At 26.7% G+C, this 137,129-nt stretch overlaps 5 protein-coding genes and 1 non-coding gene across 7 annotated transcripts; 4 read left to right on the top strand and 2 right to left on the bottom strand.

The window, feature by feature from the left end:
• Positions 1 to 5,118: 5,118 nt before the first annotated feature.
• Positions 5,119 to 27,177, top strand: LOC135930960 (DNA replication licensing factor mcm7-like). Its single transcript, XM_065467764.1, has 17 exons — positions 5,119 to 5,178; positions 5,222 to 5,298; positions 5,428 to 5,592; positions 5,636 to 5,775; positions 5,825 to 6,014; positions 6,152 to 6,289; positions 18,119 to 18,322; positions 19,291 to 19,388; positions 19,459 to 19,595; positions 19,850 to 19,933; positions 20,933 to 21,144; positions 23,437 to 23,504; positions 23,616 to 23,729; positions 23,886 to 23,969; positions 24,171 to 24,342; positions 24,802 to 24,908; positions 26,861 to 27,177. The coding sequence occupies exons 1-17, from the start codon at positions 5,148 to 5,150 to the stop codon at positions 27,099 to 27,101; spliced, it is 2,262 nt and encodes a 753-aa protein (XP_065323836.1). The 5' UTR covers positions 5,119 to 5,147; the 3' UTR covers positions 27,102 to 27,177.
• Positions 27,178 to 53,949: 26,772 nt separating this feature from the next.
• LOC135931130 (putative uncharacterized protein DDB_G0282133) lies at positions 53,950 to 60,388 on the top strand. Its single transcript, XM_065468020.1, has 8 exons — positions 53,950 to 54,011; positions 54,077 to 54,150; positions 54,195 to 54,257; positions 54,302 to 54,457; positions 54,500 to 54,586; positions 58,533 to 58,612; positions 58,837 to 58,948; positions 59,260 to 60,388. Exons 2-8 carry the CDS (start codon positions 54,091 to 54,093, stop codon positions 60,202 to 60,204), a joined length of 1,503 nt encoding a protein of 500 aa, XP_065324092.1. The 5' UTR covers positions 53,950 to 54,011; positions 54,077 to 54,090; the 3' UTR covers positions 60,205 to 60,388.
• Positions 60,389 to 66,121: 5,733 nt separating this feature from the next.
• On the top strand, positions 66,122 to 66,194 carry Trnak-uuu (transfer RNA lysine (anticodon UUU)). Its single transcript has one exon. It is a non-coding gene; the product is annotated as a tRNA-Lys (tRNA).
• Positions 66,195 to 79,895: 13,701 nt separating this feature from the next.
• On the top strand, positions 79,896 to 84,932 carry LOC135932090 (uncharacterized). Its single transcript, XM_065456418.1, has 6 exons — positions 79,896 to 80,023; positions 81,797 to 81,958; positions 82,018 to 82,244; positions 82,591 to 83,022; positions 83,320 to 83,433; positions 84,776 to 84,932. The coding sequence occupies exons 1-6, from the start codon at positions 79,896 to 79,898 to the stop codon at positions 84,916 to 84,918; spliced, it is 1,206 nt and encodes a 401-aa protein (XP_065312490.1). The 3' UTR covers positions 84,919 to 84,932.
• A 3,088-nt stretch (positions 84,933 to 88,020) lies between these two features.
• Positions 88,021 to 90,077, bottom strand: LOC135929885 (uncharacterized). The gene is made up of 3 exons (XM_065466622.1): positions 89,958 to 90,077; positions 89,541 to 89,903; positions 88,021 to 89,421 (listed from the first exon to the last, which is right to left on the bottom strand). The coding sequence occupies exons 1-3, from the start codon at positions 90,075 to 90,077 to the stop codon at positions 88,021 to 88,023; spliced, it is 1,884 nt and encodes a 627-aa protein (XP_065322694.1).
• Positions 90,078 to 92,723: 2,646 nt separating this feature from the next.
• Positions 92,724 to 134,776, bottom strand: LOC135930962 (G protein-coupled receptor kinase 1-like). 2 transcript variants are annotated; one of them, XM_065467767.1, is made up of 22 exons: positions 134,668 to 134,776; positions 134,275 to 134,391; positions 134,127 to 134,203; positions 116,031 to 116,104; positions 115,453 to 115,554; positions 114,607 to 114,681; positions 112,705 to 112,766; positions 112,393 to 112,444; positions 112,199 to 112,290; positions 111,633 to 111,732; positions 111,283 to 111,364; positions 109,618 to 109,748; positions 109,137 to 109,231; positions 108,526 to 108,633; positions 108,056 to 108,122; positions 105,459 to 105,559; positions 101,701 to 101,863; positions 101,065 to 101,140; positions 100,758 to 100,850; positions 94,962 to 95,095; positions 94,720 to 94,833; positions 92,724 to 94,573 (listed from the first exon to the last, which is right to left on the bottom strand). In XM_065467767.1, the coding sequence occupies exons 2-22, from the start codon at positions 134,385 to 134,387 to the stop codon at positions 94,268 to 94,270; spliced, it is 2,217 nt and encodes a 738-aa protein (XP_065323839.1). In that variant the 5' UTR covers positions 134,388 to 134,391; positions 134,668 to 134,776; the 3' UTR covers positions 92,724 to 94,267. The 2 variants fall into 2 exon arrangements, with proteins under 2 accessions (XP_065323839.1, XP_065323838.1); XM_065467766.1 differs by lacking the exon at positions 134,668 to 134,776 and having other exon boundaries at positions 134,275 to 134,557.
• Between the last annotated feature and the right edge of the window lie 2,353 nt (positions 134,777 to 137,129).

Below are 137,129 nucleotides of genomic sequence, written 5' to 3'. Positions count from 1 at the left end.
TTTTTTAAATAAAACCACATGCTTACTGTCTAAATTTTTTAATATTTTTTTTCCAAAATACGATGTGTAATAAGGGGTTTATTATTATACTAACATGAAAATTTTCATTGGCATCATAATCACACATCTGTGGAATATGTCAAATAAAACTGTGAATGATATCAATTCATAAAATTTATGTTTTACTTTTGTCGTAATATTATTTTAAAATATTGTAGCTAAGTGTCGCGATACTTCGCTAATTTGAATTTTATATAATAAATATTAGAGGTACCATTTGCTCGGCCCAGACCGGATATGTAAAAAAAAGCACGGCCAATAAAAAAAAATTTTGGCCCGGATTTACATAGATTTTTTGATAAAATTATTTTTAAATAATATAGGAAATCGGCTAATGATAATACACGTCAAGCGTATACTATTTTTATAATTTTTTCATAAAATATTTAAACACGTCATTTATTTTTTATTATATATAAAAAAACTGAAGTTTAAGAATATCGTCGTTGATCGCGAATCCGATAGACCTGGGCTCTAATCCTTCATTTTTTTTCCTGAAGCGAACCTGGTAGTTAGATCGGACTCATTCAAATATATGTTAATCGTTTTTAATATTTCCTTAAGGTAGAACTGAAGGTATCTTTTCCATGATGGGTTCAGAATAAATTCAAATGAGCAGGGCTCCTTTAGAAAACATATTCCTAATATAGAAACATAATTCTTAAATAAGTTAAGATGGAATGACTATCACTATCCAGAATATTATTCCAGAAAGAACCATATATATTTATGCTAAACTTTGGAAATGTATCATGGATATTTCTTAAATTATAAAAGAAATATGGGATTTCCGAAAATGGCGTTCATACACATTGGAGTAGAAAATATGATATAAGGAGGTATTAAAATTAATTGATAATCCATCGTCTTGTATTGGTAATTTCAGCTATTATTTTTGTTTCAGGTTTCTTCCTTCTATATACATATTATAATAGAAGTTAATTTTAACCTTGTCAATACTTTTCCATAACCATAACTTTTATTTGATCAGGCATGGGCTTATACCTAACATTTTTTTATTTTTCGTGAACGTTTATGTAATTATTTTTGCCTATTTCGCGCACAGGAAACTGCAGCCTACCTAAAAACTTCTGGATGGGCTTCTCACTCATTCTTAACCCTGGGTGAGAGAGTTCTAGCGTAGCTCTGCTGTTTCATAGCGAAAAGAGCGATAGCTTACTGTCAAGTAGATAAATGTCTTATTATATTTTGGCCGTCGTCGTTGTTTAGAAAATAGTTTGATATGCATTATCATTAGCCTAGGAAATCGGAGAAGTGAATGAATGCGATATATTAGTCAATTATACGACAATTTTTAAATTTATTATATCTTATCCATTTATTTTATATCCATAAGTATTTGAAATAAAATTTTTAGGACCCCACCCGGGCTAATTTTTATTTTTTTTAGTAGATTAAAATATAAAATACCGCCAATAGAGATAAACATGGAAGAGAATTTTAAAGAGTGTGATGAACACTTTTCACTTGAAAATTTCAAAATATTTTGAACAATAAAAAAATTGATATAGGATTTACTGCATAAAATATCGAAGAATAATATCGTGTAATACATCTAGCAGCTTCAGCCTAAGAAAACAACTAAAGATTTTATTCATAAACTTTAATAAAATATTATTTACTACTTTAAATTTAGAAGGTCCTAATCGTATAATTTCGAACACATTTTAGACCATAATATATTAAAATTATTATATATTTTGGCATTCCATTAGTACTTCTATCAATGAAAGAACATTTTTTTTAAAAAGAATAAAAACACTCAGAGAGATTTTTAAAAATCTTGCGTGTCCCGCCAGAAATTTTTAAAAAAGTAGGACACAGGGCGTACCCCTTCTAGGATTTTTTTTAAAAATGGTATAGCATATTATTAATATTTTATAAACAAATTGTTAATATTAATGTAATTATTTTTAATTCAAAAACGAACCCTTCCTTATTTTATTTGATTCTTAAAAAAGAATATCCAATATAAATAGGGAATATCATTGTATCAGTTTCTAAATCGAGTTCCAATCATGAACTCATATTATAAACTTGAGGACGAATAGTTCAATATTAACATCTATATAATTATCTTGTATTAATAAATGAAGATAAAATTACTTATTTTTACAAATTGTTCTCTTCTTATAATTTACAACTTGCTCTCAACATATTGCTAATATTGTATAATTTATATTTTACTCAACTCGAGTCTCAAAATCGAGTTGTGACTGATCACCTATTTTATAAACTTTCTTGTATTTAATAAATTAGATTAGAATACTTTTTTTATAAATTGACCTCTAGGACTAATAATTCATTATTAATTAACATCTAATTTGAATTAATTATCTTGTATTAATAAATTAGATTTAGAATATATTATATTATACTACCGGAAAAATAAAATAATAATCGGAATTTATATATTTAATGATTTTAATTTCATATATCATCAAAAAGGTGGGACAGACATTTTCTCGGACTTGTCCTTAATATTAAAATACTTTATTTAAATGAACTCGGTTTTCGGTAAATAATTATATTTTCGCTTATAATTAATAATATGTGATAAAATGTAAAAAATCATTAAAATTTCGTACCTTTTAACACTCCAAAGAATTTTTTGGATCGGATCCTTAAAATAAACTTCGCTGATTATTGAATAAAATGAAATAGAAATTTTTAAAATTATTTTATATGAAAACATTGATTTATTAGGGTTACATTAGGTAATTAAATAACAAATCAAAATAAATATTTTAACTTGATAAACCATGATTATATTTTTTAAAAAATATAAATATATATATAGATAATTAGAAATATTAGAATAATTGGGGAGACATTTGCAGAAAATAATAATTATTCCTTTGAAATTTAATTTAATTCTTATGAACTTATAATGACTTGTTTTGCGAAATTTTATTTTTCACTAGGACGAGTATATAGTAAAAAATAGATATCTTATGTGCCGTAACAGCATTTTTAGATCAATATACCGTATTTTAGGAGAGACTGGGGATAGTGTTAACCCTGGAAATGTATTACCCGAAAATATGCAATTTTTAAAAGGATTAGTCATATAAAAAATTATAATGTAATTATTTTATAGTGGTGTAGACCAATTCGGATCCATTTAAAAAAATATCTCGATCAAAATTATAACCAAAATAATATTATGAAAGCCTCGTTTGGCAAAATTTAAAATTTAAAGCAACATTATATTTTAGTAAGATGCTAAGAAGCGCTATAACACGTATAGCGAAGGGCATTCTTCATAATTTTTATTTTTAAAAGTTTATAATAAAAAAACTGACCTTTTCTTAAATTGTAAAGAGTATAACTACGGTTAAATATTTTGCAAAATTTGTTTATCTATTTTTTTCGCTCAACTTTTTATAGATAAATATAACCCGTCTTCTCATACTAGGTTTTTATATTGAGAAAATTTAAGGTTTATATTAATGGCTTCGTCCCTCCTGTCATTCTGCCCTATCCTACATATTTCCATAACCTTTTTGATTATATTTAAAATTAATTAAAAAACAAATCGCATTTACTACATCATAAAAACATTTATATTATTTATTAAATAAAACCACAATATTTTAATTACAAGTAGAAATAATTATTATCAAACCTGCTTATTACCCGACAAGCTTAAAATAATTGAAAGGCGCACTATGCTTATTTTTATTATTTTAAGTTAATTACCTATCAAAATGTAGCGTATTCATTTATATATTTTCCCTTATAACAATATTTGTAGTTTATTTTGGGGAATTTAATAATCCAATAAATCATCAATGGTTCAATATAAAAGTTCATATAAAATTTCATGAAATTAATAATTATGATCCAATTAAATTTTCTTTCGATAAATATAATCTTGGAACTAATACTAAAATTTTCAAAAGAAACGAAGAAAATATAAAACAAAAGAATTTTGAGTAATTCTCGAAAAATACCAATCAATATTTATTTTCATAAAAATATATCGGAAAATCCGAACGAGAACAAAAATTTTATTTCTTTTTAATATAAATTAGGCAAAATAAATAAAATATGACAACAAATGCCAGGTTCATTTTCTCTCCATTGCAAGAATTGTAAATAAAATATACATTATGTTTATTAAGCGTAAAATTTATTTATTTAATTAAGTAAAATATAATATTAAATACAAAGAAATACAAGTATAAAATCTCGTCATTCCAAGAATGAAGGAGAAATAAAGGAAAGAGCTATATTTGATTTCTTATTTTTATTGTAAATAAATTTGCAAAAAAAGTAAAATAAGGGTGAGGTGGGAGTATGAAGCTGGTCGGTGCAAGGGTCTATAGTAGAAACGGTCCGATTTGGGTCGATTTTTAAAAACGGCCTGATCAATATTTTAGACAAAATATATTATATAGGTCTCACCATTTGGCAAATAGAGGTCCACTTTCTGCCATCTATGATTAAAATTTCCAGGCTAACAATAGTATTTTGGCTAAGATGTTAATTGGGCCATTTTTAAAAAACCCAAATCGGGACAACATTAGTCTATAGATATGGTCGACTAGATCGACCCATTTGGATGAATTAGTCTGGCTAATTTTTATAAACAAAAAATCACACCAAAAATTATGGTTTGAATCAACCAAGCAATTTAACAACACTACAGAACATTTAGACCGATAGGTTCGATAGATGTTAAATGTAATTTACCCATTGTAGGCGTTGCCAGGGGAGATTGTAGTAGCGTTCCCCTAATTTGAAGGTGCTTGTAATTATCACTTATCACTTAATCTGATAAAAAATATTCCCCTCTACACCTCCTTTACCCTGGCCGATATAATTAATAATGTAGGAATAGCCACTAGGAGCTGTTTGATTTCACATAGGTAGACTACGCATCTTATATAAAAATATTTTAATTTTAAAAAAGGATGGCCTGATATGCCGATTACTAAAAATCGTGGAGATGGTTCAATAAAATTTAAGTGTTATTAGTAAATAAATAGCAATATGTTGTGCCAAATGTGATATTTCCCATTCATTCATTTAATATCCCACCTTTTTTCAATTTAGGAATCATGGTTTTAAATAATTATTTAGCCGAAAAAGGTCGCATAAAAATATTATTTTATTGTATAATTAAATATTCTAGACAAGATAAAGTCATTTTTGACTAATTTTTATATTGACCATGAAGAAATCAAACAATTCAAATATGCCACTCAATTAGTTTGTTCTTTTTAAAGATTTTCTTAAAAAAATAGACACAAATTATTATTCCTCTTAAAAAAATAGACACAAATTATTATTCTTCTTAAAAAAATAGACACAAATTATTATTGATTATATATTTAATAGACAAAAATTGCTCATAGAGAGCAGATTGCTGTAAAAGTTGACATTGAGGATGTTTTGAGCTATGATGAGGAGCTAAGTAGCAATATAATTAATAATGCCAAAAGATATGTAAACTTATTTGGAGAATCTATAGCCGAATTACTTCCTACTTACAAACTCTATGAAGTATTTATTTTTTAAAAAATATTGTGAACTTTAATGCTAATAGCCAGAAATCAAAGATACTCTTGATGTGTATATACATCACAGACTTTTATTGCAACAAAGACATCAGCTTGACAATGAAGGAAATGTTTTGTCAGAAGAAGATTTAAAAAAGAAATATCCACAAGAATTAATAAGAAGATTGTAATAATTATATAAAAATAATTTTTTTTTAATTAAAATTAATTTATAGTGAAGTTTATTTTGATCAATATGGTGGTTCAAACAAAGAAAACATTAAAGCATTGAGGGAAATTAAAGCAACTCAGATTGGTAAACTTATATCAGTTACTGGCATAGTTGTGAGAAGTACTGAAGTTAAACCTCTAATCCAAGTTGCAACACACACCTGTGATCTATGTGGGGCTGAGACTTATCAACCTGTACTTATATAAATAATTAAATTTATATAATTGATTTGTTTATTGAATTTGTATGTAATTCAAAAATCATCTAACTATCAATCTATTATAAAATTAGTTATTCATTAAATTAAATATATCATTTGTATTCATATAAGGTTGGTGCATCTCAATTTATTCCCTTGTTGATGTGCCCTAGTGAAATTTGCCAAACTAATAAATCTGGTGGTAGATTATCATTACAAACAAGGGGCAGTAAATTTGTAAAGTTTCAAGAGTTGAAGATACAAGAACATGTAAATTTTTTTTGTTTAATATCTGTTTTATGATAATGATATTATTCTTATACATTTGTAATATCCTTAAAATTAGATTTAATTTTGTGTTGTAATATTCAAATGAGTTGAATAAAAATGAATAAAAAAAAGATTTATTATTCAGATTAGATAAAGTTCAAGATTATTTAAGGGTCATTCCATGACAAATCAACCACAATTCGGCCAACCCCCTTCGAATTTTATAGAATTTGGTAAGCAAAGAAAGGTTAGTGTAGTTAAGAAATAGCCAAAATTTTACCCTCGTAATATTTATATTTTTGGAGATATTAGGGTTCAAAGTGACAAAATGAGGTATCTGCCTTCATTCAATTAAGCATTTCTTAAAAACAACATAATTTTAAATAACAAATTTAATATCAAAATTACGTACAAAGATTCTACTTTCAGATAAAAAAAATTTTAATTTTTTTCCAATTTCTGTTCATTTTATTCAATATGCAAGGACTAAAAACAATTTTTTGGAAATAATACGACCTTCAATTTTTAAAAAAAATTTAGTAGACATTAGTAAACTTTTCCTTTATATAAAAAATTGGTCTGAGATGTGGCCATCTTCATTCTCAAAATCGATAAAAATGTTTAGAAAAGTGTATAAATATTTTCCCGAAAGAAGGTGTCTTTGTATAATCAGTTTTTAATGGTTATTCTTGAACTATTTGATATAATTTAAAGGATTATTGATCTTGTAAGAAAATAACATTAAATGGGACTTTCATTCAATTATAGAAATTGTCAATCAATAAAAAAAATTTAAATTACTTTATTTATAATTTATTATAAAATATTTTGCCTATATAACATATATTTAATGAATATTAATAAAATATATTCAACGAAGTTTATAGTTCTTGAATATATGAATTAGAATCTTGTGCATTTCATATATGGTGCCCTAAATATTAAAAATAATTCATATAATATAAATTTAAAAATCTAATATATAACTCACTTTTAAAAGATTCTGATTATTCTGTAGCGAGTTTACTTTCTTGTGACGACAATGTTTAACTACTGCCTAGCAGTTAATGGTGAAACTAATGATAAGATATGACATTTTGGCAAGTAAAGAGTGTCATCTATACTTGGAAATGTAAAGGAATTAAAAGGTCCAGATGGGTGTAAAAACTTTATATATATTTCTTCCTGCTTTTGATTTTTCACCAAAACAAAGGCTAACCAATTAGAATCATAAACACATGTTATGTATCGTTATTTCTCCAAAAAATCATTATATGATAAATATTCTATAATGCTTTCTATTGAATTGGAAAACATTTTACTTTTAAATTGATGTAGACCTGTTGGAATCAAGGTGTGAATTTTCTGTGTTAAAGGTTTAAGTAGTGTTGTTAATTTGCTTGGTTGTAAAATTTACGAACCAATTTTGTGCTCAGGCCTGCTCGGAGCACAGACCCTTGGTTCAGATTCCAACCACAGGTCTGTGCTCGGAGTTCGTGCTCAGAGCTGGTTTAGTCGATTTTTAGACCAAAACCCCGGGTCTTGGTTTTATACAACCAACCAATTAACAACACTAGGTGTAAGTCTAGTTTTTGAAAATCTTTCCCTATAGTTCTTCGTAATCATAATTTTTTGGTCATATATTCAAAATATATGCCATTAATATTTTCTTTAGCGAACTCATACAATTCATATGATGTGGTTATTTGCTTTGAGTAAGGCCTTTGTAAACTAGTACTAGCGACTAATCTTTTAACAGTGCCACCAATCTCATCACATACACTTTTCCCATGTGCTGTAGCAGAAAAATGCCATTTCGCCTATTTCCCCAAAAATCCATCTCATGATGTCAAATATTAATAAAATTTTTACGATTTTTATACTGTGCAGCGGAGCCATCGGGAAAATAAAATATTTTACTTGGCATATAAATTTTATTAATTAAAAAATTTATCAATGTTTTTTGGAAATAATGTACTGCTATTGTATGGTGATGCAAAGATTCGTATATCATTACATATAAGCAACAAATATTGGCAAACTTTATAATATATAACAAATGGGTGAACAGTGGATTGAGCCCTTCCAATGATAACTTTGTACTTCATCCTGAAGTATAAAGCTATAGTTTTCTTAAAAATCACATAAAATAAATATTGGCCTTCGTCTAAGTTCAATTTTAGATTGTTTTAATACAACGATTGTTGCCTTGAAATAAAAGAATGGGGTAATAAAGATTCCATTTTATCAAAAAAGGCATTAATAATTTCATCTACTGGCTTAATTATTGTTTCAAGAGTGGTTCTATCTACGGATAGCCATTATTTGTATGTAGAGATGTAAAGTTACATATTTTCCCGGGAAATTTCCCGAATTTTCCCTTAATATAAATATATTATTTATTTGCAAAAATTATGATTTATATTTTATAAAATATAATATTTTATTTCAATAATTATGATTTATAATTTAATTTATAAATAATTTTTATTTTCCTCGTGAGTCTTTAAACTTATTTTTTTTATTTTTCAAATCTATAATTTTAATAAAATGTTTCACATTATATTCTCATACATAATATTAATGTGATATATTATAGAATTATTAATAATTAATGATATATTTAGATTTGATATATAATAGTGCACACAAATTGAGCGTTTGCAGTATGTTTGTTAATGTAACGCATCTTTGTTTAGATTGAAAGCATTATGTTTTTTATTAAAGTTTTTTTTATAATTTCTTAAACAAAAAGAGTTTATTTCTTACCTTAAGGTAAAATAAGGAAGTTTAATTATATTTGTTTATTTAGATTTCCTAAGAATTTATGATTCAATCAGGGTTTTCAAATTTTTTTGTGGCCTTGGATGCAAAACATATGTATATAAATGTTTCTTTGTTTATCCTACCTTAATTTATATATTTATAATAATCTATATATTTTAATAAAAATGTGAAATAAATTTTGAATAGTTTGCATATTTTATATTTTTTCAAGACACTAGATATAAAAATAAATAGATTTAGAAATATTGCTAATCAAATTTCAAATTTATGATATAATTTGATTAAATCTATCTAATAATTGCTAAATAAATTTTGAATAGTTGCTTATTTATATATATTTTACAAAATAATTTTAATTACATTTTTCAATCTTTAATTATGAAAATATACACCATAATAAGAGTATTAAATGTCTTATTTAATAAAATAATTTTAATTATATTTTTCAAAAGTGGACACTAGAATATGGAATAATATAACTTTATTATATATAAATAAATAGAATTATAAAAAAAGACAAATCAATTTTCATAGATATAATTTCATTAAATAATGAGGTTTGATTTGCAGGTATATCTGTTGAATTTGGAGGCCACAATTCAATTTTTCATTAAAGTATAATACAATGGAGATACTTCATTTTTGAAAAAATATTTGTTTGATTTATATTTTATAGAGAAACATTCTATAATAATGTTAAATTTATAGATAAATATATATTTTACTGGCTCTCAAGGCACCCTTTCCAAAAGAGTCAATATATCCAACAATGCTTTTAATTTTAACCCACTTGCCTTCCTTTGGTATAATTTCTTTAGGACTAAAACTATCCTCTATTGTTGGCTCCATGAGTTTAATGTAATCATACCATCTGTATGAGAGTTTAGAGCCAGAAGCTCCTGAAACCTTGCACAATTATCTTGGTCTTTAAAGTTTTGCAACTTCTTCTTTATGCATGCTACAGTTGTATCATGCAATGGAAATTCCATCCCCAAGCTATTAAAAATATAATTTATCATTATTTATATATATTTACCTTAAACTACTGGTTAATAAACCATCTAATACTAATATAGAATTCTTATGGTCTGGACGCTGCTGGCTCCAGACCATTTGTTGAGTTTCCAGTAAGGTACAAAATTTTTTAGTAACCTTATCATCCCTTCTAAAATTATAATATGTATCCTAAAATTATATAAATTCCAAAATTATATAAATAATCATTTCTAAAATTATATAAATATCAATTAATATATTCTAAATATAATATCAATTAATATATGAAATAAATTATACCTACAATTTGTATCCATTTTTAAATTTTAGCGCAAAATTAAAAAAGCATAGAAAAAATCTAACCAGTTTGCTTTTTTATTAATGTTTGCCGTAAAAAAATCCAAGCTGCACTCTACCATATTAGCTTTTATAACGGAGAGTTACAACGCTCAATTTGTGCGCACTATAAGTATCATTATATGTTAATCATACTATATAACTGATATAATGATTTATGATGTTTAATATATTTTAATCATACTATATAACTGGTATAATGATTTATTGATGTTTAATTTAAATTAATAGATTGCAATATTTTATAGATGCCTCGGAAATCTTCCAATATCTGGAAACATTTTATTAAAGATAGAGCTAATAACAAGAAAGGATATATATCAATATGCAAATATTGTCAATTAACATATAATTTCCCAAATTCAACAAAGATGTCTCAGCATATCAAAAAATGTCAAGGGTAAATTAACAGTTTACAATTTAATGAAGTTGATCGTGATAATAATAATTCTACTGAAGAGGATGTTGTAGTATGTTTACCAGATTCCAGTAATCCTAATAAAATTATATCCCAAAAAAACATAAATAAAACCATTCTAAATTTAAAGAAAATACCAATAATTTTAATAATGGCACATCTAAAATTAAAAATTTTTCGACACTATAATTGAACAAAATCAAACGCAACTTGACAGTGCTTTGGCATTGGCTATTTTTATGTCAAATTGCCCTTTTAATTTAGTTGAAAATAAATATTTCATCAATTTTTTAAAATTAATGCGTCCAGCCTATAAAATTCCTTCTAGACATGCAATTAGTAAAACATTACTAGATTTTGAATACATTAAAGTGAAAAATATTATTAACAATAAATTCAATAATTTAAAAGATTTTACTCTCATAAGCGATGGCTGGACAAATATTCACGGAGAGTCCATTATTAATTTTATAATAATGACTCCAGAACCAATTTTTTTTAAATCCATTGACACAGGTTCCAGTGCTCACACTGGTGAATATATCGTATCTGAGTTGATCAAGGTAATAGAAGAAATTGGTTGTCAAAAATTTATCTCACTAGTAACTGATAATGCAAAGAATATGAAAAAGGTCTGGAGTCTTGTTAAGGAAATATAATTATATTGAATGCTTTGGATGTGCCGCACATGGGTTGAATCTGCTTATTAAAGATTTATGCCAAATACCTTTTATTGAAAAGATCATCAAAAAAACCAAGCAAATAATTAAATATATAAAATTTCATGGTATTTTATTAGCAACTTTTAAAGAAAGGCAAATATTGAAAGGATATAAATCTTCCTTAAAAATTCCAAGTCCGACAAGATGGGGAGGTTTTGTTATAATGTTGCAAAGTGTTGTGAAAAATAAGGAAGTTTTGCAAGAAATTGCAATTTCTAGTTTATTTACAAACAAACAAAGAAGGCTTATTATATTATACAAAGAAGGATACTGGGATAAATTAGAGTCTGTACTGACCTTTTTGGAATTTAGTTATAAGAAAATTATATTTGTAGAATCGTATTCAGCGGTATTATCTGACGTTCCAGAAATATTTTGGGACATAAAAGATAAACTCATCAACTTTTATTTTTAATGAAAATGATTTGAAAAGTGTTAAGATGCATATTAAAAAACGAAAGAAATTTTGTTGCCGAGAATATCATTATGCAACAAATCTTCTGGATCCTCGATATTATGGTGTGAAATTAACAGACCGTGAATTAACAGCAGCTTTAAATATAATAAATATTATTTCAGGCCAAATTAATTGCGATATTGGAAAAATTATGGGTAATTTAGCAGAATATCGTTCAAAACAAGGTTTCTATAAAGGAGCAGGCATATGGGAGAGCTCAATCCATACCAAACCACTCATATGGTGGAAAGGGTTGTGTACAAATCAACCCCTTTGTCAAGTGGCAGTAAGATATCTTTCGATACCACCCTCAAGTGCCTCTTCAGAAAGAGTCTGGTCAGCATTTGGAAAAATTCATTCAAAAACGAGAAATAGAATAAAGAATGAAAGTCAAAAAATTAATATCAATAAGGCATAACATACATTTAAAGGATCATACAAATACATCAAGTTCGGGATATCATCAAAAGAGTTCAGATTCCGATTTATCAATATCAACTGATAATGATGATATTTCAATTTCATTAGCATCCCAAGAATTTTAAATGTAATTTCTGATACATGCTTTTTGTAATTAATAAAGTTATTCAAAAAATGATGTTTATAGTGTATTTATTTTTGTCTTTATTGTTTAATTATATTATTTTCCCTTAGTTCCCTAAATTTAATAAAGTTATTCCATAAAAAAAATTGAAAGGTTTAAAGTATATTTTGTGGTTATTTTTTAATTTCCCGTTTTTTCCCCCAATTTTCCCTTTTTTCCCCAATTTTCTCGGGGAAATTTCCCCTGAACCAATTTTCCCGGGAATTTTACATCTATATTTGTAATTTGATGTCCTTAGAACGAAATAATATTTCTATTTGATCGCGTAAATGTGTTGACCCTGGTCATTTATCACATTTGCCCATATAAATATATTTTATTGATTGAAACACTCATTTATTGTTATTCTTATTTACAAGTAAGGGTATGCCGATTTTAGAAAATCCGATCCGATATTTATATTGTTTTGGGTTATTTTATGATGATAATACTTTTATTTTGTATATAATAATTCCATATTTGTAATATTTTAAAAATATCAAATTATTTTAAAAAATTGAGTAGCGAAAATTTTGATATTATTTTGGCGTCATATATGAAATGCACAAGATTTCATATATTCAAGAACTTAAATATATGTTATATGCGCAAAAAATTTTATAATAAATTATAAATAAAGTAATAAATTGAATTTCTTTTATCGATAGACAATTTCTATAATTGAATGAAAGCCCCATTTATTGTTATTTTCACTTACAAGATGAATAATCCTTTAAATTATATCAAATAGTTCAAGAAAAACCATTAAAAACTGATTTATATATAATTTTATACAAATAGCCCCCTTTTGGGGAATTATTTATACACATTTCTAAACATTTTTATCGATTTTGAGAATGAATATGGCAGCGTCCCAGACCAATTTTTTTATATAAATATAAAGGAAGAGTTTAGTAATGTCTACTAAAAAAAATTTTAAAAATTGAAGGTCGTATTATTTCCAAAAAATTGTTTTTAGTCCTTGCATATTGAATTAAATACACGGAAATTTCGAAAAAATTTTTTTAATTTTTTATCTGAAAGTAGAATCTTTGTATTTAAATTTGTTAATTACAAATATGAATTTTTTAAGATATGCTTAATTGAATGAAGGCAGATAATGGTAAAAATACATAATTTTTGCCACTTTGAACCCTAATATCTTCAAAAATATGAATGCTACGAGGCTAAAATTTTGGTTACATGTCAATACCGCGAAAATTTTAGCGCGAAATATATTATCGCGAATGTCGATTACCGCGAAAAGATATTATAGCGAATGCATTACAGCGAATGCATTATCGCGAATATAATATAGCGAATGCATTATAGCGAATATAATACATCGAAAATATTATAGCGAATGTATTAGCGCGAAGGTAATACCGCAAAAATGTTATCGCGAATGTATTATAGCGAATACATTACAGCGAATGCATTATCGCGAATATATTACCGCGAATGCATTATAGCGAATGTATTATAGCGAATACATTATAGCGAATGCATTATAGCGAATGAATTATCGTGAATGCATTATAGCGAATGCATTATCATATCGCGAATGGAGTTTCATGAAAGTTACAATTTTATATTTATCGACTTTTCGACTGACTTAGTTGAGTCTGAAAATTAAGTTAAAATGGGGATTGGCTCTAAAAACATTTTTTTATTGAAATTAAGGCTAAGGCTTTTCTTTTTTTTGACTCAAAATATATAAAAAAGATTCTAAGTAATAAAATAGATTTCTCTTTTTCATCTAATCATTTTAAATATTAAACATCAAGTTTTTTCTTTTTAATTTATTGAAAACTTGTAGGAGAGAACGGGGTTATGGCGAACCCTAAAGGCAAACCTTAAGAAAATTATAAGTACTTTATCATTTTTAATAAAAAATATCTCATTTTGTTCAGCTCTATTAGTTATATGATATGTTTAAATTTCAAAAATACATCTCTAATAATTTTTTCAAAATATCATTTTTCCTGGAATTTTTTTTGGTAACCGAGTGAACCCTACCCGGGGACGAACAAGCCCTTGGTCGAGGCTATTATAAACTCTGCTTAATTTTCCATATATAAAAGTTATATATTTTTTTATTAGGATATATTTAATGATTTAAAACATAAAAGTATTATATAAAATCATTTAAAACATTCACAATCTTTGCATATAAAAAAACAATAAAATTGCAAAGCCATGTAACTAATAACTGACATTAAAAGCAGTCTTGATTGTTATGCTTGATATAATTTATTTGTATACCAAACAATTATTTATCATATAATAACATTTTTCGATTTTTTTTCTTTTAGTTGGTCTCTCCTTGGCTTTTTTTGCATGTCAAATTTTTAAAAAATAGCAAAAAAAAAGGTTCGACCTAACCCCATAAAAATAGCCCCAGTAGCACCACTTTGATTAAGATCATATTTTGAAGTATTTAAATTATCAATTTTGTTCGGGTAAATTGTTATTCTATAAAATAGGATTTTTTCTTTTATATAAGATGATTTTTGTGTGGTAAAATTGTATATTAATCTTTATTTTTGAAAAATAGTAAAAGTGTAAAAAGTTACTTTTGAAGGTACGAATGATATAAAGCATTATAAAAATTCTTCAAGCGGTTCGATAGAAATAAAAATTATAGCCGCATATTCAATATATAAGTATATAGTTTTGGTAAAAAATTATCTCTTAGAGTTTAATACTCTAGAAAATAAAGCCACTCTCACTATAACCCTGGGTTCATTATAACACCGGTCTCCCCTAATTATGGGCATCAGAAATTTTTTAGCTTTAGCTGATAACATAAAATAATATCACAAAGTTCTTTCCAAAAGTGTCTTACTTTGTGGAATAAACAAAAAATATCTACCAATATGGCAGGTAACATCAAGAAATTGGGTAGGTATCTGATAAATTCTAGTGGAATTCGTATTACGAATCTATGGTTTTGCTTGATAAAATCTTAGTTGAAAAACAAAAGGAGATTGATGAGTTATATGATAACCATGGGGTTAGCTTGGTGAACTGGATTAATATTCCACTTTCCTAGAGAATTCAGGAATTAAACTTGATTCCAATTTTTATTCTCATGTCAAAATTTTATCATTATCAGATCTTTGATAAAATACATAATTTAGAAAATTATCGTATGTTTATATTGTTAGTGGTATTTAATAATGAGATTTGTTTAATAATGCCAAAATATTTTATGTTATAGTTTATGAATTTGAAGAAATCTTTAAAAATATATATGTCCGACTACATTTTTTTATAATTTTCTAAAAGCCACTTTATAAAATTTAAAATATTTTGTTTTTATGTTATAGTTTATGAATTAAAGGAAATCTTTAAAAATATATATGTACGACTACATTTTTTTTATCTTAATTTTCTAAAAACCACTTTAAATTATATATTTTGAGAATATTAAGACAGGAGATTTCATAAAAAACGAATGACACGTTTCGGAGTTAATAAGATTTAAAACGCGACGTTTTTTAGCCGCCTTTGATCTCATTATCAACTTTCTTCCAATAGTAGGAATAGGGCTAGTAGTCGTTTTTGTCAATATCATCATAAGCTTGACAATTTATAATTGAATTTATTAAATACCATGAGATAGCCCAACAAACACTTAACTTAAGTTATACGTTAATAAATATTTTTAATATTTAATATTTTAAGATTGATTCTAGTAAAAGTTAATTTTTGCCCCAACAAGCCCCAAACCCCAGGCTTGTAGATTACATTGGTTTATTAAGTCTCCTATAGGATAATTGTTATTATCAAAATACACCATTATATAATTAAATATATTTTTTATCATTTTAAGATTTATATTTGAAACAGGAGTTGGCATTTATTATTTTTAAATTTAACAATGTTTAAATTTAAAAAAGATAATAAAATTAATAATTTTGACGATTACAAAAGATTTAATAAGATAGAGGTCTCAATCCAATGTTCCCCTTCATCTAATCTTATTTAAAAAATTTTAAAAATTATCAACATATTTTTTTAGCGCTGGAAAGGGTTAATCATATCAGTAACTAGGGGCTAGTAGAATTAGGTCGAATTAATTATATAATGCTTAAAAATATGATATAATAAGTATTCATTGGCTATTATAGCTTTAAATTCTATTTTTTTCCCTTTAACTTTCACCTTTTCTGGTGGTTGATAATCAAAAGAATTAGAAAAAAAATTAAAAAATTCATTAAAACTTTATCACATTTTGAAATTTTTTGTGAATTATTTATATACAAATGGTGTATTGATAATAACAATTATCCTATAGGAGACTTAATAAACTAATTATAATCTACAAGCCTGGGGTTTGGGGCTTGTTGGGGCAAAAATTAACTTTTACTAGAATCAATCTTAAAATATAAAATATTTTTTAATAGGGTCTTTTGTAAAAAACGACTTAATCAAATCGTTAAAAAAATTGAGTATACCAAATTCCACATATTTTTTAATAAAATACGAATTTCATAAATAACAAGTGACGTGTTTTAGAGGTAAATAATTTTAAAACGCTACTTTAAATCAATATAGACAATTAAGCTAGTTCTCTGGTTTTTTGGAACTTAATAAATGGGTTAAATATAATTTTGTCAAATATAAATCACTATTGCATTGTGATAATGTTAGTTGTAATGCATTCGCGATATTGCATTCGCGATAATGCATTCGCTGTAATGTATTCGCTCTAATACATTCGCTATGATACATTCGCGATAATACATTCGCTGTAATGTTTTCGCGGTAATGCATTCGCTATAATGCATTCGCGCTAATATATTCGCTATAATACATTCGCTATGATGCATTCGCGATAATACATTCGCTGTAATACATTCGCTATAATATTTTCGCGGTAATGCATTCGCTATAATGCATTCGCGCTAATATATTCGCTATAATATCTTTTCGCGGTAATCGACATTCGTGATAATACATTTCGCGGTAAAAGTTTAGCGGTATTGACGTGATACGTAAAATTTTGGCTATTTTTTAACTACAACCTTTCTTTGATTAACAAATTTTAAAAAAATCGAAGGGAGTAGGCCGAAAATCTCATTTTTTTGCTCATTTGACATGAAATGACCCTAAAGTTTGTTGTTTAAAAACTATGTAAATGAATAGTATAGAAAAGTATATGTAATCGGGAATATTTTATTGTAAAATAATTATTATTATGAATTTGCGAACATAATTTTTAATTTTTCTTATATTATTTTGTTTTTTTTAATTATGTTTTATTTTTAATTTATTTAATTACAATTTATATTAATTAATAAAGTATTAGTAGTTAATTTATTTATACTAATTATTTGTATTCTCTTTAATTTTCAACTACAACATTTGTTACCGAAACATTATGTTCTAAGGGCATATTCAGTATAATTAACTTTTCATTATTTGACATTTTGTTTAATAATAATATTATAATATAATTGTCTATATTTTTTCTATCTTAAAAAAACAATATAATATTAAGAGTGAACAAGTTCCTATTGGGAATATTCCCAGATGGATGTCTGTTTTAGTCAAGGGTGAGGTATGTAGGACAGCTCAGACAGGGGATCACATACATTTAACAGGGGTTTATTTACCTTCTGCCCTCTCCACTTCAGCAAATTATTTTGCAGCTCATAACAATAGAACATCTATCCTTTCGTCAGACACATATATTGAGGCTCATGTAAACATATAAAATATCAAATTTTATCCACTCTAATAACATGGTCACCATTATTACTAGAGATTAATGTATCTATATTTGTATTTGATTAATTTATCCAAAAAATAGAGATTTGATAAAATTTTGAGATTCTATTTTTATAAATATCTAAATCAATATAATGACCATACTTTTATTTTATAGTTTTATTAAATCAGAAATGGGTAATTCCATGACAAATCGACCAATGATTCACCCGACCATCACAAAAATGAATGAAACTTTGCATGTTAGTTATTTATGTTGTAAATGTTAAGAAAATCAAAATTTTAGAGTGCTAGCTCAACCAGATCCAAAGATATACGCCTTCAAAGTCGAAAATCGCGAAGTGCGTGATTTCTTTAAATCGTGTTTTTTAAAAAAATATATAAGATAGAGTTACAAATTATATATCATTTAAAAGCCCTTAAAATCTTACGTTGGAAAATATAAAAACAGTTAAAAAATTTCAAGTGTTTTCTTATTTCCGGTAAAAATAAAAAAATTAACATTGTTATGAAGGGATATTTTTGGGTGTTAATATTCACTAAAAATGTTTATTACCTTTATATTAAACGATTTAATAAAAAATCTCGATAGCCATTTTTGTTTTTTTAATTTTATTTAATTTTTTATTATTTTTATAAATAAAAATGCAATATAGATAGCGTTATATTAAAAAAAATTTATAATATAATTTTAAATAAAAATATGAATAGTATTGTGATTAAAATTAAAAAATCAATTGAGTATAACCAAGAATGATGTCTTGGGGCGATATGTAAGCAGGCAGCCCATACAGATATTATTTTATTGACGCTATATTCAGCCGAAAATCTCGTTTTTTTGGTCGATTTGACGTGGAATCACCCAAATATATTATGCAATATTACAAAAAAAATCTCTATTTAAAACAATATTTTAACATTTTAAAAAAAATTAAATCAAAGCATATAATTAAGATGAACAATAATTATTATTGTGAGGATGAAGATAACGAATCAAATCGGGAATCCTTTATGCAAGAGATAGAAATTATCAAAAATAAGTTAGTTTGATTAATTTTCATTTTTTCAATAAAAACCAATAATTTATATTCACTATTATTTTATTTTTAGATACGAATCTGATTTTTATGACAAATTGGCTCTCAGCATAGCTCCAGAGATATACGGGTTTTTGGACATCAAAAAGGCTCTCCTTTTACTTTTAGTAGGCGGCGTTGAAAAATTTACAGAGGGAATGAAAATTAGAGGTTTATAAATTATCATAAATATAAATTGAAATTCAAAAAAATAAGATAAATTAATGATTTGAGAAAATATATAAAAATAAAAATAATTATTTATAAAATTTTACTTCTACCTTGTGTTAAGTCAGGGTTTGAAAAATTCGGAAAATATTTATCAATGTATTAAACAATGTGCTTTTAAAGCTGGTGAGGGAAATAAACATATCCTTTATTTTATACAATCTTTTAACTTGAATTTATTTGAAAACCCTTTTTAGGATCTATCAACATTTGTTTAATGGGCGATCCAGGTGTAGCTAAAAGTCAATTGCTCTCTTATATAGATAGATTAGCACCTAGAAGTATTTATATATTTTTTTTGTTGATATTAAATTATACTTGTGTTCTGATCATTTTTGTATTGCTCAAATAAATGAGTTATTTATTTTTTACATTATTAAGATTAGTTAAATATTTGCAAAACTAACTATGTTTTGCGAATCAAGTAAAATGACTCGATTTGTTTAATCAAATTAATTATGTTAATTTATCAAAGAGATTATTATTTATATATGCCTATCAAAAAATTATTTGTTATTTCTATTCAATTTAAAATATATAAATAACAAAAAAAATTTTTTAATTTGAATACAAATAATATTTTTTTAAATCAATTATACATTACGATTATATTTTAACTATACTTAATAAAGCATAAAGTATAACCAAAAAATAAGGGTTTTTTAAACAAGCAAATTATTTGTTATTTTTCATAACATTTTTTATTGATAAATTTTATTTTATTCTCACATTTTTAATAAAAAACATTAAAATACTTTTCTTATAATTTTCATCATATTATTAAAACAAATCGAAAATAAAATAAATAAATAACGATTATAAATTAGTAGATAAGAACAAAAATAAATCGCCTATAAGCAAAAACTTTAAAATTATTACTGACAAATATGACAACAATGTAAATTGTATACACTCCAAATACCAAATCCATATTTAAATATAATGCAGTGACGCATTATTATTTCTGCTTCATATGCTTGCTTGCTAACCGTACATTCTTTCAACTCTGTAACCAACAGGAATGAGCCTATATAGATGATAGTGATCTCATCTATGGATAGCATGTGTTAACACATGCATAAATGCATTTACAGCAAAAAGACAATATCTTCATTTAAAACCGACACTAACAAAGCGTCAAAATGCTCTTTAATTTCAAACTATAATTAATACATTTAAAAAATTTTTAAATATTTCTAGTACTACTAACGAAATCTTATTTCTATATTTAATATCTATGTTTTTTTAAATATTCATTGAACTTTTTTCTATTTAAAAAGGTCAATATACCACCGGGAGAGGCTCTTCAGGAGTAGGCTTAACAGCAGCTATTCTTAAGGATCCTGTCACGGGCGAAATAACGTTGGAAGGTGGCTCTTTAGTTCTAGCAGATAGAGGGGTTTGTTGTATCGATGAATTTGATAAAATGGCTGAAACGGATAGGATAGCCATCCATGAGGTCATGGAGCAACAGACTATATCTATCGCTAAAGTTATTTGCAAATTCATATAGTTAATGAAAATGAATTAGCAAGGTATGGATGTAAGGAAATTTAAGAAACTAAATTGAAAACTAGAGCTTGGTTGTATTTTAACTAATGAAGGTCTAGCCCAGGTCTATTTTCAAAATCAGTTTTCATCTGGGACCTATCTAGTGTTGTTAAAAAGCCCGGGGTCGATTAAAATTTTAGTCAAATAATATTATGTAAAACTGGAGAGTTTGCTCCTAGATAACAGAAAGGTTTTAACCTCTATTTGCTAAATCTTGAGGTTTGCAATAGTATTTTGGCTAAAATGTTAATCGGGCCTTTTTTAAAAATAAAACTTTTTAACAACACTAGTCCCATCTTTGAATCTGTCTATATTTATTAAATATAAATGTTAAATATCTTGGAAAATATTATTTTTTGTCAAAATAAAATTAAAATGGCTAAAATATTTTCTAATAATCATAACCTCTTCTTAACTTTTTGATTCCTGATCCTTTACGGTCGTTTACTCTGCTATTTAATATACTTATTAACCAAAACATAACCTTTATAAATAGACCACATAGTGATGGTAAGGCCTGGGTACCAATACTATATTAAATAAAAAAAGTAATTGGGAACTTTTTTTAAAAACCAATTATAAAGTCAAGCAAAAAATAAAATACTAAATAATACGACCAATGTGAAAATTCATAAATTTCATTTTCCTATTTTTATTAAAATTGTAGTTAATTCTTTGATTTTTTAAAAATTAAATTCTTAAAATTTAGTAAAAACAAAAAAAATAAATTTAAGACAATACATTCAATAGTTCCCGATTTTTTGTGTCCAGCTATAAATGGAGATTTTGCAAGACCTAGTCTACCTGGATAATTTCAGTCCGATCCTTGACCTTCATTATTTTATCTTATCCTATATATATATTTTAGACAGTGCTGAATATATATCACATAAATATTCTTCTTAAAAAACATTTATGTTCAAGCACTTAATTATAATCAGGGTCGGACAAACTACTCTGGAAATATTCAATAACATAATACTTTTATAAAAAAATTTAAAATTGTTTACAAAATACAATGTGTTATAGCAGCTATATAAAATATATTTAGCTAAAAAAATTAAATGTTTAAAATATGATCTAGGTGTAATAGATTTTATTAGGATAATTTCTTTGGTTCAATATTATCATATAAAGAACCAAAAATTAAATATATTTACATTTAGATGGCCAATTATTCAAATATTTTTGTATGTAAACACTGGCCGTGAGTTGTATATACCAACCCCTCTAATGAAAATAATCTATGCTGTTATAGAATAAGATAATATTGTATTATATTTTAGAAATATTTACTTTATCGAATATATAAAGTATTTGAATTTCAAATGATGACTCGTAAATATTTAATTACTTGAAACTTAATATCATTTGTTTAGTGACATCATAATAAAAATAATTTAATTATTATATATTTTTACAACAAAATTGTTCATAAAATTTGATGTGGAACTAAAAGTTTCATTGATTATATTTTTAGGGGGTTGCATAAGATACATTCCACCTTAACTTTTGAGGCTTATGTCATATTTCCTTAAAAAATGTATATGTTAAATAAAATCTTATAAATTTATATTTTTTCCTTCTCATGATGATTTTCTCAAGGGTTATTTTTCCTCCAACCCTATATTTTCTAAAAAAAATTTAATCTCTATCCTAACCCAAAATTTTATTTATTTTCAGGCACAAACCCTTTGTCCTTATCACAGTTGTCATTTTATTTTGATAAAATAAAAGAACGCATTATTTTATATTTTTCAAGTGCTTGATTTTGGAATTTTTTTTAGGTCCATGCCCTGCCCAAAATGTTTTTAATTTTTAGGTCCAAGCATGGTCTGAGCCTGGATTTGGTCGATCTCTACTTCCTCCATTGTATATGTAATGTTATATTCTTCATTTTTATATAATTCTTCAAGATTATATATCTAACGTCCATGTTAATTTATAGAATAAAATAGGCCATTGAAAAAACATGAAGTTTTATAGAAAAAGGTATGAGTAAAATGTGTTTCGTTACTATAGCTCAAAGCTACATCTCACAATAGCTTAAGGCAGTAGTTTTTGCAAAATTCTACTCCCCAACACTCTTATCTTTTCGAAAAAACTATTTTCATCATTTGCTATTTGTGAATACACGAATAAAATTGTTGGTATTAATAATAATATAATATTTGTATTATCACTATTTCCTGTTTATGTACCCCATTTTAATCCTAACTCACTATTTTTTTAGGCTGGTATAATGACCACTCTGAATGCCAGAACATCTATTTTAGCAGCCGCTAATCCGATATATGGAAGGTTATATAATTTTGATTAGCAAATTATTTTTCAATTTCTAAAATGTCGGAAGAATTCTTAAAATCATGTTAATTTGTTTTTTTATTTTTTTCTTCGAAATTCTAATGAAAGGTATAATCCGCTCAAATCGATTCAGCACAACATCCAGTTACCAGCGGCTCTTTTGTCTCGTTTTGATATATTGTGGCTTATCAGAGATATGGCCGATAACGATAATGATTTAAAGTAACTGATAGAAATTAATAAATAGGAAAGGAAAAATGGTGGGGTTATCTGATTTAAAAAGGAAGAGGCAGTGTGAAGAAAATATATTTGCAGTGCATAATTTTAATTCTTATTCTTAGATGAAATAATAAATTTAAATATTTATAAATTATATAGACTAGCTCAACACATTACCCATGTGCACCGGTATGGTGCAGAGCCAGAGCTTGTGTTTAAGCCTTTGACTATGGATTTCATCAGGTTGTTAAAAATAACACTTTACATATAATTTTATACCTTTAAACAAAATGGGTTTGATATTATTAAGTGATAAGAAAAATGTTATTTTTATTTATTTTCATGATTTATTTTAAAAATTAATTATTCAATTGGGAAGCTATTGCAAAATGATAATATTAATTCATTAACTGTAACGATGCTGTTTAACTATTATATTTCCAGACGTTATATAATTCTATGTCAAACCAAAAACCCTACCATACCAGCTTCATTGTCAGAATTTATTACGGCAGCTTATGTGGATTTGAGAAGGCATGCTAGAAACAATAGTGATACGAGCACCTTCACATCTGCCAGAACACTTTTGGCTATACTTAGGATGGCCACAGCTCTGGTATTTAAAAAGAAGGGCCACATATAAAATAGAGAGAAAAAATATAAGATAAAACATATACATTTTATATAAAGAAAATATGGAGGGGGGGGCATTGTTATAAACAGGCTAGGAAGTCAAAAGAAAACATTAACAAGATTGAGGAAAAATTTAAAAAATAACAAGTAACATTTGGATTCATAGAATTGCTATATTATAATAAGGAAATTTAAAATAAACATAACAGAACGTTGGCTGGGAAAAAATTTGAATAAAATAAAAAATAATTATCAAACCTTGTTTCATTAGAAAACATTACATTTTTAGACGATTATTTTTTGGAAGGAATAATATAATTTATTTTTTTACATGAAATAAATTTATTTACACAAATTTAAACTATATATACGTTAGCTTTTCCTTTGATTGCTATTTATCATTTTACAAAATTTACAAACAAAAAAAATACCAATCATATAGGCAAGACTGAGGCTGGGTGATCAGGTTATGAAGGAAGATGTTATAGAAGCTTTACGGCTTATTGAAAAATCGAAAGCTTCCTTAAACACTAATCAGATACAAAGCAGGTACTTTAATTCACTTGAAAGATACAATATATTGAAAATTAAAATGCCGACAAAACTTGGCGGTTGGCGTAGGTTTTAAAAATCATTGGTGGCTAGTGACGTGTTTTAGCCACTGTCAATCTGCACACCAACATAAATTTTTTATAATATATATTTCTTAAAATTGTTAATCGAAAGAATATATTATGTTTAGTTTTAGACGAATAAATGAAAGGAAAATAGTAATTTAGAATTGTAAATGAATTATTTATTGGTCTATTCTTTAATGAGTGGTATACCAATTATTTATGATTTATTACTCTATTGTTTAAGTTTTTTAAGATAATGTTCTAGTTTCATTTTTTCAAGATATTTTTTATTAGAGTTGTAACCCTAAATTGTAAGTGATCGAATATTTGAGAGTAATTATTTTAGGTTTTATGTTTTGACATATTCCAATCTCGTAATATAGGAATGGTAAAATACAAGCAACAATTTTGACACAGAGGAAAAAGGATTATGGTAGTATTAAGGAACAATTAAATTTAGAGGATATCCACTTAAGACAACTAATATGGGAGGGGGGGGGGGGTCACATAAAGGAAACTTAATGTTAATAACAGGTGCCATCGAAGAACAATCAGGGGTAATCGGAAAAAGGCACACTTACTTAGAGGCCTGCGGGAGAATAAGAAGTATGATAGAAACGAGCCCATACCAAATTAGATAAAGTTTTGATTTATGAACAGATAAGTGGTTATTATTAATTTATATTAACTTATAATATCATGTATAGGAAGTATGAAGTAAATAAAGTATATATCTTGTATAAGGAATAAAAAGAAGCCTTAGGGGTGATTGGAAAGGTTTTATTGATTTATATACCTATGTTTTCATTTTAGTAGTTTTTTCATGGAATATTTGTTATTGCTCAACATTATGAACTGCTTTATGTTTAGGCTTAGACTCAAGACTTCTCCTATTGATTTATCTAGCTAATATGATTTGTATTTGTAGTATATTTTTTCTTTGTGGGGCTGTAGCCATGTCAGGGCTTCATGTAGTATATTTTGTTTATCATATCGTATCAAGTGTCCATAGAGTTGTTCCCTTCTTTTTTGAGGGTTTACTAGACCGGGGCATGAATAGAAATCTTCCAGCCTGTATTTTTTCGTCTGGATTTTGTTAATGTCCTAAATATCGCTGCCATAAAGAGGGACTGGGACGATCGTAGAATTGAATATTCGCAGCTTGGTCTTGTTTGAGATCTCTCTGGCGGTTCATAGCTTATGTTATTTGCTGAATGCGATTTTGGTGTTCCTAAGTCTAGCCTCAATTTCTGTTTTCTACCAAAATTCCAAGGTATTTAAAATTTGAATTAGTGTAAAGTTATCTATTGGTGCATTGGAGGTTGGCATAATCACGGTTTTATTGAAACATTTATCTAAACCGGCGCGTTTACAGTGAAAACCTAACTTGTTAATTAGGCAATTGTTCCACCCTTAGATTTGGTGATCAAGACCAGGTCATTTGCATAGGAAATGATTTATCGAGAAGATTCGTGGTACTTGTGGTATCCTATTTGGTGATATCGATATTGAAGAGTATGGGGGGGGGGGGGCGCAAAGCCTTGCTTAACTCCATTTTTGACTCTGAAGAAAGGTGATTGTAACTGTCCTAACTGAAGCCTCGCGTAGGAGTTATTGTTGTGATACAAAGCAATAGCAACTCGCCCCTGAGAATCATTTCCTACACAGATGACCTGGTCTTAATCACCAAATCTAAGGGCGGAACAATTGACTTACTAACAAATTCAGATTATCACTGTAAACGCGCTGGTTTAGACAAGAAAATCGTGATTACCTGAACCGTTATTTTTATCATAACTTGAACTGATATTCGTTACAGTTTTTGTATTGCAAATTTTAGCACTTCATAATTATCTTTCAAAAAATTTTTTAAACATTTTATAGACACCATTCAATCAAGAGCCAAATATTCGATACAATTGTAAGTATGTTACCTTCCAGAAGTGACCACGATGTTGAAAGCACAAGTAGTGCAGATAAAATGGTGAGATATCAACGTATATTAGATGAATGCTTGTCAAAAGGATTCACACAAGATCAGATCGAGGAGGTCTTGGAAGATTATACGGAAATGAATGTTTGGCAAATTGATGAAAATAAAACTCAATTAATATTTGTCAATTAAATTTAATATAATTATTGTAATAATATTACCATCTATTTTAGTGATATAAATAATTAATATTCATAAAGATTTTCTATTAGAGTTTATCTAATTATAACTTTTTTTTATAAACATGTATATAATTTTTTTTTGTAAACATCTATAATAAAGACTAAGTATGTAAATAAATCATCTATTAATGGGTTGAAATGCTAAAAAAAGAAAATATACTTAGTTCAAACATAAAATTTTGACCCACCCAAAACACTAATTTTGATTTTATATCAGGTTATAAGAAATTTAAATCATTTTAGCTTATTTTGTGAAAGATTTTAAATTAAAAAATTTCCTATTTTTTCATAAAGATTTATTTGAACTTAATCAGATATTAAAACAATAAATGATTTATATCAACACAGTAGCATAAACATATAGTTTGGGATACCCCTCTGATCCTAAACCATAGAAAATATAATAGGGGTGAATTTGTTTTTTAATATTTAAATCGATACCCCCTCCATAGACACTTCAAATTTTTAAAATAACTTAAAAAATTAGAAAAAATAATATTTATCTTTAAAATATTTTAGGCACTTTTTTAATAAAATGTTCATATTTTAAATTAAACTTGTTACGCTTTATTTCATCGTCAAAATCAAAAGTATGAAATAAAACAAATGGGTTTAAATTTCAGGTTAACGCCCACAATAACAAAACTTTTCAAAATAAATCAGTAAAAAAAATTCAGGAGTAAAATTTGTCCACCGTATTTACAAAAACAATATTTTTGATTTTTCATGTTGATATCTATATTTAAGAGTAATTTGTTTTTAAATTTTTAATCTATTACCAACCCTCCCCCCCCTCTGATTATCCCCGTCTTGGTTAGAATAAATAATTATTCTAATTATTGCTAAAACAAAACTTTACAAGAAAAAATCGCAACTGGTTTAATCTGGTTTTGTTATCGTAAAAGTATTTTTGACAGATAAAAACTTAAATATAACCCTCCTCCCCCTTTAATATGCTTTCTCCGGGGTTTTGATTCGCTAGGGGAGTTCTAGAGAAAACTACATATAAAAAAAACCTAGAGTGATTCGAAATAATACATGGTACATACAAAAAGCATTAGCACATACTAAATATATATTTCAAAAAAAGTTAGAGTTGGCCTATCCACTACTGCTCTTAGAAAGTTTTTCTCCCTGGGTCGACTGCAATGAGTATTTCCCCTTTTTGGGGGACTTCAGGTGATGAGATTGATACATCGGTAGTAAGGGAAACGTGGTCTAGGTAAATGGATTCGAAGGTATATGTAACTTTACTTTGTGCTCGCGCCACTCGTCATTCTAGAATCTATGGCAGAGAAGGTGATGGGTGGGAATAGTGTTGCGTAATCGGCTAAAAACTACGCCTAAGCCTAATAAGGCTAAGCCTAAAAATCGGCTAAAACTAAAAATCGGCTAAATTAGGTTAAACCTAAAAATCGGCTAAGCCTATATAAATCTGCTAAAAATTAGTCAAAATTCTGCATCGATAGTATTAATTATTATTTATTTATTTTAGAAAAATAATTTATTTTATTTATATTTAATGTAAATATTTTATTATTATCAACAAATAAACATGATATGATTTAATATTTTTTATTTATATTATTATATTTTCAAATGAAAATAAATTTATTTATTTGATGTTATTTTAATAAAAAAAATAATATGCTGCGTAATATTCTTTTTAATATAATTTATTAGTGATTTTCACAATCTTCTTTATAAATACATCTTTTATTGAGGAATTATATTGTAAATTTTATTAGATAAATAAACAATCTTTTAGGTGAAATCTTTTATAATTTTTTTATCATTTTTTTTAAATTATCTTTTTTATTAAATGAAGTGGATTTTATGAAACTTTTTTGATGATTTTATATGATCTTTTTAAGGATAATATTTTAATGTGACAATTGTCATAATCGTTATTTTATAAGTTTTTTGAATTTTTTTGAAGAAAATAGGTTAAAATAAGTATTAATAACATGTGTAAATTTAAATATAGTGAAGTGACAATTGTCATAATCGTTATTTTTAAAGTTTTTTAAATTTTTTTGACGACAGTATGTTAAAATAAGTATTAATAACATGTTTAAATAAAAATTTAGTGAAGATGTACCATAGAAAATTGACAATTGTCATAATCGTTATTTTTAAAGTTTTTTGAATTTTTTTGAAGAAAATATGTTAAAATAAGTATTAAAAACATGTTTAAATAAAAATTTAGTGAAGATGTACCATAGAAAAGTGACAATTGTCATAATAGTTATTTTATACGTTTTTTGAATTTTTTTGAAGAAAATAGGTTAAAATAAGTATTAATAAATAACATGTGTAAATATATATTTAGTGAAGATGTACCAATGAAACGTGACATTTGTCATAATCGTTATTTTATAAGTTTTTTGAATTTATTTGAAGAAAATAAGTATTAATAACATGTGTAAATATAAATTTAGTGAAGATGTACCAATAAAAAGTGACATTTGTCATAATTGTTATTTTTAAAGTTTTTTGAATTTTTTTGAAGAAAATATGTTAAAATAAGTAGTAAAAACATGTTTAAATAAAAACTTAGTGAAGATGTACCATAGAAAAGTGACAATTATCATAATCGTTATTTTATAAGTTTTTGGAATTTTTTTGAAGAAAATATGTTAAAATAGTATTAAAAACATGTTTAAATAAAAATTTAGTGAAGATGTACCATAGAAAAGTGACAATTGTCATAATCGTTATTTTATAAGTTTTTTGAATTTTTTTGAAGAAAATATGTTAAAATAAGTATTGATAACATGTTTAAATAAAATTTAGTGAAGATATACCATAGAAAATTGACATTGTCATAATGGTTATTTTTAAAGTTTTTTGAATTTTTTTGACGAAAATATGTTAAAATAAGTATTAATAACATGTGTAAATATAAATTTAGTGAAGATGTACCAATGAAAAGTGACAATTGTCATAATCGTTATTTTTAAAGTTTTTTGAATTTTTTTGAAGAAAATATGTTAAAATAAGTATTAAAAACATGTTTAAATAAAAATTTAGTGAAGATGTACTCTAGATAAGCGACAATTGTCATAATCATTATTTTTCAAGTTTTTTGATTTTTGTTGACGAAAATATGTTAAAATGAGTAATAATAACATGTTTAAATAAAAATTTAGTGAAGATGTACTATAGAAAAGTGACAATTGTCATAATCGTTATTTTTAAAATTTCTTTGATGTAAATGGGTAAAAATATAGATTGTAAAATTAAAATTTCCTGAGTATATGCCATAGAAAAACATATGGTAATAATAGATTCTTCCCCAAAAACAGGAGCAAATTGGCATTTTATTACATTTGTTCATCGGGTCAGAAATTAATATGCAAAATTTATATCATAATATCTAATCCTAAGTTAGAAATTATTATTTTTTTACCAATTTTCACCAGACAATCTTGTTTAAAATTCGGGTAAACTTTTTTTTCTATTTTAAAATCAATATCGATGCAAGTTAACTATTTTCGTCAAAAAAAATCAAAAAACTTTAAAAATAACGATTATGACAATTGTCGCTTATCTAGAGTACATCTTCACTAAATTTTTATTTAAACATGTTATCAATACTTATTTTAAAATATCTTTGTCAATAAAATTCAAAAAACTTTAAAAATAACGATTATGACAATTGTCACTTTTCATTGGTACATCTTCACTAAATTTATATTTACACATGTTATTAATACTTATTTTAACATATTTTCGTCAAAAAAATTCAAAAAATTAAAAATAACGATTATGACAATTGTCACTTTTCTATGGCACATCTTCACTATATTTTAATTTAAACATGTTTTTAATATTTATTTTAACATATTTTCTTCAAAAAAATTCAAAAAACTTTAAAAATAACAATTATGACAAATGTCACTTTTCATTGGTACTTCTTCACTAAATTTATATTTACACATGTTATTAATACTTATTTTAACATATTTTCTTCAAAAAATTCAAAAAACTTTAAAATTAACGATTATGACAAATGTCATTTTTCATTGGTACATCTTCACTAAATTTATATTTACACATGTTATTAATACTTATTTTAACATATTTTCGTCAAAAAAATTCAAAAAACTTTAAAAATAGCGATTATGATAATTGTCAGTTTTCTATGGTACATCTTCACTAAATTTATATTTACACATGTTATTAATACTTATTTTAACATATTTTCGTCAAAAAAATTTAAAAAACTTTAAAAATAACGATTATGACAATTGTCACTTTTCTATGGTACATCTTCACTAAATTTATATTTACACATGTTATTAATACTTATTTTAACATATTTTCGTCAAAAAACTTTAAAAATAGCGATTATGACAATTGTCACTTTTCATTGGTACATCTTCACTAAATTTATATTTACACATGTTATTAATACTTATTTTAACATATTTTCGTCAAAAAAATTCAAAAAACTTTAAAAATAACGATTATGACAATTGTCACTTTTCTATGATACATCTTCACTAAATTTATATTTACACATGTTATTAATACTTATTTTAACAAATTTTCGTCAAAAAAATTCAAAAAACTTTAAAATTAACCATTATGACAATTGTCACTTTTCATTGGTACATCTTCACTAAATTTATATTTACACATGTTATTAATTCTTATTTTAACATATTTTCGTCAAAAAAATTCGAAAAACTTTAAAAATAACGATTATGACAATTGTCACTTTTCATTGGTACATCTTCACTAAATTTGTATTTACACATGTTATTAATACTTATTTTAACATACTTCCTTCAAAAAAATTCAAAAAACTTATAAAAGAACGATTATGACAATTGTCACATTAAAATATTATCCTTAAAAAGATCATATAAAATAACATCAAAAAAGTTTCATAAAATCCACCTTATTTAATAATAAATAGATAATTTTAAAAAAATGATAAAAGATTTCACCTAAAAGATTGTTTATTTATCTAATAAAATTTACAATACAATTCCTCAATAAAAGATGTATTTACAAAGAAGATTGTGAAAATCACTAATAAATTATATTATAAAGAATATTACATTTTTACAATATAGCAGCATATTATTCTTTTTATTAAAAAAACATGAAATAAATAAATTTATTTTCATTTCAAAATATAATAATATAAATAAAAAATATTAAATCATATCATGTTTATTTGTTGATAATAATAAAATATTTACATTAAATATAAATAAAATAAATTATTTTACTAAAATAAATAAATAATAATTAATGCTAAGCATCGATGCAGAATTTTGACTAATTTATTTTAGCCAATTTTTAGGCTTAGCCCATTTTTAGGCTTAGCCAATTTTTAGGCTTAGCCGATTTTTAGGCTCAGCCAATTTTTAGGCTTAGCCGATTTTTAGGCTTAGCCTAATTAGGCTTAGCCTTAGGCTTAGCCGATTTTTAGGCTATACCTAATTAGGCTTAGCCGATTTTTCCACCTAAAATCTCGGCTAAAATTAGCCGATTACGCAACACTAGGTGGGAATTGTAGTATTCGACTTGGGGTGTGGGGAATTTTATCCGTTAGGTCATCAGTGGTGGCGTGATATAGAGCTCATTTTCTGTGGAAAGCCCTATACCTTTGAGAATCTATAGGTCTAAGGTTGGGGAATTGTTATATGCTTTGGGGTTGTGTATTTCGATATTATTCCAATCCAATGGTATTTCTTCTATTTGTGATCTCCAGAAATACGGTATGATCCGGGTTTAACAAAGACGATTCACTTCGGGGATTAGGGTTAATTCTACTCATATGGGAAATTGAATTATGCGGTCGGAAAAATTATCGGGGAAGTTTCTTTGTACACGTTTTGGTTCGCTATAACGTGTTAAATGTTATGAATCTTTGCAAGAATGTCTCTTCCTTGAATAGAGGGGTAATTACCAAAAATCATTTAGCTATATTTTAAAATGTACTAATGATATTAATTTTCTAGAGATCAATTGCACTATTATTTTTCGTGGAGGGGGATGTGTTTCATATGTTTATTTTTATTATCACCTTAAATGGTTTATCTTTTTATGCTAATCTAATTTTCTTTATGAACGTATAGTTGTCGGGCATTATTAGTCTTCGTGTTTCGGATGATTGTATCCCCGCTATATTGAGCTGACATATTGTCCCAGCTAGAGCCTAAATCGCATTGTGTGCCCAAGGTTATTAATGTCTATGCACATTCTTCGACATTTTCTCTCTACTGCTGGATGCGGTATCGAAGTTTGTTTAATGTTAATCCAGTATTTTTATTCTAGCCTGTAAAAAATACTTTAATATCGCAAATCGTTATTTTATACATTGCTTAAGGGGTAAATGCCAATTTTAATTTGGTAGATAATCTGCCCACAAGAAGAAAGAAATTTTGTTGATAAACCCGATTCATTTGGGTTGCTGTATATCAATAATAAACGCTCTAAATAATGTTCTGTTGTCTAGTCCGGATAATTATTGCGTGTACGTTGGGTGGGTGAAATGTCCTGTGCCAAATAGGTGGGCACCACGAACAATTGGGTGGGGAGGTTTCGATGACGATCGATATTTCGGGATTTTCAGGTATGAAGTCTTGGGGATTCTGTTTTGGAGATACTTTAACTAACTTCCAAGAAATTAAAAATACCCCCCCCCCAGGCAACGGGCAAATTAGATTGTAACAAGATAATTTTTATTCAATTATCATAAAAAATATAAACAATTATTTATAGTGTAAAATTGCTATTTTTGGAGAAAGAGGTAGCGAGTAACGTTGACGCGTTTCTTTTTTTAAGTAACGGTAACCCAAAACATTACTCGCTACTTTAAATTTATTTTTAAAAATATGGGAAAAACATATTTGATTATATTATATTTATTTTTTAAATAATTTATGACGAGTTTTTAATTTACATCAACCATCTAATTACTACATTTTTATAAATTTTCATTGTTAAATTATAAGCTAAGATAGTTAATCTATTTAATATTCAATTAATCAAGATTATTAATTTAAATTCTTATTCTCTAATATTACAACTTATTTTATACAAAATATTATGTAAATTGTACATATTTCTTCAGAATGAAAATGATTTAACCCGCCCTGGTGCCAATATGAAACATTTTTACACCAAAAAATTAAGGGTACTAGGTGCAGGTCTACACTTTGAAAATTTTATACCAACTCCAACATTTCCTTAATTGTGGGATAAATATGGATAGTCTCGAAACTGTGCAACCACTTTTGAGAAAATGGAAAAATATATGATTAAGCCGGTTATAACAAGATGGAACTCTTCTTGTAACTCCGTAAAGCCTTATTAAGTAGAATAATCAATTTGACGAGATAAATCAAAATATCAGAGATTTTCAGATATTGACAAGTCATTCATATATATTTTGTATGGTTAGTGTTAATTAAAAAATATGATATGTATATATGATTTTATATATTATGGAACCTATTGCTACCTCTCTTTCAATTTTAGAATATTTGACATATCTCCCTCCAGCGATAACTATTATAATATTAAAAGTTAAAAAAATTTCTTTAAATAATTGTAAACTTTGTAAGTCACAATCCTTGCATGGAATAGATAAAAGATATACAGTTGAAATATTATTTACAATTTTTATTTTGATTATAATTATTTTCAATAGATTCAAACACATCTATAAAGATGAATATATACTTAGCAATAATTTGCCTGCTACTTAAATTAGTTTAACCCTGGTTAAAATTATAGGTTAACGAAGAAATAAGGCTTGAACTAATTCCCATGAGAAAATATCTAAAGAAAAATCAGACTTTGATTACTTTTAAAAACAACACACATACAAGATTATTTTCTGATAAAGATATAACAAATTTTGATGAGCGTCTGATGAAGATTTTGAAGATGATCTAATAAATTTTTTCAAAATAAGGATTTTCTTTAATTTTTGACTCTGCGCCATTGAAAGTGTGTTTAATGGGGAGAAAGATATGTTGGGCACTCTCTATTTTATCTTATCAAAATTTTGAAGATCAATTGTTGTTAGAATTAAAAAAATTATAATAAAAATATTTTACCTTATTTTTTTAAGTTTTAAAACTTTTATTAATAATATAGTGGTTAGAACCAAATTATTTTTGCATAATTTTATTTATATTATATTAAGGAAATTTTTGTATCTAATATTAAATTTCCAAGTAACGAGTAATTCCTTACTTTCTGAATAGCCAGTAACGGGCGTTCCTTTTTTCACAAGGCAATGAGTAACGGTAACTCGTTACTTTTTGATTTAATGACTCGTTTCTTTTTTGAAGTAACGTTTATAGCATTAGCTAGATCATTTCTTAAACTAATTCTACAATTATCATTTGAAAAATAATCATTATTTTTCATCAATGAGTGCATTTGTCTGAACTCATTAACATAATTATTAATATTACTGGTTTTTATACCAATCATTTACCCTACTTTGAAATCCTCGATATTTCTATCCGATATTGTAGACCACCATGTAAAAGTGTCAATTATATCTTCCTCTACATCATGATCTTCAATAGGCAATGATTGTCCCAAGATATGTATTCCCCGACTTCTCCTTTTTTGATTCCAATGTGAACATTGGAATCCAGGTAAGTATTATTACAGTTAGAGAACTGCACGTTTCCGTAGTCCGACCCGACCCGAGTCTCGGGCTCGGGTAGGGTTCGGACATTAAAAAAATATTTTTTGGGCTCGGGTCAGGTTGTAAGAGTTGTCCGGCCATAAACCCAACCCGACCCGAAAAAATATTTATATAATCCTAAATTATCATTATAATTCATAATGACAATTACATAACCATATCATATTTTATTTAGTACATTTTATTCTTAAAATATCAATCAGAATAACATATCATTTTCAATTATTATACATAGCAACCATATCCTAAACTATTTTATATTTACATTTTAGTACATTGCATTGAATAGTTAGCGATATTATTATATACTTTACTTTCATCATATTCTATCAAGTTATAAAATATATTTTACTAATATCTATTTAATTAAATAGCCTCATATTTTCATATTAAAAAAATTATTTCAATGGATGCCAGATTAAAAAAAATTGGTGAAAAATTAAAAACAATGAATATGAAGTAAGGGAAAATGCCAATGGCAAATCTGCGGTCTAAGACACCGTTTTCATTTATCTATGGTGAAAACAAAGAAAAACTTAACTATGTAAGTTGCAATTTTTGCAACTTATAATTCTATAACAACATACATAAAATATATGATATTATAAAATTATTTTAGGCATAAATCAACTAAAAAGGCATAAATGCATATTTACAATAGAGAGTAAAAAGACTCAATTAACAATTGATGGCCTTTTTGGTACTGATCCCATAAAACTCAAAAGTTGTGCCAAATTAAAAAAAGATCATGGTTTGAGGACGTGATTTGAGATCATTTGATACAATTCATGGGGAAGGCTTTGTTGATTGTTGCCAATATTTTGCCAAAATTGGCTCAATATATGGAAATATTGATGTTAAAAGCATCATTCCAAATCTCATGACAATTTCTAGAAATTTAATAGACACTGTTGATGGCATACGCAATAAATTATTTCCAAAATTAAACGTATATATGAAAAAGGGTCGTGCTGATAACAAATATATGAAAATATGGTTATTTATAATTTTTAGATTCGATTGTATTTTAACTTTTTTTAATATTAACAAATTAAATAAAATGCAACTTAATCTTGATTAGATTATGGTCATCAAATAAATTTTTATTTAAGGTGGCGATGAATAAATACACATAATTTTTTATTAGTTATTATAATATTCAAACTCAAATTAATTTTATTCGGGTCAGGCTCGGGTCGGGTTGGACTAAAAAATGTGTGTTCGGACTCAGGTCGGGCTCGGACAAAAACGATTTTTTAATTCGGATTCGGGTCGGGCTCGGGCTGCGAAAAAATTACTTTGCAGACCTCTAATTACAGTTGCCCCTATGCAATTTTTTGTTAAATCTTCATATTTTTTACAACTTTAACACCTAACATTAAGAAATTAATAAATATTTTATTTAAAAAAATATTAGCCATTGTTAATGTTACAATATATCAAACAATTAATATATTTGCCGATGATAAAATACATGTATATTTAAATTGAACTAATGAATTTAAATATTGGTTTTACCTATTTATTTCTTTAGCCTTCTCTTTGAAATTTTATGTACTTTTTAGATATTTTATATTCATTTTATTTTATAACCTATTCCTTAATCTTTTATGTAATTCTTTTTATATCGCGGCATCACTTTTACGAAAATTTTTATTCAATGGTCATATTTTTATTAAAAAATCTGAGCTAAAACCAAAAAAAATAATGATTTCTCTTCTAAATTGTAAAATCTGAAACCAAAGCCGGGTCGTATTTTATTATTTTTTTAAAATACCCGGGCCGGGCTGTATATTTTAAAAAGGAATATTTTAAATCGCCACTATTAGCATAAAAATAATAAATAAATGTAATATATGTTAAAAAATCCGGGCAGAGCCGAAAAATTTATTTCGAAAAAAAAATGGGGGCCGGGTCTGATAATATAAAACCCTGGCCGGGCCGGGTCATGCAAATGGTACTCTGCAGGTATCTAAAAAATATAAAAGAAAACATTATTTATATTTAACTATAATTTAATAATATGATAATGAATTTTCTAATATTTTTGCCCATATCAAAATATCTAAAAGAAAACAATTATTTATAACTACCTCCAAAGCACGGCGATAAATTTTATAATATTTTCATTATACGTATCAAAAATATATAAGAATTGAACCACGAAAATATAACAAAAACACTACAGACCGGAGCTGCACCCCAAAGCCAACCATGGCTTTGGGAAGTTATATTTATTTCCACTAGTGGACATTACTAAAAAGGAGGTTTCGCAAGGAACGGAGGAACCGCATCACAGAACATTCCGTGATTTGGGGTATATTTATTTTCACTATTAGACAAATAAAACGAATTCTGCCATGGACCGAGCCGCACAATAGAGAAATCCATGGTTTTGAGGGTATATTTATTTTCTTTCTAAGACATAACTTAAATGAAGGTTTCACAAGGAACGGCCGAAGCTGCCCCAAGATCGTGAAAAAGAAAATATCTTTGACAAAAAAAGACTTAAACATAACAGTTAGTTTGGTTTATACATCTCTATTTCCACTCTTATTGTTGATCACACACAATTCCTTTATTATAATAGCTGAGCGGGAAAGCGTTATCTATTTTTGTAACACGGAATTTTCTTGATCTCCTCATTTACTTTATGGCTTCTTGTGGAGAAGGAATATATAAATGTGTGTGTATAACGTATCTCCGAACTAAAATACTCTTATATTACAAGATACAATTATCTATTACCTTGTATCCTTTTATTTTTTTATGAGATACTTATATCTGTATCGATGATGATATTCTTGATAAAATACTGGCTTATCCCGAATACTTGATAGGGAAATGAAATAAGTAAATGAATTATCACAATGATACACAAGTCAAATTTTGTATGATGAAAACTTTATTTATTGTAATTCAAAATTCATTATCAATATTACCTTAGATATAATTACGATCTGTTGATTTAAAAACTCCCTACTTTCAACTTTTGTGGAGTTCATATATTACATTTTTTTAAATAGATTTATCTAAAAATATAATATAAAAAAATAATTTAAGGAAAAGTAGAGTTGGGCAGTACCGTGAATAGGTATCTAAGATACAAAATCCTTTTTATCTTGTACTCAGTATCTTTTTGATATTTTTAATAATACTAGAATCTATATCTAAGATCTTTTATTCTGAAAAGAATGTATCTTTTCCATTTTCTTAACACCAGAGATACAGATTCTTTTAATATTATTGTTCAAAATATTACATTTCACAGCATATATCTTACTTTCTTCAGGAATCTTGTAATAATTTTATTTTTTTCCACCATATTTTAAATATATTTTCAACTAAAATTAGGAAAATTTACAACTCATATGATAGATAGATAAAATTAACAACACCAAAACGAAACAAGTAAAGATTATATTTTATTTATATATAAATGCAACTCGATAGAATATCATTACCAATTTTATCTAATATTTTTTTAATTTCTAGGGTGATTAACACTTATGGTAGTGAAGAAGAAGATAATGAAATTTAAATTATGGAAATAAGTTACCCTGAGTAAAATCCCAATTTTAAAATTTTAGATGGAAATGTTTTTAAAAATAAGAATGTAAAACCTGTATAAACATATAAATGATAAAGGGTTCAACACAAATTTATATAATTTATAGTGGTTAAAAGGTTCATAGGTTATCTTAAAAATTCAAGTTTACAATATTGTCTACCTTTATTAAAAGCTGCCCAAGATGGTATGGGCAAAAGAAAGAAAATATTTTCCTATGATATAAATATAATGAGGTTTTTTGGATATCAATATCACATTCATAATATTAGAACTTATGGATTGAGTTGGATGATAAAAAAACTACTTTCAAAATATATTATTAAAAGAAATTCTACATGTAGTACCATATATAATCAAGCTCAAACTATAACACCAATAGATTTAACATCTAATAAAGAAAATGAATATTTTTCTTTTGGTGAAACAAATGTTGTTGAGTTCAATAATACACTTGTAGGTTTCAAATTATATTAAAGAAAGTTGAATTACATTATAAATGCTTAAGTATTATCCTTCCATTAAGGAAATTTATTAAAAATATAATATTGCAATACCTTCATCAGCTCCAATTGAATGGTTATTTAGTTTTGGCACAATGTTAAGTACGCCGAAACGGCAAAAGTCTTATGATAAATTATTTGAAAAATTTGATTATCTTATAAACAGTGGCATCACTAGGGGAGAACGCGCAGGGGCTCGAGCCCCCTAAAAAATTTGAATATCCCCCTGAAGCAAAATTTTTTAAAAAAAATGACTCCTTAATATCCCATTGAACTAAAAATAAATTATTTGATTGCTCCCTTTACGATTTCTTGTATAATTCTATTATGTAATATATAAATTTAATTTTATTATTTAAAAATTAATAAGACTATCTAAATTTTTATTTGAATATTATTTTAATTATTAGATTAGATTAATACATATAAATTATATTTTCACTATGAGCTTGCAATCAAATTCTGTGTTAAAAATAGAATATCAATATCACTCACTAAATATTAATTTAGCATTAACAATTGAAGCTTAATTGACTTTTATAATTTAAATTATTATATAACCATAATTAAATAATTATAATCATTTATTAATTGAAAATAAGCAAATTTAATATTGTAATCAGCCGAGTTCAAAATCACTAATCAAATATATTATTCATTTTATTCCTAAAAATATTTTCAAGGTCCAAATTAAGCATAATAGATTTCTTTATAAAAAGTAAGTAGACATATAGTTTAAAACCTATGTTATATATAATTGGCAGGGGCGTCGCTAGCCTTTACAATCTCAGGGGGCTCAACTAATAAAAAAATTTTGGGGGCTTCGCCCCCCATACCCTCTATTTGCGGGCCTTCGGCCGGGTTTTATATTAATATATTATACTTTTTTAAAATTTGCTAACACTGAATAATTATTCTGAATTTCACATTTTGTCATTTATTATATAATGCATACAGAATAAACTAGCATATAAATAATTAAAACAATCTATTTATTAGTATAAAATATTTTCGATTGTTGATATAAATTTTGCGTCCAAAGAATTACAAGTGATAAAAAAGGTTAATTAATTCATACATATGCCTCAATTGATAATGGTTTTTAAAAACTACATATTATAAAATTAGCAACTTACATTGACAAAAGGTCAAGAAACTAATACACTCTGTTACCATTTTTAGACAATGTTTTATAGAATGGACTAATAAGGAAAAATTTATAGGCCTAACTAAATCAACAATTATTGGAGAAGAGAATATAAACGACCAATCCAAATCATAAAACTGTATGGTGGTTAAAGCTTCCTCTTAAATGACATGATGGAAGCTAGATAAGTAATTGAGAAAAAAATTGTGAGATATTAAATTTCTAAAAGATTATCTTCAATTTTTAATGATATAAACAACTACACAGTTGACCATTATTGCTTACAAAATATGCAATCATATGCTCTCAGCAGCTGTAATAATAATCTTAAATTATATAGACACACAAATAATAGATGCTGGTTAATTTGCAGTCATACCTATATTTATTATGCTAGATAAATTGATAAAACAAAAGCACTAATAGAAGAAATTATGCAAATGTATTGAAGCCTTAAGTTATTTACAAGGCAGGGATGCCATATTAGAAATGAAATGTTTTGTAACTATAAAATAAGAACCAGAATGATTTTATTGTAGCATCACATCTAGTTGGTATATTATATCTTAAAATATTAGTAGTTGTAATAATATCAAAAATATACTAGCATTAAAAATTTAACTCAAAACTGTTTTTCAAATAAGAAAAAAATAGCTTTCCTAAAAACACAAAAAAGATAATAAAAGTTATCTAATTTATAACATCCATTCTGGGATAAATAATAAGATGTAAAATTTTTTTAAATATTTCTAAATAAATAGATGGCGTAAATATTTGAAAGCAATTTATTACTTATATTTATTATCAAAAGCATTTATTAGTAAAATTTATTAAAATATTAACTTTAATATATTATATAACTGTCATATACGTGTGTAAAATTGGTATTTAACCTAATCTTTTATAACCAATTATATCTAATAGAGGATTATAAATTATATGTTTACTTACTTTTTATAAATAAATCTCTTGTATTTATTTGGATTTAGACCTTGAAAATAATTTTAAGAAGAGGCATGGTAATTAAATTTAAATATCAATAATATAGTTGATTAGTGATTTTGAACTCGGCTAATTACAATATTAATTTATTAATTTTCAATTAATATTTATTTAATTAGGGTTATATAATAATTTAAATAAAAAAAGTCAATAAAGCATTAACTGTTAATGCTAAATTAATATTTAGTGAGTGATATTAATATTCTATTTTTAACACAGAATTTGATTGCAAGCTGACAAAGTGAAAATATAATTTATAAGTATTAATCTAATCTAATAATTAAAATTCATATAAGAATAATTTAGATAGACTTATTAATTTTTAAATTATAAAATTAAATCTATATATTACTCAATAGAACTATAAAAGAAATCATACAGTAGGTAATCAAAAAAATTTAATTTTAGTTCAAAGGGATATTAAGGAGTAATTAAAAAAAAAATTTTGCTTCAAGGGGCTATTCAAAATTTTTTAGGGGGCTCGAGCCCCTGAGCGCCCCCCCCCCTAGCGACGCCACTGATAATTGGTAATAAAATATTAGGTAAAATGCCACTTTTACAGACGTATTTGACTGTTATATAATATATTACAGTTAATATTTTAATAAATTTTACTAATAATTAATAAATACTTTTGATAATAAATATAAGTAACAACTTGAATTCAATTCTTTAACGCCATCTATTTATTTGTGAATAAAATTAAAAGTAAACGTCTTATTATTCATCCCAGATCCCACAATGGATGTAATTTTATTAGATATATTTCCTTCTCTTTTTTTAAGTTTTTTTAGGAAAGTTATTTTTTTTTCTTTGAAAAACAGCTTTGAGTTAAATTTTTAATACGAGTATATTTTTGATATTATTAACAAATAACAACTACTATTATTTTAAGATATAACCAACTAGAGATGGTGCGACAATAATGTATAAAATCTTAATTTCTTTCATCATATCACTCTGGTTCTTATTTTATAGTTACAAAATGTTTGATTTCTAATATGTCATCAATGCCGTGTAAATAACTTATGGTTTCAATATATTTGCAAAATTTCTTCTAAAGATTTTTTGTGTTTTTGTTTAATCAATTTATCTAACATAATAAGTTCTGATATGAGTTAACATCGTGAGTGTCATGACTATGACTGCAAATTAACCAACATATATTATTTGCGTGGTTAAGTAATTTAAAATTATTACGCAGCTGCTGAGAGCCTGTGATTGCATATTTTAGATACGCAATAATGGTCAACTGTGTAGTCGTTTATATATATATCATAAGGAATAATCTTTTGGAAATTTAATATCTCACAATAATTTTTTTGATTACTTATCTAGCTTCCATCATGTCATCTAAAAGGAAGTTGTAACCACCATATTTTTACGATTTGGATCGGTCTTTTATATTCTCTTCTTCAAGAATTGTTGATTTGGTTAGGCCTATAAATTTTTCCTTATTAGTCCATTATAGAAAACATTGTCTAAAATGGTAACAGAGAGTTATATTAGTTTCATGACCTTTATCAATGTAAGTTGCTAAGAATTATATTATAATATATTATATTATGTGTTTTTAAAAATTATTTATGTGGTTTTTAAAAACCAATATGAATTTTTTTATATCAACAATCGATAATATTTTATACTGTAATAAATAGATTTTGTATTAAAATATATTATTTTTAGAATTGTCTTGTATTGTTTTTAAATATATATTTTGAATGACAAAACTTTTTATTTTTCTTATTAAATGAAATGACCTTTTCGCAATTCTTTCTTTTTCGTTTTTTTTGAAATAGATTTATATAACTGTTACGTTATTATATTCTAATTTTTAATCTTATTATTACTTTTTATAATCTAATTTTATAACTTTACTTTTTATTTTTCGTAACCTTACTTTTTATATTTTGTAATCTTACTTTTTGTTTTTATAGATATTCTAATTTATAATTGTAAAATATATATAAATGAAGAAAGGAAAGAGTGATAGATATAATAAAGTTAATAATAAAAAAATACATTTTTACATACTGGCACGTTTATCATGATTTTCTTCATGGTGCTCCATAATAGGTATAAGAAACTCACCTTATGGAAATTAAATTTTTTTTTAAAAAATAAAATTTTTTTTGGTATAAATGATTAATAAAAAAAATTATTATTAGTTCTATATAAAGGGAGAATTTATAAGGTAAAATCATTGTGATATTTTTTTTATATCATGCTCGCTTTCAAATTAATTAATATTCCCCATGATATTTCAATTTATGACATTTTGTTTGACTTAACCTACAACTGTGATGTAAATTATTCTAGAATAAGTGGAACGGAAGATGCTCTGTTTGAATTCATTAACTTAAGATATATGATTGGTTGCTTTGAATTGTTGAATGGGAAGCATTATATATATAATGATAATGAATTTATCGAATTAATTTGCATATTCATCAAAATATAAATTGCTAAAATATTAAATGTTATAATTTCTTACATATATGTCTTACCAATAAAAAATGGAAATAAAACAAGAGTTTATACATAAGATTCCTAAGTTAGTGGGACCGCTTACTGAAATTTATTTAGATAGAATATTAAATTATTTTTCGACCAGTACATTATCGGTTAATGATGCTTACTACCAAGTGAATGTATGGAAATATTCTAAATACCAACTTAATTTGCTAAATATCGACCAAAATTTATTAAAATGTAATTTGATCCTTATTATTTAATATATTAATACGGAATCACGTGGTCGAGTCCGGCCTCCTATATTATCCCCCCAAGGATGGAACCACCAAGTTAGAATAAGAAAAAAAACATAATAATTTTAGAAATAATTTCGATAATAGAAATAGAAATGGGAATTACAATAATAATTTTAGATACAATTACGGTAATAATAATTCGAGATACCACGATAATTATAACAATTATAACTACAACAACTATCGCTATAACAATAATAATCAATCTAATTATGCTAGAAATAATACATGGTATAATAATAATCAAAGAAAACAGATCCAATACGGTGATGGAAATCGTAACAATTACCAATCTAATTACAACAATTCAAATAATTTTAGAGGCAATGACAATAATCAGAGAAAACAAATACAATATAACAATAACTCAAATAATTATAGTGGTAGCGACAACAATAATAGAAAGCAAATACAATACAACAATGATTATAACATGAATATTGAAGAAATTATTGGAGAGAAAGTTGACTCTATAAAGAATAAAGATGATAATAATTTCAATGTTAACAACTTATCTGGTGACATGCTTAATGACAAAGATAACGCATTTATGACAACCTTAAAAGTGAACGATATTGTTACATGTATGCAAGTTGATACTGGATCTAAACATACTATCATACCTCATGGTCTGGCTAAAAAACTTGGTATTAGAGATCTTAAGAAATCCGAGTTACAACTCACCGCTTATGACGGAAATTTAATCAAGATCATCGGCACTACTCAAGTCAAAGTGACTTATGAAGGTATCTCAAAATATTTACAAGCGGTAGTCGTCGAATCAAGTAAAAATGCCTTGTTGGGACGTACATGGATCAATGCTTTCAAAAATATTTTAAATAAATTTGTAGCAAATGTTGACACTAATTACGAAGATGAAATAAAAAAATTGATTAAAGAGTGTGAATCCAAATTGACTAATGGGCCAATCAACAAAGCAAGTGTCAAGTTACATTTAAGAAGAGATGCCCAACCTAAAATTATACCGCCGAGACGTATTCCTTATTCAAAAATTGATCTTGTTAGCAATGAACTTAAAAAATGGATACAAGATAAAATAATTGAGCCGGTGAATGATGTCCGATGGGCAAGTCCTGTTACCGCTGTCTATAAAGATGATGGGAGCATTAGGCTTTGTGCTGATTTTAAGGACACTGTAAACCCAGCTCTAGAAGATTTCAGATACCCTCTACCACGAATCAATGTTTTAATTACTAAACTTTCAGAAGGAAAGAAATTTACGAAGATTGACTTTAAAAATGCTTTCTTACAGATACCAATTGATAAAAGTTGCAGAAATATTTTAACCATATCTACGCACAAGGGATATTATTAATTTACTAGACTTCCTTTTGGGCTTAAGACCTCATCTGCAATTTTTCAACAGATTATGGATCAAATCTTTGGTGACATGGATGATGTCATATTTTATATTGATGATTTACTTATAACTGGAAAAAACGATGAAGCCCACCTTAACAACATAAAAAAAGTGTTTGATAGAATATCATCGTTTGGGCTAATACCTAACTTTAATAAAAGTGTGTTCTTTAAAAACAAAGTGAGGTTCCTGGGTCATGATATTGACGCTAAGGGGATTCATGCTAATCACGACAAAATTGAAGCAATAATTAATATGCCAGAACCAAAATCAGCTGCTGAATTATCAACATTTCTGGGAATGGCTGGCTACTATAGAAAATTTTTGAACAATTTTGCAGAAATTGCCGATCCTCTATATAAGATTGTCAACAAAGAAAAATGGGCTTGGAACCTTGAACACTCTATAAGTTTTAATGATCTTAAGAAGTTGATTAGTCTTCCACCTGCTTTGACATATTTTAACCCTGAATTACCTATAGGGATAGCCACTGACGCATCGAAATGTAGTTTAGGAGCTGTACTATTTCATACTGAAAAAGATGGTAAAGAAAAACCTATAGCTTTCGCGTCAAGAACTTTATTAAAATCCGAAATGAATTATACCAATATTGAGCGTGAGGCTCTCGCCATTATGTTCGCCATAAAGAGGTTCCAGGAATATTTAATCGGCACAAAATTTACAATTATTACTGACCATAAACCTCTTGTTCACATCTTTACCAAGGGTCTTAAGGATAATAGCACCATATCCTTAAGACTCCAGAAGTGGAATATTACATTAGGAGGATATGATTTTAATATAAAGTATAAAGCCGGTAAATATAACGTTGTTCCTGATTGTCTCTCGAGATTACCACAAGAATGTCATGATGAAACTATTGAAAATATCACCATAATAAATGAATATGGGGATTTACCTATTAATTTTAATCAAATTCGAGATGAAACTTTGAAAGATATGGAATTAAAACAAGTCATAAATGATATTAATAACAACAGGCCTATAATGAATAATATTTATAAAAACATTGAATTGGAATTAAGTATAATTAAGGATTGTCTTTACAAAAGCAACAAAATCATAATTCCGTCTTCTATGAGAAAAAATATACTTCAGTCATTAGTCACTTAGCAGGAAAAATCAAATCCTTAGCCAAAGATTACATGTGGTGGCCTGGTATAAATAATGACATAGTAATGGAAGTGAAAAGTTGTGATGATTGTAACATATATCATGATAATCCTATAAAGATACAAAAACCATGGGTTTCGGCAACCAAACCGTTTGAAAGGATACATATAGATTATGCGGGTCTGTTTTTCACAAAAAATTGGTTGATAATAGTCGATGCATACAGCAAATTTTCAATTATTATTCCTGTTAAAAATATTACGACTGATGTTACTTTAAAGGAAATCTTTAAAATTATTTCGCTATATGGAATACCTGAAACTACAGTTACTGATAATGGCACTAACTTTACGAGTAATGATTTTGAAAAATTTTGCAAAAATTTTGGTATTAAACATGTGCTCACGTCTGCGTATCACCAGCAATCCAATGGCCAGGTAGAACGCATGGTGAGAACGTTCAAAACACATATGAAAAGGAATATTAAAATTGATCTAGATATCGCACTTGGCAAATTTTTATTTAATTACAGAAATACGCGTAATGATACTACAGGTGTTACACCTTCTCAGAGGATGTTTAATCAAGATATTAGAATTAAATGGGACTTATTAAAACCGTTGGAGGAGAAGGAGAATAAGATAAACGTTACTTTACCACGTAATAGAACTTTTAATATAGGAGATTTTGTTTGGTATAAAGTACAAGGTGATGATAAATGGTACAAAGGTATGATCACACATAAAGAAAGTAATGTGATGTTCCAAATTAAGACAGAGAAAGGTATTTTGAGGAGACATTTAGATCAAATAAGAGTTAGAAACTGTTTTAACACAATTATTAACTATGACTCTAAGGATTCTTTTAAGGAGGGAAGTGTGGACAAAAATATAAAAATTACTGATAATAACGATATAACACCTATTTCTAGACCTGTGCGAATTAAACAAAAACCTGTTTATTTAAAAGACTATATAACTTAAAATATTAAAATGCATAAAGTAAATTAAATATTAAAACGCTTATATTAAAACGCTAAAAAATTAAAACGCTGAAAATATTATATAACAATCTTGTTGATTTATCATTCTTCGATTATTCTTATATCCAATATGATGAATCATTATTTCTTAAAATATTAAATAAATATTAAAATGCATAAAGTAAATTAAATATTAAAACGCTTATATTAAAACGCTAAAAAATTAAAACGCTGAAAATATTATATAACAATCTTGTTGATTTATCATTCTTCGATTATTCTTATATCCAAAATGATGAATCATTATTTCTTATTCGATGATAATAACAATTTTGAAAAATGATAATAATAACAACTGAGTACTACCAAGCAAGCTATGATAAATGGAGACAACTTACGATAAGGATATCAAGCTTGCGATTTAAGCAAACCAACGTGCAAAATCGATTTAAACAAACCAACGATTGGGACAAGCCAACGATATGATGATTTGTGAAACAACTTGATTACTAAAACGATAAACTACTTCGACAACAAACTCTCTATGACTTCTCAGATGAATTTATGGGAAGGCTTTCAGAAGAGGGAGAATGTTACGTTATTATATTCTAATTTTTAATCTTATTATTACTTTTTATAATCTAATTTTATAACTTTACTTTTTATTTTTCGTAACCTTACTTTTTATATTTTGTAATCTTACTTTTTGTTTTTATAGATATTCTAATTTATAATTGTAAAATATATATAAATACCTGAAGAAAGGAAAGAGAGATAGAGATAATAAAGTTAATAATAAAAAAATACATTTTTACATAATGGCAGGTTTATCATGATTTTCTTCAATAACCTTTTAAAAACTTATATGTAAAAAACTTACTTGTAAAAATGTATATAAAGACTGTAAATTTTTAGTGTAGATAGATGTAAAAAATAAAATAAATTTAAAATATAAATGTGCCTTCCATTAAAATTTATTATGGTGGCAGAACTAGAAGAAAGAGGATTATGAAAAATTATGTTAATTTAATTCTAAAACACGTAAGAGATGATTAAAATGTAAAATTAAAAATAAATATAATAAAATTTTAATAATAAAATATTTAAAATATAAATAAACCTATATGGGACAATAAGAATAAAACAAAATTCATTAGAAGATTATTTAAAATACCATGAGAGTCAAGACGTTTTGAGTTTAACATTTAATCTATGACTTATATTTGCTTATGGACGCAATGTTACCGATATATGAAAGTCAGCGTCTACATGACTGGATTTTCACTGGATGCGAACCCCCTTCAAAAACCTTTGCCTACCCTACCCAAAAAATTTCCGCTTTATTATTATTTCCACCTATTTAATTTATTGATATCAGAGAATTTATAAAATATAACTTAAATTAATCTATCTCTACTACCAACTATCGATATTTGTGAATATAAAGAATTTATTTTTTAAATAATAAATTCAATTAAAACCTCCATTATTTACAATGAATTAATTATTATGGCATTATGAGCTTGCTGAAATATCTAAACCTTAAATTACATTTAAAAGGATAGTTTATTTGGAAAACAATGTATATGATTATTTGCAATATATAGATTTGGTCGATGAATTGTTTATAATAATTCCATAATAAAAGTATTAATTTTTACAGCAATAAATTTTGTCCTATTTCATCTCAAGATTTAATAGATAACCCCCAAAAAATTTCTCCTACCCCCATTAAACCAGCCTACCTCCTCAAAAAATAGGATGCAAACTGTTCCTACCCCTCCCGCTCATGTAGACGCTGATGGAAGTTCAAGTTATAAAGTAGCTATATATATATATATTAAAATGTTTTTGTAATTATAAAGAGGTAAAGGAGATAAATGAAAAATCTAGATCAGAAAATATATCTTATCCTAATAAATATTTTAAAAGTCAAAATAATAAAAACTTGAATAAAATTGAATTATGTAAATTAATACCTAATGTTAAAAAAGATATAAATTCTTATAAATTAAAAGAAATAAATCATATGATAACAATTAAAGAAATAATAGTGATTAAAGACAATAATGAAATAAAAATTAGAGAAAATAATAAAATAAAAAATTTTATAATTGATAAAAAATTTAAAAAAACTTTAGAAATAAAGAAAATTAAAACAAATATTAAAAAGAGGGGCAAGGTGATTAAATATCTTGATGTTGAAAATGTTTTTAAGAGTATGATATGGAGATCGTGTGTTGAAAATGGAAGGAGAAAGAGAATTTTTTTTACAAAGAACTAGTTGAAGATACATTATGATATAAAAAAATTGTTTAAATTGAAAAATAAAGGAGTAAAATTTAAAAATAAAAATAATTAAATAATAAATAAAAAATAATTATATAAAACGAGACAATTCCAAATATTCTGTTATACTATATTCCAAATTATGATTCTTATTCTTATGAATGATTTCGATAAATTATTTATTCCATTATCATTTCAATTATTCCCAAATTATTTTATTTGATATATATTGATCATAATAAATATTTACAAACATTGATAAATAAATAAAAATGATCATAAATACGAGATGATGTTCAAACGAATGATTAGACGATAAGGATAACAAGCTAAGAACAAATCAATGAAAAAGATATAACTGAGGCTAAACAACGAACATAATATCAAATGAAAATTCTACAACAAAGCTGAAAAAATTTTTAGAGTGGGAAGAAGTGAACAAGTTCAAGTTCAAAATTCGAAAATCAAGTTCAAAAGTGAGAATATGACTTACAACATAGAAAATGATTGTTATAAATAAATAAAAATTTTGTAAAAAAAATATATATAAATTTTTGAAAGAGAAATGGGATGATCAATACAAACAGCAAATCAACAAGCAATGTTCAAACAACGATGTTTCACAAACGATGTTCAATAAACGATTCAACAAACGATAATCAGATGGTCAAGCAAACAATCTCAAGATATACGTACAAATCACTAATGGAGCAATTGAGAAACAAATGACTGGAAGTAAAGATAAGAAACTGAGGAAAGAAGACATTAAAAAAAAGAGGGAAATGTTAAATATATATTTTGAATGATAAAACATTTTATTTTTCTTTTTAAATAGAATGACCTTTTCGCAATTCTTTCTTTTTCGTTTTTTTGAAATAGATATATATAACCTTTTTAAAAACTCATATGTAAAAAACTTACTTGTAAAAATGTATATAAAGACTGTAAAATTTCAGTGTAGATAGATATAAAAAATAAAATAAATTTAAAATATAAATTTTTAGCTTTCCATTAAAATTTATTATTTTTAATTATTTATATGCTAGTTTTTAATGTATGCATAATATAATAAATGACAAAATATGAAATTCAGAATAATTGTTCAGAGTTAGCAAATTTAAAAAAAATGTAATATATAAATATTTAATCCAGAAGTCCCCCATACACCCCCCCCCCCACTCATAAATTTTATTTAGTTGAGCACCCTGAGATTGTAACGACTAGCGATGCCCCTGCTTATAAAGTATTGAATCTATTTAAAATAGTCTTTTGCAAATTAATATTTCAACTCAATTAAAAATAATAGCATCCCTCCAATCTATGCTAAGAATAGGCTAATATTAATATAAAAATGCCTGATTATTATAATTAACTCATCATTAAATATTTTTTTAATTATTGTAAATATTCATTCTTATTATATGCGTATATTATGTTCTTCACAAATAAATAATAAAAACTGTATTTTATAAACTATTTCTAATTTATTAAAAGTATCTTGCATTTAAGATACTCTAATTTAGCAAAAGATACAAGTATCTTTTATCTCTTGAAAAAGATACTAGTATCTGTAACAGATTTTTTTTTATAAAGAATCTGTATATATATTTTTTTCGGAGAAGATGCTCAACTTTTATTTTATTTATTTATTTTTATGAGGAATTACATTTTTATTATTATAATAAAATACAGTTAAAAAATTGGACATATTTTATGATTATAGAAATCAATTTACAAATAAAAAACGATTATTTAAAATATAAATATTATATTCATTATAATAATAAGATATTATTATATTATTAGTAAAATAATTTAATAAAATAAAATAACATAGATTAATTATACATTAATATAAATTTAGCGCTAACATTATAATAATATGCAACAAAATGGCCAAAGTCTATACTATGCATAGGTTGTTCAATTACGGCGTTTCGGATATTGAAAAAATAAAGCTGAGATAATTGTATTTTACTATGTTTATGGCTAATCGTTGGCGTAGGTAGAATCCATCGTTGGGATTCTCGGTCCTAGCAGAGATCCGTTTTCCTAGCTCTTTAAAGAAGTCTAGGGTATGAGAGCCGAACGACGTTAAGGTAGTGGCGATTAATGGTAGGAATGTATAATTGGCGGGAAGAGATGGTGAATATTTAGCTAATTTATTCGCCTCGGCATCTAGTATGGCATCTCTATTTATATTGGAAGGGGCAAGAGGATCAATGCATGAGAAATCCCAAGTTAGGAATTCCCCCCTCTTCCAAGGGATCATAGTCGAACCATCGGGCCGCTTACCATCTAAATTGTAAAGGCCAGTAGGTTCGAGGGTTGATGGGATGCCGGCGGATTTTAAGGCCTTGGCAATGGTATCATTGCATTTTGAATGCCTAATGAATCTGCCTTTACAGCGCTTGCATGTAGAGAGTGACGGCCTTTAGAGTTGACCGACGTTTGACAGAGGATACAGTTATAAGGTATTACCATATCGCAATTCAGTCTAACATCATTGCTTAGGAGCTGGTCAAGGTTTCGGGATGGGAAGGCTTCAAGAAATTCGTATCCACTACCTTCGGAAATGGAGAAGAGTAGAGAATGGTCCTCTGGTTGGCTCCTCGATTTAAGGAATGCAACGGAGTTGCCAACTAGAGGTTTATCCCAATCCTTCTGTAATGCCGACGATGGAGGATCGACTAATGAGAGGGACTTTCATAGATCAATTGCCTGTTGGAGTAAGGGGTTAGGATGTTGTGTTAGCGTTTGAATGATGGGCTCGCAGGACAAGCGAGAGGATATGAACGCACTAACAGAAAGTAGGGAAGGTGACCTTATACCAATACCGCCGGATTTGGTTGGTAAGGTAGCCTGTAGCCATGATAACTCCCCAAATTTAAGATTGAGTATATCTTCTGTTAGGCGTTTAATCTCCAGTTCACGTGAAGCGAGGTTGACGTCATATTGAAAGATCCGAGACGCTCGAAGTGTATATAAAATTCTTGGAATTAAAAGTTAGTTCTGTAATAAGAAGAAAGCTTGGTGAGCTGGGAGGCGAGATAGTGTATCTCGCATAAGGGATATATCTCGTAGGATATCGGCAAAGAACTTGGTAAAGGACTCGTCTTTACCTACTGGAGATCCGAAATGTGTTAAAACGTTCAATGGTGTATGATTGAACATAGTATCGTGGTTAAGGTAAATGATTCCAAGAGGACAATATTCGCTTTTGTCTTGGTTTTTTGGTTGATAATCTAATATGAAATTTGTTTAATGTTATACAAAAAATTTAAAATACTTTAAAATAAAATAAAATTATAAATGCTCAAACTATGTTTCTATGGCTAAATAAAATTTGGCAAATATAAATCTATCATCTCAACAATTCAAATAAAGATCGGTAAATCTATCTAGAAATTTTTTTTATTAATAATCATATGGATATGAATTATATCTTTTTTTTAGTGGATTAAACATTCATGTTAATTAAAGCCATAATGCCATCTCTCAGAAGAAACGTTCCTGGGACCAAAGCAGCAGTTAAGCATGATCATAAATTTTTTTTTTATATAAACTAATATAGGATTTCTACAAATGGGAAGATCAGCCATTTGAAGAGATGGATAGTACATTATCTTACCAACAGGTTATATTTATATTAAAATTAGCCTAGTTTTATTTATATTTTAGCTGATACAACAAAGTATAAGGAAAAATCCACATGATATTAAAACCATATTAAAGATGCCTGCAAATTTGGATCCAAATAAAGATGCAGGAATATGGAAATATGAACATATTAGACAATTTTGTCTGGAATTAAACAGCTTATTTATTAAATTGCAAGTATACATTTAAATCTGTTTAAAATACATCAGTATATACAAGGATATATGTTTTTCAAATGAATGCTCTCAGATGACTGCTACATCTCAATGCATTTATCTATGTGCTGCTCATAAAACTCCCAAAGAGGTTTAAATTTGTTTTTATTTGTAAATATATTTAAAAATTTTTTTTATGTTTTTAAAATATATTATTGCTTAGGATGCATTCAAAACAGGTTAAATTCTAAAAGTTTTAAAAATTTTATATGCTTTGGCAATATTTTTATGTTTATAAAAAGGCTTATTTATATTTTTTGTTGAAAGTTTTTAAATTAAATTTTTTGATATTTTGGACACAACCTTAAAATATCAAATAATATATTATTATAAAAATAATATTTAAAAATTTTTCCATGCTCATACATTGCCATCACTGCCAATCCAACCTTTCCTCTGCACCTGATAATCTATTTTAATAACTTTTTGCAGGACCCTGTCAAATGCTTTCCCAAAATCTACAATATAATAAAGTGCTGTGTTCTTCGCTTGACACTTTTCTTGCATTTATCACCACAAAACTTTTATAGTTCTTTTCCTTAGAATATCATCAATTTATTTCTGATTCTCTTAATTTCCTTTTATTCCATGCTCCAGGAGCTTAATCAGCAGGTAGAGCCACAATCTAGTTTATCACCTTTTCCCTTGTACATAGCTTCTCTCAGTCTGAAGTTAGTATTCCACCCAAGACTCAGTGACTTTATAGATCTTGATATATTGTAGTCCTAGGCTTGAATTTGGAAAAAAGCCTACACATTGACTTGTGTGCCATCACTCCAATATGCTACCACCAGTGATTTTTGGTATGATACATATTTTTTATTATTAAAATAGTATCCATTTTATATTTTGCTATAACTTTTTATATATGGGTCGACAAATATAGACATCTAAATTATATTACCTTTACATTTCATGAAATAGATAATAATTTATCACATTTTATATATTGGCTACACATCATGTCACTACCACCGAAACTTTTCTTTTAGATAGATAAAATTGAAAATGAATTCAATTTAGGGTCTAAGAAAATTCAAATGTTTACAGATGCAGAATCTAATGTAAGGAAAAGTGTTTGTCTAGGATAATATGGCCATCATTTATGTTTTAGGGCATGGATTACATAATCTAGTCAGTAAGTAGATGTAATAAAAAAAATTAATCATTAAAAAGTGAAAGAAATTATAATTGAAAAATCAAAATAGCGGAGTTTGAAGATATAAATGATATCAAAAATAGGAAATGCTTTTAATCAATATCATTTACATTGAGTATTTTAGATTTGGGTGATAATGATCTTTTTACAAAGATCGTTTTGGGTTTGATGATTATAGTGGAATTCAAAAATCATGAGAAAAACATAAAACCTTAAAATTAAATGTGCCTACATGTTTACATAGTATTTTTTATAATGCTAGAAAGTGTGAGTTGCAATAAAAAAAAATCCTATAAATATTATATTAAGTAGAATGGTTCAAACTCCAATTGGGACTTGGTTTATGAACTTTAAAATTAAACCTTAAAAAACTGTTTAATTTTCATCCGCCCAAAAAGGATATAGTATAAACTTGTCTTTTTTATTTCATAGTGAAATTAAAAATCAATCATAAATGATAGTTCTCCCATAGCATCCCTTAAACAAAATATGCTTAATAAATTTGATCATAAATTTTCAATAACCGATCTTCAGGTAGTATTTTAAAATTTATAAATTATTTTTTATTTATTTATTTCTCCTTTTTTTATTTAGTTAGGTGTTAGAAGCACTTTAGGATCCTTGTTTTTAATCTATAAACCTAGTACGTAAATATTTATTGGGAAAAAATATTACTCCGGTACAATTTTTATGTCAACACGCTACCTCTCTGCTGCCTTACACGGACGAATTAACCAAATGTGAAACTGCAGAAGTTGCTTCGGAATTCGATTATTATAAGATATTAGTTACCAAGCATTCATCACGAATTTGGAACAACAAGACTATCTACTAATCTAGAAAAAGAGTGTTATTCATCGCTTTATAATTTAAAAATAAAAGATGTCTTAGATTTTTGGGATATAAGAGCATTGGATCTTAAAATTTCAATATTAGCTAGAAAAGTCCTGTGTTCCAGCGAGCACGCCCAGCGAGCATGTATTTTCCATAATTGCACTCTGAACTCTAAAAGATCATCAATATGTCCTATAAATCTAAATAAAATAATATTTATACATGTACATGATAATTATAATTAGGGCTGTGCCGATCCACATATTTATCACGGATCCGATCCGATATTGGTTTACAACCGATCCGATATTTATATTGATTTTTCACCACCCCCCTTTGAGTCAAATTTAATTAAGAAATCAATATTCAAAAAATCGAATCATATATTTAATTAAGAAATCAATATTCAAAAAATCGAATCATATATTTAATTTAATTTTTTATTTCTAAATTAAAAAAAGTTTTATGGATATTGGTAGTATTAATTTTTATTATTCCTCCCCGTAAAATTAGAATTCCGCAGATAACGCATTTTGCAAAATTTTCTATATCTTTTGTAAAATATTTCCATAATTCAGATACCATATTTAAAAGTATAAATAATAAAATTGGCGTTATTATTTAAAAAGATTTAAAATAAATAAAACTTTGGGTGTTCCTTTCTATTTTTATAAAAAACTTTTAAAATATTATAAATCTATTTAAAAAAATAAATAAAATTTAAGGGGTGTTGTGCATTTGCATTGTTTAAAAAAAAATTAATTAGATAATATTAATGTAAAATAAATATACATAAAATAACAGAAAAAAGTAAAGTAAAAAGATCGGATCGCCTGATCCGATAATTTTGGAAAACGCCAAATATCGGTGCCGATCCGTTCCAATATTTAATATCGGCACAGCCCTAATTATAACTTAATAAAATCGTTAAATTATAGTTATAATTATTAATTTGCTTAATAAAGAATAAATTTAATTTAAAAGTGATTACAATATATTTATAATTTTAATTAGAAAATTTGAGTTAGAAAAATATTTGACGCTGTCGCGCCTCTGCCGATAACGCTTTCGGCGCACAGGTCTACCTACGTGTTGTTAAAAAGTCGGATTTGAGTTGATTAAGGGGTGGATTAAGATTTTAGCCAAAATAATGTTATATAAGCCTCAAGATTTGGCAAATAGATGTCCAAGCCTTTCTGCCATCTATGAACATAATTTCATGGATTGCATAATATTATTATGTTTATAATCTTAATAGAGCCTTTTTTAAAAATCGACCCGATTCGGGCTTTTAAACAACACTACTACCTACATATAAGATTTTCAACCCGAAATATTTATTTTATTCCCTATTTTATTAAATATAGATATTTAGCAATAACTTTGATTTAACAATGTTTATGTATATAAAAATATGATAAAAATTGGAGAGGCATTAATACTTGGTTTTGGCCATTTACCATACTTTAAAATGTTATTTCAAACAGTGGTATGCAATAGATGACCCACGAGCCGGGCCTCGTACTGAAATTTTTTTTGGGCCAGGCTATACAAAATAATAAACAGGACAAGGCTTGCAAAATTTTTTTTAAAATATATATTTGATGAATTCTGATATTTCATAAAAGTAATAATCCATAAAGTATAGTGTTTTTAATTTAACCACTCAAGATTATAAATAGTTGTGTATTTTAGTGTTCAGAAACATATATTTTGATTTACCTTTGTATTAAAATAATTTAAAAAACAGGGCCAGACTGGGCAATCTTAGTGAAAAATTGAAACTGGGCCGGGCCTGGGAAAAACCAAATTCCTACTGTGCTGGTCTTGAGAATTTTGCCATTTATTGACCACTGATTTCAAATATCTTTTGACCAATAAAAAAATACTGATTTTGAGCATATTTATGTGTAATAATTTTCAACTTTTTAATATTTACATAATATTTAAAAGAACATTTATTAACAATCCTCATGGCCTTTAGATATTAAATTAGATTCAAAAAGTTTTAAAATATTGTGCAAATTATTTTTTATATTTACAGTGCCCTGCCATCATATATACACGTCACACTCTTGATGGGGCTTCCTCCCTTTTGAATAACAACAAATATTTTCCAAGCAGGTTTAAATAGATTTATACGATGAAACTTTTGCAATGAGTAATATTGTTTTGTATACATATTAAACATAGAGCTAGTCATTGTCATTATATAAAATATAATTTTTTTATTTTTACTGGATTTTCCCTTAGGAATCAGTTTAATGAATTAAACTTTGATACATATATTACCGTTTGATACATTATAATGAAAATTACGGATTAAATATTTTTATTCAATTTTATAGGGTAAATTTTAAAGAATCTTCCTTAAATAAGTTAGAATCGATATGCCGGAGAATTTACAGAATATTTGGACATGCTTATTATCATCATAGAAATTGTTACGAGGAGTTTGAAGTAGAATTTTACATTTTACATTATTATATACAATTTAATATATTATAAAAAAAATAAAAATAATACAATATTAAAAAGAAATTAAAGTAGATAATAATGAGGTAATTATCTTTAATTTTTTGTAGCTATATATTTATTGTTTTCTAAAATTGACTTTATCAATTTCTGTTACAAAATTATTTTTTTTAAAAAAAATAAGTAAGAAAGAAAATTAGATAGGCAAGAAAGGAAGAAAAAAAATAAAGGTGAAAGTTTAAAAAAAGAAGGAATCTAACAAATAAAATAAAAACTTGATATTAAAATTTTTTAAGGCCAAAACTTCTCTATGCGAGCGTTTTACGGTTTTTGTGACTGAACAAACCCTAATGCCTCTTGATAACATAATTGTGCCGGTAAAAAATTTTGAAATTTCTACTATCGACTCCAATTTGACTCGCGAAAATAATCACGATACCGTTAAACCTAATTCGGGAGGTCTCTATCAGATTCATAGCGACCATTTAGATGAAACTTTAGATATGAATCATACCCAAGATGAAACAGAAGTATCCAGCTCCGATTCATCTTCTATAGCTTCCCAGATAGAATTAATCGATAATTTGACAGTTAAACATATGCACCATAATGGTGTAAACGGTTCACTCGAGGAAAATGATGACTTACCTAAAGAAGATGATCGTCACAAGATCGATCACCCTCCAGCCACTGATATATTAACGGTCTCACCTACTATTAATAACAATTGTGATGATATTCAAGTTATTTTTCATAATAGTATCGCAAACAATGTAAACAATCGTCCATCACAAATTCATACCAAAATTATTGAATCTACCACAAATATAACTCCCAAATCCACATCACCCATAAAAAAACACAACCCTAATTCACCAAATTTGGCGAATTCCAAGACTTCGGTTAATAGCACAAATAATGTGAATAGCATAACGAGTAATATTTCCAAAAAAAAGGCTGGCTCTCCTCTTCACGGCAATCCCAGCTCTAGAAAGACTTCTTCCATTCACGTTTTAGCGTCATCTCCAAATAATCCCTCTAAAAAAGGTTTATCCACCAAAATTGAAAAATTGATAGACTCTTCCAACCACAATGCACACTTGAAAAACAAAAATTCTTCGGTAGTTAGTAATAGTGGTAGTGCCGGCGGTAAAGGGTTGTCCACTAATACCGTCGCTAATTTAAATAATACCACCAATGGGGAAGACAAAAATGCTCTTGATGAAACATTGTCCACTTAGCTTTATTTTTTTAAAAGTTTGGCATATTAAGAATCTATTTTAATTTATTATTATATCGTGATATTCTTGAATTATAAAAGTAGTTCTTGATTACTAATTGTGACTGTGAACATTTTATATATTAAAATCCTATTTTGCCTATTTATAAATTTAATTATAAGCAGGATTATTACATTAATATATTTTTTACAAACAAAAAAACAGTTAAAACGTTTATTAAAAAAACTATATATATTTATAATATTTTATTTTGGTATTCATAGATATTAGTTAATTATGATAATTGATATTATTTGTTTTTATATTCATTTAAATTTTTATATATCATATTTACTTTATTATAGTATTTAATATACTGATTTATTTTTATAAAGTGGCAAAAATTATATATATATTAAGGCTTTCTCTTCCTTATAAATAGTTTCTTTAAGAAGCAAATAATTTCAAATAAGAAGATACTGACAAAATTACTATAAATATTACAATCACCTTGACTAAAGATTTGTGCAGAATTTCAATACCATGGTTTCTAAAATAACACCAATTGTAGTCAAACTTTAAAGCTCCAAAATTTTGTTCATATTCCCAACTAGGAATAAAAACCGTTAACCCTTATTATTTAACCGACCTGAACCATTAAAAATTTACCCACTTGGACCGAATCTCTAAAAAGATATGCCAGCCGGTATGAACTTTTTTGATATAACTGTTTTAAAGATTATTATAAATCAATTCTGATTGATAAGTATCAGTCGCCATTTTTATATATATTGCTATTTGACAGTTTTCACTAGATCCAAGTTAGGATATAGAATTGCTTTCTAAGACTATTTTATTTTTCCTCATTATAGATATAATGACAGAAGATGAATAGAATCTTGAAAATATTTAGAATATTTCAATAGAATTTTTAAATACAATTATTTATATTATTGGTTTTTTAATGTATTCTAATCAATTTATATTAGACAAAAAATTCGAGCCGGGTTTTAAAGGCGTGAAAAACAAACCGATATATTTTACGAACCTGAACCGTTATTTTTATCTGAAACGAACTATATTAGTTGCGGTTCGAATCTTGGGGGGTTTCCAAATTCGATTGTGGTAGATTTTTTTTTAAAAAATAGCTTTTGACCCAAACCCCCTTTTTTCGGTCTCCAACCTAGTTAGAAATTAAACTTCTAGGCTAATAAATACTAATTTTACGGATGTATTTTTCAAATATTTCTAAAAATATAAGGGGGTTTTTCTCTTAGAAAATATATATGATTGTTTTATCAATGAAATTTAAATACAAATTAGCTAATGCCGATAATTATGTTAAAATTTAAGAACAGAGATAAAAATTATCTATTCTAAATACTTTTAAAGCTATATTTTGATATATTTTTATTTAGCGCTTTTTTATATTAAAAATATAAATATTTGAATGCAGAATATCTTTTTATTTTATATGAGCATATAATTTAAATAATTATATAAAAAATATCAAGACTTATAATATAAAATAAAAAAATATTAAAATTTATGTATAAAATATCAAATCTTATATAAATATATAACCATTCAATAAAAATTATTTTTTTCCCATTTAAATCTAGATATCATTTTAATATGTGAAGGATATTTTCATCATGTAAAGGTATATATATAAATCCTTGCTTACTCATGACGTCAATTAATTATGAAATACAATACCTTTGATTCACAAAATTAAATCGTATTTTAAAATCATTTATATCTTTTAAAACTCCTATCTAAAGATCTTTATTTTTTGGCTCTAAATTTTAAACCATCAATATTTAGAAAAGGGTATTTGTACAAACCGAACTGAAAACATTTCAAATCCTTTCAAAAGATTAACCATGAAAAATCTAAAATTGCGGGGCCAACGTCAAGGACTTGATTAAGATAATATTTTGATTAATATAAATTCAGGCGCGTACGCAGGAATTTGGTCTGGGGGGGGGATAATAATTTTTTTAAAGAAATATTATTGTTTTTTAAAAATATCAAGCATAAATTGATTAGGACTAATAACTTTTCCTAATACACAATTTTAAATTAATGTGAATTATAAAAAAATTATATGTAAAGAATCACTTAAATGACCCAAAATAGAAATTTGAATTTTTTGAGCCTTTGCACAAAAAGTTTCTTAGGAATAATTGTATTTTGTATGTTATATATTTACAATGTAAAATCCAATCTTCGTTGGGATTGAGCTAATTTTTTAATTATCTCATCCTTGCTTGTCGTCAAATGCCTATGAATATTCAAAAGATCCAAACCTTTCAATCTACTTTCACATGTTGTACTTAGTATGTTTTTCAGCGACCTGCTGGCTCGGCCCCTGGGCACAATATTTTAATTTTTTTAAATATACCCGGGCCGGGCCCGAATTTTTTTTTAAAAAACACCATGGCCGGACCTAAATTTTTTAAAAAAAACACCCAAGCCGTGCCTGAATTATTTTAAAAAAAACACCCAGGCCGGGCTGTATTTTTTAAAACAGCCTATATTATAAATCGTTATTATTAGCTATAATAATCAAAAATAAATATAATTTATTTTAAAAAAATCGGGGCCGGGCCTGAAAATTTTATTTTGAAAAAAGCCGAGCTGGGCCTAAAAATTTTTTTAAAAAAAACCCACGCCGGGCCGTAAAAAATCTTTAAAAAAAAATCAGGGCCGTGCACTGCAAATGGTACTTCTGCAAGCCTCTTTTATTCTTCTTAAAAAAGAGAGTGTTCTCTCATTAGTTTACTAATGGGAAGAGTTTATAAACCCTTTTAATACATTGGGGAATTTAATCTAAAACGTGTTTGAAATAATGCAGAGCATCCATAGCATTTTTTGGGACTATATCAACTGTAGTTAATCTTATAAACATAGTTATTCAGCTAGTAAGGCATCATAAGATACTTTAACATCTTCATAATAAAAATCTAACAAATATTTTTTTTTCTATCACCATAGGTTGGGAAGGCTTTTGTGGAAATAATATTTGCAGATGTAAGTGCTGCATGATGAATTAAAAATTCATTTATTTGGGTTATAAATATATCTGCATCTAAGATATACTCTTCTACTGATCCTATATTAATGTTTTCACGATGAGCTTGCCTTGCTACAAGTCGAGGGAGACAAATATTAAACACGTATAGCTCTGCTTTTGACTCAACAATAAAATATGAAATTCTTCATCAACTCCCTAATTTCCTTGAGTTCTGATAAAATGCTCTTCGCGATTCTCATCTTCTTAATGTCATGTTTTTGAAAAGTAATACTTAAAATAGTTGTATAATTAAATAATACATTCTAATGAGAAATAAAATTTGGAATAAGCATTGAATCCAATAATTTTCTTGCTTCTAAGCAGAGTTGTACAAAAGATCTTCTTTGAAGATTTTTGAGCGAGATCTAGCTCAAAAATTTGAGCAAGATCTTTGAAGATCGTAAAATTTGAAGATCTTTTATTTTTTTAAAATTTTGTGTAACGATCTTCAAAGTATTTATTTTTTTACCCCTTTATTAAAAGCCCAGATGTTTTTCAATTTTCATCAAGGCAGGAGGAGAGATATAAAACATAAAAGAAATATTATATTATTAAAATTGAAAAACATCTGGGCTTTTAATAAAAAGGTAAAAAAATAAATATCATGAAGATCGCTGCGATCTTTGAAGATCGTTACACAAAATTTAAAAAAATAAAAGATCTTCAAATTTTACGATTATTATTTTGAAATGTACAACTCTGCTTCTAAGGAAACATTTCTTTCAGGCCATTGTGATATTTCAGTAATAGCAAATGGCTCTTCCAACTCCTTAATAGCAGTGCTTAATGGAAGAGGCTCTATCTCGTTGGACAAGGTTGCAATTTCATTTTCCCTGTTGGACCAGAAGTTTCAGAAATAATTATTATTTGACTATAAATTTAAAGATGGTAGATAAATATTACGCCGCTAAAAATTTGAAAATAATAAGTAAATATTACGCCGGAAAACTTGAAATCGAAATTAATTGATAAAATAACTTATGAATGTGATAATAAATGTAATAAAATATATATTTAATATGAGATACGAATAAATATTAACAAATATAAATTAATATAAACAATAATATTTTTGAAAAATATATCCGGCATCTGCATTTTTTGGCTTTGGGGGGGGGGGGGGAGGGGGGGATTTGTCCCCCTGCCCCCCCCCTCGCTGCGTACGCCAATGAATAAATTACAATATCTGTATTTAAAGAGTGTCTAAATAAAATACGAAATCTATAGGTTAATGATGTTTACTACCCAAAGGCAGTACCGAGCGAATCGTGATTTTACAACTTTTATTTGATACATTACATACTATCAAAATTAAAATTTATTAAAATATAATAAGACCCTTATTATATAACATATATTAAATCGGAATTACGTGGTCGAGTCCGGCTTCCTATATATATCCCCCCCCCCATCCCACAAGGACGCACCAAGTTATATGATTATTGCTGGGATTCGAGCTAATAACTATGGATTGGTAAGCAAAGTTATTGCCGACTATACCACAGAGGTTTTATAAAAGTCATCAATTTTCAAATATATATTATAAATATATTTGCTAGTGCCTATCCAAATGAAAAATCAACAAATACAAATTTGATAGGTAATACTTAAGGTATAAGCATCATTAACTAAATCAATAAATATAGTAAATGGAATCCTGAAAAATTTTAATAGGTCAGAGCGGATTTTTGCTAAATTTGGATGGGCCACATCAAATTTTTCGTAAAATTTTAAAAGGGCTGGGCCAGGCGCAATTTTTAAAAGTTAAGATGGGCAGACAAAAAATCCCGCCAACAACTTGTGCAAGAATTCTTACTATGCTATAGTCCAGATTTGAAATTAAATATATTTGTTTATTTATCCTTCATATAAATATAATAGACCAAGCTGGACCAATTGTAAAAAATTATTTTCCAGTGCAGAAAAATAATTTATGGGGAATAAATTTCAATGAAGCACTTCAATTCAATCAGTGCTGACCTATAAATCTATCATAAGAATGTGATATATCAGATTTCAATATAAACTATCTTAGATACCATTCAATACAAATAAAATGTTTTAGTTAATCACAATACTTTCACAACTCTAAAATTTGGTATAAAAATTAAATACATAGTGATTGGATTGTATAAATTGCATTTATAATCTCATCAATGAGGCCATGGATTCATTTTTATCATACAAAAAATCAAAATTTAAGCTTTTAGCCATAATTATGTTTTTTTTAGGATGGCTTAAATGTTGTATACAATTTTGTGTTCATTCTTTTTTATTATATAGTTTGTGATATACATTATGGGATGATAATGGATCATTTTTGCTAATGGTTAAAACAAATACTTATAGTAAAATGAAAATTTGAGATGGGTTTGGAAGTTAGTTAATCAATAAATAAAAATCTGTGTATATATATAAAGAAACAAGTCTACTTTATATATTAGGCATTATATTTAATTGATAGTTTAAAAAAAAAAGAAGATAATTTATAAATTAAAATAGCAATGGTAAATTTGGATCTAAATATTAAGGAATGAGTAGAGAAATTAAATTGATAAAATAAATCTGTCATGATAACTAGTAAAACATGTGATTATTTTTACTTATTTCATGATTATAATTTAAATGATAAATTTAGTATATAAATATAAAACATAGTAGGAAAATTATAATAGTGGTCTATAAAATTTTGAATATTAGATTTTTTTTGGCTTTTAGCCTTGCATGTGTATATGAAATATTTTTAAAATTATTGGTAAGAGACATCAAGAATTTCATCCAAAAATTGCTCCTAAGGTAATCACACTACTATTATAATAATTAAAGAATATATAATTCTTAATTTTGCAAAACATATATGCCCTGGTAGCTCAGTCGGTAGAGCGTTAGGCTTTTAACCTAACGGTCTTGGGTTCGAGCCCCAACCAGGGCGTCTTTTTTTGTTTTATAATTATTTTATTTAAAATTATTAACTTGCAGAATCTTCAGTTTGGAACTGAAATCTTGGAATCAGGATAAAATAAAGAAACCAGAAACGCAAGGCCATAAGTAAAATTTGATTTTTTAAACTGGAATTGATATAATTTGATAGCATATGACATAACATGTTACCAGAAGCCTACCATAAATTCTACAGAGGGTGGGTTTATAGTGTTTTTTTTGCTTCACCACAATTTTTTTTATTGTCAAAAATATAAAATAAATTGAAAAAGGTATATATTAATATAATTTTGGAAATAATCTCCAGGAATAAAGCATCACAGATATTTTCGTCATTGCAATCCCTAAGGAATATTCATGAGGTCAAATATTATCCATCTCTTTTCTATGGGGTTTCTTAAAAATATTTTAAAAAAAGAATTTTTTAAATCTCTCAATCTAAGAATTAGATATATTCACACTCATTGGCGTATTTTAGCCCACCCCCCCCCCCTTCCCCTACCGAAATCATTTTATTTGTTTATAGATGAGTTAAATATGTTATTATAACCATAAAACTTCAAATAAAAAAAAACATTAAAAAGAAGATAATTTTGCGATTTTATTTTGTATTACCTTTTTTTCCCCATATCTAATTTAATAATTTTTATGTAAAATCATTTTTAAAAAAAATAAAATAGATCAACTCAAAATGATGAAAATGGATATTTATATTAGTAATTTAATTTCTAATTTGTTTAGAATATTTTTTTGCAATTAGCCTATATATTATCCCAAATTTTAATTTATAATGACTTGTTAATCTAGATCAAGAAATAAATGTATCTGAATTTGTTATTTTTGCATAGAATAATCCTAATTCCCTAGACTCTCATTTTATTGACCAAAAAATATTTCGAAAATTGATAGTGTTGTTTTTAAAGAGATAAGAAAACGAAAATAAAATTTTTATTTATGCTAAAACAATTTCATTATCTTTTATATGTTTTTGATTTTAGGTAATAATGATCAAAATTTCGATAAATTCATCAGCGGAGTCTCTAGTCGTTATCAATTAGATGTGAGGAGGCATCGTTAAAAAAAAATAAAAATATGGAGGGGGGGGGGAGGTGGATGATTTTGAGGCTATATCCAAAAGTATGATAATGGCCTTTCTCTGCAATTTTTTCTTTAAGAGACCTCATTTAGACAGACATATTAATTTATTTTGTGCATTGATCAATGATTGACCTCACTGGAGCTTAGTTGAATTATGCATAAGTCCTTCTTTGCATAATCACACCGGATCTTTTCGCAAGGAAACAGACAAACCTTGATCGAAATATATATTTATTTATTAATACAACAAAGTTGTATTAAACAATCCAACGCTAGAACATCGCCTTATAATTCATATTATATAAAAATTGTGTGGTTCACTTAATATTAAATGAAATCATCGTGGGTATGTAATTCACGATAGCGAGTTGAATATGTGGGCATAGCCATATAATGTTGCTTTTGATACATAACATTGGAATTGAAGCTCCATTAAGCAGAGAGATAGAAGTGTGTAACACCTCATTCTTATTATTTAAGTAGAAAAAAAAACATTTTATTATACAAAATTGTATGAATTTCGTAATTTTATATAATATTAGCTAAGGTTACTACTTATCATAAACGACAGGGGCTTCCAATTATTCCTTTATGATAGTATTAAATGTGGTAATTGAGATATTTTTAATTTTGATGACAAAGAGCATATCCAGAAGAACGAATTATTCTCTGGGTCTTTTAGACTTAAGCAGAAAAGAGGATTGGCTAGATAATTAAATTTCCCTTTATAAATTATTTCTAAATTTTTTTCTAATCAAGTGCTTTTCTTGCTTATACCAATAATTTATTTAATTTAAAATTGTAATTTTTAGTATTATATATCTTTTACCACCCTTGGATCCAAAAGATTTAGTTTTTTAATAGGTATAGAATCACATTTATTCCATATTTTACTTATTTATTATTTATATTTATACTTTGTTAATCCAACGCAATCCTCTGTCACGGGAAGGGGGAGGGGATATGATACTATAGCTTTATACAAACGTTGTGTGGTCGGATATGATTCTAAGCATCATGACTAATTTAGGGTATCCCACCCCTTCCAAAAGATCTCTTTCAACCCTTATCCATGATTATTTAAAATAAAAAAATATTTGTAATTTTTATGCAATACAAATTTATATACTTTAAAAATTTTTGAAAATAATAAAATTCGAAAATTATCAAAGATTTTGTTTGAGCTAAATTATCTCCTTAGATAAATAAATAAAATGCCTTACACAAGGACATTCAAGCCTAAATTTTGAAGATATAAAGTACAAGTATGAAGATATAGTGCAAAAAAACAAAGAAGAGACATGGACTAAAATTAGACCTAGCATATATCCAGCTTGAGGTTGCGCCGTCCTGCTACATAAATTTTTGTTCTGTGGAAAAAAAATGTTCCATTAATGTCGCGCCAAATTTTTAAAATCCTAAAATCCTGCGAAATTGTCAAAAATTTTAATGTTTATAATATTATTTTTATACATTATAAAAAATACGAAAATAGCATTATTTTATCAAATTTTTCTTATTTTATTAAAGTAAAATAATTAACTTTAATTGCTAAACTTCAAAAGATATTTAAAATATTCTATAAAATATATTAGCGATGTTGATTTCAAAGTAATTAATATTGTTCCTATTTGTAGAATTTTGGTATTTTATGGAGACTGAATATGTCCATAGAACATAATGTTTCGGCCAACAAATGTAGTGGTTGAGAGAATTTAGAGTATATATATAAATCGTATAAATAAACTACTAATACTTTATTAATTAATATAAATACTAATTTCATAATTATAAATAAGAAATTAAAATAAGATAAAAAAAATTAAAAATTAAGTTCGTAAAATCATAATTTAATCATCATCTTTCGCATCAAAATTTTTCCATTATATATCCTTTTTCTTTAATCAACTTTGCACAGTCTCAATTTGTATCGAAATTTAATTCTTTTTTCTTGAGTAGATTTGAATATTTTTCGGCTTCGTAATTTTGTTTAACAGTAATTTGCCTGTTTGGCGTTTTTCTCTAGTAAATTTGCATGTTACCACAATTACAACACCCTTCCACTTAGATTAGTCCCACCATTCTGCGAATGATCTCCTCTCTTCCGATTTTGACTTTATTGATCTTGTTTCTCCGCCGAATCTATTCGTCTTAATCTCTAATGTCTTCTAGTTTCTAACGACGGCGGTCTATTGTCTAATATTCTTCACTTCTAAGGACTGTTTGTATCCGATTATAATCTAAAATTCTTGATTCCTTCTGTTTCTTATCAACTCCTTGTAAACGATTATCTCTTGATCTCTATAGGCCATTGACGAACTCGATACTTCTATTATCATGATTCCCGATACATTCTTCTTCTTTTAATTATATTTCGTTTTAATCCCAAATTATCCTAGTCTTTGCTTGTTTTTAACGGTTTCTAGTAACTAATGACGGTAAACGACTGACGATAATTTGTCTGCGAGTAACGATTGTTTCCACGACTTCTTGTTTCTAAAATCATCGATTTTTTATCCTATACTAAAGTTTTGATAAGCAATTGGCGATAATTTGTCAACGATTAACGATAGCATCCTGGTCTTGACCACTTGTTCTACCTAGTCGCTTGTCAAGATATCCACGTTGCCTTAAGATCTCTTATACGATAATGATTTCTTGTATCTTTTGATCCAAAATAAAAATCCGATCTCTAATTGAGCTTGATTGCGGCATAAATTTTCTAATGACGAAAAGCCGTTTCTCTTTATGAAGATTTTTTGGTTAATCAACAACCTGATATTTTGCTAAATATTATCAACTTAAATAACAGTTAAACGTATATCTTTAATAAAAATTTATAACGAATTTCTTTTAGCTACATCGATCACTTGTACGTATAACGATCTCTTGTGACGCATTCTTTTTAGCTAAACGACTAATTTTATTCTTTTCCGAAATACGACCATTAATATTGATACCATTGTTTTATTGCTCTCATTCTTTGTCTTAGTGTCGATAGTCATTTCATACATCCCCTTCCCCCTTTATTTAGAATCTCTTTTCAGAGTTAATTAGACTGAATTGTTGTAATGGCCCTGTCTCCTCCGCTCTCCAACATCAATGTAGAATTTTGGTATTTTATGGAGACTGAATATGTCCATAGAACATAATGTTTCCGCCAACAAATGTAGTGGTTGAGAGAATTTAGAGCATAAAATAAATCGTATAAATAAACTACTAATACTTTATTAATTAATATAAATACTAATTTCAATTATAAATAAGAAATTAAAATAAGATAAAAAAAATTAAAAATTAAGTTCGTAAAATCATAATTTAATCATCATCTTTCGCATCATAATTTTTCCATTATATATCCTTTTTCTTTAATCAACATTTGCATAGTCTCAATTTGTATCGAAATTTAATTCTTTTTTCTTGAGTAGATTAGAATATTTTTCGGCTTCGTAATTTTGTTTAACAGTAATTTGCCTGTTTGGCGTTTTTCTTAATCTAGTAAATTTGCATGTTACCACAATTACAACACTATTGTTTTAGTGGAGATATCAGTATTAATTATCAAATTAATGAATTAATTTTGCCAGTTGGTCTATTTAGCACATGTTACAAAATACAGCTAAAAAAATGCCAAAATATACTGTTTGATATGAATAAATAACAATATGCTAAAATAAATTCAACAAGTAATTAATAAATTTTAGATTTGTATAACATTGAAGGGACAGATAATGCAAAGAGCGCACCGCACCTACAAGTTGGTGATCACCAATTCTTGCGGCTGAAGTTTTGAAAACTCTTTGCTCCCCATTAGAAATTTGCCTTTTGTCGTAATTTTAAGCGAATAAAAATCTTCCTAATATGATGTTTTCAATAATGCCCATGAATGATTCAATATTTTTGATAAAAAACATTTTAATAAAAAAAAAAGTTAAAAACCGAAATTATTTATTAAATATATCATATAGTAAAATGTCTACAATGAGTTTAAAGACCTTTTCCAATCATCTACCAGTGCCCCTCCCCTAGGGAAAGTTCTAGATACGCCTATAAGTCTGTGTCGTACCATATCCAGGCTACAGTACTAAAATATACGAGATTGCGATTAAGAGGAGCGATGTGATGTATACCTCAAACTAAAGCTCCGACCAGCCCGAAATTTTTTTTAAAAATTTTGCCGGCCCCTCTTGAACCCGAAATATTTTTTAAAAAGTTTTGCCGGCCCGGCCCTAACCCAAAATTTTTTTTAAAAAAAATTCGAATATTTAAATATAGAAATTAATTTTTATAATTATACTCAAAAATATGTTATATGGCGTCTAGTTTCTATAAAATCAAATATTTTTATTCTACATTCTAAATTCAACATAAAATTGATAAATTTAGATATATTTAAAAAAAATTCCAAAGCCCGACCCGACCCGAAAGTTTTAAAAAAATATTAGGCCCGGCCCAGCCCAGCCCAAACCCAATTAATTTTTAAAAAATTAGCCCGAACCTGGCCCGACTTTTGCAGATCTCCATTTCAAGCTACTACAGCGAGGAGTGATACACTCCCATATGATATATACCTGTTAATTTGATGCACTCTCCTCCTTGTTTACCTTGGTTATTGGGTTGGTTTATATAGACAATATACAATACTTACTAATTCAAGCACTAGATTTTAGAACACCATTTAAAATGTCTAAAAATGTAAAAATAGATAATAATTAAAAACATAGTTTCAGTCTTTAATTTTTTTCCCCTTATAAAGCCAACCAATGCAAAAAGCTAATACTTGTAGGAAGTTTAAAGGATATTTGCAACATAGCATATATGATTTACAGATGGAGCGAATAATATTTTAAATATCAAACTGGAAAGGGCCAAAAACTAGATTTTTGAAATTTCGACTTGAATAACAGAGACCTACAAGTCTAGTCCGGAGTAAGCTGTAGTGATTTTGAAAATCCAAGCCCAGTTTAAAATAAAAATAAATTACAAACCCAGGTCGAACCGGTATTTATAAGAAATCCCTCGTCTATAAGGCCGAATTATTTAAAATAAATGTAAATTTTATCAATTAACTTAAAATTATAAAATGAATCATTTGAAGTTAATTAATTTGCCTTTCATATTTTTTAAGCCAAAATTTTAAACTTTTTTAATGCGAACCTGACCTTATAAATACAGCATTAATAATAACCTAGATATCACTTGGATATTTTCTGGAATTATATAAATATTTATACTAAACATTTTAAATGTTAGATATACGATTTATGCAGCTCAAATAAACTAAAATAATAAGCTAGGTATCTATTTTCTGGAATTATATAAATATTTATACATTTTAAATTTGAGATTGAGATATACGATTTTTGCAACTCAAATCAAACTAATAGGATTGACTAGAACATATGGGAAAAATTAAAATATTAATAGCTCTGAATAACGCCATATAAATTTTGATATTTTTTTTATCGATTTTATTTGATAATTTTTTTTAAAATTAATTTAATAAGTATATTTCATATTAACAAATATGATTTTGCTTAAATTTATTTCAATAGTAATTCATAAAAATTTATGACACCCTATTGGCTAATATAAAAAATATCACCCTCAAAATTTCATTGAGTTAAATAGTGGCCAAAAGTCAACTCACTAGTGGCGGCCAGCATATGTATATAATTTTTAGAATTTTACAACACCAAAAAATTTATAGTATTATCATCTCTCTTTTAGATTTGGAAATAATGTTAATTAGCAAAAATTGAAATAAGGTATCCATAATAAAGAGTAAAGTTGTCTTCAAAAAAGTTCATTGCCCGATATTGAAAAAGAATTGTTACCTTCTTATTTAATATCTTTTAAAAAGGAATAATTTTTTCCCCTATGTATTTTTTAAAAAAAATAAATAATAAAAACAATATTTTTCTCTAAATTTTACAAATTAAATTAATATGATTTAGGTTTTGAGGGGTGCTAAATTATAAGCACTATCTCATGTTCTTTAAATCGATTTAATGACTTATATAATTTTTATTTTTGAATTACACAAACCTATTATATAAATTGTTTGATTTAAATTAATAATATTTCCTTTTGTAAAATTAAAAAAAAAATTGTTTAAAAGTGATATTATTTGAAATTGTATTCTCTTAGATATAGGTTAGGAATAGATTACCAATTACACTCATTTGGGTTATACTAGAGTTTACATGAATTTATTTTCTCGATTTCGCTAAAGCTTTTATAATGCTATTATAATATAAGATTTTTCATTTGTATTTATAATAAATAGATATCTAGTTAAGATAGAAACTCCTAAAGAAACTTGATTGTTACCAAATTTGTATGAATTTTTCTGCCACATTTATTTATTCAAAATAATTGTCGAGGTCGAAGCAATGGTATGGCCAAGAGTATAACAAGGGGAGTACCATGTAATTGAGTTTAAAATCTAAGGACTGTAACTCAGAGGAGAGGATATAGTCGATATGAATTTACAGTTCCGTCATGGCTAGGTGATAAACGCATGAACAGACAACATAAAATTAATTTGAGCCCTTCCTAATATTCTTTATATTAGTAAATGAAGAGCTGGGTAATATTTAATTCTTAGAATAAATCTTACAGAACTTTATAAAAAGAATATAATAATATTACATAAATAAGTGTATCGAAAAAATAATAAATATTTATAATTATCGATAAGGAAGGAATTCTTGGCCTTTTTTTGTTAAAGTTTATATATTTTTTTTATTAATATTGATTTAATTTTCTCTCCTTCCAGTTCAGTTTATAATGAGCTATAAATATATTTTAATGAATTGGTTAATTAGTTCTTCTCTTTTTTACAAAAAAAATATGTTTTTTATAAATTTTAACAAGGAAATTTATTAAATAATACTAAATAAAAAAAAAATTAAACCTTAATGATGAATTTGATTTCTATGAAGATGATATGTTAACACTCTAACACTGAAACCCATAAATCAAAGTATGTTAAAATATATTTTAAAAATTATTTTTTTGCAAGTCCATAGTAGATTTATTTTTCGTAAACAATAAATATAATATACATATGTTGTATTAGGATATGGAAACCATGGGGATTCAAAATCTCTCGATTTTAAATCACTTAACAAGGGCGATTTTTTAAATCCGATTTAGCCGGAAGTGTCTAGCATGTATAGAGTACCCTATTCTATAAAATTTCAGACAACTTTCGCCATAAACCTTTGAGTATTTTTTTAAATTTACATAAAAAATTCCTCTAAATATCGGTATAAATTAAGGGTAGTTATAAAATTCTTGGCAAATTTGTTTGAAATTCCCAGTGGGTACACTCTATACGCGCTGGAATACATTTTCGGTCTAATAAAATTTTTAAAATATGAAATTCGCTTGCAGTAAATGATTTTAATCAAAAGATTCAGAATTGCGAGCTATATCTTAAAACAGTAGAGCATTATTTTTTACGAAATAATAAATAAGCTCCTCTCCTTATCGAAATTTTTCACAAGTAGAATCTAAAGATAAAGGAAATTTTTGGTTATTTATTTATTGTGAAATCTATTAATCCTTAAATTTGAAATTAAAATTTATTTTATAAAGAATAAATAACTTTTTGCAGTCATATTTACGGGCAAAACTTATTGCATTTGTTAATCAGAATAAGTTTTAAAAACAAAAATTTATGGATAATAAGAGGAAGGAAATCGATAGTGCCATTACGCTTACAGTTCAGACTACGTTTATAGGAGTATAAAATTAGGATTCAGCCCTAAGAGGTCTAATAAACGTTTTTAAACAAATGTTATACATTTCAGGCGTGTCGATATAATAAAATTAGATGCGGTGAGCACACCTTTGCTCCTTCAGTAGAGGATAAATTGAAAATCATTTTAATTTAAAATTTTATTTGTCTACTTTCTCCCTTGAGGTTATATTTGAGAATGAAGCTAAATTCAATGATAATTCATTAGAGAATCTCTTTGATTCGTCTCTATAATAGGTCATTGAGAAATGAGAGAAAAATATAAAATTTATATTATAAAAAAAAGATTAATATTTTCAGATTAAATTTCTTAAAAAAATATATATAATCTTTTTTTGAAAATAAATTCAATTAACTTTTTTTAGAGGAGAACATTTTCTCGTAAGTACATAATCCGCCAAAAGATTGATTTTTTTTAAATTATTTTTTTTTTGCAGGGCCAGAGTTGTTAAAGTAGCGAGCTACTTAGTGCGCTATCTTTTTGGTAGCTATAGCTAATAGCCGCTACTTTTTTTAAAATTATTTAATTTTTTAGCGCGCTACTTTTAAAAAATATAATGAATGTAAGTAATTTAAATATAATATCATAATTAATTATAATTTTTATCATTTATTATTTAATTTTGAAATTTAAATATATTTTCAATTTTTAATTTATATTTTCAATCTGTGTTAATAATCTAAAATGGCATCGCCCATGGATATCCAAATCCTTGAAAGTGATTCAGACATGGAAGATTCAATGGAAGAAAATGTACTTAATAGCTCTAATAACGATTTCCTATTCCCTAGATTTGAAAAATTTTTTAAAATAAATATTAAAACAAAATCTGGATTCAAATTCCTATGCTTAAAATGTAAAAAAAATATATTATCAAATCAATCGAGTAGCTATAACTAGGTAAATTTCCCGGGAAACTATATTTCGGGGAAATTTGGGGAAAAAACGGGAAATAACGGGAAAAAACGGGAAACTATCTTTTTTATAATACTTTACAGGTCAATATTGATTTTTTTTTATGTTTTTTTGAAAATATATAGATTATAAACATTATAATTAAACAAATATAAATTATTTTCAACTAATTTGCAATTACTTTACATGTTTTATTTGAAATATTATATATAGACTAAATAATATTTAAACAATTAATTTTGAATAGTTAATTATCTTCGTTTGACGATGAAAATGATTCCAGATCAGAGTTTGAAATTCTGGAATCCAGCAATTTGTCATTTTCTGAAATTTCCTTTCCCATAAAATGTAGATTGGCTCTTATATAAACTAATTTGCGAACTTTGTCATTTTTTAATCTATTTTTAGATTTAGAATGAATATTTTCAAAGGAGGACCATATTCTTTCGGTTGTTGCACTTGTTGGTGGTATTGATAAAATTTGTATGGCTAGGGTCGATATGTATTGATTGCAACATAGACCTAATAAAATATTGAATAACACAATTTTAAGATTAGAAAAAGAGTTAAGTTATTGTTTACAGAAATATAAAAGTATTTAATCTTTCCACCAACTCACTGGATCTGTAAATGATGCGCCTTGCCAAAGACTTGCTATATTAAAAAAATCTTCCCTTGCACGATATTTGGATAGGTTTCCTATTACTCTTGCAATATCTAAATCTAGATATCCAGAAAATCGGTTAATAATATCCAACCCCTTTGCAATTTCATTGTCTCTTAAATTAAATCCACAAAACCTTGGGTCAAATATATGAGCAGCATAATGAATGTCCCGACAACAAAAATTTTTTCGGCTTTTGATAAACTGCTCTATTTCTAAAATCTCGCTCTGCGACAATATATTTGATATTGTTTTATAAGCGTTAAATGTCTCCCTGATATGAATAAACGCTTGATGGACATCAGATAAATTGGCTTTATCTCCTTCCACTATCTCTATTTGCGTAAATATGACTTTAATAAAATTATATAGTTGCATTAGATCATTTTAAAACCCATCGTTATCAAGAAGAGTAAGTCTCTTATCTCGATCAGTAAATATATCAAGAATAGCCATTTCCTGTAAAATATCTTTATTTTTTAACAAGCTATTTATCATCAAAACTATACCTGCCCAACGAGTTGGGCTAGGCAACTTTAGGGAAACAATTTTATTATTATTTCTTAGGAGTTGTTTTTCTTTTAACGTTGATAAAAGAATATTGTTAGATTTTAAATATTTTTAGCTTTTGTGACTAAAATTTGAATGGATAATATCTTATTTGCTATGTCCTTTACAAGTAGATTTAATCCATGAGCGGCACATCCAATGCATTCAATAGTTGGGTATTTCAGTTTTACAAGGGCCCATGCTTTTTTCATATTGCTTGCATTGTCAGTTATTATGGTGTTGATTTTTAAAATTCCTACTTCTTCAATTACTTTAATAAATTTGTTTGATATATATTCACCTGTGTGCATGTTAGATCCTGTGTGAATCGATTTATAAAAAATGGGACAGGGGGTTGCTAGAATAAAGTTGATAATGGATTCCCCTCTTATATTTGTCCATCCATCACTAATTAGTGTCAAATTTTTACTTTTGCTTAATTTTTCATTGATTATATGTTCAATCCTCTTAAACTCACTGTCTAAGATGACTGTAAATACATTAATTAATACTAAAAATTTTCAACTAAATTTAAAAACTGTGAAATAAATTACTATAAATATTCTCTATATTAACATAACTTTAAATTTCATATATTATTTATAAATTTCATTGGTATTTATTTATAATATAAATATACTTTTCAGACTAGCTATTTAATTTTAAAAGTATCTTATAAAATTTTGCAAATGTAAATAGGGAAATTTACATAATTCAAAAACAAAACACAATTATAATTTATGATATGAACCACGAGGAAAAAATGATTTTATAAAATCTAATAAAAATCGTATTTATATTATCATAAGATCATTTTCAAAATTGGGAAACTGTTAATATTATTAAAATCATGTTGATTTAGGCAAAAAAACCTATTATAAAAATTGGGGAAACTATAGGGGAAATATGGGAAATTTCCTCTGTCTTACATCCCTAGCTATAACCTGAAGAAACACCTAAAGATAAATTGTTATTTTTACATTATAATATTATTTATTTTATTAGACTGTTCACGCCAATTGCTATAAGGAAATAGAAAAACATATAAAAAATTTTGGTATAAGAGAATCTTTATTCAAAAAGACAAATACTATCCAAACCAAATTAACTGATAATAAACATGCCAATATTTCACAAAAATTGGCTGATAAAGTAATTGTTGATTTTATTATTGACACAGTTCAGCCATTGTCCTTGGTTGATAATCCATCATTTACTATGATGATTAAAACTTTATCCCCTGGCACAACAGTTTTATGTCGCCAGACACTTATGAATAAAATAGCCGACAACTTCAAAGTGATGAAAGATGCTCTAATAGTAGAGTTATCAGATATATCTTATGTATGTACACCGGCAGATAGTTGGACACATAACAGAAGGTAAAAACTTATTTACATTTATAAATTATTGATCTGATTAAATATTTTTAGAGCTTCCTTGCCCTCAAGTGCTAGTGTCGAGAGAATATTTAGCAAAGCAAAGCTTATACTTTCTGATCGTCGCTCTAGACTTGGGGATGATAATATTGAAATGATATTATTATTAAAATGCAACAAATTAAAATAAATATTTATTTATATTGCTTATTTTTTTATAATCTAAACTAACTATATTTTTATATTTATAAATGTTGATTTTTATATATTATTTATTTATTATACTACATTATAAGCAAAAAAAAAATAAAAAAAATTTGTTTCATTTGTTTCTAAAATTTTTTTTATAAAAAGTAGCTTAAAAGTAGCTAATAGCGCTCTACTTTTTTGACAAATAGCGAAAGCGGTAGCGCGCTACTTTTTTTGAAAAATAGCTATAGCGGTAGCGCGCTACTTTTAAAAATAGCGTTTAACAACTCTGTGCAGGGCTAATTTTTATTATATATTTTATATTTAGAAATAGGCTAAATTTTTGTTTTGGATCTTGGAAGGATGATAAGGAATCTTATTAGCATAATAATTTAAATTTTAATGAAAAATGAATAATTTATTTATAAAAAATATCAATGATAAATATGAACCGAAGGACGAGTAGTTTGAAATGGATGGATAGGAAGATGAGTTCAAAATTTAAATAAAATAATAATGAGTATATCCTTTGTTATATTTATTGATCGGCTCGCATTGAGACTTCTAAAATAAAATTCTTATTCCGTTTTGAATAATAATTTGAGAATTATATACATTTATTTTAGTAGTATTCAAGATAGAAATTATCCAATCGTGTCATGAATAATTTTCTTCAATAAAAAAAGGTTTTGTTTTGAAAATTTTCGCGATCCATTTAAAAATTTTTTTGCTCTTCAAGTATTAATTTATTAAAAAAAATAAACTTATGTAACTTTATAGTACAATGAAGATCTCGTCACAAAATTGTATTTTGCCGATTTTGCAAAAAAAAAACTATCAGCTTCATTAACTTTAAAAAACAGGAAATGTATTAATATAAGTGGAGTTTCGGTGAGGTGCCACTCAAAACGAGACGATGGTAATATGTCTGGATTGATTAAAATTATAAAATATGAAATATTGCTTTAAGAATATTTAAAGATATTTATAAATAATGCTTAATTCCAAAAATAAAATACAAATTCAAAATGCTATTTTAAAAAAATACTATTTTAGTATCGTTTAGGGTTGTATTAATTTTTAAAATATAAATATATTTCAGAGATACAAAAAAATATGGAATGAGAAAAATGTGTTACGTTATCATAACGCTAAGGACAGTAATTTGGTGCTTATTTTCTTTATTTGACACGGTTTTGATGATCGTAATCCTGATGTCTCCTATGTGGTTGGTGGGAATTCAGAATTACAACCGATTGTAAGTTTTTACTTAGTTTAAAAAAAAACCTTTTAATAATAATGCCAACGAGAAATATTCGTAGGGAAACTGAGGCAGCTAACAAATTGATTATTTTATTGAGACGGCGATTATGTTAAGAGTAATTTAATTTTAGGAATTAATTAATTGAAGAAACTAATGATACAACTAATGTTGTTAAGCAGCTTGATTATTAAAATCGGCTAACCAAATATTTTCACCAATAAACTTAAATATTTTGTTCAGAAGAAAGGTTTAGACATTCATTAACGAAATTTCGAGGCATGCGTAATATTATTTTGGCTAAAATCTTAATATAAAATCAGCTAAATCGAGTCGTTTAACAACACAGATATAACTATAGCCAAGCTACTAAACATTGACCGGGAAGGATAAATTTTCTTTTTTTGAAAAAAACACTTGGTTAAGATTAGTATTGTTAGAGTAATTAGTTACAATAGTTAATAGAAACTAATCAAATTTTTGCAAAAAAATACTGAAACTAGGTATACTTTTAATATGTTGTTTTGGAAATATAGGTAACTACTTATTTTATGTCAAATATTTATACATATCTCATTTATCTTTATATGTATGTTTCTCAAATTTAAAATTATTTTTATTAAATATAATGTACTTGCATCAAGCCCATAGTACAATTTTTTTAGTCAAAGGAAGCTTATTTTTGGAGAAAAATTAAATAGATCTTTTAGACACTAATTTTGGAAATAGTTTATTGTTAGTAAAAATTAGATTACATTTGTATGATATATTTTTTTCATTGTATTGTGTATTTTTTTTATTTCTTTATATAAATTGATTTTGGTTTGAATTTTTAAATTACCAAATTTTTTTATGTTAACTATGTATAACCTCAGGAAATTCTTCTGGTTATTGTCAATATAATAATATATATTTTCTTATATCAAAAATCAATAAAGATTTATATTTTTAATTTAAAATGAAATTGAGATGTGATTAAATATTTTACAAAATTAATAACAAAAAAAAATAACCTCTATTTTAATGTTGGTATTGTGATCGGTCTTTAATAACTACTTGATCTTTAAGAAGAGCATATCACCAATGTATTGGTATATATTGTTAAAAAATGAAATTATATATTCCTTTCTTATATCTGCAAGCACATTATCTCGGTTAGCCTTCAACTTTGGGAGTAGGGCCTCTAATTCTTTTTTTAAACCATACAAAAATTGGAAAACTAAAATCAGTTATAAAATAATAATTTCAAAATTATTTTTAAGTAAGACTGTGTCCAATCATTAGCAAACTTTTGCAACTTTATTCAAAACGAAGAAATACACCTTTTTCAATATAAAAATATAAAAGCATGTCCAAAATATAATTCTCAAAATTTTTTAAATTTCAAAAATTTAACTTTTGATTTCATTAAAATTTTAAAACTTCTGAAAGTTTTAAAGCTTTTCGACTTAAAAAAATTTTTAGATACATATTTTAAACTAATTTTTAATGAATCATGCACAACAAATATTTTAAGGACGTGGGCAGGCCCTGTTAATATGATATCTTTGTGAGAATGTTTTTATTCTTCTTTGATTTATAAGCCATTATAAGATTGGTTCGTTTTTGTGATTTTTTGCCGATCGTAAAATATGACCATAAAAGCACCATGGAATACCTGCTTATAAGTATAATAAAACTTGATCTGAACTTTCCGTTATAAACATCTTATAAATTGCATTCTATACTTATTTCTATATTTTAAATAAAAAAATTAAATCATTTCAAAAGAATCGAACGAGTTCCCATTTACTCAAACTATACATCGGCAGTAAACTACTTGGCAATAATAAGAAACAACGGGAGATACAACGAAACAGGGATAAATAAAAAAATATCGAGAAATCATCGCATTAAAAGGCGTTTAGCTGATAATAATTGGCCAAATATAAAGTTTTAAAAAATAATATTTTTTAAAGATTAATCATGTAAACTTATATACCCTTAAATAGAAATAGATCTGCTAAAAAGTATAGCCTATTATTCGATAGGAGGCAGAAAATATCATTTCCATATTCTAGCGGTGATATTGTAGAAAATATGGATAATCATGTATTATACATCGATGCTGCCATATCTCAAAAAGTGAATGTTCACGAACCAAATAGCGCTCTAACCCAAAATCCGTATAATAGAGACCAAAATAAATCCCGAGGAAATAAAAATTATCCGCGAATAGGTGATTGTAATATATGCTGTAAACCCATCCACCCCCCCCCCCCACCATGAGATAAAACTTTAATTACCACATTAATTTTAAAGAGATAATTATAGTGAGAGAACTATCATTATTTAAGGCGTTGGAACTCTTAGAATAAGATTATACCAAGGTTTTATTATTTTGTTATGTTATGTATAATAAAATAAATTAAGATCAACAAAGCTATTCATATTTGTAAAATAAATAGCGTCTATAATTTACTCCTCAACCCTTTTATCAATTTTATGCTTGGAGTAGCTTAAATTTTATAAGCAATTTAATTATATTCTTAATTTGAAATTACAAAAAAAACATGTACTTAAAGATTTGTCAAGACGTAGTCGTAGTAAAAATTGGAATCTAGATAATATGAATGGCCAATTACCCACTCTGTTTCATGAGTATCAACGCCGGGGAAAACACCTTTATTTGCCCAGCATAGGAATTTATACGAGATGCACTAAATTATATAAGGCCTGGACAGTTGATAATCCTAAAGTTGTTTACCGAACATCCAAATATACAGGAAGCACTCAAAAGACAGAATCAGAGAAAACAAATAACGAGATCACATATTTTTGCGGTCCTTTTGAAACTTTCCCTTCAAACATAGCTTGGAAAATAGTGCTGATATTTATGCTAATAGGCTGTATACTCATGATAATCACATGTTTCGCTGCTCTGGTATCCTTCTGTATCAGGAGCTTGTTCAAAAAATCTATTTGCATATTGACAGGGATAGTGCAAGCCTTTGCAGGTAGGTGGGGGGAGGCTTATAATAACAATTATTTACAATATATTGGGCAAATTAAGGATAACAATTATTTAAGCGTAGGTTTGCGGAACATATTACTATAATGAGATGAGCTAGTTATATATATTTTTTTAAAATGAGTTTTTAATATTATAATGATAATTATTTCATAGTTATTAATATCATTAGTGTAATGAAAGGTCTATTGTGATAAGTAGATTATTAAGGACTCTTAAATTTTTTTTAAAATGCTCATTTCGAAACACTACATTAATTATTAATTTTTTTTGTCTAAACTAGGATTATTTTTTACGCTGGCTCTAATCATATATCCGATTGGATGGAGCTCATCTAGAGTAGAAAAAATATGCGGGAATGGATCAGATATTTACGCTCTTGGGCATTGTGAACCAGGTGTAATTTTATATTCAGTGATATAAAAAAAAAATCAAAACTTTTCATGTATTTATTTAGTTCACAAACTTGTCATTTATAACCAGGGACCCGAACCGTTATTTATAACGGTTCAGTTTGGTTACGGTTCAGTATGTAAAAAATTATAATGGTTACGTTTTGGTTACGGTTCTTAAGAAGAAATTTATAAAGGTTCGGTTCAGCTATTTATAAAGGTTTATAAAGGTTCATTACGGTTAGAAATTTTTATTTTATTGAAGCAACATCATCTTCTAAATTATTTTTATTATAAGTATCTATGAATTATATATAAAAAAAATATATAAGATTCAAAATAACTCATTTTTAAATATATTATTTGAACGTATAAGTAATATATTTTCTAATATAAATGGATTCCTTTTTGTTCGTTGTGACGATAACACAAATTTTAGCTCCGAAAAAGCCCTTTCTACAGAAACTTGTGTTGCGGAAACCGCCAATACTATAAGAGCAAGTTTATATAATTCTGGATATTCAAATTATTTCCATTTCTGAAATATAAAAATTGAACCGGTTTGAACCGGTTTAACCGTTTTTTATAAAAAAATTTTTACTCTTTCAAAAAATAATTATATCGGTTCGGTTACGGTTATGGTTCAGATATTTATAACAGTTTATAATGGTTTAACGGTTTGTTACGGTTAACTCCGGGTCCCTGTTTATAACCTTATTTAAATCGATAACTTAATGAATTCAAATATGGATTTACCGATATTTTTATCAGATAGGATCGGACAGATATTTCATCTTTTTTAAAATATTGGTTATCGGCAGATATTATTAAATTTTCCAATCTGATAAAATGGTGTCTTAATTTAAAAAAATTTTTTTTTCAAATTGCATATATATTTTGTTTATTACTTATTATTTAAATAGATAAATCTTATTATATAAATAAGTGATTTATCAATAAAAATATATTATATACTTTTAAATTCATGAATATAAACTAACTGATCATTATAATATATTTAAACGACTTATGTTAAGGTATAGTTAAAATAGATGTTATACTATTAAAATGAGATGGATAGATGTATGCATTAAAAATTAAAACGATTAGTTTGTCTACAGAATATAAAATTAGTTAGATATGATATCGGATCAAATCGGTTTCCAAAAAGTGGTATGGGTACACCCCTTCTCAAACATGGGCACCGATTACCATCTTCAGAATATTTTCTTTTATTATTTATTTTTAAAAGTAACTTTACTCCCATCTTATATACAAGATAGAAACAATTCTCCTCCCCTTAGATGTTTCCCTAATTTATTGAAAATGTTAATATTAATTATAAAGGTTGGGCTTTCTACTCCGGAATAGGTGGCACGGTTTTGTGCTTTTTATGCAGTTTTTTGACGATACAAGCGGAAATTTCGACATCGAATGACAAAGTTCAAAGCGAGATATTAAAAGGACGTTCAATTATATTCCTGCTATAAAATAACAATTTAAAAAAAATGAGTATATATATATATATGAATAAGTCGATTGTGTATGAAAAAAAATTATATCTACAATTTTACTTGGAATTCTTCAATTTCGTGATGTCATCTAAACATTAAAAAAATTATATTATGAAAAATAATATGAATAATATTCTATTTTATCAATCTGCTTCCTCTTCTTTACTCATTTTTTTACTGGCACCACAAATTTTTTCAAACAAGCACGTAAATAATATAAAAATCTGAATTTCAAATTTATTCAATTAAAAAACAATGATAGTATTTAAAAAATTGTGTTCATAATAATATAAAAACCTCTGGGGAGATTTTCCAATTAAATTTCTAAACATAGATCAATTAATATATCATAAAGTTTAAAGATTATATAATATAGTTTTATTTATTATTTAGTATTATCTTCTTTGGCTATTGATTTTTTGGACAACTTCTTCAGCTAGGGCGTTAGGCCCTGGCGGTAACTCTTGAACGTAACCACCATTGCTAACGTAATATTTTGGTTTGTAAATCGAATCTTATACATTGAAATATTTGTAATAAAACAAATGTAATATATTTCAATAATAAATCACGTTTAAAATGCCGACCCACGGAAGTTAGATGTTGCCATATCGTTGTAATTTTATATCATATTCAGTTATTAGTAATTTTTCTTTATAGTTTAAATGCACCCTTAAAATAAGTTTTAATGCCGTGTTTACCATATTTATCTATATTGATTTTATGGATAATTTAAGACGAGCCATTTATTTATAAGAAATGGACCAATTTTTTAAAATAATTTTTTTTATAATACTAGTTGAACTTAAACCTCTTTCTTTCTACCTTTATATTATTTTAGGTATCTAATAAAATGAACATTATAGATTATATCAACAATTCACATTTAAAATTAGCTTTAAAATAATATATAAACTTTGCTGATTTGTTTCAATACCAAAATCGGTGGCTGGGGCCCAAGGGTTAGAGTCAGGGTTGGTTACAGGAGGCCCCGACAAAACCGCGTTTCCGAATGGGATTTTGCCATCGAATTCTTTGCTCAATCTCTGTACATAACTCATTTCTTCTGCATTAGCATTATTATCCACGTAATTCGGGTAGTTCAAATAATCGGTATTATAATTCTGATTATCTTTGCCAAGGTTCACATTCTCCAAATTACTTGTTGTTTCAACTTGCGGTTTTGAATATATATTTAAAATTTTATTTTACATTTAACGAATGATGTTTACGCCATTTTAAAAAAAACGTATTTAAATTGGAATAATATAATTTGATATTGATAGGTTTTTTAAAATTACTATTTATTGAAATTAGGCCCATCATATTTTATAATGGTCATTATTCCAGAAAAAAATAATTAAACTATTTCCCTGCTAATATATTTTAATTTTTTCTCTTTCCTTAAAGAAAATAAATAACTTGCAAGGTAAACTTATTAGGGTTAAAAAAAAATTAAACAACACTACGATAAAAACTACAAAAATATTGATTTAAAAAATTTAATAATTTTTGGTGATAACATAATAATTATAACATCATTCATTATAACTCAACTCCAATCAGAAGTCAACGTTGGGACTACTACATAAGATAGTGGTTGTGCTGATTCTGGTGAAGTGTTGACATTATCATAATTAGTATTATAAGAAATGGGTTCTGGTAAATTTGAATATTCAAAATTTTGCGGCTCATAATATAAATTATCATTTTCATCGATAGCGTCATTTTCCTCAACCTCGAATTCTTCCATCACTTACTCTATATTAGGCATAAATTTGATTTAAAAATCTTAGACATTATTGACTTGTCGATTCTTTAGGTACGTATAAATGATCATAAAAATAATAGAATATATTCTAAAAGCATTTAATACTAGGAAGTTTAGCGATAATTCATAAAAAAGGAGAATATTATAGTAAGTTATTCATTGCATTATATACAGTGAAACCTTCAAAGATGACCACATCTTCATCTAGAAGGCCCTAGCTCAGTTAATCCCTATCAAATCCGATTTAAAATGTTAAATATATTAACCAAAATATAACTACCTCGTGTGTAGCCATCTCACAGACTTCACTGCTGTATAATAAAATTCAATAATAATTTTAGGTGCAATTTATTTATTTTAAATGAAATGACTTACTAAATGAATTAATGAGACGAGTTAAAAATTGTAAAATAATATTAAAAGAAAGCTTTATATAGGTTGTTCTATTTTTTAAAATAAAAATACTATATAAATGGGAAAACATTATACAACATGAGTAGTTATAAGTTACATCGTTTGGAATCTGAACTAAAAAGGATTATTTCTAAAGATTTTTCAAAAGATGATGTTGGTATTTAAAATTTTCTCGCTCTTAGATTTGATCAAGTTCTGGAGATTAGAATATCGGTTTCAAAATCTATTAAAGCAATAAAAATCTAAAAAAATTCAACATAAACTCTTCAAAAATCCTTTCTTTTATTTTTATAAAAATTTTGAAATATTATAGTCCCGTATTTTAATTTTTTTAAGGTCTGGCCTAATTCTTTATAAATACCCTGGCCAGGCTGGGCCTAGACTTTTTTTAAATAAAAATACCTGGGTCGGGTAGTATATATTAAATCGCCACTATTAGCTATAAAACTTAAAAATATATGTAATATATTAAAAAAAATCCTGACTGGGTGTTTATTTTAAAAAAAAATCTGGGCCGCTCCTGAAAATATAAAACACGGGCAGGGCCGGAATTTTTTTTAAAAAAAACAGAGAATGCTAATGGTATTTCTACAGATCTCTGACCTATTTATCTATAAAATGACTAGCTAATAACCCGTCAAGAATGACGGGGTTGAGGGGTAATTAGCTAGTTTGTGTATAATCTATTTTATAAAAATATTAAAATTTAGGAGAAAAATAGGTAAATATCATGCATGGGATACTAACCGCCACATCGCTTCACATGAGCTAACATACCGAGTGTTTAAATGACTTTTAATTTCATCATATTTAGGGGGGAGAGATTCTAAATTTAAATCGATATTTGCACAATCATAACCTTTATATACGTATTTAAAAATATATTTTACTGATTAAACAGAAGTGCATATTTCAACATTGATATGAGCATTGTATTTTAAAAGTAAGTAGGTATTGTATGGAATAACAAAACGATTATCAACAGGTTTACCGGATATTAATATAAAACCTACATCCCTTCTTTTATATAGAGGATACCCATTAGTATTTGTTATTGTATCATTTATAAAATCTTTAGGAAAATTTTTAGTACATACGCCATTATCCATGCAAGGTGATCGAGGATTAAGAATGCCACAGGGGCCATGAATCATAAAACGCGTAACAATGTTAAATAATTGTGAATTGTTAGTCCTATCTGGTCTCTCGGCATATACAAATTTATCTATAGCCTCAGCGGTATCAATTTTATGCTCTGAACTTATAATGAACAACAAATGGGCATGAGGTAATCCTCTTTTTTGAAATTCAATTGTATAAACATATGCCAATTTTTTCCCGAACATGTTATTTTTAGTGATATCAGATAAAAAAGCAGCTAATTTAATTTTAAAAACTCTAGAAACTATATCAGGTCTATCGGCAGGCGTTTGACCGTTAAAAAGATTTTCGGATATTTCGGGCCATGTTGGGTTGCAAGTAAAAGTTATAAAAAGATCGGGTTTGCCATATTTTAAGACGATAGACATTGCGTCGTGATAACGCTCTTGCATGTTTCTATGAGAACCTTGAAAAGAAGATGGTAGAATAACTGCCCGTCCTATAGGTATATAAATATTATTGGAAAAATCGGAGGCTAAATAATTCATTAGTCCTGAATATTCCTCAACGCGTAACTTAGACTGATTAAACTTTATGAAATTAAGATTATTAGCTTCAACTTGTAGATAGGAATCTACAATATATTGTTGAGTTAGTCTCCCGGCATTAAGAAGGGGGTTAAAAATATTTTGTCTAACCGCTAAACGGGCAATTTTAAATTGTAGCATGGATATTTTTGAACGCCCAGAATTTTCAAAGCCTTCAGCAATCATATTAGGCTGCCAACCTGGATCTCCATGAGGAAATAGTACAGGGTAAACCATTGGGTCTAAATTAGGGCTTAATACGTTAAGAATTACTAAATTATTCCCATTGGATCTAGGATACACTTTTATATCTCTCTTAAAGGGAGGTTCCCCATCATCATTTGTAAAAATCATTGCTACGTCATCAATTGTAGGAAAATTATATCGCCTACGGTCGCTAGAACGATCTCCACGAAATATCATATTAATCTTTGGCAGTAATATATTTGAATGTTCTGCAAGGGATAACTCAGCTTTCTCAACTTCCCCTAAGGTTTTGAAACTTAAAGCATAGGGATTAATTTGGCGTATAAGCTCATCTAAATGTCTCATGATATTTATATCACAATCAGAATTGGCAGGGTGCTGAAGACGTCCTGCAATGGCCTGAGATGTATCCAACACATATCACTGAGCAAATTTAGGTAGAATATCAGTCTGGGGATATAAATGTGATGTGCGATGATAAATTTGCCCATGAACTTTAAAACAATAAGGTCCATTACCTGATAATTCTGAAATTTGTGTTCCATACTGGCGAAGGCGATCACACTATTATAAGATCTAATATGATGCATGAAATTTTTGTGCAAGGGATCTAAGGAGTTAGATAAGAGATTTTTTAAATAATCAGGATATGGCGATTGAGTAATTTTGACTTTACCTTTATGACAACAATGGGTAAATCTACCATCTGAAGGTCTTTCAGCTAAAAAATTTAAAGATTGACAAAATTGGCAAAATATATTCATAAGGCCACAGGTATGTTGCTCCACTAATGGATTAATCTTAGGGAAAATGCGAGGTAAAATGTTTTGAAATTTTTTTTTAAATCTTCTAGAGCAAGCGAGAATCATATCAGATTTATCCTATAATATTATAGTATTATAGAATAGGTATTAACTGTCTAAAAAATAAAATACCTTTTTTAAAATGAGATTAGTTGGAGTTTGTTTGGATATAATTATAGATGTATTTATATTATTTTTGATCCTTTTCGTGTGAGATTTAATTGGAGGTATATGAGAATTTATATTCTCCATTGTTATTCTTATCTATATAACATAATATAGCTCACTTAAAAAAAAATATATAAATAACATTGTAAAATCAAAATAATAGGATAAAATAAATGGCAAAATTTTAAAAATAATTATCAATAAATGCCCTAATTTTAAAAATAATTTTCAAAATTATTAACAATAAATGCCCAAAAAATAAAAAATATAGACTAAACTTTAAAAATATCAGCTAATATATAAACCTGAAAACAAAATGTTTATTTATATTATTCCTTATTCTCCATTGTATTCTTATCTATATAAAATAATATAGCTAACTTAAAAAAAAATATATATAAATAACATTGTAAATCAAAATAATAGGATAAAATAAATGGCAAAATTTTAAAAATAATTATCAATAAATGGCAAAATTTTAAAAATAATTATCAATAAATGCCCTAATTTTAAAAAAAAATTTCAAAATTATTAACAATAAATGCCCAAAAAATAAAAAATATAGACAAAACTTTAAAAATAATTATCAATAAATGGCTAAATTTTAAAAATAATTATCAATAAATGCCCTAATTTTAAAAAAAAATTTCAAAATTATTAACAATAAATGCCCAAAAAATAAAAAATAGACAAAACTTTAAAAATATCAGCTAATATATAAACCTGAAAACAGCAAAATGTTTACCACAATTTGAATATTTTCTTATAATTCCAATATTGCTTTGCTTTACAAACTATATTAGTAAGTAGATTACAATAAAATAATTGGACAGTAAATTATTACTTACCATAATTTGAAAATTTTCTTATCCAATAATAAATGAAAATTTAACGGCAAAATTTAAAAAATAAAAACTGATTGTTAATTTAAATTAAATATATATTTATTATTATCGTAAAATAAAAAGTTGAAGGGGGCTGCATTGAAAGAACGTTGGCCTTCCAGTCGTGAAGTCGCTAGTTCGAATCCCGCGGATGGCAAAAAAAAATTTAAAAAATGTTTATTATTATCGTAAAATAAAAAGTTGAGGGGGGCTGCATTGAAAGAACGTTTGCAAAAATTAACATTACACTATATAGTCTCCTTAAATTTTAAATACATTAAGGAGATACGAAAACGATATCACGTGATTATGGAGATTAAATTAACATTACCTTAAATTTTAAATACATTATGGAGATACGAAAACGATCATCACGTGATTATGGAGATTATATATATTAGATATATTGCAGCATGCATTTTTGGGGGAGAGGAGTGGTGTGTGGAAAATTGTTTTATTAGCTTTAAGTGATACTTACGAAATTCCGAAGGGAGAATCCCCCTTCCCGGCTACTGCTTTAATAGATTCGATTTAGACAGAAAACTTTAGATTAAAAATAAATCAATTATATTTCTTGTTTTAGATTTTTTTTTAAACTAAGTCAATATCTTTGTTTGTTCAAACTTTCTTGTAAAATAATTATGCCACAATCAGAATATATATTTTTCGCTTGGAAAAAATAATTACATTTTTTTAAAACCTTTTTTAAATGATAACGATTTTATAAAACGTTTTTTTTTTGAAATTCAATTAGATTATTCTTATTATGTATGGTATACGGATTAAATGACAAACGTCATCTCAGATATAATATCTAAAACTTCTAGTTTTCACTTTAAAATTATGAATTTTTTTAAAATTACTGTCTTTTTGAATAAAGTTTTGTGATCAACAAAAAAAGAGTAATAAAAGAATAACTGAATCGGCATAGATTTCATACCGAGCATATGTAGCCCAAAATAGGAATACATTATTATTAATTTGTCGAAAGAGTGAACGTTAATCTAACTTTAGTATATAGACAGATATTATAGTTGGAATCTGCAGGCACCAACGGATAGTCTAATTAAAAATAAACACTGCCGGGATTAGAAATATTTTTTTTACAAAATCCGGTCCGGGCCTGGCCGATTTGATATCAATTAGAAAAACATATGATGCAGCATTAATATTCATTTACTGCTCTTATTGTCTTTTTAAAAAAATTACAAAATACATCCAAAATTAAAATAACGAAATTTAAGATAGGCACTAGCCATGTAGGGCCTGCCCGTCAGCCCAGCTGTGGTAAAATTAGTGTAGTTAAAGGTTAGATTTTTAAAAATGGATAACCCTATCTTGCACCCAAAAAATATAAAGCCTGGAATTTTTGTTCATAGATGCGTTTGAACATCTATTAACGAAATCTCAAGGCTTGTGTAATATTATTTTTGGCGAGCCGTTTTACAAGTAAAATTATCAAAATAATATAGGAGGCTCGTGGGAAATCCATTTTTTCAATTATAAAATGAATTTAATCATTAAGAAAGGTTTTAAAAATATCATGAGATTAATTTTAATATATATTTATAGAATAAAATAGAGACATCATTAAATTAAGTTATTGCTGAATGCATAACATTAAAATCGAGAATAAAATAAAAAATTTTAATGAGATTTCCCTTATAGTAACAGACCAAAAAATAATAATCACACGTGGTAAGCCATGTTATAATGTATCACCAAGAAATTCCCTACTCTTTTTTTAGGCCAGAGCAGAAATTTATTTTCAAGTCTGAGCTTCAGAGCAATTCACAATCTTTTAAAAATTGTTTAAAATAAGATATTGTAGTGTTTCAGCAGTTTATATTTATATTACATATTTCTTTGGTATAAATATCATATTAGGTAAATATTTTATAGATATTTTTAAAAAAATATATACTATTTTAATATCATGATTGGATTTAATAAAAAAATTTTAAAAATTCGAAAATATAATGAATATATGATTTTTATAAATAATAAATATAAAGTCGAATTAAAATGTCGCATAATATAATTTTTACAACACATATGTTTAATAAAAAAAATATCTAAAATATAATTCATATTAATGGGATGGGTATGGGGAGTGTTTAGGAGTGAGGTACATATATAATCCTCTTAGAATTATAAATAACTATTTAATATTTTTTTTGTATTAAAGTTAATTGATTTATTGACTAATAATATTTTAATTTTTTAATTGATTAAAACTTATAGCACTTTTAGCCCAAATATGGTGTCCTCATTTGTATGTAACATGTTATCAAATTATACAAGAAGCTACTTAAAATTTAAAAAGGCATTAAATTATGCGGATGCTAAAAATAACTATCTTAATTTCGGGGGATGCTCAAAAATACGTTTAATAAAAGTTTTTTAGGAGTGCCATATTGAATTTCGATTTTCTGAGTACCCCTTCCCTCTCCAGAGGGTTGGCATTAAATCTTTTTTAAAATATAGTAATTGAGTTAAAAAGGACAAAAATTTATTTATAATATTTTTAATAAATTAGGAAAAGATATAAACAGATATTTAAGGAACTATACAATAGTGATGTTAAAACCTTAATTTCGAAAAGGAACGGCAGCATATTACCGTTTTATTATTTAAAAAGTAGCGCGTTGCAACTTCTTTTTTTTTAAAGTTAGTACAAATTAAATTATCGTTGTATATAATTTTTTAAATATTCATACCTTTCTTCATCTTTAGAAGCAAATGGATTAAAAAATTGGCATTAACGATTATTGCACAAATTAACGTGAACTTTTTCTAAATTTAGAATAAATTATATTGTTCTAAAAATATAACGATTCGAAGATTCAGTGGTTTTAAAATAAATAAAACTATGTAATACAAAATTTATGAGTCAATAAATATGAAAAATAATCTTTGGGTTTCATATAAGAAAAAAAAAGAATATGTACTCTGTTTATTTTTTTTAAAAAAATATTTTATTTTATTCAATAATATTTATAGGTCAACATAAACTTATTGGGTAAAAGAAGAAATTACAAAATTTGGATTTTATATTTGGTTTTGATGGGTATCTTTCATAAGCCTAGTTACTATCTCATAAAAATGTTTTTAAATAATTATAATGGATGAGGTGTTTCGAGATTTACGCAAAATTATAGGACACTGCGCAATATAGGAGAAAACGGTTTGTGTGGTAGCTATTGATTACAATAAAATATTGATATAAGGGAAATCCGAAGGCTCAATATAACTGATTAACACCAATTTTGTTTGTATAACTGACCCAACGCAATCGGTAAGATATTCGGATCAAACACAAACACAGAATTGTATATTATGACTATACTTATGTTATGTATATAAGAAAAAGGAAGCATTTTTTATTTCTCATTTGATGAAATTATTTTGGTGGTAGTTCAAATTCCCGACGGGTATAGAACTGTTAGCGTTCTTGCCACTGATATTCGGATTACTACCGGAAGAATTGCTACTCCGATGCCTAGCGGCGTAGGCATTAGCGTTAGTGGGCGAATAAGAATTGGCACTATTCGGGATATTTTGCTGAACGTAGTTAGTGGACGCATTGGTTCCGTAAACTTTACTCGCTTTTTTGGCGACCGTTGATAGGAGCTCTTGACTGTTTTTGTGGGTAGCGAATAAAGTCGTCTTCCATTCGTTTATCCCCACTTCGTCCTATATTATTTATTTTAATTATTAAGAATTATATTTGTAAATTTATTTTATGAATCTATGAAGTGACAAAATAAGTTTTACGCATACAGAGTGACGTTGTATTTTTGTTTAAAAATTTTTTATATAAAAAATGAAATATAAGTAACCTGTTGTGTTAGTATTATCTTGTCTTTCATTTTCATGTTTAAAATAATGCATTGTTCCCCTTTGATTGTGTGGAATTCGTGATCTATGGAAGCTACTTGATCCATGAATATTAACTTGCATTGTTTCAAAATAAAAATATATAAATAATTTTAATTAAATTGCCTCCTTATTTCTTTATTTTTCTTCCCATATCTTTCCTACTTAGTTTAATCCCCAGATTGTAATATAAGATCTAAGTAACCTCAGGCCTAGCGTTGCCAGATTCTGGATGTAGTTCGAGTCTATTTGGGTAGAGCTTGGCGTAACGTGTTTGCCAAGCAGATGCAAAAGGACCTCCTAGTTTTTTAAGGTATCCATGGATAACACAATCTGATTCTATAAGTGATATATTAACCATATATAAAAAAAATATAGATTATAGAGTGAGTGCATTTTTAACAGTTATATAGTTTATATAAGGATAGATAGGGAGGAATGGAATTAATAAATAATAACCTATAGGCAGGGTATAATATCTTTTAATGATTATCACAAATGAATATTATAGATGTAAGTTTCGATTTTATATAATCTAAATTATGTCATATTTTAATCGTTTTTACAAAGAGTTTATTTGTTTATTCTTGGTTTATAATTGCGTATTCTTAAAATTTTGATTTTATTTTCCTTTTTTATGCACATATAATAACTTTTTTTAAAAAAATATTTTTTTATAAAACTTTCGTTAAATAGTTTAAAATGATATCATTTTTTATAGTTAGAAATGAACTTAAGAAAAGGGATTTTAACTTCTTAAAACAAATACAACTTTTATTTTATCTTTCATGACTTTTTTTAAAAAATAACTTGAAATATTATAATAAAATTGTTATAAAATATATTTTTTGTAAATTTTTGTCTGCTTGACTAAACTGCAAATGTCTAGATAAACTGCATTGTTGGGTATAGATTATTTACATATTCTATTAAGTTCCGGATTTTTTCTTATAATATAAAAGTAATTATAATGAAGAGATATTATACTTAATAAGGTAATAATTATATTTCTTTAATCTAATAATAGATAGTTTAATCTTTTAATAAAATAATATTAAAATAATTAGAAGAAATTATAATTTTATAATATTTAGGTGGTGTTTATTATTAAATTTAATATTATATATTAGACAAGGAGGCCGGAAATCTTAGACTTTAAAAATCCGGGACAGTCCGGGTTTAAACAATCATGACCAAATTACACCGATTTTAAAAATTATATCAATAAATCTGTGGAAAAATCTTATAATTGAACCTAGGGGACAATAAACGGCCTGCTGGAATATCCCTCACCCCTTGGCAATGTGTAGGCCTCTCGTTAGGGACTAATCATGTATATTGTATAGATATATTTGCAACATATAATAATAACAACCATTCACAGAAACTGCAGAATCTAAAAAATATTAAAATAAACCTTTCAATCAAACCCTTATTTTATCCCGTTAATTAGCACTACTCTAACCAATTTGTGGGATGTCTTACTGAAATTTCGAAAAATAATGGGTAAGAAAATTTCCAACAATACTGGAATCATTGCGGAAACGACAAAAAATCGGATTAAAAGTATGCCGATCAAATGTAATCTCAATACATGGGTGCATACCCATTATGCAATTTTTTTTAAATGTTTTTTCTTACATATTTTTTTAGTTTATATATTATACTAAACAATAAAATTTTTAAAACAATTTGTAAAATACAACCAAAATTTTTCAATAAAATGGCAAAATATATTTATAAATTTTATTCCGATTTTTATGTACGTTCCTTTTTTAAAATACAGGGTTTCCCATCCAAAAAAAGGAAAAGTCCCAATCAAAAAAGGAAAAGTGTCAAACAAAAAAGGAAAAGGTTCAATCAAAAAAGGAAAAGTGTCAAACAAAAAAGGAAAAGGTTTAATCAAAAAAGGAAAAGTGTCAATCGAAAAAGGAAAATTCCCAAAAGAAAAGGAAAAGGGTCAATCAAAAAAGGAAAATCGTAATTTTTTTAAAAAAATATATAAACTTTTCAATTTTTCTTAAATTTATTTATTTTTGTCATTCCTTCTTATTTTATTTCTAACTTTTTGCGATTTCTTTATTTTATTTGTATCTTTCTCAAATTTTTTTCTTCTCATTTTTGATAATTCTTTTAAGTATATTTAATTTTCACTAAATTTTTGGCAGACAACTTTTTTATTATAATTTTTTACATATGAAATTATTTAATTAGAATTACGATATATATTTAATATAGTACGAAACAAAAATTTATATTAATCCTTAATAATTTCTCCCCTTCTACATTTTGGGATATATGTCTCCATATTTCTAAAAAAAATTTTGCATTTTCTTCAGATATTCCTCTTTCTCCATGTTCTATATAACGAATTAATTCTTCCTCGTTACTAGGATTTTTTTTTATTTCTGACAAAATCCTTCCATTGAAAAAACACATTCTCAATAGGATTAAGATACGGACTGTAGGGTGGTAAATATTTCAATGTATGTCCTTTTCTTTCGATCGATTCCCTAATTGAATGATTGTGGTGAAATGGAACATTATCTATGACAAAAATCATATTAATCATGTTATATTCTTCAAAATGATTTAATATTTCATTTATAAAGTTGCTAAAATATATAGCATTGCAAGGGCCATCAAGAACTTCGAATCGAAATATTCCTGCAATTGTGAGAGCCACAATGATAGTGTAATTTATTGTCTTTATTCCTTGAACATTTTTAATTGCCTTTTTATTTATTTGAGAATATCCATATAATCGCCTCATTGATATTGAAAACCCGCTCTCATCGATAAATATAAATTTTTCCTTCATATATGCTACATCTACAAACCAATTCGCGTATTCTTTGCGAATCTCTATATTTGATTTGTTATTTTCTCTAACTGAACGTAATGATACTCTTTTAAAGCTGTACCTAAATCCTGAGAGTAACCTTGATACCGTATTTTTTGATATTTCCACATCATAACTTTCTTTAATGATTTCACATAACCTTTTTTAAGATAAAGTGCAATCCAAATTTATACAATTTAATATACAGGGTTTCCCATCCAAAAAAGGAAAAGTCCTATCATAAAATGAAAAGGTTCAATCAAAAAAGGAAAAGTGTCAAACAAAAAAGGAAAAAGTTCAATCAAAAAAGGAAAAGTCCCAAAGGTTAAGGAAAAAGTCCAATCAAAAAAGGAAAAGTGTCAAACAAAAAAGGAAAAGGTTTAATCAAAAAAGGAAAAGTGTCAAATAAAAAAGGAAAAGGTCCAATCAAAAAAGGCAAAGTGTCAATCGAAAAAGGAAAATTCCCAAAAGAAAAGGAAAAGGGTCAATCAAAAAAGGAAAATCGTAATTTTTTTAAAAAAATATAAAAACTTTTCAATTTTTCTTAAAAATATTTATTTTTTGTCATTCCTTCTTATTTTATTCCTAACTTTTTGCTATTTCTTTACTTTATTTGTATCTTTTCTCAATTTATTTTTCTTACTATATCTTTTCTCTATTTCTTTTCTTCTCATTTTTGATAATTCTTTTTTAAAATTATATTATTTTTTTGGCAGACTATTTTTTACATACATATTTATAATTACAATATTAAATTAATCGTTTGGTTATAATAAATAAGTTTAAACTAATACCAAACGATATGTAAATTAATAAAATATAATCATTTTAAAATTCTTATATTTTTAAAATTTTAATATATTCAAAACGCATTTATTCTTTTTAGCAAGTAAATAATTATTTTGTAATTTAATTATCTTTTAAACTATTTTGATTTATAAAAAATTAAACGCAAAGAGGTAAATTTTATAATCTTTTTCACTTCCATTTGTTGAGTATATACTTTAAAAATAAATTTTTTTGTTTTAAAAAATAAAATTATGAAGATATGGTAAAAAGGGGAAAAAATATTAACAGTGAAACAAAAGCTCTAATAATTGACGCGTTAAAAAAAGATAGTATCAAAAATATAGCATCATGTTTTAAAGTAAGCTATAAGACAGTGACAAATATTAAATACTCTCATCTCAAAAATGGCTTACCCAAAGGAGGTTCACGCGCACGCAAGAAATTAAATAAAGAGCAGGAAAAATATATATTAAATTGTATAAATTTGGATTGCACTTTATCCTTAAAAAGGTATGTGAAATCATTAAAGAAAGATATGATATGGAAATATAAAAAAATACGGTATCAAGGTTACTCTCAAGATTTAGATACAGCTTTAAAAGAGTATCATTACGTTCAGTTAGAGAAAATAACGAATCAAATATAGAGATTGGCAAAGAATACGCGAATTTGTTTGTAGATGTAGCATATATGAAGAAAAAATTTACATTTATCGATGAGAGCGGGTTTTCAATATCAATGAGGCGATTATATGGATATTCCCAAATAAATAAAAAGGCAATAAAAAATGTTCAAGGAATAAAGACAATAAATTACACTATCATTGCGGCTCTCACAATTGCAGGAATATTTCGATTTGAAGTTCTTGATGGCCCTTGCAATGCTATATATTTTAGCAACTTTATAAATGAAATATTAAATCATTTTGAAGAATATAACATGATTTTTGTGATGGATAATGTTCCATTTCATCACAATCATTCAATTAGGGAATCGATCGAAAGAAAAGGACATACATTGAAATATTTACCACCCTACAGTCCGTATCTTAATCCTATTGAGAATGTGTTTTTTCAATGCAAGGATTTTGTCAGAAATAAAAATCCTAGTAACGAGGAAGAATTAATTCGTTATATAGAACATGGAGAAAGAGGAATATCTGAAGAAAATGCAAAAATTATTTTAGAAATATGGAGACATATATCCCAAAATGTATTAATGATTAATATAAATTTTTGTTTCGTACTATATTAAATATATATCGTAATTGTAATTAAATAATTTCATATGTAAAAAATTATAATAAAAAAGTTGTCTGCCAAAAATTTAGTGAAAATTAAATATACTTAAAAGAATTATCAAAAATGAGAAGAAAAAAATTTGAGAAAAGATATAGTGAGGAAAGATACAAATAAAATAAAGAAATCGCAAAAAGTTAGAAATAAAATAAGAAGGAATGACAAAAATAAATAAATTTAAGAAAAATTGAAAAGTTTACATATTTTTTTAAAAAAATTACGATTTTCCTTTTTTGAATGGGAATTTTCCTTTTTTGATTGACCCTTTTCCTTTTCTTTTGGGAATTTTCCTTTTTCGATTGACACTTTTCCTTTTTTGATTGGACCTTTTCCTTTTTTGTTTGACACTTTTCCTTTTTTGATTGAACCTTTTCCTTTTTTGTTTGACACTTTTCCTTTTTTGATTAGACTTTTTCCTTAACCTTTGGGACTTTCTCTTTTTTGATTGACAATTTTCCTTTTTTGATCGGACCTTTTCCTTTTTTGATTGAACTTTTTCCTTTTTTGTTTGACACTTTTCCTTTTTTGGAACCTTTTCCTTTTTTGATTGGGACTTTTCCTTTTTTGGATGGGAAACCCTGTAATAAAGTTTAAATCAAATTGCGTTATATTGTTGTTTTGTTTGATTCAATTTTTAAAAGTAATAAATAATGAATAGATTTGAAATTAAATAAAATGCTAAGGACTTTATCTAACTCTCTAACTCATCCGACCACAGCCCCAGCATCTCTTAAGAGAGTCAGAGAATATTCCGACCCAACAGTCCCGGCACCTCTAAATGAAGTCACTGACAATATTTTTCGAGAAGTATGAATTAATTATTTAATAGCTTTCAATCCATCAAAACGATGCTCTCGTTTTAAAATAGCATTGTCATCCTAAAATTGGATGCCGTATAGTTCAACAATGTATAAATAGAGAAAATTGGCGTTAAAGCTCTTAAGAATTAATAAGAATGCTAGTTACGATAACGTTCATACTATTTTAGATATATCGCGATAGTACATAACCCAAATATGGTTTCGTTATTTATAACTCAAATTTTAAAAAATTTCATAGAATATAAACTGACCCTTCTCATCGGCGTCAAACTTTGTTTTTTGTTTATTGCGCTTTTTCTGTTCCAATTTATCCGTTTCTTGATTCACCAAATCAAACATCGTTTCTTTAAATTGTGTTTTAAAAAATATATAAGATTGTTTGTATTATCTTGTATATCGCGTTTAGTAAAAAAAAAATCAAAATTTTCATTTATGATTTTTCTTTCTTAAAATCTATCTTTGGTTTTTGTATTTATAGGGATAATGATAATACAACTAATCCAGGGTGCCATATTAAATTTTATTCTAATATATATAATATTGTCATATATGGTTAACCTGCAATTTCCTCTTGCCACCGTTCGGAAATAACTATAGGGAAATTTTTGTACAATTCTTGATCGGATTCAGTGAGCTAATTCGTAAATATGTTTAAAAAACATATATTTTTTCACTCGTGACATAATATATCATTACTTAGGAATGCATGGTTCTTTCATCTTATGTGTATTTCTATTGACACATTTTTTTTGATATATATCTTGCCTTTATTTTTTTTACTTTGATATTGTACAATAATATATTATGATCTTTTATACCTAAAATTTGTGATAATTTAAATTTTTAGAAAATCATGAACTTCTTGCGCGATTCATTTTAAGTTTATTTATATTTCTTTCCACTGCTCTTTAAAACAGAAACCAAACTCGGAAACCAAGTCAAATAAAACTTATTTTTTAAATTTTCTTGAAAAGGAACCAGAACTTTTTAGTCCTTATCCAACCTCTGGTATTAACCAAATATAAACCCGTCAATCCAACTGACTTTTATTTTGGAAAAATTCTTTTATAGGTTCTCAATTCCTTTACCTAATTCTCATCATAGAACCTGTAATATAGAAAACGTTAATCCTGTTTCTTAATATCTCAGCCCCGTTCCTTTCTCCTTATTTGCGAATTACCGAAGGGTATATACCTTAATTCCTTTAGTGTCCTCTTCGTCGAAACTGCCTATATCGAAGGCGTCAGCCGCGTTAACCTCTCCTCTAGGTGGCACAAGAGGCGGCGGATAGCGTCTCATGTATACCATCTGCCAGTCTACGCCCCGGAAAAATGGATGGTTTTTTACTTCTATCGCACTTATTAACCATTTTTATATAATTTTTAGAAAAAACAATTATTGTTAAAGAGATAGTTTATTTAAAAAAATATAATATGTAGACCTGTGCGCCATATATTATTCGGCAGCGGCGCGTTTGCATTTTTATACCGGCGGCGCACTGATAAAACAATATATATAAACGGTGTAAATTAGTGTTATAGATAAAGTGTACTATAGATGAATAGTTTTTATTATATAAATTTTATTAACGATCATTCTTTGCTTTTTTAATATTTTACTTTATTAACTTCAAAAAAATACACAAAAATAAGACATGTTTTTTTTTAGGTTTTTCCACTTTTTATAAATTTCTTAAGTTTTTATGGTTATAAATAATATGGTAGTGACCATAAGATTGTTTTGAATTTGCGGGTGTAAATCTCGAGATCTCTATAAGGTTTAGTTTTATCCTGAATTATATAGGATAATAAAGCTAACACAACTTAAAATTGTTAAATGACTTACTCCAATTTATATTCGATTTTTTATTGCGCCTTTTATTTTACACATAAAAGGGAGACACTTTTTTATAATTACTTAATTTCTTCTTGAATTTTAGAAAAAGTTTATTTATTAAAAATTTTATCTTAATCTTAATATTTTTTTTATTAAAATATATTTATAATCCAAGTTGAATAAAAAGAATTACCTTTAATTTGTTTTTTTGTTTTATTAAATTAATCTTATTAATCAATCGTAAAGTATTATGACGGTAACTAGATCTCAACTGCTCTATATGGAATACCACCACATTCGGTAAGTCTATCTGAATTTATTGAAATTGTAAAGGTTAGAATAGTATGAGTGGAATTCTCCCCAGTTCAGCTTGTGAGCGGATTAGTATCATTACAATTTACAGAATAATCGTAAGATTAAATTAATAAAAGACACAAAAAGTGAGGTAAAACTTTACTCCAAATAAAACATAAGTAATATCACCACAACCCCATATGTCGCAAAGCAATGGGTTGGCCGAAAGATTCATATGAACATTCAAAAATGCTGTGTAAAGATCTGCAAAGGGTCTATTTTTAAAAAATAATCTTGGTTAGGGCCTAATATTTTTTAAAAAATTCCGGGCCGGGCTTATGTTTAAATATGATATTATTACATTTTGTCAAATAAATTGGATGTATTTTAAAATTCTTGCAAGAACCAAGGAGCTAATATTTTTTATTTGTAGAATATTTTTTTTACAATAAAAAAACCATTAAATTTTTTTATATTTAAATAAATTCGAGGGGATTTTCGGGAAAAATAAAAAAAAATTCGTTCGGAATCAGGCCGGGTAAGACAAATTTATTATAAAAATTTCAGGCCAGGCGGGTCTTGAAAAATTAGGCCGATGCAGATGACTAATACAAGGGTGTGAATTCATTGAAGTAAATATACAGGTAATTAATTCCCTAAATAATTAAAATAACATCACAAATACAACCTCAAAAATTGCTCCTGCCAGAGTATTTTTAAGTCGCAAGCTATAGAGATTCCTAGATATCATTCTTGAACCCCCCCCCCCCCAAACACCATCTATATATAGTCTCCGAAATCGTATAAAATATGGTGATACCCGGTGAAAAAAAGAAATCGTAGGAAATTGTTTTCAAGCACCAAACAGGGACTACGAATCTATAATACCAAAAAACGAAAATCTACTGCAGGAACACATTCAACACTTTATTTAACTATATTCTTTAATCATTTTTTTAAACATTATCATGGTTTAAACCCCATCCGTTGCTTATTTAGGGAGGATGAAGTTAGTCATAGTTTTTTTTAGAGTTAGTAATCATTAGAGATCTGCAAAGTTAGGCCCGGCCCGTACCCGGCCCGGCTCAATTCTATTTAAAATAATCGGGTTAGGGCCGGGCTTAATATTTTTAAAAAAATTTGGGCCGGGTCATGTCGGACATTGAAATTTTTTTTAAATATATCTAAATTTATCAATTTTATATTGATTTTTTTATGTAAAATAAAAATTTTTAATTTTATTTATTGAAACTAAACGCCATATAACATATGTCTTTTATTTTGAGTAATTATAAAAATTAATTTATAATAAATATGGGTCGGGCCGGGCCAGTAAATCTTTTTAAAAAAATTTTGGGTTCGGACAGGCCGGCAATACTTTTTTAAAAAATATTCCAGGTCGGGCCGGGTTTAAAAAATTAGCCCGATGCAGATCACTAGTAATCAACATTTTTTAAAGTAGTATGGGGTATTTCAACCAATCAGAAAAAAATTGTCCTATAACTTTTTTTAGTAGTTTTATTTAGAATAAATTCATTTAGTCGAAGCATAGACCAACCCCCCCCCCCCCCGTCCTTGTTGACTATTTAGAGAGGGAGGTGTGTTAAGTATTTTTTTATATGCTCAACAATTTATTCTTTCTCGTAAAAATATCGGTTGTTTTAATAGACTAAATATCCGTAGCCGAGAGAGCAATTGGAATTTCTGGGTATAAAGTGTCATTTATTAAATCAATCTTATAAATATTCTGTGAACTTAACCCAAATATTAAAAATTATTGAACAAAATCAATTATATATGTTATATATATATACAATACACACACATATAATATATTAATAAATATTAATGAAACTTTCTCTATAATATTTTTCCTCTATCAGCATCTTTCAAACATACAATACAGAAATAAGAATATTCTTTTATGATTTTCTTTATTATTATTTGAAAGTATGAGCTGGCCAAAAAACTTCATAACTTACTAGGTTTATTGCTATGTAATATTTATGTTATAATTTTATAGCTATCTAACCTATATTGCAAATCGTTCATCGTCGAATAGATAGATGTAAAGTAGATAAAACTAAGGAATGATTCGATATTTATTTGGGGGTGTATATAATAGGTCACATGTTATAGCTAACATTGTAAGAAATATAAATAGTATACAATTTTATTTATTATAAATATTTTTAAAAAAGTTTCTGTGATCCATTTAAAGCTATATATAAATAAGCGCCACGTCGCCTAAAATCGCCTACAGCGTAAAATGTCTTAAAAGGGTCGGCGGTGTAGCACACAGGTTTAATCATATGCTAAAATAATGATAATTCAGAAGAGCATTAAAGATTATAAAATTCATAAAAATCAGCTATGTTGGTTTAACATGGCATTTTAATTTATTCGATTTAAGCCCTCTTACATTAGTCGTAGCTCTTAATCCCTATTATCATTATAATTCTACTAATATCAAAAGAATTGTCATACAATTATAAAGTTACAACAGGTTTATTCGTGTCTACGATTCAAAAACAGAGTATAATATAATTGCAAAGGAAGAAATTGAATTGTTAGATAATTGAATTTAACAAAATAAATATAAATATATATCGGCGCTTATTAAGAGGGTATTATAATTTTTCGCGTATTTCCTCCTTTCCTTAGTTTCTCTTAATTTGATAAAATATGATATTTCTTTTTTAAAGAGAAGTTGCAAACTCAGAATATACAAAATAACTTTGCAAAGTAATCGGATTACCAGATTACCTAAATCAGCCATGGCCATCTTCGTGAGATGACTAATAAATTTTAATTTCATTTACCCTAATCCCTGGCAACCTAATCTATTTTCGACTTCGCGCGCTAAGAGTGTGTCGAACAAATTTCTCACTTCGTTGGAGAAATTGCTAGGTAATTCAACGTCCTACGAGAAATAATTTTTAATAAAAATAAAATTAGAAAGTATAAACCTTTGTTTTCTTGTGGTAAATTCTTCCAAATTAAATTAAAAATTATATATTTAATTTTTTCCTCTTTTTCATTTCTTTTTATCTTGTAGTCCTTATATTGAATTTTTGGAATGTTTGTCACTTTTATCTAATTAGCTTTCTTTCTCTTTCACTTGGTGACCTCAAATATGTCCAGTTATGATTTATATAATATAATTATTAATCAATTTCAAAATAATTTTTATTCCCCTTGTGATTTTATACATGTTCTTCCTTATTTTATAGGGCAAAAAAATAATTCCATTAAAATTAAAAATATAATATTATATCAAATAGAGCTGTATTTATGTTTTTTTGTTCAAATAAATCAGGAATTTTATCATATTTTGAAGAAAAAAATTTCCTCTTGGTGCATATATCATAATTGTGTTTTGTCTTTAAATGTACGTTTATTTTAGATAATATAATAATAGCTAAATCTAGTAATGTTCATCGGAAGGAATCTTTTTTATTGACTGAAATATATAATTTTTTTTAATAATAACTGAAATAGGGATAAAGAGTAGGATTAAAGGTTAAAGAGATATAGGATAAGGCCAACTTTCTCTTTTAATTTTAATTCAACTATTCTGAAAAAATAATTTAATAAAATATATGGATAATTTAGGAACACCATTTTTATGTTAAATTGTTCATTTTCCATAAAGCAAGGTGTATTTGGAAGAAATTATTTCAATCTTTAAAAACAGCATTTAAAATGTTCACAAGATATTTACTCAGTTAAAATTTGTTAAACCGTGAATATGAATGAATTAAAAATATAGTAATTGAAAGATAAGATAAAAAATAAAATTTGACCCTTATTAATGATGGGTGGACAAATATAACAGTGGAATGTATTATAAATTTTATTATAGCGATTTCAAGGCCATTTTTCTATAAATTAATTGAAACAGGGACCATGCACAAGGGGAAAATATATATATTTAGTAAATTTATTAGAAGTAATTGTAGAAATAGGAAACACAAAAATTAACATTATAATAAATAATGCAAGATAAAGAAAGCCTGGACACTTGTGAGAATTAAATATCCAATTATCGAATGCATTGGGTCTGGATTTCATGGACTTAATTTGAATTTAAAGGATCTAGCAGATAAAATATTGATAACAATGACAAAAGCCCAAATTATTATAAACTATATAAAATTCAAGATATTTTAAGGTAAAACAACTACATAAAGAAAAAAATAGGATTGTTTCCTTAAAGTTGCCTAGCCCACCCAACTCCTTGAACATAGTTAAGATAACTAATAGTCTGTCAAAAAATAAAGATATTTTGGGGCAATACTGTATTTTTTTATAGAGATAAGAGACTTATCTTTTTGATAATGGAGTTTTTTAAATGATCTTGCGTCATTTCTACACAAATAGAGGAAGTCGAAGCGGACACATCAAATTTATCTGACGTTCCTCAAACATTTATCCATATCAGGGAAATCTCTCATGAAAGAAAATTATAGAGATCGAACAACTTATTTTAAAAAATCGGAATTTTTTGTTGCCAAGACATTCAATACCCTGCTCATATACTTGACCCAAAATATTGCGGATTTAATTTTGAAGACATTAAGTTGTTGATAATTAGATGTTACTAGTGTTGTAATATGTGTTTTAATATGCAAATCTACTTTAAACAAAAACAAGAAAAACGAAAGAAATGTATATGCAAATTATTAGATTATTATATATTTTAGAAAATATTATGCGATTTTAACTGTTTATTTAGAATTTATTTTTTTTCGCATATAATTTTTAGTCTTTTACTTTTACTTTCTTATATTCATTTTTATATTTGGTTATGTTTTCACTTTATATTTATTAGTAATTAATAAAGATTTAGAATTTATATTTTAGTATTTAATTATATTTTATTTTTTTAGGTTCCAACTTTTCTCAATATGAACTTTTCAATATCTGACAACTAGTTTTAGATGTTGCGAGACAAATGACAAATTGTTCGTTATTTGGAAAACGTAGATAACAAATTAAATAATTGAAATTGTAACATACTTGTTAAAATATCATATTAATAGTCTATATATTTTTGATAAAACGTGAAAAAAAAATCAATAGTTACCTTTAAAATAATTTTTTAAGAAATTTCCCTTTTTTCCCCTTTCCCTCTAAGTTTCCCTTTTCCATTAAATTTCCCTTATTATAGTTTCGGGAAATTTACATCTCTAATACCAAATCTAGCAGAAAATATGAAATTCAATTTTACATTTAAGGATATCAAACTTCTCAGTCAAAAAGGACAAATCAAAGTCAATATTTTGGTTAAAAATTATGATGAGAACACAATTATGAAGGAGGAAACATAGGGGATGAAATAAAATCCAATAATGTCACATTGAAGTTAACATATTTTTATATTATATTTGAAATGTTAAACTGTAAAAATACCTACCATCGTTAGTGTCATCCTGTCTATCTCGTGTTTATCCTTAGTTTTGTGTTGCCTAAACGGGCTGTGACTATAAATCGTAAAAAAATAAATAGTTCAAAAAAAATTCTTAATTATTCTATAACCTCCAGCCCAAATTAGAATCTGTAACGGGCGCCCATATTATGGACGAGCGTGAGAAGGTTTAAAAATTTCAAACATTGAGCAGATGAATTAAAAATATTTTTAAAACAAGGGGCGGCGGTTGAAAACCCGTGCAGACTAATAATCAAAATATAAATGAACCATTTTTAAAATACACCCAAATCATACTGCAATTATCTTCCTAATTCAGTTTTGTTATGAAATCGTTGAGTGATAATGTGAACTAAATTTTGAATCTCTTTCCATCCTTTTAGCTTATTCTACTATCAATTAAATAATAACTTACAAAAATTATGTTCAAGCGTATAAGACAAAATAGTTAGTAATACCCTTTTAACAGTTTGTACAACACACAACCCAAGGAAAACCAATCGGCGGATGAATCGTAAGGGGTTCCTTTAGCTAAAACTTCGGGGGCCATATAACCATGCGTTCCGCTAAAAATAGAAGTGTATTAAAAAAACAACGCTGGAATTATTTATGGGGAGGGTAATAAAAATTAATAACAATGATCACGTAACAAATATAATTATATACTATAATATTTGGTAACGGTCTAAACTTAGATTATTGTTACAACATGCTCGATCTAAAGAAATTATTTTAGACGTGATTTAATAAATATTTGTTTATATATAAACCAAACCCTAGCCAATATCTATATTATGTATTGTGAATGAAAAAATCAGAAGAAGTAATTTTTTTTTATTTAAAAGATTTTGAAATTTAGCATTATTCTTTTCCTATCTCATATATACTAACCCACATTAGATCTTGAGGAATGATTAAATAAATGATTTACTAATTGAATGTATGTGGTTAAGCAATAATCGCAAACTTAACCGCTAATTATATTAATTACTGAGGGGAGGGGTGGTAATAATAAGTGAGCTTAAAAAATGAATAAAGTCAAATAAAAATCTTCTTTTCTTTCCCTTACACCGAGGCGTGAGGTTTTTTCTTGGAGAAATCGCAAGCCAACCCCAGATCCGAAATTCGAACGTGACCATTTTCATCAAGTAATATATTGGCGGGCTAAAAAGAATTTTTTTAAAAAACGTAATTTAATATAAAATGGAATTATTAGGAAATATAATATTAAACAAATTTACAATATATTTTGGTTTAAAAAAGTGCATTTTACCTTAGGTGGTATTGTTTAACATAAATTATGATAAATTATAATTGTCCAGATATCGTTGTATTAGAAATTTTATCATACGAAATAGAAATTTTTTCAAACTCCTAAATTTATCATATAATTTACGATGGTTAGCTAGATATAACTAACAATATCACGAGTTAATATTCGCATAATAAAATCTAAATGATGTGTCCGACAAGGTCCAACAGTAGGAAAAAATGGAGGAAATAAATATTTTTTTAAAAAAAAATATAAAAAGAAAGAAAAAAGTTAAAACTTTGAGATCCCTGTAAACGACGAATCGGTTATGCATATGTTCGAGTCCTAATATGATTTCGGAGGCGTAAAATCTCATTTCTTCTTCGCTAAATATCCCGTGTTGAGATAAATGGTAATGTAAATCACCACCTAATTTTTGTAAAGTTTATTAGAGCGTTATTTATAAAAAAAGAAATTGATAAATTTAAAAAAATGAATCAATAGTTTAATTAATACTGAATTTTGATTTTACAAAAATATAGATGAGTGAAATCTACTAAACAAAAAAACCAAATCATCTTATTAACTTTAGCAACTAACTTATCACTGAGAAAAAATTTTATTTAAAAGATTTAATTAGGGAAAGCGTCGAAATAGGAAGCAAGAAAAATTAAGATGGAAATAATTTTCTTATCGAATTGATATTGAAGACCTTGGGGATGATGCAAAAAGCGTATTAATATCTTTTTCTTCGCCGTTTAATGGCTGCTTCCAGTTTACCCGAGTAAGCCACTTTCCCCTTCCCCATTTTTGGCGTCCTGAGAACCCTATTTGTGAGATCCATTTTTCTTATACTCTCCGTTATCACTGTATCCACGTCATCTTGGGCTTTTCTCGAGGTCTTGGCCCTCTAACTTCCATCAAGGCATCTCTTTACTCAGCCACCTTTTTTTTTTGCTATACATGCCCAAACACCTCAGTCTATTTCTTCTCATTACCACTGCAATCGCTTCTATTCCCATCCTTGATCGTAATTCCTTGCCTGTTTCTCTCTCTCTCGAAGATACCCCACACATCCATCTAAACTTCTCCGTTTTTTCAACTTTAAAGTCCCGCTAGTTATCATCAGACTTCCCTTTTCCTCATTACATGTTTTGTTGCACCCATTCTGGCATTTGGTACATTGGATTAAATTCTAGCCTTTTCCGTATACATTACACGGCCAGTTTCCGGATTCCTCCACATGCAGAGTGTCCCCACATATGATCACCTTTGTCTTTTCCACATTCATTTTGAGACCCTTTGCTTCCACAGACATCTTCCATCAATAATTTTATCTCACAATTCTACCACGGTGATTTATTTATACAAGGCCATCAGCATATAATAGGTCCAATTAAAGTCCTTCACGCATCTCTCTACCATGTCCATTACTAAAATTAATAATAATGGACTCAGCATGGATCCTTGATGCAGCCCTAACTCCACTTCAAAGCTTTTACTATTTCCATCATCCGTCTGGATCACTGTTTTGCTCCTGCATATATTGCCATTAAACCTAAATTTCTCAAGGCCCAACTATTAACCTCGTGCGGAACCATGAACGCCTTATCGTCAGCAAACGTATAATATAGATTCTTTCCTCATGCAAGATATTTTTCCTATGTTTGTTTTACCACAAAATTGCCTATGTTGTGTCTTTCCCAGGTGTAAAACCAATTTTAGTTTGTTCCCTTATCCGTTTCTCTAACACTTTCTCAAATAACATGTCAAACACTAATATTGAACACTAATATTGGTGTTTGTGATTAATTCTACACGCGTGAAATAAATAATATCAAATTCTATTATTTGTTGTCCTTTATGGAATTTACCTTTATTTATTTAATTAATTAAATTATCGATCTTTCTTTTCTCGTCCAATTCAAATATCTTAACAAATAAACTGTTCTAATATTCTAACCGTTCATGAGATCCAGTATGAATGATAATTTGTCGGGAGTTTGAAAGGCGTAAGTCATACACACTATAAAGGGGCATTGTTGCTAAATAATAATCATATTAGATATCATAGATAATTTATACTGTAAAATATCTTCGAAAAAAGTAATGCCATTAATTTCTCCGTGGAACAAAAATAAAAGCAACTATTACAGAAAAAAATTTAAGGCAGAGACCTGCAGGGTCGAGATTTAAAAAAAATATAACCCATAAATAAAAATTAACTCAAGCTGGGACAAAAATATTTGTTTAAAAAGGTGAGCGCCGGGCAAAAATAGTAGAAGTTAAATATTTAGTTAACATTAGGCATACCCCAGTGCTGACTAATGAAAGCATAATTCTTTCATTCAGAGCCAGCGTTTCTCCTTGTTTCATTTTGATCCTTTTTTTATCGAGGCATTTCATGGCATACCTTAATCGTAAAATTATTATAAATAAGATTCCAAATATGAAAAAAAATATGAATTATCTCACATAGAATTTAGCTTTTTTTAAAAAAATAATGAAATGATAAAATAAAGTAAAAGAAAGAAAATATAATCATTTAAAGTTCTTAGACACTGTGACCTTATCTTTAGTATACACTATTATTATATATAACCTAACTTTTCTTATTTGTCCATAAAGCCTTAACATTTAAACATCTTAATAATAACTACAAGTATTAAATCCAGAGGCATAGCGAAAAAATCTTAGTCCCCCACATATAAACATAAACTAGGACTACTCCCCATATGCGGACACCTCTTGAATCCTTTTCTGTAAAAAAAATCGGCTTACTCCTCCAACCACCCCCATCGCACTACGGGAGAGTGCCTGCTACATCTCCGATTCAGTGCCAAATATATATAAATAATTATTATATATTTTTTATATACATTTTTCCGGTATCGGCTTTCCTGCAACCGTATACCTCACCAAAGCCTCCTCTGCCTATTATGCGATGCACGCTGAAATCGTTCATCGTTAACTTTTGAGTAAATGGGTGATAAGGTGGATATTTATTAGTTTAATAGAATGAATGAGAGTCTAATTCTATTATATTCTTTTAAATAAAAAAAATTAGGTGAACCTGTATGTTGAGTTCTAAATTTTTCCATTGGCAAAAACGGGTAAACTTTTCGCTGCCACGTAGTAATATTATTTATGTTTTTATATATTAAAGATATATCCATAATAATTTAATAATTCATGGATCGTTGTTATAAAAAAAAATAATTGGTAATGACTTGGTGCAAATAATAAAATTCGACAATTTTTGTGTTTCTCTAAAGAAAAATTTGCGATTAAAAGATACTAGGCAACATATTTTTTTTTATAGATTAGTTTTATTATAAAGTATAATTAGATATTTTATGGGATTCAAAAAAATAAATATACAAACCTTTCTAAAAATCGTTGGAATATATCGCTGCACAAAGATTGGTGTATTTCTTCGATGTAAGGCTTTAAAAGATACGCGAGTTTTTTTTATTATTTATATAAAATAAAAGGTGATATTAAGGTGTATGTAAATGTAAGTTAAACTTAAATAAAATATCCATTTGTAAAAAAACACTTTTTGGTCCGGTCCGAGTCTAAAATCGAGCGGGAAGTGAAAGCTTCTACTTAAGTATAATCGCGACAAATGGTAAGAAATTCTCAATAAAATTCTTTTCATCAAAATCTGTCTATATCCATCTTTTTAAAAAAAAAACACTTTTTATTTTAAATACTACTACAAAAAAGGTGTCCGCGATTTTTGATATTTGTTTAGCCTAGGCTAAACAGCTTTTAAATTAGGACATTCATTTTGATTTGCTTTAAGAGTTTGGTGGCATTGTTATTTCATATTTTTCCCAATATGTCGAACAAGGACTCACCCCCCTAGCTGAAAAAGATTGGTCGAACAAGGACTCACCCCCCTAGCTGAAAAAGATTGCTTTATTCAGAATTAAGAACAAAAATTAAGGACGCAGCCTTATAGTTACTTTTTTTAAAGGATAGGTTAATTTCTTATATTAAATTTAATTAATTATTTTCGGGGATAAGGCAAGATAAAATTTTATTCATTTTAATAAAAGTATTCGGTATTAAAAAAAATATAAATTAATTTATATATATATATCCTGTATTGAAAAGTGACGGACAAGATAATAGAATTTTTGAAGCCAAAAAAAACACAAAAACAAATATCAAAATATTATATGAGCGATTTATCAAAATGCCATAAATCATGCTTAACTTTTTTTTTCACTCTTCAAAAATTCATACGATATTTTTTTATGAAACAAAATATTGGCCATTTCAAATTTCTTTCGTTGCGATAAAAAATTTTGTACATTTAAAAATGTCGGAAAGAAATCTAATCATATTATGCTTAGATAAAAACTTAAACCTTAGGCTAGATTCATAATGGGATCAGATCCTAACAGCTGAGCAATTTTAAAATCCTTTAATGAGATCAATTCTTTATTAAAATCAATAATTATTATAATGAATAGAATTAAAAATAAAATTAATTTAATAAAAAAAATTGATCTCATAAACAGATTTTTAAAATCGATCAGCTGTTAAATAATGCGGATCGAATTTTATTATGAACCCAGGTTTAATGTATTAATCAATAACATATAATGCTAACCTAGGCCGTTGATTAATTCATTTATCTATATAAATCAGCTGATGACATGCCATTTTGATTTCCCATATAAAATAATTGACATTTAGAATTTTATGAAAACTTTTTTTAAAACAATTCAGTTTTATTAATTCGTAAAAAAAAAATTACGGATCAAAATGGATTTTAATGAATAATCATCAGTTTAAACGTCATTGATTAAGATATAATTGTATAACAAAAAACTTAGGAGTACATTATTGCTTATAAGTAAATCGGCTTTGGACCGAAACAGATTTAAAACATTTCTATTTTTTTAAAAAAGATTTATGAATCAAATTTTTAACTGAATCGGTTCAGTTTTAAAATACTTTCTTAGATTTATATATAAGTTTCAAGATGAATTTTACTAAATCTAACAAAAATTTCAAGATAAAATTTTTACTTAAATCTAATATTAAAAAAAATGGAGATACGTCGGGGCTAAAATAAAATTTCCCCCATGCTTTCGGATCGATTAAATTATGTTTACCGGTAGTAGGATTCAAAATAGGACTCTCAAACGATAACTTAAAGTTCGGATACAAATGATATAATAGAAAGTAATAATTATTTATTTTTTTAAAAAACATATCTTATCGATAAAAAAAAATATGCTAGGAAGGGGGAGAAATAAAATTAGGTTACTTCGAATAGATCGGCCGGGACCAAATTTCTGATAAGTATGGATTGCACTCGTTTTAATGTGTCAGTCGAAAATTTCTGTATTTTTTAAAACAGTATTTTTTTTTCATTCAAGATAACATTGTATAATCAAATAATAATGTAAATGACAATCCAAGAAATCTTTATATAATGTAATTAGAACCTATAAGAGAGGACATTATAGCTCACTTTTTAATCGCAGAATGTAGTAATGTAAATTACTTTTTAACGGTACGGAAAAATTATATTTTTTTGAATCTGCCGATTCCAAAGAGTCGAAATGTGATCAAAATTCCGAAACTTCTCTTAGCCTAACAAAGCAAAAGCGGGGAGGGGGTAAGTTAGCTACTAAGGCCTAAAAATTTAGAAATTAAAAAAATGCCTCTTATCAACCAAATAAACTAACCATTGCCAATTGAAAAAATAAATCAGTATCTATTTTATCTGAAGAGTTGGTTTAAAGTTTGAATTCTTGTTATCACAGGGAGGGGGGGGGAGAGAATTAGAAAAGAATTGATCAAAAATAAGATCTATTATATCAAAAAGCTTATCACTATAAGTAAGCTAGTTCAAAAAATAACAATATCTATTATTTTGGAATAATTAACCATAAATATAAGGAATACATTAAATTATTTTTATAAAAGTAGAAAGCAATTTCAATTATGCCAAAGATAAGATTTAGAATCTGATTTGATATGTTAAATAAACGAACTGATGATTATCTGACAAAAAGATATAAGATTTAAAAAATTTTGATATTATAGTAATTGGTATAATTTCATTATATACTAATAATGTAAAGTATCTTATTTATTAATCATAAACGTGGGAAGTATTGAGTAATTCCTTCATTATGTAATTATCGTATAAATCTTTGGCGTATTTCAATCTTTCATCGTGGGTTTCGAGTTTTTGATACTTTTTGATCTTAATATCAAGGAATAATAAATATCAATTGTTAGGAAACAAATTTTTTAATTAAAATAATTTTTTATACAAATTTATAAGCATGTGGCGTGATTCATAATCATATTCATTACCAACATCACCAAAAAGCAGACGAAATTAAAAGAAAGATGTGAAAAGAAAGAAAACAGCAGGAAGAGATGAAAAATAAAAAATAATTGTTTTAAAATAAAGCATGGAATAGAAAGTATTATAAGAATATTATTATTATAATAGTTAATGATCACATTATCAAAAGATATCAAATTAATACATCCGTATCTGGAATAAAAAAATATATATCAAGTCCAATCTATATACTTGCCTAAACTTCATCTATGTATTTAAATCTCGTGACGGACTTAAAAAATTCGGCTAATGTAGGGCTTTAATACTATCATATATAATAAGGGTTCTTTCGAAACAAGCTTGTAAAAAAAGTTTAAAAAATAATAAACTTCTTCGTAAAATTCGAGTTGAGGGACTTGTTCTTCGTACACGTTTTGGCAGAAATCTTTGAAGAGAAGATAGCCTAAAATCAAAATATAAAACACATTATTAATTTTGTGCCAATAAAAACTATTAATAATTCTAAATCTTTCTTCCTTTAATTTTCTATTCCAGAGGTTCCCCAATGGGGCTTGTTTACTCCCCTCCTTTTTGGTGGTATCCCAATCATGAACTGAAATACTTTGGACAAAATTATAAATAATTTTAGAAATTTGTTTAAATGCCTTAAAAGGAGGGTAGTTTTAAAATAAGCTTTTTAAAGCGTTTAATTTTTTTTTAATATTGGGGTATATAGAAACCTGCGGTACCATTACCACGGTCAGGCCCGGTTTTTTTTTTAAATTTTCGGCGGGATTTTTTTTAAAAAGATTTTTTTTTCAAAAATTTTTTTGACACGGCCAGGCCCGCTTATTTTTTAAAAAAAATTTCCGGCCCAGCCCAGATATATTTAAAAAAATTACGGGCAGGACCAGGCTTAAGGCAGGGCCTGCATGTTTCTGGTATTATTTTCCAGTGACATTTTCTTCGTGTTTTAAAATCGAATCCTTCGGCACTCGAATAATAAGTTTAAAAAATAATAATACATTATAATATAATAGCAAAAAATAAATTTTTTAAAGAAAAACAAAATCGATAAATTTTAATAAAAATGAAATAATAATTTTTTTTGAAAAGGGCGTTTGTTTTTATCGGTTTGGAGAAAAAAAAGAAAATAATTTTTTTCGCTGGACCACAAATTCATTTATGAATTTATTTTTCCTCAATACTACTAGTAATAAATAATATATTTAATTTAAATTAATAAATGACTCAAAAAATAAAATTTCAAGCCTTTGTCAAATTAGCATAAATAAAAGCTACGCGTGTATAGCCCCCCCCCCCCTTCACTCATATTTCTTCAAAATCAAAAGAAATTTGGTCCAATTTTAAGCCATTCTCACTACGCAGCGCTCAACTAAACTAGATTTTATTATAGAATAAAAGGGACAAATGTGAAAAATATTGACCAAAGAAGAAAATTTTTTTAAAAAAGATATTATAAATTAGGATATATAGATAGCAGTTTTTAAATAATTTATGAATCGAAAGAAAGAGTTCAAAAAATAATTATGAGATTGATAGGGAGAGGCTGGATGCGTATTTTATAATATTTATGCGATAATAAAAATATCAGAGAAAAAAAGTTTATTCTGAAAACACTGTATTAAAATCAGTCGTTTTGTGGTAAAGGTCATAATATAATCCGGATTGAAATGCGATCTTAAAAAAAGACTCGGTTTCGGTACATGACCTATAGGATGGTAGTAAGGTAGTTAAAGGTAAATTTGGAAGCCAGAGGGGAGATTAATAGTCTTTACGAATCTTAAAAATGGAGTACATATCGATTGTAATATTTAAGAACATATTATCTCAAAGCTAACAAGTGTCGTTAGTCTTCTACATTTAAGGTCACAAGATTGAGCCTAAGTATGGCAATTTTTTAAAATTAAATTAAATTTTTTGCCCACCCCCTCTTCCTCTGCTGTGAAAACAAATAGACAGGTATCGTTGCATAAACATTTCTTAAAATGAGGCATTTAACCATTATTATCAGTAAAACAGGGAATACAATATAACAAGGCTATTCTTGACAGGAACCCCTGCTAGTTATACTACATATAATTTAAAATGACAGGTTATAACAAAAAATGTTGAGAACAAAAACTTAATAATATGCCAAATAGATTCTGATCAATTCAAATAATAAATTCTAAATATATAGCATACACGTTCATTTTTTTGTAGCCAGAACGTGCATAAGGCGAGATAAATTTTTAACAGGTTTCACTTCCGGTGGAAAATTTGAAGTGGTAGAACGTGGTATCAAAACATAATAATGAAAAATAATGATTGATATTAAAACGTGGTGAATTTGTTTCACTTCCGGTGGAAAATTTGAAGTGGTAGAAAGGTAAATATTATTTTATTTTAATCATATTTATTTACAGATTCTATGAACATTATATCTCAATATTGATAGTAATTATAACTTACACTAAAGAAATTAAGCTTAAAATCAGCCATCACCCACCTTTAAAGTAATTAAATTATACTGTAGTTCTCGGGTATATGGGTTTTCTTTGTCCCACTCCTTTTAAATTAAAGCCTATAGAGGTTTAAGCAACATTTTTCGAAATGTTGTGCCTACAAGTACGTGCGGCTTGCCCACAAACGTGTGGAGGGCTCCTCATATTTTTACTTTTATACCCAAATTAAATTGTTCCAATTAGATGGAAATGAGGAAAACCTAGCGTAGCTCTGTTATGTATTCAACGTTAGAGGGCGATGCGCTATATATCACGTATCACGTAAATTTTTAACATATTAAAAATTATCATTACAAAAATTATATTTATATTAGTAATCTTTTAAAATAGCATCATAAAAAAAAGATTATATTTTATAAAAAGTAATATTTTATCGCGTCGCCTTCTTCATCGAATTAAAATTAAACCGTTTTGTTGTTAGTGATAATTTTATGGTTTTTTATAGACTTTCAAAGGCTATTTTAGCATATAATTAAACTAAAATCTTTAAAACAAATCAGGCTGAGTTCAGATCTTTTTTAAAAACAGGGGCGGATTTGGGCTAGAAAAAAAATCTTTTCCATTCTTTTATTAAAATAATGTTTCTCTAAGATAAGGATAAAGCAATTAGTGATTTTTATTTCAACAAAACTTAAGTTATGTTGTTAAAAAAAATTTGGGGTTGAATCGAGTCGGAAAATTTCATTTTGTCATTTTGTCTCCTGCAGACTAAAATATAAAATAATTCATTTAAAAAATCGATACTTACTAAATAATGTTGACTCTATCGCGGTGCCCGCCTAGTACCCCCCCCCCCCCGAGATTTTAATAGTGCAGTTCATTGGCGTAATCAAGGAAACTTAGCAAAATTTTACCTCTGACAAGTAACTAGATGCCGCTACAAGTTACGTTAAAATTGTAGCTAGTTAAAATTATATTTCAAAGGTGATTATAAGTTATGTTTAATAAATTATGTTTTTTGAATCGTGGAAAAGGATCGAAAATTGCTTTAATATGATAAAAATTTAAATTGATAGAATATAATAAAATTTCCAATGGATTATAATTTTTTGTCTCTTTATATAATAATTTCTTTTGCATCAAACTATAAAATTATAATCATAAAAATAGTTTTTCACTTATGCAAATCTTTCTTAAATATAAAAAGCTATTTAACTTTTATAAAAGTTTAAAAAAAACTAATATCTTAGTCATTTTTCATCTGGTATAGCAGTTCTGCCCCGTTCCACTGTCTCTACTTGGGTGTCTCTTTTGAGGGTTATCTTCCATCATTTCTCCATATCGTTGATGCGCTTCTTTTCTATCCGCCCATTTAAATGGAGCATTAAACAATATCCATATTATCATACAACAACTCTAAGACGTCTAAAGGAAGATCTCTAGCAGAGGTATTTTTAGGAAGAAAGACAAGATTGAATTATATTTCTTGAAAGAAGGAGTAAAGCAGAAAGAGCCTATATGTTTAAAAGATGAAGCCTGGTTTGGATACTGTTGTTTGATGGTCAAATTAAATGGGGGAAATATAGGTTTATAAAAGGAAATTTATGATATTTCAGTTTTTTAACAACGTATGTGAAGTTGTAATGATTATAAAGAGTTGTTTGTAACAAGTGTGTACGAGATTTATAATGATTACAAATGGTTGTTTTTTTAACAACGAAGGATCGATAAGCGAATGAAGAAAATAGAGATATGGAGGGATAAATATATGCATGTTAATTATATTTTTAGATGGTGTCATACTTCATACAAAAATTAAGATGGAGATGAGCGAGTTAGACGGATCAGCTGAATCAAGAAAGTGGCGGGAGGCGGCCAGGAAAGAAGCGCATCAACGATATAGAGAGATGATAGAAGATAGCCCTAAATAGAGACACCCAAATAGATAGTGAAAAGGGGCAGAACTGGGATACTAGGCGAAAAGTGACTAAGCTATCTTGTTGGACATCTGGAGAAAATCATGTCATAATATGTTGTCCTGTGACATTGGGAGCAGGGAAAAATAGCTTGTTATTGGCTAGGCAAGATGAAGAGTAGTCGAAGGAGAATCCTGTTTAGACCGCTCGGAAACATGAATGATCAAGCTAAGGGAGGGGTGTCGCAATTGTGGTTATTAAATAGTTTAATTTTATTATTATTCAAATATTTCGCCTTAGTTTTTTTTATGATGCAATTAGCGTTTTTATTCTAAAATTTGGTTATTATTATTAAAATATATTTGTTTTATTATTATCAGAGACCTGCAGAGGCACCATTTGGACGGCCCGGCCCGGTTTTAAATTTTTTAGGCCCGGCCCGGATATTTTTTTAAAAAATTTTTACGGTTCGGGGAATTTTTTAAAATTATATTCGACCTGGTATATACAAAAATTCACCTATGATGTATTTTACCATATTTTTCAGCGAGTATTATCGCTTATTATTTAAAAAATACATGTAAGAAGCTAATATTTTGAGAATATTATATTGAATTTATAAAAGTTATAAAACTGTTATTTATAAAAATGGATATTTTGAGCATATACTATATTTTATATTGCATATTTATAAAAATAAAACTAATATTCATAAAAATGGTAATAATATTTTGAGCATATACTATATTTTATATTGCATTTAAAAAAAATAAAACTAATATTTAATTTATAAAAATGGAAAATATTTTGAGAATATAATATATAGTATTTAATTTACAATTTAATTTAAAATAAAAATAAATCGCTATTTAAAAAAATGCATGTATAATAAATAGTATTTTGAAAATATAATCTAATAGCACAATATTAATATAATTTATTTTATAATATAAATTTTTAACAAAAGAAGATAATTGTATTATATAATATTGTAAAAAAAAATAATGAAAAATGTTGGATTAAAAACTTTCATGACTCAAGGTAAAATATAATAAATGCAATAAATATTTGACAGTTTGCAAAGTAAAAAAACAGCATGATTGACGAAACCCTATACTCAAGAAAGATATTAAAAATTCACAAATTATCATGAAGAAAGAGAAGCATATCTACCTTTTCAGGTTGAAGATTACTTCTTCTTTCTTCAAGAATTCTCCCAGTAGTGGAAAAATTCCGCTCACATCTTGCACTTGAAGCAAGAATTGCCAATACCCGTTTTGCCAATTTTGCTAAAATTGGAAATTCGCTTTGATGAGCCGCCCACCACTCTAACAAATTATCCACCTTAAATGTTTCATCTATTTTTTTATTTATGTAATTATAATATTCATCATCGGGTATTGACATATTACCAAAATTACCATCGCCCCATTTGTCATAAAACGATTCAGTTTGTTTAACAACAGTTGTAATTTGACTGTTCGATGGTATTTCATTTACTTCCTGAGCCTCTTGTAATTTAATATAATCTTTTATATAGTTTTCCGTCATCTTGCGATCTGTCCCTGACAACATACGTAATTGCTTGAATTTGGGACAGAGAAAAAGAGAAATAAAATGATACTTGTGTAAAACAAATTTTTCAATTAAAAAATGCTTTATATTAAGTAAAATCAATTTTATTTCTCCTTTTTCGCTTTGAAAGGTATTACAAACTTCAAGAAGTTCATAATACCAAATTACCACTTTAAAAAGAGTACAAGAGTCCGACTGTAACTCAACAATAGCTCTGTTAAAATTCTCAAGAATTTTGACTCGATCCTGAAGGATCGGAAAGTCTATAATATAATACTTTTCCGATCCCCCATGTTCTTGAAGAACTTTTATAATTTCTTCATTTTGAGAATAAACAGAATTGAGCATATTGTATTTAGAGTTCCAGCGGACTTCTATATCTTGATAAAGGGCTTTCAAATGCTGACATTCATTACTTTGTTTTAAATGCCCCACTAATATTTTAATATTATCTATTGTTGATTTTATTAATGGGGCATTACTTTCCAAATATTTGAAGTTAAATTAATTTCTTAAATTTTGTATTTAATACATGACAAGAACAATTTTATCGTTCATTTAACTCCAATGCTTTTATAATATTTTTACCTTGGTCTGTAACAAATATTATATTAATAAAATCGTTAGTGTTAAAATTAAAATTATGAAAATTTTTTAATAGTTCATCCTTAACTACTTTGCTAGTCTTTGACACTTCTTTAAATTTAGCTGTAAATAGGTTTCTCTTCACTAACTTCCAGTCATCTGATATATAGTGCATGTTAACTGTTATAAACGAGTTCTTTTTATGGTCATCGCACCATATATCAGTGGAAGCAGCCATAAATCGATTCTTGATTACTGGGGCAATAGTATCAACCAAAATGTTTCTTATTTTATTACATTTTTCTTTAAGGTGGCGTGATAGAGTGGTGGGATGTGAATCAATGAGTTGATATCTATTTTACCATACTTTGCCCAACATCGACTAGAGCCTGGCTGAATTCAAGAAACCCATTCCTAGCTATCATTTCGAAAGGTCTAATATCTTTTGCGCAAAATGTTAAGGAATGATCTATAAATTTTTCTTTTAAATATTTTATATTACATTTATAGGTTGGTTTTTCAGGTGTAAAAATTTTTTATTAATTTTCATGGATTTACCATCACATTTATATCTTTTTAAATGTGATGTACCATGTTTATAAATATAAGATAATATACTTGAACAATTCTTACATTGTACGTAGCCAATGTTTTTTTTATTTTCATCTATGATGATGTTAAATTTAGCCCATATTTCAGATTTTAAATTATTATTTGTATTTCTAAAAGAATAAATATTATTTTAATTTTATTAATTATATCATTAGTATTTTGTGCCATGATATTCCTTTATTTTATTGTTTTGGTAAATATTCTAAAAATTTATATATGAATTATAAAAAAATATATTAATAATACTTGAATATTGGGGCTTATTTAAGATATTCCTTTATTTGATTGTTTTGGTAAAATATGTTGTAAAAATTTAGATATGAATTATAAAAAAATATATTAATACTTTGAATAAATTTGCAGGAAATTAATAATTAGATCGATCTGTGGGTGTTAGGTAGTGTTAACCATCACCCAATATTATATTAATCATAACTATAATATAATATAATCTTATAACCATTAACTCATAATGTAAAAATTTTTATAAAAAATATTAAGGCCCGGCCCGGGTTTAATAATCTTAGGCCCGGCCCGGATATATTTTAAAAAAAAATTTTTAGGCCCGGCCCGGATATGTTTAAAATTTTTAGGCCCGGCCCGGGTATATTTAGAAAATTTAAAATACGACCCGGCCCGGGCCGGGCTTAGGGCCAGGCCTGCAGGTCTCTTATTATTATTCAAATATTTCGCCCAATATATTTTTTTGTACTTTATAAAATAAGATTTTGAAAAGTTAAATACTTCTTTTTTCTTAATTAAGGAAGATTTGCACAAGGGAAAAATCATTTTTTTGATTATAATTTTATTTAGTAACAATTCAAATTGATAGAGTATAATAAAATTTCCAATAAAAAAGAGGTGGATTATATTTTTTTTGTCTCTTTATTTAATAATTTCTTTATATAAAATTTGCATAAAACTAAATAAATTATAATTATCCAATTCGTTTTTCTCGTATGAAATCTTTTTTATAGTGAAAAATATGTAATATAATAATTAAAAACAAAAAAATTTAAGATTTATTCTTCGACTAAAGGATATAATGTAAAAAAGAAGAGGTATATAATGTTTAAACAAAAACCTATTGCTATATATTTTATGTAAAAAAATTAAAATAGCTTTTCGAAATAAAAATTTCCCTTAGAATTCTCAAGAAGAATTTTAAATTAACTGCCTAATTTGAATTTACGTATAATATTTACTATAGATAATATATTATCAAATTCTGTCAATTCTTTATAAATGTAAACTCCCAATCTTCGTCTACTATTTCAAATCTATCCATAAATCCCGTTAAATTGATGCCTACAAAGATAGGATTGAATACCTACCGCCATATTCAGCCCAGCTTGATTTCATAGAATATTTTTTTGGTATATTCAAAAATAAATTTCGGGCAAACACTCCTCGACCTAATGCATGAAATTAAATTATTACCAGTATTATTGAGCTCTTTCGTGAATTCATTCCATATGATTTTCGAACTTTTACAATCAACAATATCTGGAGTTGGGTTATCGCGGACAGCCAATTAATAAGGTAATCTCTAATTATTAATTTATACTAATAATTTTAATTTTACTGTTTTATATTCTAAAAAGGAGCATATTCGAAGTCGAAGAACATATGGAATATTATAATATTTTGACTTCACACATAATTGTTTTTATATACCCATTATTTTATATTATTATCATAAAATAGAAGATATATCATATTTTTATCGAAATAAATTGATTTAAATTTAAAGAAAAGAGATCCTAAAAAATATTAATATTTAAATTTCATGATAAAAAATTCCAAATTTATAAAAAATATTTGTAATTTTAAAAAAAGTTAATTAAAAATCTTTCTTGAGAATTCTGGGAGAAATTTATATTTTGAAAAGCTATTTTAATTATTTTTAAAGAAATTTAAAATTTTTTTACGTACAATATATTTTATAAGGTTTTTATTTAAACATTATTTTATTATAGGGTCATTCCATGTCAAATCAATCACTTTTCGGCCGACCCCTTTCGATTTCGATGAAAAATCGTAGGCTGGTTATATATGTTCCCATTAGATTATAAACAAAATTTTAGCGCATTAGCAACTATATTAGCGGAGATATTCGGGGTTAAAGGTCTAAAAAACGTCTTTTTTTGCTTTTTACTGATGTTAAATAACTAGTTTTTAATTTTAAACTAAATATGATCAAATATTGAATATAATATCAATAGCTAAGTTAATAATTGATGATTATGGCGAAAACATCAAAATTAATTTTTGATAAAATATGGGTCATCTTATGGTCAGTTGAAAACTTGAAATTAATATTTCGAAATGTATATGATCTCCGATTTTTAATTTTTTTAAGAAATATTATCCGTTTACTATTTTTTTAATAATTTCTTCAACAATTAGCATGGCTGGATATTTATTTTAAAAAATATTGCGATTATTATACTTTAAAAAAAATAGATGGCGCTATATATAATAGTTTTAATATGTTAAAATTCATTTTTTTTATTGATTAAAAATATTTTAATGTATATATATCATACTAAATCGATTACAATGTCCATTATATATTTTTATTTGTAATTCAGATCATAAATTTTTAAAATCTTAACAAATTTAGCCTAATTTAGATAGTTTATAAATTAATTAAATCTTACTTCATCTAAAGGAATACAAAGCCTGGCTAGCTTGTGAGATTTCTTCGGGAGATAATATATTTGTTTGACTGGTAGGAGTAGAAGGATTGACCAGCGAGAGTATATGAGATTTAGGCAACACTAAAATATCATCTTTCAGAGGAAATTTAAATGAGGCTGAAGGTCCACAAGGGTGTAAAAATTGGATTTTTACTTCTTTATTTATATCATTTTTACCGATTATATATCCTAACCACCACTTATCATCATATACACATGTTATATATCCATTAATATTTTAAAAATTAATTTTCTCATTTAAATACGAAACTTGTTTTATATTATATTTTTTGGAATTAGAATATATTTTGGTTTTTAGTCTATTTTGATCAATGGGAATAACCCCGTGAATTTTTTGGGTCCCATGTATAAGCAGTGCATTAAATCTTTTACGAAGGGCTAATTCCTCTTCGATATATTCTTGATTGGATACATATTCAAATTGAATTCCATTAATATTTTCTTTAGCGTAATTATATAATTCTAATGGGGTTAGGATTTGATTTTTATTTGGCCTTTGAAGACTAGCTCTGGCAACTAATCTTTTGACAGTTCCTCCAATACCGTCACATGCATTTTTGCGGTGAGCAGTGGCAAAGAAATGCCATTCGGCAGGAATATTAAAATCGTATTTATGAAGACATATGTTCAGAAAAATTTTGCGATTCTTGTATTGAGACGCTGCTTCATCTGAAAAATATATTATTTTTTCTGGTTTAGAATTAAATTTGGATAAAATAACAAAATTTATATTTTTTAATTCTTCTCCAGATTTAGAATATGCTACAAATGGATGTATAGTGGCCTGCACGTTGTTCCAATGAAATCCCTAAACTTCATCTTGTAAAATGAAGGAATAATTCTCAGAATAATCTAGAATTGTTAAAAATTCCCCATCTATTAAATTTTTCTACATTTGTCATCAATTTCACATTCTGATGAATGGCGCAGACACAAACAGTGTGTGTGCCACTAGCTCCAACTAAAATACAGTTTTTTGGTCTAAGTTCGGCAAATTTAGAGAATCCAATTGATATATTTGGGTATTCTTCCTTAAACATCTTGAATATTTATTTAAGCTTATTTAATATAAATCTTTGGACTGATTCTTTCTCGCCTTTAACAGATACACAATCTTTTATTCCAGGCATGAGTCGGCTTATTTCATCAGAACTATAATTTTGTTTATTTTTATTACTTAAAAAATTTTTCAAAATCTTCGAAATTTTCTTTATCTCTGGTTATTTTAATAATTTAAGATAATGACAATTTCATAACATTCTTGATCTTGATGGGTATGACTTAGTCAGGGGGGGGGGGGGTATGCATGATAATTAATGTGATTTTCGATTTTTCCCTTAATAATTTTCCTGCACTCCTTTAATCCTGCCTTTTTGCTCGTATGCTAGTCGGATTTTTTAATTATTTTTAATTTACATTGCAATATTAAAAAAATTATTAAATTTTTTTATCCTGCGAATATCTCAGGGGAATAAGGTTTACAAAGTTATATAATCCAATTTTATGATATATTATACATTAAAATATTTTTAATCAATAAAAAAATGAATTTTAACATATTAAAACTATTATAAATAGCGCCATCTATTTTTTTAAAAGTATAAAAATCGCAATATTTTTTAAAATAAATATCCAGCCATGCTAATTGTTGAAGAAATTATTAGAAAAATAGTAAACGGATAATATTTCTTAAAAAAATTAAAAATCGGAGATCATATACATTTCTAAATATTAATTTCAAGTTTTCAACTGACCATAAGATGACCCATATTTTATCAAAAATTAATTTTGATGTTTTCGCCATAATCATCAATTATTAACTTAGCTATTGATATTATATTCAATATTTGATCATATTTAGTTTTAAATTAAAAACTAATTATTTGACATCAGTAAAAGCAAAAAAAGACGTTTTTTGGACCTTTAACCCCGATTATCTCCGCTAATATAGTTGCTAATGCGCTAAAATTTTGTTTATAATCTAATGGGAACATATATAACCAGTCTACAACTTTTTATCGAAATTGAAAGGGGTCGGCCGAAAATCTTGATTTTTTTGCTCATTTGACATGGAATAACCCTATATCCTTTAAACGAATATCGCCGGGGTGGCCTAATGGGTTAGATGTATGCTTGGAAACAGAAGGACGAAGAAGGACGCAAGTTCAATCCTGGTAAGGAGCATAAAAACTTGAAAGTTTTTATGCTCCTTAACTGATGTGTAAAGACATATGGTAAGATGAATTTCGGAGCTTAGAGATGATACCCCGATCACCGACAGGCCTAGACAGCCGGGTGCTAAGGATACCTGTCCAAAATGAAGGAAACAAATGAATATGAATTTGAAAGCTAAGTGACGCGCAGGGTGTAGACCTCCATCCTGTGAAAAGTAAAGTAAAGGTCAAACAAAGAAGACAAGATTAGCAAGTTTGAATATTAGGACGCTTAAAGGTAAGACGAGAATTGAGAAAAGTTGATATAGCGTGCATACAAGAGACGAAATGGAAAGGTCAGAAGACTTTAATGATTGGAGATGGGTATAAATTGTACTATAATGGAATTGTTAGCAATAGGAACGGTGTCGGTATCATCCTCAGTCAAGATCTAACCTCCTCAGTAGTAGAAAGACTTGAAGATAAAACTCTGCATTGGTCAAAGAAAGTGGTACAAGGAAAACACAGATAGATTACATGCTAATCTCTCGCAGAAGATTAAAAGATGTAATAGATATCGCCGTATTTACACATCTCAAATAAATCCACTCAAAACAAGATAAAACTGGAACCATGCATCAAATGGGGCAAATTAAAAACAATAATGCAAACATTGAAACAATAGTGGACAGACCTTTCATCCAGATTAGCTTGACAAGGGGAGGCAACAAATCATACAAAGAACTATGGTGGTGGAATGAAATATAAAATATGGTTCAAATCCAAAAACTCAGATGACAAGACAAATTACAAAAAATCAAAGAGAATAGCTAATATCCGAAGGAGTTCATCAAGGGTCGGTTCTCAGCCCACTTCTCTTCATTACAATAATAGATGTATTACCTCAAACAGTCCCGTGGAATATGATATTTGCAGATGATTTTGTGATACTTGCCGAATCTAAGGATGAAATGAAAGAAAGATATTAGTGAGTTGGATAAATATCCTAGAAAAGCAGTGACTAAAAGTAAATAGAGATGGTGATAGGAGGAGTTGAAACAGAGAGTATTGATATAAAATTTTTTAAATTAAAAAAAAAACTTGAACACCTTAAATTTTAAAAAAGGGTTTGGGTTCATGTTTGGTTTTTGCTAAATATTGATCGTTCCTGATAACAACATCTGAATCCAACAAAAAATGAATAATAACCACAATTGCGACATTATGTTCGAAATTATGCGATTTAAAAATAATAATGAATTTAATTTAAATTGTATCGAAAAAAAAACAAACTAACAACTTAATTTTTACTGGAAAAAATATCACAATATAATTGCACAGAAAAAAAAATATATAAATACCACGATATAATATTTATTTTTCCAGCGAATAAAGTTCCCTATAAAAAACAATTTATTAATACTACAAATTTGCTAGTTTCTGTAAATGGCATATTTAATAAAAATTCCTACGGCATTCCTCCCGCCCCCTTCTCCTCCCAAAATATATAAAAACAGCTTTATTTAACCGATTTTAAATTAAGATTTTAGCCAAAATAATATTACGCAAGTCTCGAATTAATAGATGTACAAACTAGTCATCTGCATCGGGCCTTATTTTTCAAACCCGGCCCGAAATTATTTTAAAAAAGTTTTGCCGGTCCGGCCCTAACCCGAATTTTTTTTAACGCCCCGGTTCGAACCCGAAATTTATTTTAAAAAAATTTACCGGCCCGGCCCGAATTTATTTAAATATTGAAATTAATTTTTATAATTACTTAAAATAAAAGACATGTTATATAGCGTTTTGTTTCAAAATTAAATCAAAAAATTTTATTTTACATAAAAAATTCAATATAAAATTGGTAAATTTAGATATATTTAATAAAATTTCCAAGGTCCGACCCGACCCGGTCCGAAATTTTTAAAAAATATTAGGCCCGACCCAAACCCGATTGTTTTAAACAGAATTAGACCCGAGCCCGTTCGGGCCGGGCCTAATTTTGCAGATCTCTAGTACAAACCTTTCTGCCATCTATGAGCAAAATCTCCAGGTGTGCGTAATATTTTTTAGCTAAAATATAGTGTTAGCCGTTTAAGACACTATTATAAATCATATTTTTGAAAAAAAAATTTATTACATTTTAAATAATGAATATAATAGAAATTTTTAAGAAAAATGTTTTAAAAAAAGTGTAAAACCGAAATTATTATTTTTCAATGAGGGAACCTAAAAATATCTAATAAAATTTACAGTGACTCTTTCTTATGAAAATTCTTGATAGGTCTATGTATCCGTTAATCTAAAAAAATAACGTTCCCGTAATAGGCTACATTATTTTTGCCAAAATAAAAATTTAGAAGCTTTCCAAAAAAAAGACGAGGTTTTTAACGCAACTTAAAGCCATATTTTATGGGAAAATATTTTAAAGGTTTCTTGGTTTTTTTCTTGCGTTTTAAACGGCATACAAAAATATATAGTATCAATTTAATTTTTTAAAAAACATTGTTGCATGGAAGTAGATCAAAATGATGAAAAACATTATATCACGACTATCTCATTGGTAAAAATATGACTTATTTTGTTAGAATAGTTGGTAATTTTTAGCCGAAAACTACTAACTCTCAATTTCGGGTTTTATAAAAATATAGCTAACTTTAAATAAATTAACTCGTGCCTTAGGAAAACGCCTTATAATTGAGAGTATGTAATATAACCTTTCTTTCTTTCTCTTCTTTTATCTTATCTCTCTTTATTTTAGTTATCTTCGCTTCAATAATATAATCTCCTATTATAATCGTTTTAAGTCTAGGAAAAATATAAATTTTATCATATCCTTTTAAAAATACCAATATTTTTATTTACTTTTAAATTTGTCGCATTTGAGAGTGTATGTTAAAAAAACCATTTATAAATAAATATCAGTCATTTTTATCATATCTAAGTAATTACGGTAATTTAATTTAACACATTTCCCGAAATTGGTATGTTGATGAAGCGAGATAATTTTTTTTCAGTTTAATATTATGTTTAGCGTTAATGCAATTCTTAAATTTTTAGAATCAAAACCATATATTTATGGCTAGTGTAAAAATGATAAATTTTTTATTTTCTTTCTAATTTATCTTCATTCCTTTCCTTCCTTCTAATGTTGTTAAACGGCTCGTTTTGAGCCGATTTTTAAAAAAAGGCTAATTCAATATTTTATCCAGGAAAATATTACGCAAGCCTTAGGATTTTGCTCATAGATGGCACAAAGGTTTGAACATCTATTAACAAAATCTCGAGGCTTAGGCAATATTTTTCTGGCGAAAATATTAAGTATTACATAACTATTTAGTATATAAAATTTTAAAAAAATTGAAAAATTTCAATTGATATTTTTATTTTTTAGGTGGAATTTTACATGACCAAATATTAAGTTGGCAACCAGTAACTTTTAATAAATTTCTTACCATTTAATAATATATATATTATTTATTATTAAATGTTTGATTCATTTACTTTTATAAAATTTTAACGTTAAAAAATTACCAAAATTTTAATATTAATTTATGACCCTTGGAAGTATTTAAATATAATTTTTGTTATATTATATTATATATATATTAGAGATCAAAACCGAGCCAGTTAGGAATTTTTTTTTGCACAAATTGTCCAGCCCGACCAGTTATAATTTGATGAAATATAGGATCAATCACAGGATTATTTTTTATATCCCATGTGTGTTAAATTTTTTATAAAGTCAGGCCCGGTCAGTTAAAATTTATGAAAAGCCAGCCTTGGTCAGTTAAATATTTTTGTACATTTTCGGTCATCATATTTTTAATATCTACATCAATTTGTTCCCGGTATCAATTAAGGCCCTTATATCTTTCCTCTATGGCTATCTATTTCTACAACAATCGTTTTATAAATTAATTGTGTATGATATCTGTAATTGTAATTGAATCATATCATAAATAAGCTTCAATTTTTTGTGAATACATTATTTTTAGATTTTATTCTAGTTAGACAACTCTTAAAACACAAAGAAATAAGCATATTGTAATTTATTTTCAAATAGTATTAATCAAAATATTAGGTTAAAATTAAAAAAATATATTTCAAAATTTTATTGCCCGGGCTGGCCTATAATTTTAAGAAAAATCAGATTAAAGAACCCTTGCCTGATTTTTTATATATAAATTGCCCTCTCCGGCTCGCTCTATTTTTTTAATTTTCCCAGCCTGGGGGCTTTTGGACCATTCGGGCTTTGCAAAAATCTTATTTATACAAAATTGTGCTAAAATATTTATTGCAAGTATATTCATTTTTAGAGGATGAGAAAAGGGGTGATTATTTGGAATTCTTTTAATGAGATTAAATTAAAGAAATGAATCGTGCAGTGCGCAAAATTTAATCATAACTTGTTATATGTCACAGGCATCAACTAAATTTATTTATAACTAAAAATTAGAAAAGCGGGTAATGAAAATTCGTTAACGTTTGATTTTAAGTATTAAATTTTTAAGGTTTACAAATTATAATTGATAAGATCCAAATCCGAAACCTCAAACAAGGGCAAATATAGGAACGGCACAACTAGGACTACCAATATTGAAATTACCTGTTTATAAATGTGCATATCATAGAATTGGCACTAGATTGGCATCAAATTTTATATGCATAAACATCTTGGAATATCGATATAACATTAAAACTTGCTATACGAAATTATTATAAGGAGGCGTCAAAATTGGCTCATCAATTTTTTCAGCATCGATTAGGCAAAAATTTGTTAAATATCGATTTAAAACATAGGCGGCTCATTTCATTTAGACGCTGTCTTTTTTTAAAAAATATTTTTGTTTGATTAATTATTTTAAAGTTTTGTTAACATTCCAAGATGATCATATATTAAAAATTTACTGCTTATCTTGTGGCAATTCCGAGATATACACATTTATAACCATATCAATTCCAGAACCTATTTGAAGATTTATAAGAACAAGAACCACACCATATTACTACTTTTCATAACCCTTTTTTGGTTTAGATTTCAACTATTGTTAAAAATATAAACACAAAAAATGGTTGGAGTAAGCTTTAGAAAATTTAATGAGTTAGATGCTCTATTTAAAAAATAATTAAAACCTAAAAAATTGTTTTAAATGAATGATTTTAAAAAAATCCCCTGAACTAATTGGGAATTTAAATTAAATTAATCTTCATTTCTACACTTAATTAAATGTAAAATTTAATTATCTATGTTTCTAACTAAATATTCCTGAATTCATATTCTAAAATTGAATATATTATTAAACTGGTGTAGTAGTTAGTCAAAAGAGTTTGTATAAAAATAATTTTGAGCTGCGTTATAGTAAATATGCATATTTTCAAAAAAGATCCCCCCCTTCTTTTACAAGTTATGATTCTTGATTCCTTGATAACAGCTAATAGTATTCAACCCTATTATAAAAAAAAACTTGTCACCTATAATTAGTCTAATATAATTTAAAAAATTATCGAGTATAATATATCAACATTTTGTCAGGAAATTAACATAATCATTTTATAGCTGGCTTGCTCATTTTGTTAAATTGAGTTTAAAAAATTAACTTTTAAATTATTTTTTCATAGAAAATTAATTTTTTAGTTTTTAAAAATGTTGCTATATGATTTTTAAGCCTGCTATTTTGTTTAGCATTTCTTACATCCTTATGTAATGCATTTATATATATATAGAAATATAATTTTAATTTCTTGCATTAAATTTTTTTATAAGTAAATATGATTAAAAAAAAATAAAAAGGTATTACATAAAATAAAATAATTGATAGATGTGGGTCCATAATAGAGGGAAAGGGGGAATTTGGGTACCTTATCACAAATTTACCCTACCCAACCAAAAAATATGTATATATACATATTGCTTATAATTACCTATATTTTATCATAATAAATTGCAAAAAAAATGACAAATCTAGTATTATTAATGAAGGAAAATAAGATAAAAAAGGAATCTGTTGAAAAGAGACAATATTTTGAACCACCCTCCCCAGCAAAAATTTATAGTTTCACCCATGTTTAGCTGAAAATTGAATGTTAAGTATATTTTAAACTTGATTTTTACTCATTTAAAAAGGTACATTCTTTTATATAATACCTATTGAAGTCAGAGAGGGGCAGGGTGTTTAGTACTCCCCATAATAAATTAGCACTAGTAAATTTATTCAAAAAAATACCAATTTCTATCTTTTTTATGAGCACACCATCTTATAACTAAAAATCTAACCTAAGCCCTCCAATATTTAAAAACTCCTTACGCCTCTAACTGTAAAATTATAAAAGTAATATATTTCATTATGATTTAACAACCTAAAAAGCATATTTTATCTTTATTAGACCTTTAAAAAAAATTAAGATAATAAAAAAATAATTGAAAAAATATATAATTTATTATTTTTATACCTAATTTTTGATTAAATATTTTATCAAAGGTAAGCTCCCCAATCTTCTCGAGATGTTTTTGCATTATACTTTTCACACTAAAAGAGAGATCAAAAAATGAATATTGCACAATAATAAAAAAATTATATTATAAATAGATAAGCTTTACCTAACATCAGGAAGAATTATTTTTTTGCTTGCACGGGCTGCTGGAGTAGATTTACTCTTTTCCATAGCCATAAGGTAACTTACATCAGCCAATACAGCTTCTAAATCAGCCATTTTGCTATGATCAAGTTTAGAAAAAATTAACAGATAGTAAAGATAAGAAAAATTGATATTGCAACTATTATGTTATAAAATTTAAGCAGGACATTTTTTTATATGTTATAAATTTAAAATAGTTAGAAGAATATCGATTAATGCAATGGATAGCATAAAATTTGGATAATCTAATCTTCTATTTTTATTTAATAAATGTAAAAAAAATCATTGGCAATTTTTCATCTTATATCAAGATAAACCAAATTTTTCTTTATTGTTATGCGGTTGAAATAAAAACCTTTAAATATTAATGACTTATAAATAACATATAGTATTGTATGGAATATGGATATCCAAAAAATTTGAAAATAAAATCGATATTTTTGAATCCATATGTTATCTAGGAAGATATGCTAAACATACGAAATTTAAATTAATTTTAATAACTGAATTTAAATTTATTTTAATAACCGAATTTAAATTTATTTTAATTATTTCTTATAGTAAGTGAGCAGTTTAATAAAATTTTATTTTGATAAATACCTATAAATTCAAAATATACCCTTAAAAAAATATTTAATAATTCATGCAAATTCAACCTCTTCTTTCTAAGACCGTTTTTAAGATAACACATTGCATATGTATCATAATGGTGGGGAGGGGGCTTCTACTTTCAGAAATTTGCTTATTCTCGTAAAGTGGACATCATCTTAAGCAATTGAAATGTCCTCTTTAGCAAACATACAACCGCCTCTCTCATAAAAATGTAAACAATAAAGCAGTTATATTTTAAAAATAAAACTGAAATGGAAGGAATACAAAAGTAGGAAGGAATGGAAGTGTTGAGATGATCTGATTAATTTTTTTATATATTTCTATTTCTTTATTAACTTAATACTAATCTTTAAATTGATTTTTTATATAAATTATTTAATTGATTTTTCGTTTAAGTAAATTAGTAAATTGATTTTTCGTTTATGCAAATTATTAAATTGATTTTTTGTTTATATAAATTGATTTTTGCAAGCTATATAAGCAGCGTCTACATGAGCGGGAGGGGTAGGAACAGTTTGCATCCTATTTTTTGAGGGGGTATGGGGTAAGCTGCTTTAATGGGGGTAGGATAAAAAAAAAAAATTTTTTTTTGGGGGGGGGGGGGGTTTAAATTTTGAGATGAAATAAGACAAAATTATTTATTGCTGTAAAAATTAATACTTTTATTATAGTATTATTATAATACAATTCATCGACCAAATCTATATATTGCAAACAATCATACACATTGTTTTCCAAATAAACTATCCTTTTAAATATAATTTAAAAGGTTTAGATATTTCAGCAAGCTCATAATGCCAGAATAATGAATTCATTGTAAATAATGGAAGTTTTAATTGAATTTATTATCTAACAATAAATTCTTTATATTCATAAAATAGACAGTTGGTAGTAGAGATATATCAATTTAAGTTATCCTTTATAAATTCTTTGAAAAGAGTATTAATTAATAAATAGGTAAAAATAATAATAAATAGACACCGCCGTCGAAGGCGGCGGAAATTTTTTAGGGGTGTAGGCAAAGGTTTTTGAAGGGGGTTTGCATCCAGTGAAAATCCTGTCATGTAGACGCTGTATATAAGCATGAAAATATATTACATTTTCAGTAAAAATAATAATTTTTAAATAAAATAAAATTTCTTGAATGATTGTAATTTGAATTGATGAATAAAATCTCCTAAATTTGTTATACCTATTACCAGTAAACATTATGGACAATTGCATAATAAATTTAGAAAACTTCATGGTGGCAGTTCCGCTACATATTCGAGGAAATCGTAAATAAATAAATAAATAAGAAACATATTCCCAATAATAATGTTAATATAAATATTGAATTAAAGCGACTTCCGAGGTTTTTTTAAAATATTTTTCAGAGACAAATTTTACATATGATTTTAGCTACTGGATAATAGTCAAACTAGATGAAGATTCTGGAATGTTATGTTTATTTAATTCTAAAATACGTAAGAGATGATGAAAAATAAAAAGGTGAAAAATAATTTAAATTTTTAATAATAAAATCTCTAAAATATGAATAAACCAATATGGGACCATAATAATAAAACAAAGTCCATAGACAAATTAGAAGATTATTTAATATATTATGATAGTAAAAATAGTTTAAGCTTAATACATAATTTACCAGGTGATTTATTTTTGCTATGAAAGCAATGGTACCGAGAGAGAAAAGTTCAATGAGGAAGCATTGTTTATATTAAAATGTTTATGTAATTTTAAATCGGCCAAATAAAAGAAAATTATCTTAATAAAAATTTTAAATGTCAAAATTATAAAAATAATCATAATAATAATTTTTTTAGTGACAAAGATATATTATTATAAGAGAAATCAATAATAAATCTAATAATAAAAATCATTATGAAAATAGAAAATTCGATAACAAATATCATAAAGAAACATATTACAATAAAAGAAATGATCATTATAATTATAAATCTCATAATAATAAAAACTTGTAAATATTGAATTAGTACCAAATATTCAAATTGAAATAGATTCTTATAAATTAAAAGAGATAAATTATATGATAAAATTTGAAGAAATATTTGAAAGAAAATAATGAAATAAAGATTAAAGAAAATAATAAAATATAAACTTTTATAATTAATAAAAAAATTTAAAATATAAAGAACAATTTGAAGATAAATTATGATAGGAATAAATTGTTTAAATTGAAAAATA

The sequence above is a fragment of the Gordionus sp. m RMFG-2023 genome, chromosome 1 (assembly GCF_954871325.1).
Source record: "Gordionus sp. m RMFG-2023 chromosome 1, tfGorSpeb1-WG-v2, whole genome shotgun sequence".
Lineage (NCBI taxonomy): Eukaryota > Metazoa > Nematomorpha > Gordioida > Chordodea > Parachordodidae > Gordionus > Gordionus sp. m RMFG-2023.
Note: the sequence above shows the minus strand (reverse complement) of the source record. Positions and strands in the feature narration are given on the sequence as shown.

Bases quoted from the DNA above. Each gene is read 5' to 3' on its own strand.
- LOC135930960 (XM_065467764.1), top strand. From the start codon at position 5,148: ATGGTTTTAAATAATTATTTAGCCGAAAAAG. The intron at 19,934-20,932 runs GTATTTATATAT...CTATTTAAAAAG, and splicing joins AGATAGATTAGCACCTAGAA to GTCAATATACCACCGGGAGA. The intron at 24,909-26,860 runs GTACTTTAATTC...AACATTTTATAG, and splicing joins ACTAATCAGATACAAAGCAG to ACACCATTCAATCAAGAGCC.
- LOC135931130 (XM_065468020.1), top strand. From the start codon at position 54,091: ATGTTAATTAAAGCCATAATGCCATCTCTCAGAAGAAACGTTCCTGGG. The intron at 54,458-54,499 runs GTATACATTTAA...AGTATATACAAG, and splicing joins GCTTATTTATTAAATTGCAA to GATATATGTTTTTCAAATGA. The intron at 58,613-58,836 runs GTTTAAATAGAT...TCAATTTTATAG, and splicing joins AACAAATATTTTCCAAGCAG to GGTAAATTTTAAAGAATCTT.
- LOC135932090 (XM_065456418.1), top strand. From the start codon at position 79,896: ATGTGTTACGTTATCATAACGCTAAGGACAGTAATTTGGTGCTTATTT. The intron at 80,024-81,796 runs GTAAGTTTTTAC...TCATTTCAAAAG, and splicing joins ATTCAGAATTACAACCGATT to AATCGAACGAGTTCCCATTT. The intron at 81,959-82,017 runs GTTTTAAAAAAT...ACCCTTAAATAG, and splicing joins AATAATTGGCCAAATATAAA to AAATAGATCTGCTAAAAAGT.
- LOC135929885 (XM_065466622.1), bottom strand. From the start codon at position 90,077: ATGGAGAATATAAATTCTCATATACCTCCAATTAAATCTCACACGAAA. The intron at 89,904-89,957 runs GTATTTTATTTT...ATAATATTATAG, and splicing joins CTAATCTCATTTTAAAAAAG to GATAAATCTGATATGATTCT. The intron at 89,422-89,540 runs GTAATGGACCTT...GATACATCTCAG, and splicing joins ACAAATTTCAGAATTATCAG to GCCATTGCAGGACGTCTTCA.
- LOC135930962 (XM_065467767.1), bottom strand. From the start codon at position 134,387: ATGGCTGATTTAGAAGCTGTATTGGCTGATGTAAGTTACCTTATGGCT. The intron at 109,232-109,617 runs GTTTTAACTTTT...AATTCTTTTTAG, and splicing joins TCGTTTACAGGGATCTCAAA to CCCGCCAATATATTACTTGA. The intron at 94,834-94,961 runs GTTACTTAGATC...AAACAATGCAAG, and splicing joins CTGGCAACGCTAGGCCTGAG to TTAATATTCATGGATCAAGT.